Raw genomic sequence first — 117,217 nt, forward strand, 5'->3', positions numbered from 1 at the left:
CTAACTGACCATGCTCAAAGCCCTAAGAATTCAAGGTCATCCTTAACATCATAGTGAATTCCAAAATGCCTGGGCTAAATGAGAACTTGTCTCAAAAACAAAATATCCTAAATCACTATAATCTCCAGTGCCAGGCAACATAAAAACATATTTTTATAACAAACATTTCAAGAAAATCAAATAGAATTTGCTTTAACATGTAAGCTAATAAAAAAAATACTAGAGACAGAGGATAAAATTATAATGACCAAGAATTTAGATTTAGGCAGGCATGGTGACATATGCCTACAGTCCTAGACACTATGAAGGCCGAGGCTTATGAATCCCTTGAACCCCCGAGTTTATGACCAGGGTCATATGAGTATATGGCAACAAAATGAGACCATCTCTAAAAACAACAACAAAAGGGGGGGAGGGAGAGCAGAAGTGGAGTGGGAAGATGGAGAAATCATAATAATTTGCATGTTTTCTTATGTGGCTTGGCCATATTAAGAAGCAGGACAAATACTTTTCATCAGTTTTTACTTTATATTGTCATAGATCTGACTGTTTATAACTTGCCAAAATGTTCTGGTCTAAACAACAGTTTGCCAGTACCAGGAATTGAAGACAGTCCCCCCTTTTTTGTGGTTTACACACACACACATGATGTATCAATTGTATATTCTAATTATTTAAATGGCATCAAACTTTCATTTATACTCCAATCACTGTGGAACAACTCATTTTGCGCTTATTACCCTCCAAATGTAATGAGTGGGCTCTCCCACAGCGGCCTCTCTTTAGTGGCGACACTGTGGCACTAAAGGCAATCAGAGGGAATAACATCCATTTCTTACTGTGGAGAAACAGTTCTACACAGTTATATATGTTAAACACATTTACCCAACAAAACCTATGTAGTGCTATTTCTTGTTTTACAACTAAGACTAGAGAAGGTTGCATAACTTACATGAGGTTGCATAGACAGTGTCAGGGCTGGGATCAGGGCAAAGCAGTTTGGTTCCAGAGTCTTGCTCATAACCACTATGCAGAGCTGCCACTTCTCCAGCCCGATAAGGCAGCGTACTATCCTGGTATTCCAATTCCTCACACTGGTGACCAGAATAATTGGTGGTGGTGGTGGAACAAGTCTTCTGGAGCTTTAAAAGTGCATGTTGGATAAGCTGGGGATCCTGTTGGGACTGAGACTCTGATTCAGGTCTGCAGTGAAGCCTGAGCCTATGCTTTTTAACCAGCTCCCAGAGGTGGGTGGTGTTGCTTGTTCATAGACCATTCTTTATGAGGTGGTGAGAGACTAGAACAGGAGGAGCCTCTGGTCCTTGTTGCATGTCTTCTGTCAAAGCATTTAAGAGTTGTATACTGTAAGGGGCACACTGTCCATTCTCTATCATTTTCCACTGACTCTTACATAGGAACTGACTTTAGAATAGCTGCATGCCATATACTGATGTGCAAGTCTCATCGCTAAGAATGTGGCTTTTAGAAATCAAAAAATATACATGTAATACCCACAGCATAAAATGTAGCTGTAAAAATTCACTGTCAGCAAGCTTTTAAATATTATATATCACCAACTATACAAATAAAAATAGTATATAAATGTTTGTGGTCTAGCAATTAAAATGATAATATATTAGTAACTTTTAGTCTAAAAAAAAGGAAGCTTCTACTTTAAAATATGTAATTTTTCATTCTCCAGTCTCTGCTAAGAGTGCTAAGGAACTTGTGCCATGTAACCTGCTGCTCTCCTGGTACCGTTAGTGACCTCGTCAGCAAAGACCGCCGCTCTATGAACATTGATGGATAGAGTAGAGAACACTCTACCCCGTTAGCCAGAACTTCTGGGAAATACACCGTTGACTGCTCCATCTTTGTTCCAGATTGCAGATCTATTTCTCCCCCTTCCTACTCCATTGCCTTGAGAAACACTCAAGAACCCATTTCTCTCATTGCCTGTCCGACTCTTCTATACATGTGTGTTAAGTGCCTCCCACTTCTTTTCTTCTCCTCTAGGTGGGAAGGATCCCCTTGCTGGTCCATTTGTTCATGCTCTCACACAGTGAGGTCATGTCAGCCTGAGACACACTTACTCCCCATCAGCTCCACTATAGGCAACAGTAAAAGTCATTGCCAAGTTTCCTCTCCTCATTAAAAGGAAATGGAACAGTCAGTCTGCAACCCACACATCTACACTCCCTGAGCAGCAGTTAGAAGTCATTTGTCTTGGAGCCTGACTCAAAATCAAATTTGGACTCAGACTCCTAGGCCTAGAGCCAGTGACATCTTAACACATTGCACAGGTGCCCTTCAAGGCAAAGGGGCAGTGTCCACAGCCCTGGTGCCATACAAGCCGACAAATCTGTAAGGCACAGAAGAAACTGTTCTTTTGGGGGTTTGTGGTTGTTGTTCCCCCTCATCTCAATAGCTCCCTGACAGGGTTTCTCCGTGTAGCTCTGGCTGTCCTGGAACTCAACAGACATCTGCCTGCCTCTGCCTCCCAAGTGCTGGTATTAAAGGCGTGCACCACCATGGCCTGGCTCAGAATAAACTATTCTTATGCCAGGAAAAGAGACTATGAGAAAATCAAGGAGTTATAATGAATAAATATAGAAATATTATATATATTTCTGTGTGTCTGTGTGTGTATGTATATATGTGTGTGTATGTGTATATATATATACATATATATGTATATGTATAAAATGTTTATTCTTCACATAAATATAGAAAATATACTACTGAATACTAGGGAATATAACAAAACAGCACTTTCTTTTGGATTGTAACCCACTGCCTGGTGATAATGCTAGGATGTAAAAGGAATATATATGTTTGTTTATTTGTTATGTTTAATTTATGATTATTGTGTTGGTACGATCCTGGGGATACATTCACCATGACGTGTGTGAAAGTGAGAACAACTTTGTGAGCTTGGTTCTCTCCCACTTTTGTATGAGTTCGAACTTAGATTGCTTAGATTAGGCTGAACAACAAGTACTTTACCTGCTGAAACATCTTGCCGCCCCTCAAAAATTGCATATAAGATATGCAAATTATTAAAATGAAAAATTATTAAATGAAAAAAATTTTGATGACATAAATTAACACATTTATGTAGAAGAATAAATAGGGATACCGTTTTAAACATCAGTCCTCAGCCGGGCAATAGTGCTGCTTGCCTTTAATCCCAGCATTGGGAAGCAGAGGCAAGTGGATCTGAGTTTGAGGCTAGCCTGGTCTACAGAGTGAGTTCCAGGAAAGCCAGGACTACACAGAGAAATCTTGCCTCAAAATAAATTATATAGACAGAAAGGAAGGAAGAAGGAAGGAAGGAAGGAAGGAAGGAAGGAAGGAAGGAAGGAAACCATTCGTTAGTCAGGAAATAGGAAAAGCAGTTCAAATTTGAAGGGTTTGGATTAAAATAAAGGCTGATACTTAAGGGCAGAACCAGAAAGGATCAATGAAAGGACACCAGTACAAAAACTCAGAGAAACCTGTGAGCCAAGGAGCACACGCCACTGGGAATGTCTCGCCTGTGCCTTCTATGGACTTATTCTCCACTATAGTTTTACTCTAGAGTTAAAATCAGCAAATGTCTTGAACTTGTGACATCATTTAAATGGAAAAGTCAAATTAATAGTTTGTAAATAAAGAAAATAAATACACTAATGATAAAGAAAAATTGTATCATTTTTTTAGTTGGTAAGGAATGTTGTATTAATCACCAAAAGTAATCACAAAGGCCAGCTTTATAATGTTATAGCATTGTACTCGTAAACTCTTAAGCAAAAGAAGTTCTCATCACCAGAGCTTGTGTTTGACATATTCCTGGGAGCAGCTTTGCAGCAGGTTCTTGCCGTTTCCAGATGTCTTTCACTGCTCGTGGGGTTAGCACAGAGGCGCTTTCCTGTGGTGCTTTATAAATACTCCACACAAGTCCTTGAGATCATACTCACAGCTTTAGCAAAAACACCCATGACTTCAGGAAACTGGTGTGTGAGAAACGCTATCATTGCTGTAGAAGAACAGAGTCCTGCTGTAAAGTGGATGAAAAAAGGAAGCTCCTTCTTTGGATAAACAGAAACATGATGAAAAGCTGCAAGGGAAAGGAGGGAAGAGGGCGTTTTATTTCAGCATAAACCATTCTTAATATTTTAAGATTAAATCTAGCTTTCAAAATTAAAAAGATGGTCAAGAAGAATAACAACAAAGCTAAAGACAAGCTATTCGCTTTATCCGCATAGTGAGATGACTGTACTGGGGTCTGGGAACAGGATGGCATCGTGGGAAAGAACATGGACTGTAAAGTCATGCTGATGTGGCTTTTGAAAAAAAAAGCCTTTCCCTTATTAGCTGTAAATAAACGCTGTAGAAGTTGCTATGGAGTTGTTATGATGAATAGTGTACGTACTTAATAAATGTGAGTTGTTATTAATTCTTGTTCTTTGAAAGCTCAGAAAGTAGTGTAGAGATAAAGAGATAGACGTGTCTTGGAGGATTTCCCAGAATCCCTGCTTAATATTTTTACCCAGTTATTGCTATCTTCTATGCATAACACTTCACCAAGTGCTGTGAAAACAGAATAGAAAACCAACTAGTAAAGAAGTGCTTTGGCTTATTTTATCACATTTATACACCTGAGTATTATTTTTTTTTAGTGTTTGAGAGTCTTATTACTAATTTTATTAAAGTTCTTATATAGTATTCAAAGTATTTGTATAACAATAGTTTGGAGTTAAGCCTTTTAGAGTGCCCAATGCACAGTAGGTGCTCAATAAATTTCTTTTAAACTGAGCACTATGTGACGACTTCCTTAGTCACAAAGTTGACTGCTAGGACACCGACCCAGGAATTCCTGATGTAATATCCTGTAGCAGTAAGGAATGACTAATTCTATGCTGAACCAAGGTCAGCTATAAATTTCACTAAAAAATATAACAATTAACAGAGAAGGTTATACCCAAGTGTTCAATAGCTACAATATTTTATATATCTTATATTATACTCAGAAAGTATATAGCAAAAACTAAATGAATTTTAAAAATTCAGCAGATTTCAAGAGCCTGGAGCCGTATTACATGTCAAAGCACACTAGGACTGAACTTTGAAAACGCTAAAGCATCAGAAATAGTCACTGCTGCTCTTTTAGCACCCAGAGAACCAGCAATCCCTTCTGCCCTATTCCTCACCCATGAGAGGTTCACTTCTTCCAGGAAACAAAGAGAAACAAACTCTAGTATTTCAGAAAGCAAGGAATAAGACAGTAAAATTAATATTAGCTAAACCCTAAAGCACTTTATGGTTTTTAAATTTTTCATTTAATTGTTGAAATAACTTGAAGATAGATAGTATTATTTTCATGTTATAAGATAGAAGACTGCTCAACTTTAATAAGAAAACTTCCTAAAACATGAGACTTTTATATTGTAGGAGAGACCTAATTATTTCTTTTTGGACTGGTTTCTGTAGAGTCAATTGTCAGTCAATGTTTGGCTAATGCATCAGTGTAATGGATGACTGACTAGTACAGAAACACTCCCTTGGAACAAAAGTTCAAATTTCATCACTGGCTTGTAAAGAAAAATTTATCAGGAGGCATAAAAGATGACAAAACAGCTATATGAACTAGGGGGAATAGTTCAAGTCTCAACTTATGAGTCTATAAGCAAATTCCAGAAAGCTTTAAGTCATATCAAGGTTGAAGGAGAATTAAAAGCAAAAACCATTAAATACTCCTGGGTATTAGAACTCCACATTATTAAGAATTTGTTCATTCGACCACAGTCAAAAACAGAAAAATAAACTGTAAAAACATATATTATAATCAAATAAAACCCTCCAGCTTATCCCTCTATGTCTGTGTCTAGGACTTTGTATCCTGTAGAGTTAAGAGTTAATGATAACTCATCAAAAGAAACTAACTGGGAGCTAGAGAGATAGCTCAGGTGCTAAAAGCACTGCTACTCTTCCAGAGGATCGAGGTTCAATTCCTAGCACTCAGATGGCAGGTCACAACTGTCTATAACTTCAGTTCCAAGGGACCTGGTGCCCTCTTCTAGCCTCTTTGGGTATCAGCATTCATGAAAACATACATGCAGGCAAATACCCATACACACAAAAAATAAATTAAAAATTTAGAAATCTGTATTACAAACACCCCTGTCTGATTTTGCAGCATCTGATTCTGGCATAGGAAATATTAATATACAAAGCTGGCCTATATCAATAATAAAATGTAAAGAAAGGCATTCTTTTGGTATAAGTGTATTATCTTACTGCAATTAATTTTTTTTGTTGTTATTTCATTGTATTTTTTGAGACAAGGCCTTGCTATATGTAGCTCAGGTTAGTCTCAACTCAAAGTTCTCACTCCCCAGCCTCCCAAAGGGATAGGATTACAGCACATGCTGCCATGCCCAGGTACAACACACTTTTATATTAAATGATTTAAAAATGGATTTTCTTTGCCTTAAAATCTGTTTATTTTAAAGTGGAAAAAGTAACTATAAAAAATAGCTAATCCCATCCTAAGAAGGCAAATGCAATTTCTCTTCCTAATGAGCTCCTAATTTGCCAAACTCAGTAGATTCTCAGTATCTCCTTACTGGGAAGTTTCTTTGCCTTGAGTTTCAAGGCTATCTAGTTCTTACCTGGCTACTCCTACACTAGATCCTCACCTGCTTTCTCATATCAGTTCCTTAGAACTTTTGTGTCCTTGGTTCCAACCTCAGGTTTCTCCTCACATAATCCAGTGCCACCCTGGAGTATCAGCTTTGTAAAGGACTCCTTTGCTTATCTAGAAATGATGACTCCTAGGTCTCTTTTGTGAGATACAGAGTAAGAAATGTCAGGGTCCCTGACAATTCTATTCAAATAACCTGGCATACAGCTCACTGGACTAGGCATGGGCACTTAGATGGAACACAGGCTCTCAGAGAGATGAAGGCTGGTGAGGTGCTTTAGTTAAGTGCTTGCTGTGCAAGCACGGGCACCTGAGTCCAGAGCCCCAGCATGCACATAAAGAGCCCAATGCCACACGCCTGCACGTCTAGAACAGGAAGGCACAGTCAGGCAGACCTGTGGTGCTCACTGCACAGCAACCAGAACTCAATCTGAGCACCAGATTTAGTGAAAGACCCAGTTGAAAAAATTAGATGGACAGCAATCAAGGACATCCAGTGTTGAGCTGAATCTTGCAGAGGGTATTAGTTCACAACAGCCATGGCAGGCAGCTTATAACTTTCTATACTATATCTCCAAAATTCTTTTCTAGCTTCTATGGGCACCTGCACACACATGTGTGCATCTACAGACACATAAAGAAAAATAAAATGAAAAATTTAAGATAAAAAACACTATGGTTTGTGTCCTTCCAAAAATTTATGTATTAGAAATTTGGTCCCTGGGATGGCAAGATTATGAAGTGGAACCTTTAAGAGATGGGTCTAGTAGGAGGTCCTTGGGCCATTAGAAAGGACTGAGGGAAGCAAGCCAGCCTTTTTTTCCTCTCCCTCCCTCCCTCTTTCTGATTCAAGATAGAGTCACTTGCTTATTTGCACACATGCTTCTGCCTTTGCTATCCACGTCACTGGCTGATCTGCCATGGGGAAGGCCTACTGACAGCCTCAGCTTCACCCTGTATACTCTGAACCTCAAAACCCAAGCTCTAGAACCTTCTTCACAGACTCCGTGTCATATATATCATTATAGTAAAAAAAAGGCAACTAATAGGGCACACCCACATTCAATCCCAGCATTCAGAGGCAGGTGGATATCTGTGAGTTCAAGGCCTCCCTGATCTACCTACTGAGTTCCAGGCCAGGCATTATGCAGTGAGACCCTTTCTCAAAAGCAAACAAGCAAAACACACACACACACACACACACACACACAAAATCAGACTAACAAACAAAAAGGTGACTAACACAGAAACCAATCTAAAAATAATCCAGACACAGGGCCTAAGATCAGTGGAGCAGCTGGGATGGAAGTCTTCTTGCCGCCATTGGCACCAGGGAGCCAGGAGACTCCACAGCCTTCTGTGCATAGCCAGCCAAGAGACAGTGATCTCAGCAGCATTTTTACTTCAGAGCACAGAGGTGAGATCTCCACCTTCTCTCTAGAGGGGACCAGATAGGAGCATACAGAGCCTAAAGATCAATAGAGCAGCTAGGACCGAAGTCTTCCTGCCCATTTGCACCAGGGAGCCAGGAAACTCAACAGCCTTCTGTGCATAGACCACCAGGAGAGAGTGATCTCCCAGCAGTGCTTTCATTTCTGAGCTCAGAGGAGTAAGGACACAGGCTTACAGGCCCACGGGAGGAACAAACTCCAGCCAGAGACAACAATACCAACTAGCACCAGAGATAACCAGATGGCGAAAGGCAAGCACAAGAACAAGCAACAGAAACCAAGGCCACATGGCAACATCAGAACCCAGTTCTCCCACCACAGTAAGTCCTGGATACCCCAACACACTGGAAAAGCAAGAGTTAGATTTAAAATCACATCTATTAAGTAAAAAAAGCCAAGCAGTGGTGCCACACGCCTGTAACCTAGCACTTGGGAGGCAGAGGCAGGTGGATTTCTGAGTTCGAGGCCAGGCTGGTCTACAGAGTGAGTTCTAGGACAGCCAGGGCTACACAGAGAAACCCTGTCTCCAAAAATCAAAAAGAAAAAAAAAAAGAAAAGAAAAAAGAAAAAAAAAGAAAAAAAAGAAATACAGGAGAACATCAGTCAATAGGTAAAAGCCCTTAAAGAGGAAACACAAAAATCCCTTAAAGAAATACAGGAGATCATGGGTCAACAAGCAGAAACCCTTAAAGAAGAAACACAAAGTCGAGCAGTGGTAATGCATGCCTTTAATCCCAGCACTTGGGAGGCAGAGGCAGGTGGATTTCTGAGTTCGAGGCCAGCCTGGTCTTCAGAGTGAGTTCCAGGACAGCCAGGGCTATACAGAGAAACCCTGTCTCCAAAAATAACAACAACAACAAAAAAAAAACAAAACAAAAAAATAGAAACACAAAAACCCCTTAAAGAATTACAGGAAAGCACAATCAAGTGAAAGAACTGAACAAAACCATCCAGGATCTAAAAGTGGAAGCAGAAACAAACAAAGAAATCACAAAGTGAGACATCTCTGGAGATAGAAAACATAGGAAGGAATTCAGGAGTCATAGATGCAAGCATCAACAACAGAATACAAGAGATGGAAGAAAGAACCTCAGGTGCTCAAGATACCATAGAAAACATAGACTCAACAGTCAAAAGAAAATGCAAAATGCATAAAGCTGGTAACCCAAAACATCCAGGAACTCCAGGACACAATGAGAAGACCAAACCCAAGGATTATAGGTATAGCTGAGAGCGAAGACTTCCAACTTAAAGGGCCAGTGAATATCTTCAACAAAATTATAGAAGAAAACTTACCTAACCTAGAGAAAGAGATGCCCATGAACATACAGGAAGCCTACAGAACTCCAAATAGACTGGACCAGAACAGAAAACTCCTCCCGGCACATAATAATCAAAACCCCAAATTCAATAAACAAAAAAAGAATATTAAAAGCAGTAAGGGAAAAAGGACAAGTAACTTATAAAGGCAGACCTATCATAATCACACCAGACTTCTCACCAGAGACCATGAAAACTAGAAGATCCTGGGCAGACCTCATACAAACCCTAAGAGAACACAAATGCCAGCCCAGGCTACTATACCTAGCAAAACTCTCAATCATCACAGATGGAGAAACCAAGATATTCCATAATAAAACCAAATTTACACAATACAAATCCAGCCCTACAAAGGATAATAGATGGAAAATGCCAACACAAGGAGGGAAACTATACCCTGGAAAAAGCAAGAAAGTAGTTTTCCAACAAACTCAAAAGATACCCATACAAACATATAAATAACATCAAAAATAACAGGAAGCAAAAATCACTATTCCTTAATATCTCTTAACAACAATGGACTCAACTCCCCAATAAAAAGACATAGACTAACAGAAATATTTCTCATGTAAATCTTCAATTTATCAGAAAATGTTTGTGATTCCCTTTTTAATTAATTTAGTAATGTTTTTAAGGTCTACCATTTTATCTGCATTATTTTTCATGATAATCTTCAATTTTAATATGTCTTTCTATATATTTCCTCTATTTTATCAGAAATGTTTTCAATGTAAATCTTTTTTATCACAAATGTTTCTAATTCCACCTTCAATTAATTTAGAAAGAGTTTTTATATCTACCATTTTATATGTAAAATTTTCCATGAAATAGTCAATTTTAACGTGTTTGTCTATATTTCTTGAATTTTACCAGAAATATTTTCCATGTAAATCTTCAATTTTATCTGAAAATGTTTATATAATTCTACCTTCAATCAACTTAGAATTATCTTTATGCCTATCACTTTATCTGTATAATTTCCATGATAATCTTTAATTTTAACATGTTTTTCTATATATTTCTTCAATTTTATCAGAAATATTTTCCATGTAGATCTTCAAGTTTATCAGAAAGTGTTTATAATTCCACTTTCAATCAACTTAGGAATACTTTTATGCCTACCATTATTACATTTATATAAAATTTTCCATGATATTCTTCAATTCTAACATGTTTAAAATTTTTAACACCTAAAATTTTTCTACAATTTTATCAGAAATATTTTCCATATAAATCTTCAATTCTATCATAAAATGTTTCTATTTCATATTTCAATTAATTTAGCAATGTTTTACATGTCTACCACTTTACTCTTTAATTTTCCATGAAAATTGTCAATTTTAACAAGTTTTTCTATGTATCTCTTCTATTTTATCTGAAATACTTTCCATGTAAATCTTTAATTTTATCATAAAGTGTTTTTACTTCCTTTTTCAATAAAAAAATAAGATAAAAATAATCCAAATAATTACTTGTAAGTTAAAGAAAATGGCCATATTTACTTACTAGGCAGTAGCTCTCTGTCAGCAGTCTCTGTACAGCTGGGGTAAGGGTAAAACAGATGTCCTTTCTCTAATGGGTATGGAATCATTCTAAAAGCTGAGGGAAAAAAAGGTATTAGCATTCAATTTTATCTCATTTACCATCTATGCTATAAATCAAACCTATTCTGCAGACATTGTATAATTTTTTCACATAGCATTTTATTTTTTCCTGAAGAAATATTTCTAATGAAATAAAGTGAGCAGAAGAACACACAGGAAGAGGGTGCAAAGGGAAAGACTAGACCTACTAAGAGAACAGTGAGCGGGTCCAGACTGAGGCTGAAGGGAACGAATGCTACAATGTAATTGGCTGGGTCCTTCTTTGCTTCAGTCTCCTCAACACAATCATGGATGTAACTCCACAACTACAAATCCTGCTTCCTAAAGGAATCTTCAAAAAACTGTAACATAGATAATTGTTCTGGCTTTGAAGCTAAAAGAGTTCTTGCTGGCTTAGTTCTCCACCTATGAGGCTCACTAAGGTCTTCTGCAAGAGTGTATAGATAATACACCCACACACATAAAGCAAATTAAGTTTGGGAAAAAAAAATAAAGAAAGGGTATTCAAATCTGGCTCAGAGATCATAAAAGTCTGTTGTCCAGCATTTCATCAATCACTGCTAACCTAAGGAAATCATTCATCAAGATGCATGAAATGCAGCATAAGTTATACACTTGGTGGAAATCCCTCCAGGACCAGCAGAATGCCCAACAGTAGAGACATGAAAGAAATGAATGAGAAATTCCCTGGCTTTGAGTGCCTTGTAATCAACTGGAAGAAGACCAACTACTTACAGGCATTCAACTCCTCAACTGCATAACTTCAATTTGATTGAGTTCTCTACTGTCAATGTCAAGCACAGTGTATGACTGTTGTTAATAAGTGGTTAGTACAGAGACTCCCAAACTCCTGGTTCACAGACAATGATGGCTTCCTGTCTTAGGTGGTGGTGGTGGTCATGTTGGTCACTAAATGCAGGGTCTCAAGCACACTAAGCTTGTATTCTGTCCTGGGACTTAGTGAATATGACTTACTAACTAGTGGATCCAAACAACTTTAAAATCTATGTCCTAAGAACTCAGAAATACAAAAAAACTATACATAAATTGAAAAGTTTTATTATTACACTTTTTAGGCATAGAATGAAGCTGTAGACCAGGCAGTGAGATCCTGTCTCAAAAGAAGAAGATGAAGGGGGAGGGGTCAGCAGCTACAGAGTAAGTGCTAAGCCACCCAAAGAGAGACTCTGTCTCAAAAGAAAAACCACAAAATAAAATAAAAACCAAACAAAAAAGTAACTACTACTGCATTCTAGAACTCATATGGACAATGTCAATATTATGTTAGATAAAACGAGTAAAATCTGAAGTACCTGCAGCCATTAGTCAGAACTCAGAGCACTGATGAAAAGATGGGAATGAAGATCACTATGCACACAGGACTTCAGTCTGGGAATTGGAAATGGCTCTGGAGACAAACCTGATAATGGGTGCTCGATAGTGTGAACACTCGCAATGCTACTCAACTGGACACAGAACTGGACACTGGTAAGCTTTATGTAATGAGTATTTTACCACAGTTACAAACTGAAGCCAGGTATGGTGGTACAGGCTTACAGTTCTAGTACTTGGGAGGTAGAAGCAGGAAATCAGAAATTTAAGATCATTCTCAGTTACACAATAATAAACTTGAAGACTGAACCATATGAGACACTGAGGGAGAGAGAGAATGAATAGAGTTGCTAAACTAGCTAGTTTTTATTGTCAACTTGACACAAACCAGAGTCACCTGAGAAGAGGAAACCTCAACTGAGGAATTGCCTCCATCAGCCTGGCTGGCGGGCATGTCTATAAGACACTGTCGCATTGCTAACTGACAGAAGGGCCTAGCCCACTGTGAGTGGTGTCACCCCTGGGTAGGTAGGGCTCTGCTATGTGATAAAGCAAGCTGAGCAAGTCAGAGGAAGCATCCCAATAAAATGTTCCTTTTTCTATGGTTTCTGCATGAAGCTTTTGCCTTGAGTTTCTGCTTTGGCTTCCCTCAATGATGAACTGTAAGCTGTAAGGTGAAAGAACCCTTTCCTCAAGTTGCTAGTGTCTATAGTGTTTATCACAGTGACAGAAAACAAACCAGGACAGTTATTAGAAAAATAATTCATGTTATTCACATCTGAAAACAAAACAAAAACAGGACCATTTTTTAATTTTTAGTTTTTAAACTATTCTATGTGTATAAATGCTTTGCCTACATGAATATGTGCATGTCAGTCTGTCTAGCGTCACTGGAGATTGGGAGAGGGCAATGGATTCCCTAGAACTGGACTTAGAGTGGATGCTGGGAACCACAACCAGGTCTTCTCCAAGAGCAACAACTGTTCCATGCCATCGCTCCTGTGCCATAAACCAGATGTCTTTTCTTTCTTTGTATCTGCATGCATGCAGCGTATATTTGAGTGATGCAGTGATACAGCATGTGCCATCAATATAATTAAAGCTTTAGTTTCAACCTCCCCCATCACATCACAAAAATAAACCAAACCAAACCAAATCAACCAACTAAGCAAACAATCAACCAACTACAAAAACAAACATAAACACATTTTAAAAGCTTATAAACTAAAAAGAATACATTTTCATTTTTCTCATTACAAATATTCAACCTAGCAAAATACTTTAACAGTTCTTTATTCTGTTTTTCCTAAATGTAACATCAATATTCATTAAGTTATTTCTTCTACAAAATCAATGCCACAGAGATCATTTGAAACTACACAATCACATTTTAAAAGACTGCAGATGGATATAATGACTATTAAGACAGAGATCAGCATTGCATCTGGCAGGGATACTTACTGCCTTCCCATGTACACTGCAAGAGGTTCAGAGCACCTTCTATTCGTTTCCAGTGCTGCAGATGAAAGAAGGCATAGGCAATTGCTTCGCTATCTCCTCGCTTCAGAATGTGTTCTGGAGGTAAGATTAAACTTTTCATCTCTAGTAAGTACTGCAAAACAACACCATGCCAAGAATTAAAATTGTGTTAAAAGGAAACATAAACAAAACATTTACTCAAATGTTACAAATTGGTTTAAACACATACACATTAAACTTGATCAAATGACATGCAGTTCCAACTAAAAACCTGTTTAAAGTACTTGTAATACTTGCAAACCTTCTAAGTGAGAATTGTAAAAACAAAGTGACAAACAGTTTATATGACCTAGCAAAACACAAATAGAAAGTTAAACTAAGAGATAATGTGAGAGCAAATACTTTTCAAGAAACAATTAAGTATAAAATCACACAATACAGTCTTTTGAAAATACTGTGCATCATCAATTCTGTTTTCTCTTATTCCCATTTTATGGTGGGACACTTAACTATGAGGGAGGCAATTAATATTCACTAAGTACAAAACTGTATACTCAAACACCAAAAAACTCAAACTCATAATATGGAAAACAGGTTTCTTTTTTTTTTTTTTTTAAGATTTATTTATGTCTACAAGTACATTGTAGCTATCTTCAGACACACCAGAAGAGGGCATCGAATCCCATTACAGATGGTCGTGAGCCACTATGTGGTAGCAGGGATTTGAACTCAGGACTCCTGGAAGAGCAGTCAGTGCTAACCTCTGAGCCATCTCTCTAGCCCCATTTAACAGTTTTGAGGTTCATATAGGTCACAGTACATATCAGTACCCCATACCTCTTTAGAGTCAAATAACATTCCATCATAAATACACCATGCTTACTTATGTAGTCACTGGCCGTTAGACACACATCCTTTCTACCTTTTGGATTTTAGAAATAATAACACTGGCCTGGGCACGTGGTTCAGCTGGCAGAAGGCTTGTCTAGCATGCATGAAGCCTCGGGTTTCATATCTAGCATACACTAAATACGATTACACCTGTAATCAGAAGGATCAGAGCTCAAGTTTATCCTTGACTACACTATGAGTTCGAGGCCAGGTGGTACATGAGAATGTGGCTCAAAACCACAACACAAATCAGAAAAAACAAGCAAGTGATAGGGTGGGAGAGATGGCTCAGTGGTTAAGAGCACTGACTTACATATAATAAATAAAAGTAAACAAATAAAAATAAAAAATCTTCAAAAGAAAGCAAATGATAATGTTAAGTATTTATATAAAAACTTTGATGTACATATGTCTATTTCGCTTGGGCAAACACCTCGGAGTAGTAATGTTGAGATATACAATAATTATACGTTGATGGACTGATATTTAAAGATGATCAGGGTATGGATAATCACACTGGGAGTGAGCAGCTGTGGGGACAGAAGACATATCCAAAGCACAGGTAGTATACCAGAGATCACAGAACATCATGTATTTCACGGTGAAGTAACCATTATAAATTCTTTTTCACATATGGAACCAAATTTTATCTCATACCATTCATTCATTCATTCAATCATTCATAGACGGTGTCTTACTATGTAGCCCAGGTTAGCTTCAAACTTGTAAATATTCTGCTTCAGCCTCTAAAGGGCTAGGATTATAGATATGTACCACCATACTCAGCTCATCATAAACTCTTGAAGAAAACATTCTAATTTTATAATCTATAACAAAAGTGTGGGGCTTGGGTTCTGCTCAGTGATGAAGACCTTGCTTGGCATGTTCAAGGCTCTGAGCTCAATCTTCAGCATGTCAAAAACCAAAAACACAGAAGAAATTGCTAAAATCAATATAGTCACAGTTATTACATTAACCAACTTCATGACTTTGGTTAAGAAAGCTATAAAGTAGACACTGGTGCATCAGATCTAATTGAGTGGACGACCTTAAAAAAAAAAAAAACTTAAAATTTAGTTAGCTAAATTTCTTTCTAAGACTGAGGTCTTAGAAACAGACTTGGAGCAAATAAGTAATTTGCTACTAAATGATGTGTCATGAAGTCCAAATCCTATGTTTATTATATAAAGTAAAACACATATGTAAAGTGTAAAGAGGGTGTCTCAAAAGATTTAGTCATACATCGTAAGGTGTATAAGTTATAAAGAACATAGAGAGTTGAAGTTGTAATTTTTAAGCTTTCTTATAAGCAATAAAATTTAGAAAGACTTAAAAATAAAAAAAAGTTGTAAGGATTTCAAATCTTAAGCCTTAGGTAGTAACTATTCCGTGCTCATTGTACTAACCCATCTAAGGTGATGCTTTCTTGTTTATGAAGTGCGCCTCTCCACACATTACTGAGTTTACTGCCTATCTTTAATTACTCCTACTCTTGATGTTTCTGGCTCCTCAAGTGTAAGAATGCAGTCTGCTCATCAATTTATTTTAGCAGACGTCACAAACTATGAGTTTATTTACTAATCCAGTTGGGGACTTAACGTTTCCCATTCAGTTTCTTAAAAGGAATGCAGCAGAGGTTGTGTCCTGGTCAGGGAAAGCCCATTTGCTGCCTGGCTGGGTTCTCTCTCCTCAGTGCCCTGGGCCTATATTCAGGAGGGCAATATTCTTTCTAATCCTCTCTAATCCTGGCCCATTTTTTTAAAACACAGTAAAAGATCACTCACACCAGGCGGCTGTGGGAAAATGGACTCCACTGGCTGACCTCTGACACGGTTCCTTATGCTCCTTGCAAGTGCACTAAGAGCTCCTTCAGTAGAAGCAGACAGTGTAATCACAGTGGGATGGCATTGTAAGACTAGGCCACAGCTCCAGAGGAGAACTGATTAATTCTTAAATCGGTTCTCTTCTCATTTAGAATGTGAAGCTTTAAACAAAGTTTACAACAAGGTATTTAGTGTGAGTACATGTAGACAAAGATATTTGATTAATATTATATCAATTTAATACATCCAGGAAACATTTTGAACAGCAACTATATACCTATATTTTCACTGTCAACTATTCTCAGTGTCAATGCACAGTACATAAATAAATATGACACACTTAATAGAAAATTATAATTCAGAAATTTATATCTTAAAAGTTGAATTGTATTTTGTTTTGGTTTGGGAGTCAATATTGGCTCAAGTTAATTATTCATAAAAATTTCCCTTGACTGGGGATTTAGCTCAGTTGTGCTTGCCTACCACACACAAGGCCACAGAATCAATACCCAGTGTCACCAAACAAGCAAAGAATCAAAAGGATACACTGAACCTTTCCTTATACTCCTGATGTTTTATTATCATGTCATGCATACTAGCAAAAATCCTTTTATCCTTTTTACTTTTCCCTGTGGGTGTGTGTATAAGTATTACTGGGAATGGAACCCAGGATACCATGCATGTTGCAGAATAACTCTTACCACTGAGCTAAATCCTCAGCCCAAATATCCTTTTCAATTTGACTTTAAAGCAAAACATTTTTTTCAGTTTCTACCAAATAAAATTTGGCTCCTAAAATATAAGGAAAAAAGTACCCAGTGCTAGAGAGTTAGCTCAGTGGTGTTAAAGCACTTATTGCTCTTTCAAAGGTCTGGGGTTTGATTCCCAGCATCCACATGGTAGCTCACAACCATCTGCAACTTCATTTCCAGAAAATACAAGGCTGTTTTAGTCTTTGAGGATATCAGGACTGGATATGATGCACATATTTCCATACAAGAAAAACACTCATAAAATAAAAATCAATAAATCTTGTTTTTAATGTACTTAATGGGCCTGGCGGACAGTACAATGTAGATCATGTCCTCAACATGTGCCAAGCCTTGGCAAACGTGCACTTAAAATAAGATATAACACTATTACAGTACTTATTTTATGCTCTCCAGAAATGGCTGTTCAGGAATTTCGGCTATGCAGTGGAGGCTGTAAGTTAATGCACAACAGAAACTCTATCTTTCATAGTTTCCTACAGTATCCAACACATTCTACTACCTAAAACTGAAATGAACTGAGCTGAGCTGATATATACAACAAAATGTTTTCAAACTCATATATCAATTTTTACTCAGAGACATTTTGTATATGTGTGTTTGAGCATGTGTGTGTGCACATGTGTGGGACTGTGGAGGCTAGAGACCAATGCTAGATATCTTCTATCACTCCCTATTTGCAAAATTTTTATCTACTGTTGTAGCTACTATTATAATTAAGTGGCAGCAGCAGCAGCAGTCTGTGTGCACTAATGTGCACATGCATGCCTGGAGGTCAGAGGGCGATTTGTGGAGGTGGTTCTCTCCTTCTACCTTTCCATGGGCTCTGGGGCTGTCAAGCTCACATCATCAGCAAGGACCTTTACCTCACTGGTCTCATCAACTTATTTTTTGAGACAGGTTCTTTCACTGAGCCCGGAGCTCACTGTTTGGGCTAGATTGGCTGGCCAGGGAGCCCCTTAGATCTGTCTGCCTCTGTTACACTTGACAACACCCCTATATCCTGCCAGGTTGGAGTTACAGACATAAGGCACCACAACTGGCTTGTTTTTGTTTGTTTGTTTGGTTTTGTTTTTTTCGAGACAGAGTTTCTCTATATAACCCTGGCTGTCCTGGAACTCACCCTATAGTCCAGGCTGGCCTCAAACTCAGAAATCTGCCTGCCTCTGCCCCCCAAGTGCTGGGATTAAAGGCGTGCGCCACCACCCAGCCACAGCTGGCTTTAACATAGGTGCTGGGGAAAAGAACTCAGGTCTCTGTGGTTGTGCAGTTAGTACCTGACCCAAAGAGTCATCACCTTGGCCCTGTCAAAGGCATTTTCTAATTCTAGAGAAACAGAACCAAAACAAATAACCAGGAAGGAAGGAAGAGAGGGAGGGAAGGAGGGAGGAAGGGAAAGAGGGAGGGAGGGAGGGAGGGAGGGAGAGAGAGAAAGAGAGAGAGAGAGAGAGAGAGAGAGAGAGAGAGAGAGAGAGAGACTCCGTTACCTAGACTTTACTTTTATAAGAAGAATAAGGTAAAAAAAAAATGAAAGACAGTTTTATTTTAGTCTTTTTCTGCTTAGAAAAGTATACATGTAATATATAAAACCACAGATATTAACAGAGCTATGCAATAAAAAAGTTTCATGTTTGAAGAATAAAAGAAAATATAAGGATAATTATCTATCCACTTAGAGTCCTTTTCATGCGTAGAACATGTTTCATTGTGATGCTGGAACCAAACACAGTACCATGCACATGTTAATAAGCACATGGTAACTGAGCTATACTCCGAGTTCCTGTGTGTACTATACTGACTGTTGGATCAAACTGTTGTGCAACTTAATTCTTAATTCATACAGTAATCTCCCCCATGCCCTGTCTCTTTCTGAGACAGGGTTTCTCTGTGCAGCCTTGATTATCCTAGATGTAGACCAGGTTGGCCTCAAATGTAGAGATCCGCCTGCCCCGTCTCCAGAATACTGGGATCAAAGGCATGCATCACTACCACCCTGTTGCATACAATAATCTTACATAGCTCTCTGCCTCTATACAGAACCGACATCTTAATATATAATTATTCATTAAAATCGAACTATTTAATAATATGTGAAGAAATAACATCATGCTAGAATTATGCTAATAGCCTTAAAAGTAAAATATATCATTAACTAAAGCTTGTAAAAACTTAAGGAAATGGCTTAAAATGTTAATGGGAATAAAATGTTGATATAATATATATATTTCTGTGTGTTTTGTTTTTGTTTTTCAAGACAGAGTTTCTTTGTGTAGCCCTGGCTGTCTTCTTACTCAGAGTTCTGCGTGACTCTGCCTCCTGAGTTCTGGGCCTAAAGGTGTGCACCACCACCATCACCACCAGCCTGATGTCTAAAATTTTAAAATATAACATAATCTATTTACCAATATTTATTAAGTGCTATATATTAGGTAGAGCACTGACATGAAATGGAGGCTAAGACAAAAGGTTATTTTATTTTTAGGATAGTTTTCTTCAGTGTGTGAGAGCTGTTTTTTTCTTAATTGTTTTGTGTGTGTTTTGTCTGCATATGTATCTGTGTACCACATGCATGCCTGGTGCCTTCAGAGGGCAGAAGAAAGTATCAGATCCTTTGAAACTAAAGTAATGGATGGTTGTGAGTTACCATATAGATGTGGGAACCAGACCAGCTTTTCTGCAAGAGCAACAAGTGCTCTTAACTGCTGATCCATCTCTCTAATCTCCAAGAGGACCTCTTCTTACCAACAGGGAATAGAGGCATTAAATGCAGCCCCCTCTGCCAAAGTCTGACTAGGGTGCTGAAGGAGTACATATTCTACTCATTAGTTTATGCCACTCTGACCAAAAACCTGACAGAAGCAACTTAAGGAAAGAGAGGTTTCTGTGGCTCATGATTTGGGGGATATAATCCATGATGGCTGAAGCATCAGGGTTCACAATGGGGGAGACTATAACGTGGTTTGCTATATCCTGAAGGACTAGGAAACAGAGGGTTCCAGCCAGAAGTACAGCCAGCCTAGACTCCCTATGTCTGCCAGCTAGGCCTCATTTCATGTTCAGAAGGTTCTGTAACCTCCCAAATAGTGTTACTAGCAAGGGAACAAATGCTCAAACACATAAGCTGGGGGGAGGTCATTTCACATCCTAACATAACATTCCTCCCTTGGTCCCTATAGGCTCATGGCCATCTCATAATGAAAACTACATTCATTCCAATTTCAAAAGTCTCCATAGTCTTATAAGTCTAACACTATTCAAAAGCCCTAAATCTGCTTTAAGACTCAAGACTATGTTTTAAATATGAGGCTATAAAAAAAATTAAAGACTTCTAATATACAATGGCACAGATGAAACAATCTTATTCAGGATAGGAGGATAACAAGGAAAAACCAGGTGAAAGCAAGACTGATACTCCACAGCAAGGACAAACATGTCAGTACCGTTTCCAGTGCCTAAGGCTCGTTGGAGCATCATCTGAATCCCAACCACCTGCATGGACACCACTCCATGTCTACTACTTGCAACACAGGTGGCCACTCTCTTGAGTCAATCACTCAGTGCCTGCAGCATTCTTCCATAGATATCTCATGTTTCTGGCATCTGGGTCTTTACTTCAACCTAAGGTTCACTTTCACAGCATCACACACTGCCGAGTTCTGGGGGCTTCTCTATGGACTCTGACCCTGCTCCATATTGCCTAACTTTGGAGGTTTTCTGGAACCTTGTGTTACATACTTCACTCTTATGTTCTGCAAAAGCAGCAACACAGGGATGATGCCAAGTTTCACTGCCAATTTGAGAGGCAGCCTCAAACTAACTGTTAGACCTCTGCACACCTGTGTGTCTGAACCAGGGGAACATTTCCCTAGGCAGTTGTCTTCAGCACAGCTCACTGAAGGCTCTGTCTTTTCAGGAAGTCTTCCTTCATATTTTCTAAAATGGTCTCCAGTTGCCAGGTAGTGGTGGTGCACCCTTTTAATCCCAGCACTTGAAGCAGAAGAGGCCAGATCTCTGAGTTTGAGGCCAGCCTGGTCTACAGAGTGAGCTCCAGAACAGCCAGGGCTACACAGAGAAATCCTTCTCATCTCCAGTCCACACCCTAGACACTTTAGTGTGTAGGGTCTTGCCCAGTATAAAGTGTAAAGCCTTTTTTAAAGGTGCTAATTTCTTTAACAATTATAGTGGCACTTTGTCCTCACTGGCCTTGTCTGCAGCTGTAGGTACAAGCCCCTTTCCTAGCCAAAGTGCAGAGTTTTCATACTTCTCTGTTCTACTTGCAGCTGTGAATCTGGAAGAAGCAGTAAGTGCAGACCATGCTATAGCCTAATTGCTATGTTGTCTTAAAATTTCCTCCATCAAACAAATTAGTCCAGTACTTAAAAAACATTTGTTACTTTTATTTGTATGTGTGCAAGCACATGAGTGGAAGTCAAAGGATAATTTGTGGAAATCAGTTCTCTTTCCACCATGTGTGTTCTGGGGATTAAATTCAGGTCATCATCTCTGACAGCCAGTGTTTTTATCCAGTGAGCCATTTTGTCAGCCCTCGTCTACAACTTAATTCAGTCTCACTCAAAATTTCAGGACCTGGGTAGATGGTAGCCAGATCTACTGCCAGATATGTAACACAAATAGTCTTTATTTTCAATAGTCCTTATTCCCTGTTGAAAGACGTGCGCTTAGCCCTTCTTGTCTGCATCTCTAGATACTCTGATCTTCAGAACTCCTTCCTACCAGAGTCCCTTAGGCTCCACTCATGGCATTCTAAACCATCTCTAGTCCATCACTCCAATTTTCCCACATTCTTTCTACAAACCAACTGTAAACATGTGGTCAGGATTACCACAGCAACAATTCATTGCTGGTATCAATTTTCTTTATTAGTTCATATCACCATGACCAAATACCTGAAAGAAGCAATTTAATGGAGGGTGTATACTTTGACTCTCAGTATGAAGTATATAATCTATTACTGTAGGGAAGGCAGAGTGGTTGATATGGCTGGTCCAGTTGAAGCAGGAAACAGAGATATGGCTTGTTGCATCTCAGAACAGTAAATGGGGGCTTGAGCTGAACACAAAGCCAGCCTAGAATCCTCAAGTCCTCTATTTGCCATGTAGACCCCATGTCCAAAGAGCCCAGGAACCCCTATTACAGTACCACCCACCGGGGAGGGACCAAGTGCTCACGTTTAAACAGTTGAGCCTGTGGAGATTATTTCATGCTTAAACCAGAACCCAGGCTTCAGCTCAGCAAACTAACAAAGACTCCTTTAAAAATCAGACAGTGTGTGATTGAGAGCTTAGAGGCCGGCAGATGGAGGAGACATTGAATATATGTACAATGGCAGGGAGATGTAAGACACAACCATCCAAGAACAGGATCTGAGATAAGAAGTAAAGCAGGTGGGAGGAAGGCTGGAGATGCAGCAATCAGACTGTGACAAGCTGCTGTCACTGTGATACTGAAGGGTTGGCTCTCACCCTATAACAACAGGGAACACACACAAGTCTTAAAGCAAAGTGAGTTGCTGCTAGTTGGGTAGGAAACTGGCAACACAGTAGAGAGGGGCTAATAATTAGCAAGATGATCAATGAAGAATCTGACTAGCCACCCACACAAGAAATGGTAATGTTTTATAACACTTCTCTAAGTTCAGAAATTTAAAGAAAATACTGGGCAACTGTGTGAAAGACACTGCCTTTGGGAAGCTGGGGAAGAAAAACCATGAGTATGAGGCTAACCTCAGACTCTTTAGCAAATTCAAGGCCAGCTTAAACTACACAGTGAGACCCTGTCTTGGGGTTAGAGTAGGGGGTGGGGAGAAGATAGGAATATAAATGTCTGATAATATACAGAAATAGTGGTTAATTCCAGAAAAATGAAGTTAGCTAAATAATGAACTCTTTGTTTTTATTTTAGAAACTTCTGAAATACTTGACATTAAAAAAACAAAAACAAAAACAAAAAAACAAACAAAAAAAAAAACCTCTGCTTCAGTAATAACATTCATTTTTTCATTTTTTTCAAGACAGGGTTTCTCTATATAGTCCTGGCTGTCCTGGAACTCACTTTGTACACCAGGCTGGCCTGGAACTCAGAGATCTGCCTGCCTTTGTCTCCCCAGTGCTTGTTGAAAGAGGAAGTAAAGTACACAGTAGTTGATGAGAGCGGCAGTGCCTAGATCTGAAGACTTTTAAAGGTTATAATATGCTAGTCCTTTAGGAAGGGTGGAGGGAAAAGTTAACACAGGAAAGCCAGGCATGGGGACAATCTACAGACTTAGGAGGCTGAGGCTAGGACACTGTTGTGAGTTTGAGGCCAGCCTGGTATATACTGTATATCCGCCATCATCATTATCATCCCAAAAAAGAAAGAATGAAAGAAAGGGATAACGAAGCCATAAATCAAAATCAAGAAATAACAAGAAAAAATACTTTAAAATACATTTTAAAAATTTAGTTTGAAACCCAATATCTGAAATACTTCTATAGGATGAAAATTCAAGTCTGAAAATGAGAAGCAAAACAGCATTAAAATATATAGATTTGGAAATTATCAACAAATAAAATATAGCTGGACACAAACCAAGGCCAGCATCCAGGATGTGCTGCTGACCCTTCAATGACCTCAGAATAACTTGGTTGTTGTGTTGGTAATAAATAAAAGAAACGCCTGGCACCAGTCTAGTTTCTAAGTATCTCATCTAGTTCCTCACTTTTCACTCCACATATCAGAGTTAAAGCCACTCTGGAAGCTAAAATTAAAGGCATGACAGTGTATGGTCAGGCGCTTGCTCTCTGTCCTCCTCCCCCTCTTTTCAGTGCTTGGGGATCGAACCCAGGGCCTTTCTGCATGGATGGTTTCTTTAAGAGTCTAAAACCATACCTAAGCTTACACTGAAATTCACTTTAATTTTCAACTGCTTTGATCTTTATAATTTATCCTTAGATTACTCTTTTCTATTAGTTTGTAAATCTTGCAACAGCTTTTGACCAAAAGCAATATAATTCTGACCTGAAGTAATGATAATGCTTTATAATCTTCCTCTTAAAGGCAGAGGTTAAAGAAAAATCTCTCTGAAGACATCTGAAATTAAGGTACTTTGCTCTTGATCAGTCATGCACACAAAGAACCAATTGATCTCTGCAATTAAGTGTTCTCAGTGCACATTCTATGAGATCAGACAGGCAGGCTGAGTGCAGACTATGTGCATGTACTGGGGAAACTGAACACAGTTCCCAGGGGAAAGTAAACAGAATTGCTATGGGACTTAAAAAACAAACAAACAAGCCATAACACCTACCAGACTTGGGAGTAAAGAAGAGAAAGGGAAGGGAGGCTATGGAGGACAAGCTGGAGGACACTTGGAAAGCCCCCTCCCACATCACCCTATAGCGCCAAAGATGAGACCCCATAGCCTGCCACTCCCACTTAGGTCACACCACACCATAATGGAAAGGCGACCATCTCATGCTGTAAATTTGAACAGCAGACTTCAACACCACTTCCCAGAATCTCAACTCCATGCCTCTTTGCCTCATTTGTTTTATATATGATGCTAATATATGTCTAGCCAATGAAACACAAGCTAAAGAGATATAATCTTCTACATTGCATGGAACTGAGAACATCATACAGGATTCAACTTCTGATCAGCCATTAAGGATTTTGCTTTGTTCTTTTGTTTTTGACTCTTTTGAGATTGGGTCTTACCATGTAGCTCTGACTGTCTAGAAGTAACAGATACCCAGTTGCCTCTGCCTCCTGTGTGCTGAGATTACAAGAATAATCTACCATGCCTGACCAGAAGGGATTTCTATGTATTAATATATTTTTTAAAACTTCTCTTGTACTTACAGAAATTTTCAGGTGTGGTCTGATTTCTTGGAAAGATGACTCTAAAAAACAGCTTTATTTTGGAAAATAATTAACTTTTAAAAGCTGTAGATGTCATATTCTTAGATATGTGTCCAGAATACAGATATGTATTAAAGATTTTGTTACTTGTTTTATTTTTATTATTTATTTTCTTTTTGAGACAAGGTTTTTTCCCAGACTGGCCTCTTAACTTGCTGTGAAGCAATAGATGACCTTTCAGTTTGTGATCTGAGCATTTCAAATTATAGTTTAATAAGAAGGGTCTGATTCAGCCAGGTGGTGGTGGCGCACGTCTGTAATCCCAGCACTCTGGGAGGCAGAGGCAGGAGGATTTCTGAGTTCGAGGCCAGCTTGGTCTACAGAGTGAGTTCCAGGACAGCCAGGGCTATACAGAGAAACCCTGTGGGGTGGGGTGGGGGGGTGGGAGAAGAAGGGTCTGATTCATCATGGAAATCACCAGGATTGCAGGCATGGGCCATCACAGGAACAGTTTTCCTCAAGACTACACTCATGATAGGCACTCAAATGACTGAGGTATATCCTCAGCTATAAATTGTTTTGGGGCAGGGTATCCATTTATAGCTCAGACAAGTCTCTACCTCAAGATCCTCCTGCTTTGGCACCGTCATTTCTAGCTTCTCTGGTGTTCTACTTCTCTCTAACCCAAGGGCTTCTCTAGTAGCACACAAATAAATTGTCCTCAGAGTGTTAACTAGTTGAAATTGGTTAACTGCTAACTCTCTCATTCCTATGTTTCCCTTTATCCCAAGCAATCCCCAAGCTCTTACATGGTAAAGTGTAAGCACGGAAATTAGTCACATGGAAAGAGTATATGAAGGAACAGATGGGACAAATAAAATGAGATAATGAATCTGAAGCAAAGTAGTGCCTCAGTTAGGTTTATACTGTTGTGATAAAGACCATGAAGAAAAGCAACTTGTGGAGCAAAGGGGTTTTTTGTTTGTTTGTTTTTGGTTTTTTGGTTTTTTGGAGACAGGGTTTCTCTGTATAGCCCTGGCTGTCCTGGAACTCACTCTGTAGACCAGGCTGGCCTTGAACTCAGAAATCGCCTACCTCTGCCTCCCAAGTGCTGGGATTAAAGGTGTGTACCACCACAGCCCGGCTGGAGCAAAGGGTTTTATTTCATCTCATCCTTCCAGGTAACAGTCCACCACTAAGGAATTCAAAGCAGGAACTCCAAACAGTGCAGGAACGAGGCAAACCCACAGAGGCATGCTGTTTACTAGTTTGCTTCTCAGGATTTGCTCAATCTGCTTTCCATTCCACCCAGGACCGCCTGCCCAGAAGGGGCGCTACTCACACTGACCTTGGCCCCCCATATCAATTATCAATCAAGACATGCCCTACAGACTTGCCTACAGGACAACTTACATTTTCTCAATTAAGATTCCTTCTTCCAAGATGACCCTAGCATCAAGACACATGAACTAGCCAGCACAGAGATCTTGACCACAGTGATCAGTGCTATTGATTGACACTAAAATATCACACTAACTACATAATATATTATTGCATTTTTAAGAAGCCATAAACTTTTACAATGCTTTTCATCATGAGTCTCATTTTTCCTGCTTCATCAAACTGTAATTTAAAATACACATATCTTAGACATGCAGGTCAATGACTTTCAACAAATGCAGTCAAGCAACACCTGCATTTAGCTTCAGAGTTATTGTCGTCACTTCAGAAAGGTCTCCTCTGCTGTCAATTACCTATCCCAAATGAAAGAGACATTTCAGCCACCCCAGACCACTCTCTGCCCTTTCTTGAATGTCTTGCCAATATAACCCTCATTTCTGAACTATACTTATGAGCTTTATCCATTTTTTTTCTCATATCACAAGTTCTCTTCTCCACTGAGGAATTCACTGCAGTTTGCTTATTCTGTAGAAGAGCAATTGGATTGTTTCCACATTGGCATTACTATCAGCATTCGTGCCTAAACCTTTTGGTATACATAGGCATCCAGATCTCCTGTATATATACCTCGGAGAATTGCTGTATCACAAGTTGATGTATACACTTAATTTATAATAATTTATCAGGGCCAGTGAGATGGCTCATCATGTAAAGGGGGCTTGTCACAAGCCTGGTGGCCTGAGTTCACTCCTCGGAACCCATGCAAAGGTAGAAGAGGAAGAACTGACTCCATACATTTTACCTTTGGCCTCTACACCTGAATCATGATAAATGTGCCCCCCAATCACACTCACATATTAATATTTTTTATTTTGCTTTGAAACAAGGTATCACTGTGCAGTTCTGGCTGGCCTCAAACTCACAAAGATTCACCTGCTTCTATCTCACAAGTTCTAGGATCAAAGGTGTATGCCACCATGCCCAGCTCTTTCAATTTCTTAACACTAAAGATGAGCAGAGTCTAATTTTACTGTTTGCCATGAGAAAAACCCATTGTGGTCCTATGCCTCCAATAAGGAGAGGCTCTAGCATTGGTTGTTGAGGGAGTTCTTTCCACCATTAGATTGCATTGCTGCTTTTGCCAAAAATTACCTCACAGAACACTCGTGGGTATGTTCTTGTACTGTCCTGTTTGTGGTTTTGTTTTTACAAAGTAATTATTTCAAACATAAATTAAAAGTAATAACATTTTTAAAAATGCTAGTAGTTTGCTTATAAAAACTCCTAGGGACTGGAGAGATGGCTCAGCAGTTAAGAACATTGGCTGCTATTTCAGAAGGTCTAGGTTTGGGGACTGGAGAGATGGTTCAGAGGTTAAGAGCACTGACTGCTCTTCTGAAGGTCCAGAGTTCAAATCCCAGCAACCACATGGTGGCTCACAACCACCTGTAAAAAAGATCTGACACCCTCTTCTGGAGTGTCTGAAGACAGCAACAGTGTACTTACATATAATAAATAAATAAATCTTTAAAAAAAAAAAAAAAAGAAGAAGATCTAGGTTCAGGTCCCAGCACCTACATGACAGCTCAAAAACAGCCTGTAATTCTAGTTCCAGGGGACCAGATGCTCTCTTCTCGCCTCTCCAAATGCCAGGCATGCATTTGGTACACATACATGCACATAGGCAAATATTCAATCACATGAAGTAAAAATAAATAAATCTTTAGAAAAAACTCCTCAGCAATCTATTATAGCAAATTAATCCCTAAAGTTGGATTCTGCTATTCTAGCTGTATATACAGTAGATCACTGAATTAGAGGATTAATTAGTACAAAACAACTTTCTACAAGTGGAAAATTTCTAGGTTTGTGTACAGATGTATCTCACCTAATGAAGAGGCTCAGAAGACTCTTCAATATTTATATCTCACTCAGAAAACCTATTTGGGGGTTTATATTTCATGGGTTTATATTATATGTGACTATGATATTCACAATGACTTGAGGCATATTAAAGTATAAATGACTTCTAATAATAATTATAATAATAATAATAATTTATGTTGTTTTTTTTTTTAAAGTATCTTGCCCTGTAACCTAGGCTGGCCTCAAAGTCATGAACCTCCAGTCTTTGTTTCTTCTGAGTGCCGAGATAACAGGTGTGAAAGGCCACACCTTGTTAAGGAGTATCACTGATAATAAAAACAGACAAAATGCTTTATATAATAATAACCTTACATAATAATAACTCCTTGGGGAGTAAAGAAGAACTCCTTTTAGTTCAAGGCTAGCCTGGGCTATATGATAAGTTCTAGAACCTTGAGTTTCAGTATAAAACTCTGTCTCCAAAATACAAAATACAACAAAAGGAAAACCTAGAATGAGGGTGGAGAATTTCCTCAGAAGAGCTGAAAACCAATCTAAACCAAACCAAATCAACTCAAAATATCCAAACAACAAGAAAAAAAATGTACAAAACACACTGGAATGGATACTTCTTTAAAGATAATACACATATGGGCTGGAGAGACGGCTCAGTGGTTAAGAGCACTGATTGCTCTTCCAAAGGTCCTGAGTTCAATTCCCAGCAGCCACATGGTGGCTCACAACCATCTGTAATGAGATCTGATGCCCTCTTTTGATGTGTTTGAAGACATCTACAGTGTACTTACATATAATAAATAAATAAATAAATAAATAAATATTTAAAAAAAAATAATACACATATAAGCACATTAAGCCAGATGTAGTGGTGCATGTCTTTAATCCCAGCACTTGGGAGATAGAGGCAGGTGAATCTCTCTGTGAGTTGGACGCCTAGTCTACATAGTGAGTTCTAGGATGACCATGGCTACATAGTGAGATTCTCTCTCTCTCTCTCTCTCTATATATATATATATATATATATATATGTGTGTGTGTGTGTGTGTGTGTATACATATATACACACATATATTATACATATACAGACATGTACACACACACACACACATATATACACACACACACATATATATACTAAAACAATATAAGCACATTAAAAGATGTTCAAATTGCTAGGATGTTGTGGCACCCAGCATATAAGAGGCAAAGGCAGGCAGATCTCTATGAGTTCAAGGCCAACCTGGTCTACAGAGCAAGTTCCAAGATAGCCAGGGCTACACAGAGAAACCCTGTCTCAAAAACAAAACAAAACAAACAAAAAGAAGATGGCCAAAATCTGGTCATTTGGGACATGGAAATTAAAATCATAAGGTGCTATTTCAATTGGAGAAAGTGTAATAAAAGGAAGAATAATAACAAGCATGGGCATGGATGTCAAGAATGAGAATCTTCAGACACTGCTGATAAGACAGAATGGCCATTTCAGAAAAATAATTTATGACAAAATTAAGCACAGAATTGCCATACAAGCTATCAGTTTCACTAAAGAGAAGTGAAGGTACTCACACAAACCCTTGTATATGTTCGCACCAGTACTATTATACTAAACAAAGAGTAGAGCCAACTCTAATGCCCACGGAAGAACAGATAAACAGGATGTCACATACTCATACACTGCAAGGGATTCATCACTCAAGTACTGATGCTGGAGAAAGGAAGTCAAGCCCAGAAGCCACATATTGCCCAAGCCGACTGGTCTGAAAAGCCAGCCCTGAATGGGTAAACAGAGCATCAAATAGTGTTGAAAGGGACTCATAACAGGATTGGGAAGTGTCTACTAAGAGTACAGGCTTCTTTCTGGACTGGGGAGTATGTTCTAGAATTAGATAGTGGTAATGATTCCACAGCCATGTGATCAGGTCAGAAACTACTGAAATCTATACTTAAAAGGGTAAATTATATGAATTATCTCAATAAAAGCAATGAAGCTATTTTATGGTTGGGTAATAAAGAATATGAGTAATAGATGAAGAGATTCAGCAGTTAGGAGTACTGGCTTCGGGGCTGGAGAGATGGCTTGGCGGTTAAGAGCACGGACTGCTCTTCCTGAGGTCCTGAGTTCAATTCCCAGTAACCACAGAGTGGCTCACAACCATCTGTAATGGGATTTGATGCACTCTTCTGGTATAAGTCTGAAGAGAACTACAGTGTACTCATTAAATAAATAAATAAATAAATAAACAAACAAACAAACAAACAAACAAAATCTTTAGCAAGGCAGTAGTGCATGCCTTTAATCCCAGCACTTGGGAGGCAGAGGCAGGCAATTTCTGAGTTTGAAGGCAGCCTGGTCTACAGAGTGAGTTCCAGGACAGCCAGGGCTACACAGAGAAACCCTATCTCAGAAAAAAACTAAAAAAAAAAAAAAAAAAGTACTGACTTCTCTTCCACGGGAGCAGGGTTCGATTCCCACTACCCACATGAGAGCTCACAATTCTCTATAAGAATAGTTCCAGGAGATCCAACACCTTCTTCTGGAGTCTATAGGCATTAGGCAAACACATGATAAACAGACATATACAATCAATATACCCATACACATAAATAAAATAAAGAATATGAGTAAAAATTAATAAAACGGAATGCTGTGGGATAGTTAGATTATATGAAATAATTTCTACTGAAAATAAAAAATTTGACTATTCCTATTGTATCTAAAAGACACAGAATCTTTTTCAGTGACTTGGAAAAGAATTTTTGTTGAACTGAAGCTATAGCCAGGTAATGAGGAACAAGTCAAAAACAATGAAAATATACTATTTTACTTTGGTACTATGTCATAGTTATATATGAAATCCATCCAATAGGAAAGAATCTATATAAATAATCAACATTAATGAAATACCTCAAAGCAAATCCATAGGCTGAAGAGATTTATATCATCTTCCTGTTGGACATCTAACAGCTTCCAGTTTTAACAAACTGCACAGCTCTCGACCTATAGACATTCTGTTATATGGAAACTTGCCAGAAAATAGTTCCTGCTTAAACACTTTTATCTCCTGTCATTTTACTGCCAAGACTCATGGAACTATTTGACAAAGTTTCATAATAAATTTGTAGGGCAAAAGAAAATGTAAATGTATGTACCGAAACAACACTCTTCAATCAGTTAAATAAGTTATTAGATCCCACAGTTGAAGTTTGAGGGGTATTCCCTAAAGCCCTTTCTGCTTGCTTGATCCAGCTGAGAGTCAGGAACAGCACCCTCGGCAGAGAAAGAACTGTGCGTGCTTCCTCATTTATAAAACCTGGCAAACACAGCTACTAATTCCACAGCTCTTCCAGTTCATGGACATCAGTATTATTTAAGTGTGATGTTATTCAAGTTGTTGGGGCTTAGAGTTTCTCCAGGAAATCTTAACAATTACCTTGATGACACTCAGCTTAAAGCACCTGACTACAAAGGACAGTTCACAGCACCATCATACCTAGCTGTATATTCTGACAGAGCTCAATTGGCAACTGCTCTGATATTTGGTGGAGGGGAAACTAATTTTTATCTATAAATAAAAAAAAGTATTAAATATATATGTACAACATACAGTTTTATAAAATAGCATTACATCAAATCAAGATGCATTTGCATGGAAAAGCAAACAATCCCTGGAGTGAAGACACAACTTACACAACAGAAAATGTGTGCTAACCACGTATCAGCCAAGCAATTAATATCCAGAATAAAGAACTATAAAAATTAAACACCAAAAACTCCACAAATAATCCTATAGATAAATGGGCTACCCAAAATACAATTATGAATTATATTATATAACATATCAATAGTTTCTATTTGGCTACATACTAAATAAAATAGAATTTAATAAAATAAATTGACTAATGAACCAAATAGTTTTCAAGAAAAAAATGCAAGCGAACAATAAATATTTGCAGAGTATTCAATACCCTTACTCATTAGGGAAAAACAAATCTGCTTTGAGGTTTCACCTCACCCAAATCAGAATGAACTTATGACAAAATACACTGGTGAGACAGTAACAAAAGAAGAACTTTTCTTATTCACTGCCTGGCAGGATTATATCAGCTACTATGGAAGTCAGTATAGGAATCCCTTAAAAACTGAGCACAGAACTCTTGGATATACACCCAAATGACTCTAACCAACAACAGAGAGACTTGTGCATCCAGGAAGGAGCCGCTCCCCCCGAGCCCCCACTGGGGGACAGAGCGGCGTGCTGCAGCCTGTGTGTGGGAGTTAGGCACCATCACTGTCTATTGATTGATCACAAAGCTTTGGTGACATAACTGCAAATCTTTTGCCATATTTTAATGGAACAATTTGTTAGTTTTAGGACTATATTATCTTCCACTGATCTACATTTCTGTATTCAAGTCAATAAAGCTTAATTATTAAAGCTTTAAAATGTACGGAACCTGGTTAGGGTAAATTTTCCAATCTTGTTCTTATTTCTCATAGGTGGTTTTTTTTTTTTTTGTTTGTTTTTTGTTTTTTATTTATTTATTTATTTTTGGCTATTGTAGATCTTTTGCATTTCTGTATCAGTTTTAGCATGACTCTATAAATGTCTGCTAAAAAAAGCAAACAAAGAAACAAACACCCTTTAGTCAGACCTTGAAAAGAATTATATCAGAGCTGAAGAGATGGCTCCACGGTTGAGAGCACTGACTACTCTTTCAGAGTTCCTCAGTTCAATTCCCACCAACCTACATGGTGGCTCACAACCATATATAATGGGATCTGGCACCCTCTTCTGGGGTGCAGGCATATATGCAGGCAGAACACTGTGTATATAATAAATAAATAAATAAATAAATAAATAAATAAATAAATGCTTAAAAAAGAATTACATCAAATGTATACATTGATACAAGTCAAATTGTGATTGTGGCAATATTTAGTATTCTAGTCAATTCACACATATGAATCTGAATTAAATCTTCCTAGCTTCTCTCAGGGAAAAAAAAAAGTGCATCTTATGAACACTACATATTTTCAAAAACACATTCAATCCTGATGTCATTATGCAGTAAACAATTTAAATATCTAATTATGGCAATGCCTAAATTACTAATACTATGTGGCCCTTAAGAGTTTTACAAACAAATACACATTACTAACTGCTATTACTGTGAATATATTTTGCATGAAATGGTTTTAGAAACAGGAGTCCCAACCATCAGAAGCAGAGGGCCTACACGCTGCTGGCCTGGGTGTAGATGAGCCGGCCTGAGGGCATGAGAGTAGGAAAGCTGGTTCTGCACCTTGCCAGCTCCGAAGCTGGCTGAGCTGGCCTGGGCAGTGCTAGAGAGCTCGCCCTAGGGGTGTGGGTACAGGAAAGCTGGTGGGCATTCCAGCTCAGCTACACCCAGGCCCAGACTGTAGTATAGGTTGGCTTAGCCCAACATCTATCCTATCTATAAAGTGCTGGAATGTGTGAGGGCAGGTCCTACAGACCCAAAGCTGCAGGATCTCCAGGACACAGGGCAGTAACAGGAGAGCAGAGACGAGTCCTGGTGAGGATCCAGTATCGATAATGTAACAGAATCCAGAGGCCTTGAGCCAAAACAATGATTCACTGCAGTGAATATTTACAAGAAGTGAAGACAAAAGGTTATACTGTACGACACACTGACACACTATAGTTTCCACAACAATGCTTTTTTCTCTGTTGGTGGGATGAGGTTGCAAAGGCAGAGCAAAGCTATGAAGAGACAGGGAGATGAGAAAACTGGAGCCCATGATGTGAAATTTGTGAAGAATCAATAAAGTTTTTTTTTTTTTTTATAAAAAGATTACAGTGAACCTTGGAGAATAACAGTATTAACAAATCACTTATGTAATAATTCTTATGTGATAGAGTCTCTTTCAAGCACCTTTAACTATAAACTAGTAAGCTTCATCACAACTCTATGAAGTAGGGAATGTTATCTTCACTTCAGGTAAGAGGAATCTTGCCAGGTATTGTGGTGCATGTCCTTTATCCCAGCAGTTGGAAAACAACACACACACACACACACACACACACACACACACACACCACATGTAAGCATAAGGAAATCCGAGTACAACAAAGTGAAGTAATTCATCTAAAGTCACACAGCTAGGAAGCAGTGGAGCTGGAATTAAAACTCCAGCAGTTTGGTTGTGGAATTCATTCTCTTAACTCCTCTGAAGCAAGAGGGTGGGAGGTTTTAAAAAATATTTATAGACTTGAATTTCCAGTAATGAGAGACTGGGTGATTCTGATTAACCATTCCAGGAAAATTAGGATTGAAAATAGTAAAACTAAATTCACAAGGATTAGCAAACCATGAAGAATTACCAGACTACAGTCCAAAGATAGCCAGACGAGTAAGCCACAGCTGAATTTTCTTCTACACTGAGGATCCTCCAACTGTGTGAGATGGGTAACAAGCCAGTCAACATCTTGTTGACTAGGGGAAGGGGGAACAGTGCATGTCAACAGTGCAAGTGCGTCTACAACTAAGGAGTAGGTGGGGCCCTGAGAGGCTGAATCCCAGGAATAAGGATGATCCAGAAGTAGTTTTAAGTCATCTGGGTGGTCCAGAAAACAACATCTCTTAAACTTTAAAGCAATTTGGTTTGCTAGTACTTCTTGCAGTCATCTAAGAGTGAAACAGATCTTTTCTGGAAGAAAATAGTATTACTCAAAGTTTCAACCCAATTTTACAACTTTTCAAACAAAATATCTGGCATATAGACAAAAGGAATTAATCATAAATCATAAAGGAAAACATGATGTTAACAGGAAAAAACACAGCAAGTTAGACATGGTAGCACACACCATAATCACAGCACTTGAGAGGTATAGGTAGGAATGCTGAGAGTTCAAAATCATCCTCAGCTACATGAGTTTGAGGCCAGTTTAGGCTGTAATAAGCTTTGTCACCAAAAAATATTGCATTTTTAATTATAATTAACTTATAACTTTAGATATTAAACTAAAGGAAGGAAATTCATAGTTCATAGCTTCTTAAAAAGAGAACATCAAAATCAGATGGTTTTATAAGAAAGGTTTACTAATCATTTGAGGCAGAAATAATTATCATTTTATATAAATTATTCCACAGAATAAAAAACCAGAGAGTCTACGCAGCTGCCCGGTGATATCAGTGTCCCATGTAGGGACTTAAATCACGTCTCCTCCTCTCAAAGCTCAGGGATCATCACAAAAGAGGTGGAAAGACAGAGCCAGAGGTGAAGGACAACTACAGCAAAGCAGTGTATCCAGACACAACAGGGCAGTTACACATATGAAGCCAGCAACTGTTCTTGCAGACGGAATCCCAGCATGGAGCGGCGAAGTGGTCATGAAGTGCTACTCTAGCTGAGGAGCTATTTGTGACTGATGGCTGCTGGGAGAGCAGAGAGAGTGAGTTTTCTTTAAAGATGTAGCTCTAAGAGGCTAGCCATGTTCTAGTAGACGGTTCTACACCCAGGCACATACTGGAAGCACTAAATGGACTCTGGTTTAAAAAAAACAGCCAACAAACCAAGAAATTGGGAGGGAACAGGGGTGTGAGGAATGGTGAAAGAACTGGGGCAGAGGGAGACAGAATGATCTTAATTCATTTACAATTCTGTACAACAATTGTGTACAGAAAGGAGGAAGTAAGTACTGCGGATGGTAAGGGAATCAATGCTCTGGGTGGGGAGGAGCTGTACCTGGGAGAGGCAGTAGGAGGGCCTCCGGGCCTGGTATGTGCTACCTGTGACCTCAGAGGCAGTTTCCCAGTATCTACTACTCAGCCATAGATGTTAGACATCTTCATTCTCTCCTTTCCTCCCTCTCCCTTCCTCCTTCTCTCCTTCCCTCCCTTTCTTTCCTTCCTTCCTTCCATCCTTCCTTCAGATGGACTTAATATGTAGCTCTCAAATTCTTAATTCTCCTGCCTCAGCCTCTGTAGTGCTAGAATTTCAGGCATGTCTAATTCATTAACTTATTTCACATCTTCACTTATTCTAAAAGGTAAGCAACTTCTTGAAGAGTTTCTTTTAGAGGTTAATGTCTTTTATTCATTATATATTGTCTCTCTGTGTGCATAATTGCATGGCACACATTATATATGTTGAGGTGAGAGGACATCTTGCAGGAGTCAGTTCATTAGACTTAGCAGGAGGTGATTTTACTGGCTGTCCACCTTGTAGGCTCTTGGGTTAATATCTTTACTGTCTCCCAGCCTACAACCTCCATTAACATATACTGAATCATGGCTAGAATTTCATGCAGTAGTAAAGGAGTCTATTCCTAAATAATCTGTCATTCTTAAAATGAAAAATTGTTTGTAAAACCCAAATTTTAATCTTGGGTTTGAGTATTTGGCTAATATTACATAGATTAGTCAATCATTTGTATACATGTAAGTTGTACAAAATAAAGACTAATGGAGCAGGCTGATTAATCTGAGCTTTAATAATTAACATCAACTTCATTTATCTGCTGCAATCTATTATTGGTTAATCTCATGGAATACAGTTTTTGTCTACTCAGTCCTAGTTCACAACTCGGCTATGCTTCCAGAAAAGCCTTTTATAATACAGAAAAATTGATTCTGTGATCTGAAATATAAATGACTTTCTATAGCAATCTACTCATTTAATTGTTTCTTCTCTATAACTATAATAAAGACCAATTAAGTGCAGCTGGAATGCAGCCCAGTGATAAGTTCTTGGCCAGCAGAGGCAAAGCACCGCATTCATCACCAGCACGGAGAGAGAGTAAGTTAAGCAAACACAATTCAGAGTTTATTCTGCCAGCAATTACAAAGGCCATGGGGAACTAATTGCTTCTAACCAGGTTGTTATTAATTTTCTTATTTTAAAACAGGGACTGGAGTGTTCCAGGCTGGCTTCAAACTCGCTGGAGAGTAAGTAAGCAGAGGGAGGATGAACTTGAGCGTCTGACCTTTGCCCCACCTCCACATGCCAGGGCATGACCCACCATGCCTAGCTCCTCTGGCTCTACAGACTGAGGTCAGGACAGGGCACACAACACAAGCATGCTGCCAACAGAACCACATCCCTGCCCCTAATTATTTCTAAATGCCTACTTAATATTAATAAATGCCTTCTCAGTATTTAAGATGAATGCTGAATAGTGCAAGCTAAAACAATTCTGATACAGAGAAAACCATACATTTTCGTTTACTGTCGTAAATTTGTTAAATTTAAATAAAAGTAGTACTTTTATTTTAAAAATTCTTACTTTTGGAACGTGAGGATTAAATTCCACAGCTCTATGAATTGCTTCCACAGCATTAATTTCTGCTGTGCTTAACCCTTTTCTGAAGGCTGTTTCTGGAGAGAATCTGAAGAGAAAACCACAAGATGGAGAAATGAATGAACCATATGTACAGTCTACTGGGAACTATATACATGGATTTAGATTACAATTTATCTCCCCAAATCCAAGGTATTTCTAGCAATGGCCAAAGACAATAACCAATAAATGTGAAAGTAAAGTCTCTGGTTCAACTTGCACACAGAATAAAAGAAGAAATGAAAATCGCAGCCTCAAGTATAGTGAGACTTTGAAAGACACCATTAAACCCACTTTGGGATGAGTGACTATAATAAGAAATGTCACTGAGGGATCAGAAAATCTCAGCAAGCACAATACAGACTTTATTAAATTTTAAGTTATAAGTAATAAACTGTGATTACTGTATTCCAATTTATTTCAAAATACAAATCTAAGGTGAAAGAAATGAGTGTCATTCGGTTTCTGGTGCTCTCATTATTTGCTTGTTTGCCTGCTTGCATGCTTGTTTGTTTATTGATAGTGTCTCCTCACTGGACCTGGCTAGATTCTGAATATTTCAACTGCCAAATAAATAGAACTGGCTAAGGACAGCCAGACTGTAAGATGGAGTAACTGCAATGTGGTATCAAGGCAAGATGAAACCAATCTGCCTACTACGGACCTTACTGTTACCAGTACCACTGCTACCATATTAACTGTGTGCTTTTTTTTTTTTTTGAAACATTTATACCCTAGGATGTCCTTCAGCTTGCTATATAGCCAAAGCTAGTCTTAAACTCCTGCTCCTCCTCCCAAAAGCTGGCATTACAGATATAAGGTCCATGCTCAGTTCTTTGTGTGCTCCTTCTTCACTGAAATTGCTATAGTCATTTAATTCATATATTCCTCACAAACCACTCTACAATATTATTCTATTTCATAAGCTTATTTTCATGTGCATTGGTATTTTGTCTGCATATGAGTTTGTTATTGAATCCTCAAGAACTACAATTACAAACAGCTGTGAGCCACGCCATGTGGGCACTGGGAGTTGAACCCGGGTCCTCTGAAAGAGCAGCCAGTGCTCTTAACCTGAGTCATCTCTTTAGCCTCCTAATGTTACTCTCAAAGTAACAATTTGCCTAGCTATATCTAGAGTATATTAGAGTATGAATTTGAGTCCCAGTTTACTCAACTCTAATAAGCTCTGTCACCAATCTACATGCAATGAAAAGCCTCAAAGTCACAGAAGATCTTTATATGGAAGGAAACAGAAAGGAGTAAGAAGAAAAAAACTTATTAAATGTTCAGAAGTCTTTCCAAATGATTTGGAAATAACATGGCTTCCTAAATACTTACTTATCTGAGACAGTTCTTGTTTTCAGTAGCGCTGCTGTGTAGCAGATGGCTGCTGACTTTGGAAGGCTTATATCTGTAACAATTATTATGGTCAGTTATAAGTCATAGGACAAACTCATCAGCTGTAATACAGTAGTACCTGGACACACTGTTGGATGGTCTGAGTTTGATTCTAGATTCTACTATTTTCTAGTGGTATATCCCTGGGTGCTTGTAACAACTTTATTGATCTCTTTTTGAAATGGAAAATGGTACAGAGGGGTTAATCTATTGTCTTAGTTAGAGCTTCTATTCCTGCACAAACATCATGACCAAGAAGCAAGTTGGGAAGAAAAGGGTTTATTGAGCTTACACTTCCATGCTGCTGTTCATCACCAAAGGAAGTCAGCACTGGAACTCAAGCAGATCAGGAAGCAGGAGCTGACACGGAGGCCATGGAGGGATGTTACTTACTGGCTTGCTTCCCCTGTCTTGCTCAGCCTGCTCTTTTATAGAACCCAAGAATATCAGCCCAGAGGTAGTACCACCCACAAGGGACCCTCCCCCGCCTTGATCACTAATTGTGAAAATGCCCCACAGCTGGATCTCATGGAGGCACTTCCCCAACTGAAACTCCTTTGTGATAACTCCAGCCTGTGTCAAGTTGACACAAAAAAACAGCCAGTACATCTATATTGATAAAAATCCTCTGTATAATTATAACAGGTATTCAACAAACATATATAATATTCTGTTTACAATAAGACAAGTCAGAGGAAATCCACAGTATTTAAAAGTATGTAAAACCCAATAATAGAAAAAATTAAAATATTTAACTGCTATTATATCTGGATTAATTTTAACTTTTTTCTAAGTTTTTGTCTTTTCTACATTTTTTATGTGACCACATTTCATAGAATATAAAATTAAACTGAGATTATGAGCAAAATAAATCTTTTTTCAGAACAATGCCTAAAAGAGTGGTACTGAAAGATAATGAAGTGCTCTCATGAGGAACTCAGCTCAGGCTTACAGTGAACCGAGATCCCAACAACTTCAGGTCTGTACAGTGATGTACAATGAGATACATGAACACTAAAGCCATGGAAGCACCAAACGAGGTAGGCTCTATTCAGTTTAGTAGGTTTTAATTTATTCTAACCTTTTTTTTTTTCCTGAGACAGGGTTTCTCTGTGTAGTCCTGGCTGTCCTGGAACTCACTCTGTAGACCATGCTGGACTCGAACTCAGAAATCTGCCTCTGCCTCCCAAGTGCTGAGATTAAAGCCATGCACCACTACTGCCCGGCTTATTCTAATTTTTTATATTCAGTCCCTAAGCCTGCATAACACAAATATCACAATAGGCCATACATCCAGTAGGTTACATATGGAAGGACTTTTTCACAAATTTCCCCATGAGCCTAACCATTGTGAAGATCTGTCTAAGAATTCCAGTTATTTAAAAGAAATAAACGTAACCTATCAAATATATCACACTTCAACCTTCCCAAATCATGGGGATCCTAAGCCAATGGCAGGAACCTCTGCCAGGACCTGTGAGTGACAGTCCATGTTCTACTACATGAGAGATGTGAGCAGAAACATTGCAAGAGCTAGGAAATTGCAGCATGGACTTTCATCAACTGTGGATTAAAAAGGGGGACTAAAAGAATAAATCATGACCGAAAACCTCAGAGGAGCTGAACCAGGTTTATTAAAGTAAAAATTATCTTTAATAAACTTATGAAGACCTAAACCTTAAGAAATGTATGCACATTAAAAATATCCTAGCTGGGCACAGTGGACTATATTTTTAATACCAGGACTTGAGAGGAGGGAAAGATAGAGGCAGGCAGATCTAAGAGGGAGGCAAACTAAACTGATCTTACTTTGAATCAATGAAAAGAAAGTCTGCTTTCAGCACTGACCCAAATCCATTTGTAGCCAACTGTTATTGTTATAATAATACAAATAGCTAATATATGTGGAATTATTCTTACAAAATAACTAGCAAACAAAGAAATGAAACAGCTGAATCAAGATTCATTTACTGGGAAATATTACCCAATATTTAACCTTCTTAAACTCCAGTTTCCTAATTTAGTACCTATGAAGAGTAAAAATACTTGTCCTAAAGCCTAAATACATGTCCACATCACATGGTTATTATATGGATGCAATGAAATTATATAAATCACTTTTTTAACTAAAAATAATTTTAAAACTGTAATTCTGAATTATTCTTATAAAGATTATAGTGCAACTTCTTTTGGTATTTCTTAGATGCCAAAATCCACGAGGCACCCTACTATGTGCACAGTGTCTATACTTTTCCAGTTACCTTTCCTCATATGCTACCTGTTGTATACTGTCCAATTCTCTGTGTGTTCCACGAAGTCTTAAATGCAATGAGAGAGAAAGCCATGTTTTCCTGTTCACCATTACATCCTAAGAGCCTCACACATATTACGTACTCAGTTAATAAAGAATACATCCTCCCACAGGAAAAGCTCCTTCTTGTAAGCTTTTGATACTGGAAAGACAGATAAAGGAGATACTTGATAAGTGGCTATACCTGCTCCATGAAAACTGACTGCTAAGACTGGAAAGAGACAATAAAGAATAACTGATGAGACTACACCCACGCTATCTACTAATACACACCAAAAAACTCACCATCATATTTTGCCAGGACTGCTTGAACATCTGCATAGGCCTGCAATTCTAGAAGTGATTCTAAAAGATTTTCATGGATGTTCAACATGGTAAGAGGAGGAAATTCTTTCATCAACTGTGTATTAAAAGAAAGAGGAAAAAAAGGACTAAAATCAAAATAAATCATGACAAAATAACTCAGCAGTTTGTTAAAGTATGTTATTTTCCTTTTTATAAAATTACAAAGATCTTAACCTTATGAAATATACATATATTAAAAATATCCGCTGGGCAGTGATGCCTTTAATCCCAGTACTCAGGAGGCAGAGGCAGGCAGACCACTGTAAGCTGGAAGCCAGCCTGGTCTGCAAAATGATTTCCAGGACAACCAGGGCTACAATGTGAGACCATGTTCCAAGTGCGTACATATGTATGTGTGCGTACATATGTATATATGCACTTACTGTCCTGCTAGATGGGTAATTGAAAGGTAGTGATTCTGGGGCTGGAGAGATGGCTCAGTGGTTAAGAGCACTGTCAGCTCTTCCATAGGACCTGCGTGAGATCAATTCCCAGTATCCACATGGCAGTTCATAACTACATGTAACTCCAGTTCCAGGGGATCTGACACCCTCACACAGGCACATGCAGGCAAAACATCAATGCACATAAAATAAAAACAAGTTATTTTAAAATAAAATAGTTGGGCAGTGGTGGCGCATGCCTGTAATCCCAGCACTTGGTAGGCAGAGGAAGGCGAATTTCTGAGTTCAAGGACAACCTGGTCTACAGAGTGAGTTCTAGGACAGTTGGGGCTACACAAAGAAACCCTGTCTCAAAAAAAAAAAAAAAAGAAAGAAAGAAAGAGAGAGAGAGAGAGAGAGAGAGAGAGAGAGAGAGAGAGAAAGAAAGAAAGAAAGAAAGAAAGAAAGAAAGAAAGAAAGAAAGAAAAAATAAAAATAAAATAATAAGTGATTCTGCATTAAAATAACTGATAATTTTTTTGTTTTTGTTTGTTTTGGGTTGTGACATAATGGTTCAGTTATCAAATTTACTTACATCTCTCATTATTTTCACTGCTTCTCTTATTCTTCCCAATTTTCTTGCACACATTGCCAATCTTCTTTTAATATACACAAGTACATTGGTATCTCTCCCTATTTAAAACAACAAGAAAATTACACAACTCTCACTTTTGTATCATGGCCTAACATTTCATCTTGGAAAACTTCTTAAAAATTAAATATCAAAATACATTATTATTAATGAATGCTAAATGTAAGTGATAAATAATAAGTATTTTTATGTGTTTCCAATATTAAAACCTTAAAATATATTTGATTACTTTTTCCTCTAGTAGTAAGCAATTTGAGCATAGTACATAATTTCTTTGGTTGATGAGTTTAATACTGACAGAAAACAAGAAGATATTAATAGGAAGATATATTTGTCTATTTCAAGTTTCTACATAAACAACCTATAATTTTAGTATTATTATTTTGGCTCAAAGACTCTAAATTTACAAAATTTACATGAATAATATAAATTTGATTAAGTTAGTAATTAAAAAATGTTTTCTAGAAAGGACTATGAGAACACTCTTTAACATGGGCCAGTGGGATGGCTCAAAAGACAGAAGACACTTGCTGCCAAGCTTGGTGACCTGAGTTTGATCCCTGGGATCCATATGGTAGAAGGAGAAAACTGACACACAAGTTCTTTTCTGACTTCTATGCATGCATGTGTGCATATGCACATACATTCAATTATAAATACATAAATAAGTATAATTTTTAAAATTAAAAAATTACATTTGATATTATGCAAGGACAAATAGCAAGAGCTTTTTATAGATGTAGTTTCATTAGTTCCAGGTTGCAAAATTAACTATTCCAATAGTTTTGTATAATAACATGCCTTAATGAAATATATTGTAAACACCAGTATTTAACTAAGAGAAAACATTAGCCAAATTTTAATTTCCATAAACAAAAGATGTAGAACTTAGCTGCTAAGAGATAATGCCTTGTGTAAACATATTTCAATTTATTGCTTAGTATCTGCCAAAATCATGAAACTAAAACCCCTTGGCTACAAGTCTCAGTCAGAAACAGCAACACTGCCCATTCTAACAGCATTGGTAAGTGTCGCAACCCTAACCAGAAGAGCATCTCCAGAAGAAAGCAGTCCCTGTGCTTCATCTGATCTCAAGCACGCTGGAGAAAAATCAATCAGAGAAAGAACCAATGTCACATACAAAACTGAAGTATGGGCTAGGAAACCAGCGGGTGTGAAAGGAGCAGGCACCAGAGAGATCCAAATACGGAAGGGGGAGGAGGGAGGAAGGAGGGAGGAGGAAGGGAAGAAAAGAGGGGGGGAAGAAGGAAGGAGGAGGAAGGGAGGAAAGGAGGGAGGAAGCTGAGTAGAGCAGAGAAGGACCCACCCTTTGGCACCACATACAGATCCATAGATGAAGAGCAAACAAAATGCTGTTTGGACTGGGAGTTCACCTCAGGGTTATATACTGTCAAGCATGTGGGAAGAAAAACCTGGATCTGATTCCTGGAAATGCAAAAAAATACCCCTCCATTGCTCTGAGGAAGGATCTGGAGAAAGATAATGCTTACTGTTTAGAGAGAATCTTAGTACTGCGGGCATCATTAGAGGAGTCTCTAGAAAGTCTTATTTGTCTAGTGACCAGACAGCTCTTGTAGGAAAGAAAATGCTCAGTCTCAAAATAGTGTATTTTTTTTCTAGGTAACTAAACAAATCTGTTCCATTCCACAAACACTGTCAGGATAATACATCCTTCTTCCTGTACCGTTGGCTTGTTAGTATTATCAGGTCAGAAATAGAATCTATCAGTTGCCTCATAAAAACTAGCAAATTTTTATATATTAATTTATTATTGTTGTTTTATGCTTTAAACACAAAGTTCAGAACTTAAAGACAAAACCTGGCCCTGGTGGCACAGGCCTAGAATTCCAGCTTAGAAGGGAAGACCAGTTCTGGACCATCCTCATCTACATGGCAAACGTGAGGCTAACACCTTGAGAAACCAAAGGGGGAAGGGAGGAATAAGCAGTTTAAACGTGCTTACGCAGTTGAGCTTCATGCTGAGGACTCTGGTGCTGGCACTGCTGTGACCTTCTATAAATGATCTCTCCCGCCCTGAGTGCCTGTTTAAAGAGCCTTTCAGCATCTACAATGGTGGTTGCTTCTTCTTCGGCCAGGAGAACATAGGCAGTGGCACAGCTATAAAGCAAGCAAGCAAGGCAACGTTAAGCTCAGGGTGAAGGCCATTTTCTCTTGCACAGGCCCTTGTATGCCATGCTTCCCTCATCCCTACCTATACTTTCCATCTTTGAGTTAAAAAGAAAACATCATTCAGTACGTCAACTCACTAGCAGTACACTAGTATATTTGTTACGTCCAACCCCACAATGCTTTATTCACTATTTTCTGTCTTTTTTTATTTCTATCTCTGCTCTCTGACCCTTTGCTTTGATTTTGTGGAAGGTGAGAAAAAGTAAGATTCACAAAAAGTTGCTTTAAAAAGTAGTTGTAAGCACCACACCCCCACAGGTCACACCTGCTCCAAGCCACTGCCTGCTCTGTATTAGCGACTATGGGAGTGCAAACTGGGAGAGTCCCTGGGCTGGCTAACTAGGACCCTCTATGTGATCAGAAACAGTCCTACCCTAAGACTTTTCTACCCAAGGCTGTCTGTGGCCTCTCATGGGCTTATTCACACAAGTCTGTGTTCCAGTCCTTCCTCTCATACACCAATGCTCAAACGCACACCCATGTTTCCCCAAGTTTCTTTTCTTCACCCAGCTAAAACACAGAGATTTTTGATTGTATCTTTAAAGTCAACAGCTGGCCAATAAAATAAACTAATTCTTGGCTTTGTGTAAGAAAGAAAACAAAAAGTTTCCCTTCCATTCAGATAAATAACCAGAACATTTAGTTTGAAGATGATGTATTAGTTCTGCTTGTCCAAGCCTACAGAGTCCAGCATTTAAGTCAGCAGCCACAGCAGTTACTGAACATTTAATCTAAACTGATATGGCATGCTAGTACATAATCAACATTTAAAGACTGAGAAAATCTAAAATACCTCATTAATAGGTTTTAAAAAAATTAATCATATGTGAAAACATTTTATATTTTGACTATTAACAAAACACTCAAACTAATTTCTTTTGTAACTTCTTAAATATGGCTATTGGAAATCTAAAAAGCTACATATATGGTTCACATGCTCCAATTAATCAAAGATTATTGACAAAAAATGCAAGGGAAGGCACAAAAGTCAGTGATTGAAGTAGCTATCACCCACATCTACAATCCCAGTACTCAGAACCCTGAGGCAGGAGGGCCTTGAGTTTGTGGACAGCCTCGACTATAGAGGAGTCCCATGTAATTTGCACTCTATGACAAGAGCCTATTAATGAATAATAATAATAATAATAATAATAATAAAAACAACAACAACAACAATAGCAACAACAACAAAGATAGCCATCCCCTCAATTAGGGCCAAGAAGGCCTTTCAGATATGAAAATGTAAACTGCATCACTGGGACATTTTTCAGATAGCATTTTAAATTTATATATATATAATAATTTTTACTAATCGACACATTTCTCCAATGCATTACATTAGATTTTTATAAAACTGGTTTAAACACTAAGAATCCTACTGGCCATCCCCAAAACAAATTTCAAATTTTTGTTGTTGTTCACAACAGAATTATGCTACGCAACCCAGGCTAGCCTTGAACTCTCGTTTTCCTGATTCAGCTTTTCAAGTTATTATAGATGCACGTCACAACACCTATCATCAGATATTTGTATTTATTGTTTTGTTTCAAACACTTTTAAATAACCAGGAAAGAAATCTTTTTGTAGGGCTGGGGATATAGCACAGTGGTAGAACACTTGCCTAGCATGCTTGAGGCCCTGGGTTCGATCCCAGCACTGCAAAACAAAACAAAACACCACTTTTGTAAGACCTTGATAGATAAAATTGATGAAATAGAATCTTAAATATCAACATAATTTTATTATTTTGTTTTGTGGTGCTGGGAATAAAACTCAGGAACTCACATGGTAGGCAATGTCTATCATTAAGATATATCCCCAACTCCTAACATAACTAAATTACAAGCCAGGTCTGGTGGTACAGGCCTATAATCCCAACTTCTTATAAGAGTGAGGCAGGAAAGTGACAAGTTCAAGAACTGCCTGGGCACATCAGGAAGCTTTTGTCTCCCAAAGTGTGTGTGTGTGGGGGGGGGGGGGAGTCTGTGAAGTAGCTCCAGGATAGAGCACTTGTCTGGCATGTGCAAGGCCCTGGGCTCTACCCCCAGTACCACCAAAACCACAACAAATCACATTATATGCTTCATGGCAATTTTGCCTTATATTCTTGAATCTAGATATATTATTACAAAAAAATTAGTCCTATGCATACCTAATGACTTTCTTTCATCTTAAATGGGTTAAATTCACACACCAGTGTAAAATTTTATTTAATTCATGTGCTTATTTTGTATTTGTTTATTATGTGTGCCTATGTGTACACCATAGCACACATGTAGAGGTCAGAGGACAGCTTGTAGGATTCCGCTTCCTCTTTCCACTACATGGGTTCTGGGAATCAAAGCCAGATCATCGTGCCTTTACCAGATGGGCCATCTTGTAGACCCATCAGTGTAATATATTACAATTGGAGAACTTAAAACATTTAATATATTTTCAAGGTTGTACAACTGTAGCCAGTACATAAAGCATGTTCGTCATCCCCAAAAGTGCCATAATCTTTCAGCAGTTCTACTGCCTCTCATGGTTCCCCACAGACAGTCACATATCACCTCTCCAAAAGAGTCCATGGTTTACCATATTGCTTGTGTCTTTGTTGTCTTGTCTGTTAAACCACTGGAAAATCCGGAGGCATAAGACTGCCCCATCTTTTTTCTCCTGTCCTCCCCACCCCACTCTCTCCCCTTCTCTTCTCTCTTCTCATTGCCCCACTCTTAGACATACATCCCTGACCCACTCCATGTTCTTTGATAAGAATTTATAGTTTAGTTAATTTTTAATTAATGGATATGTATCTGTGAGGAAGAGGAGTACAATTTCCAACCCGTAGATGTGGTTATCCAATTGTTTCGGTATCTTTTGCTAAAACCATCTTTTCCTCTACTGAGCTGCCTAGGCACCTCCATCAAAAATCACCTGAAAGTCCACAGACACGAGCTTATGTGCAGATTCCCAGCTGGAACCCACCAGGCTAGTTGTCTAGTCTTATGGCTTAGCCATCTAGTTTTGTAGTAAATTTAAAATTGGAAAGCATGGGTCTTCTAATGCTTTTTTAGGATTGTTTTTGACTAAAGTCCCTTGCAACAACACACAAATGATAAGACCAGTTTGTCCATTTCTACAAACATAGTAACTACAATTTCAATAATTTTTATATGTATGAGTGTTTTGTCTGCATGTATGTCTATGTACTATATGCATGTAATCCCCATTGAGACCAGTATAGGGTATTGGATTCCTAGGAAGTGGCATCAGATAACAGATATCACAGACACCTGTGAGTTGCCATGTGGGTGCTGAGAACCAAATCAGGGTCCACTGGAAAAGCAGCCAGTCCTTTTAACCACCGTCTACTTCCAGGAATCGTAATTTTAGCAGGAGTTACATTAAATCTGTAGTCTGATGTGGGGGAGCACTGACATTTTAATCAATGATATTTAATTTGTATAATACATGAGCAGAAGATTCCTTCTCACTTGTTTTGGTCTTTTTATTTTAACCATTTGAACAACATTTTGTGGGCACACATATGCCATCACGTGTGTTCAGAAGTGAGTAGGTGACTGTTAGAAGTCAGCTTGCTCCTTCCTAGGTTCTGGGATCACGCTCAGGTCGCCAGGCCTTCATCCCTCCGGCTGCTTTTCTGGCTATCAGTGTGCAGCTAGTACACTTTTTGGCTAATTTACTCTTATGCTTCCTGCCATTGTAAATAGAGCTGTGTTTATCACAACTATTTAGAAATGAAGCTAACTTTATACTCATACATTTTAAACCTAATTTATAAGCACGACTAGGTTTGTATGAATTCCTTACGGTTTTCTAGGCGTACAATCATATCTATGAAGAGACAGTTTACTTCTTCCTTTCAAATGCAGACACATTTTTTTCCTTTCTTGCTCAACTGCCTGTGTTAGACAGAAGTAGTGAGTGCGGGATTATGAGACCCTCTACTTCTCCGCCTTTAAGGACAGCTGCCTGTTTCTGAGACTACTTGAGCTCCCATGACCTGACACAGCCATGAAGAGTCCACTCAGACCCGTCACAGAGCTCCTGGAGCACATTTTTATTTCAGTTGCATTTTCAATCCCAGGATGTCCTCTTAGTTCCTTATGTGCCCAGATGTCCTTGATGAAATGTCAAAAACATATTGATAATTTTCTAATGATTAGACATCACCATGGACCTTTCTTGTAGTCTTTACTTTTTTGAACAAATTTAAAATAGATGATTTAAAGTCTATTAAAAAAGTTCAGACTTTTATTTTTTAAGTCATTTCCATGAATACTTTTTCCATTTTTGTTCTAGTTTCTTTGAATGCTGGTTTTTGTTGTTTTGTTTGGGATCAGGGTCTGGCTGTACCCCAGGCTAACCCAGAGCTCAGAAACAGCCTCCTGACTCCTGAGATTACAAATATGTACCATCATACCCATGATTTGTGCACACTTCATAATTTTTTTTGTTGAAAATTGAAAATCTTAACTCTAATATTATGGCAACTGTAAAATCTGATTTTCTGCACTCCCTCTTGTTGCTGCTGCTTGTTGGAGTTGTCTGTATGGTAGGGTTCCTGATGATTTTATAACTAAGTATTGTTATGTGTGACCAATGAGGTCTGTACTTGGTTAGCATAGTGCTTAATTAGTGGTCAGATAAAGGTTTCTTAAATATCTATGAACAAAGTACAAAACCCAAGACTCCACAGGTAAGCACTGTGTGTGTGTGTGTGTGTGTGTGTGTGTGTGTGTGCATGTTTGTGCATATATGTATATGTGTGTATATGTATATGTGTGTGTGCATGTGCATATTATATATATGCACTAGGACGCACTTTCAACACTCACTCAGGTATTTCACAGCTATCAGAGCTTTTATTTCCTCCTTGTGTCTGTCCAACCTAAACGTTATCTAGGCAGGACATTCCTTACATAGCTAACATTTTTAAATATTTTTATCATAAAATGATATTGGATTTTGTCATTTTGTTTTCATGAATTAAGATAATATATGGGCTTAAAAAGATTTGAAAACCAAGTATTTTCTGAGTATGTGCCCAACTCTGTCAAAAATTGTATCTTTGAGGCTCCCAAGAATTTGTGGAAGCTTTCTGAGGCCTTACTCTCCAGTGTCTCATTTCCTAACCTTTCCTCATATATTTTCTAGTTTGTCTATTTTCTTGTTCTTTTGTTTTATCTTTTATATAAGAAACAGATGGTTAATAACATATTTTCCTCTAAATATTTTCATCTTCGGCTGGTTGACTCAGAGAGTTTCAAGGTGACTGGAATAAAGGCAAGCCGTGGCTGGTGCTTCAGGGACCATCACATGAGTGAAACCAACAGGCACAGTTCTGCTCCTGGGCCTGATAGGCCTGCATCTGGGCTGCCATGTTCATTTTGTCTTCAAGAATGCCACTGGGCTAGAGTCAGAGGGCAAGCTAGAGAGCCAAGGGGTGCGCTCTTACATTCAGGTAATTTCTGCTCGACTCAACTATCTGAGGCTACTTCACGAAAGCTCTGCCTATTTCAGAGTCTCACTATGGCGGTCGCGTTCCTGCCAGCCAGTCACTAGCTGAGGCACGCTGCTGTTATTTTGCTCTCTTAAGAGGGTCTTCTTACTGATGATGAGAAAGTTTCAAGGAACACTCTCAATTCATATTAGCCAAGTAGCATTCTTTGAATAATGACATGTAACATTTATTTAAAGTGTATTATTCTATATTATTTAGGATAACTGGCACTGATTTGTGCCATTTAAACACTGAGTCAGGTTTACATTTTTGTCTTAAGATAAAAAGATAACACAAAGCGCTATGAAAGTAAATGCTGTAAACATGAAAAAAATGACAGCTACTTTTGAATCCTCTTTCACGTCTCAAAGCCCATTGCTGAGTACAAGTTCCCAGGTTGATGAATGCTTTAAATGAATGATTTAAATGAAAAACCAAATAAAACAGAGACACAGGTACTTAACTACTAAGTATTATTAGCATTCTTCATTAGTAGTCTTTTATTTTAAAAAGAACTTCTAAAATACTTTATATAAGACCATATAATAATTTACACTTCCACAAGCAAATTACAGATGTCAGTAAACACTGTAAATTTTATCTCTAGAGTACAAGATAGAAATGGAGACTGTTCTGAATCTTATGAACAGATAAAAGGAAATACAAAATTATTTGCTTGTGTTTCCTTTAAAACAAATGTATTTTTCCAACTTACTCATTGTTTAGCTCTAAAGCTTGATAGGCTGCTTTGATTCGAGCTGGAGGATTTCTTTCCCTCCATGCCTTCTGCATAACTGTGGGAAAAATATTTCAAAAGTGGATGAGATGGTAAACATAAATAATCTTATGTAAAACGTATGAGAATGAGCTAAAAGAGTAAACAGAGCCTTAAACATCATGTTTTTAAAACATATGAAACTAGGCTACTAGCTCACATTTACATGAGAAATTTGTGTTAAATCTGGAAGCTTTTATATAATAAAAATATTCTATGATCTATTTTTATAACAACATATAAAGAAAGTAATTAACTTAATCACACCATTATTACGTATGAACATTTATGTATCTAAGTGCATGTCAAAGTAAATTTGAGTGAAACTAGATTAGAATAAACATGAAAAGTTCTACTTTCATCTTTCTGAAAAGGGCATATAGAACTACTGAACATTAAAATAAAAAAATAAAAATGGTATTTTTTTGAAATACACAAAAGCTTAAAAAGTCTTTGTTCAATCAATGATTCAGTGTAGGAAAAATCTATAGATGTGCATTTTCTATGAAAACTGGGACAGAAGACTGGGATAATTTAGAATACAGTACATCTCTGGAAAACCCCAGTTTTATCAAGCCACTAACCTAAATTAGGATTTCTTTGAAAAAATGGGATGGGTTTTGCTACCATTTAATGAACCAAAATGGAGGTATTGCACTTTATGATGTCACTTAAAAGCTAAACAAACATACACAAAGTATATTCTTAAAACTACCTGGCTTACTTTACATTTGATAAGAAAAATGGAGAACTTAAGGATGTTGACTTTGGAACAAAGCCTCCAACTGTACAGAAAGAATAACCTGGAAAATGTTTGAGTTTTCCTTTGGAAACAAAATATTAGTCTTGGCTCAGAAAATGAGACAATATATTCCACATGTGTAACAAAAATACATTTTTCATATCAAACGTGTCACCAGCTAGCTGACAGCTAATGCTTCCTGAACTTGACAAACTGATCCAAGCCAGCACCACCTGATTCTGACCAGGTAAAGAACATCAATCTGCCACAACACTAAAATAGGATACAGAAACAGAATGTGGTATTAGGCTAGTGGACCTGTGAAGACCAGATTCTCTTCTATAAACTGTGTAGTATTTATAGGCCAAATTTTAATGCTGAATTTCTATCAATATTTGAGGTAATTATATAGTATATAACCGTAATTTATCTAGTACATAACCATAATCTATCTAATTAATTAACTAATCTATCTATCTAATTAGCTCTCCATGGAAAGTGAAGTCATTTCCGTGCTTTCCTATTGTAAAAACACTATATACTATGCATAAACTTATAGCTCTAGATCTTGGAAAGTGGAAGCAGGAGGATGCAGAGTTCAAGATCCTCTCACCTACGCACAGGGTCTGAGGCTATCCTGGGCTGCATGAAACCTGTCTCAGAAACAAAAACCAACAACAAAAAAACACTGTAATAACTATCTTTCAGTCAGGTGCTAGTGAACATTCCCAGGAGGCTGAGGCAGGAGGATAACAATGAATTTGAGGCCAGCCAGGGTTATATAGCAAGTACTAGGCCAGCCAGTGCTACACAGCAAGACCCTGAGTTAAGCAAGCAAAATGGCTGGAAATAAAGTTCAATGGTAAAAAATTTTGCCTAGCATGTTTGAGGTTTCAGCTCAATTCTCAGAACTGCAATGCAAAACACCAACAACAAAAACAGAAAACATAATCTTTCAGCTTTGTATAGCTTACCAAATATTGCTTTGCAGAACAGTTTATTTAAAATAGGTATAGTCTTTAAATGATTTTGGATATATACTCTCAAACACTGCTCAATAAAATTATTAATTTGTACTTTGAGTCAGCACAGAGAAGGGACCACTTCCCCAGTCCCTTACCCTCTGAGCCAGGGTGAGCATCTCTATACAAAACTTCAAACTACAAAGCATGAAACCAACGTGGAAAAATCAACACCTGACTTCATGAGATAGGCTGCAGTCAAAATGCATGCACAGTAAGAGAGACACTGTGACACAGACCTGTGGTCCCAGAACGTGGGAGGTAGAGGCAGAAGGATCAAGAGATCAAAACCAGTGTTGGTTAGTTAGGGAGTTAAAGGCTAACCTGGACTACATAAGTCCCTATCTCTAAATATAAAAAAACCAACACACAAAAAATTACTTTCCACCTATGTGTAAAATGTATATATGAAAGAAAAATTCTAAAGTTTAGTCTTGAGTCCTATTCTTAAGAGATATCATTATGCACATACAAATATCTCAAAAATGAAAGAAAATCTAAAAAAATGCTTCTGTTCCCTAGCATTTCAGACAGGGGATACTCAGTCTACATTATCAATCTTTGTTAATTTAACACATGAAAACAATATCATTTGTAACTTTTTATTTCTAATGAGTTTATGCAGTCCATCTTCAAGCATTTTTTCCTTATTCTTTTTTTTTTAAAAAGATTTATTTATTATTATATCTAAGTACACTGTACTGTCTTCAGATGCACCAGAAGAGTATGTCAGATCTCATTACAGATGGTTGTGAGCCACCATGTGGTTGCTGGGATTTTGAACTCAGGACCTTTGGAAGAGCAGTCGGGACTCTTAACCGCTGAGCCATCTCTCCAGCCCTTTTTCCTTATTCTTATGTTTTCAAATCCTCTATCATTTTTGCCTTTCAAGATTGAGCTTTACAATCAGCGTATCCCTAAGTCTAAAGTGAAAGGGGAAAATACAAGTTAAAAAAGTAAATAAATTTAAATTTTTTAAAAAGGCTTAAGAATAATTTAAGTAAAAATACAAATTTATTATTCAATACTGCTAAGACCTCATGATATGCTTAAAATAATTAAAACATACACAAAAATCCAACTCACCCAGACTTAACTATTTTTCAATTAATATTTGCAATATTCTAGTAAGCACAAAAAAGGGATTACAGATGTAAATGTCTACAAAGTCCCAGGAGGAGCACAGTGCTGAGAGCATGCGCACTATGTGCACAACCGAGCAGCCAGTCCACACTGGCTGGCACAGCCCCAGCACACACGTCCACTCCACACTGGCTGGCACAGCCCCGGCACACACGTCCATGCCACACTGGCTGGCACAGTCTCAGCACACATGTCCACTCCACACTGGCTGCACAGCCCTGGCACACACGTCCACTCCACACTGGCTGGCACAGCCCCGGCACACACATCCACTCCACACTGGCTGGCACAGCCCCGGCACACACGTCCACTCCACACTGGCTGGCACAGCCCCGGCACACACGTCCACTCCACGCTGGCTGGCACAGCCCCGGCACACACGTCCACTCCACGCTGGCTGGCACAGCCCCGGCACACACGTCCACTCCACGCTGGCTGGCACAGCCCCGGCACACACGTCCACTCCACGCTGGCTGGCACAGCCCCGGCACACACGTCTACTCCACACTGGCTGGCACAGCCCTGGCACACCCGTTCACTCCACGCTGGCTGGCACAGCCCCGGCACACACGTCCACTCCACACTGGCTGGTACAGCCCCCGCACACACGTTCACTCCACGCTGGCTGGCACAGCCTCGGCACACACGTCCACTCCCATATTTCCCAACTTTCATCCCAGTATAAATCTGGGCACTAATGAGAACTCTTTTGGGTTTTTGCTTACTTACAAAAGTTCTGTTTTGCTTTCTGAGACAGGGTTACGAGTATTGCCCAGTACTCTGCTACCCTTCTACCTACCTCAGACCTGTCAAGGCACACTGCTTAACCAGCCCTTAAGGGTACTTTTGCTTATTCTCAAACCAACCAATCAACTAGAGGAGAGCAAACTCTACTACTGTAATGGCTACTATGACCGCAGGCGACTTGCCACTTGGCACTTATGTGCATGTTTGCCTTTTCTGCTACAGATAACAACTACCCTGAGGAAAATCTTTCCTTTATGCAAGTGAAGGAAAACAAAACTGACAGTTCATTCCTAATCCTCACTCAACAAAGTCTACCTGTGAGTTCAGAGTTTAACTAGATTACACACACACTGCCCTGAAAGTTCAGAAAACTGCAAGGACCAAAATGACACCAATGGTTTAAGAAAATCCATGCCAAACCCCTCAGTTAATTAACATTTGCATGCTTCTTTCCTCCAGCAGAGAGAATGTGAAAAAGCTGCTCCTCTGACTATTCCATTTACCCTTCCTACCTAACCGGAATCACTCAACCCCTCTCTTGAGAGGTGTGTCATCTCTAGCTTACAAAAGAAAGGCCTGTTCCTTGGTCACTCTGAATCTTGCTAGATGGATTGTATATGAATGGCTCAAAACCTCTAGGTGTCCAAAGCAGTCCATTTGGGAGATGGACGGTACTTACATGTTTGTTTATTTTTGAGATAAAGTTAAAATTCTCCAGCCTCAGCCTTCCAAATATTAGGCTTACAGGCATGAACCAGCAAGCCTGGCTGAGGAGTTATCCTACATCAACGAACTGAGAATAAGGATGCCTGCCTCTCACTTCCTTCAGCAGGGGACGCTGAGGCGAGGAAGAAGACTACCACACTGGGGATGCAGCTTCCTTAGCAGAATGGCTGCTTAACACAAAGACCTGTATTCAATCCCAGCACCACACAACCTGTGTGTAATCCTAGCACTCAGGGAAAGCCAGAAAGATTAAAAACAAGTCCTCATCAGCCACCAGCCTGAGCCATGTGAGAGTCTTCCAAAATGAATACTAAATAAATACAGACAGAAAATGTGGCTCCTAGATGCTTTGAATTAAGGAGTGATAGCCATCTTTGCTAGTCTCATTAGCACCTCTCCCAGTTATTTAAAAAGCATACTATCTCTAAGGAAAGGTCCCTACACAGAGCCGGAGTGTGTCAGCTGGAGCAGTGAAGGCAGTGCCGCCTCAGTCCAGCGAGGAACAAGCACTGGGCAAAGCTCAAACAGTCACCTTTTTTCTCAGAATCTTAATCCAGAGCTAGGTTTCACAATTCTAGAAATCTAGCTGAAGACAACTTGGGCTAAAGAAGAGACCCTACCTCTCAAAACAAAACAAAAGAAGCAAAATCTCATATATAAGAGAAATAGTTATGATGGAGGCGGTGACGTCTACCTGAACTAAGAAATGGAGACTGGGTTCAGATTCTGTCAGTATGATTTGACTGACTAGATTAACAATGAAGACAGCCCACCAGGCCTTTACAGGGCATATTCCAAAGAGAGAAAAAAAGAGAGCTAAGCATATAGCTGTTAAAGACTTGACAAGAGTATAATTAAAATGCGTCATCATAGTGAGATGTGGTGGCGAAGCCCTTTAATCCTAGTTCTTGGGAGGCAGAAAATGAATCCCTGTGACTCAAGGCCAGTCTGTTCTATATAATGAGTTCCAGGGCAGCCAGAGCCACACAGTGAGACCTATCTCAAAATCCCCCACCACAAAAGAAGAAATATATTATAACGTTCAGAATCTTATGGCCAAATATAATTAAATATAAAGGTTTATATAAAATGACTATTAGGAAAAGTTACAAGAGTGGTAAAAGATTTTGCTTTTGTTTTTGTCCCTCAGACGGGAGCTCTGATGATGGCTCTCTAAAACAGTTCTGTTTAAATAGTTCCATGGAGAAATTTCAAAATCTGTATGCTTTTTCACATATTTTAAGCTTCATATCATAAGACTAAATACTTGCAAAGAATATATACTTTATCACTGCGCTGTACCAAAGAACTTGAAAATGACCATTTTTCATTAAAACAAACACTCTTTTAACAATAGTAAACTACATACAAGTCTTTTTTTGTTTTTGTTTTTGTAAATGAGTCTTGTTATATAGTAACAAATGGCTCACATTTGAGAACTTCCTGCCTAAGCTTCCCATGTGCTTGAAATTGCAAGTATTTGCCAAAGTTTCTTCTTAAATGACTCTTATATACATGTATTCTATATAATAATTATAACATATATGTGTGTGTGTGTGTGTGTGTGTGTGTGTGTGAACTGAAAAATGGAGAATGGGGTTAGATTTCTCTGTCAGTATGATTTGACTGACTAGATTAACAATGAAGACACCCCACTAGGTCTTTGAAGGCACATTCCAAAGAGAGAAAAAAGAGCTAAGCATGTGTGTGTGTGTACAAATATATATATATATATATATATATATATATATATATATATATAATTTTATAATTAATTATTTTATGCTTAAAAAAATTTTACCTGCCAGGCAGTAGTGGCACACGCCTTTAATCCCAGCACTTGGGAGGCAGAGGCAGGCAGATTTCTGAGTTCGAGGCCAGCCTGGTCTACAGAGTGAGTTCCAGGACAGCCAGGGCTACACAGAGAAACCCTGTCTCGAAAAAAAACAAAAAGATCCTTGGTTTTCTTGCTGCCACCAATCCTTAGTATATTTTATTCAGCAACAATGTGACACAATTAGCGGACTTCAATGCTAAGAAACTAGCTTTCTTCAGACCCTCACTGCTGATTTCTCAGTGCAGCCAGTTGAAGTAGGGTGGTGCAGGGGTTAAGAGACACAACCCAGTTGAAGTCCAGCTTTATCATTTATTAGTTGTGAGTGGCATGTTACTCAACCTTCCTTTGCCTTACTTCCCATTCATTCATTCATTCATTCATGCACCTGGGTTTGAAACAGTCTCACGATGTAGCTCAGGCTGACCAAGGACTACGTAGCCCAACCTGGTCTTGAACTTCAGGCAATCCTCCTGCTTATGCCTCCAGAATGCCAGGATTAGAAGCATAAACCACCATATCCAGTTTGGTTCCTTCTTTTTAAAAAGAAGCTGATAATAGTTCTTATCTCAGTGTGATTGAGAAGAACAAATTAGTACATATGCTGTCCATGTGTTGATTGTTGTTAATGAAATTACTTAAGCGTGTGATACCAATGCCTGCCATCCACCCATTCATAATTCTATCAAAAATATATAATATATACTATATAAGAGCTTTCAGAGAAGTGTCTTAAAGAATTTGACTAGAAATTTATCATAAAGATAGAGCAAAGGTATTCAAAGTAGAGGACAGTTGGTTAAAACAGCCTGTCTTTAGGTCGGATACTTCTTATGCCATGACTCTCAGATTCAGAGCTTTCAACATACTAGCAAAGACCCTACCACTAAGCATTGTCCACAGCCCACATAATCATCTGTGGTTCTGTAGGGAACCACTTAGAGAGACCTGGAAATGGACATTTCTATAAACTACTGCTTTATATGAATCTTCACATTTGACTAGAAAATATCCCCAGTTTCTTCTACATATCATTCCTCTCCCTCCCCTTCTCACTGTGTGTGTGTGTGTGTGTGTGTGTGTGCTCATGCACATGAATGTAAGTGAGGACAAGCTTGGATGCTGGTTCTCACCTTCCATGTTGTTTATGATAGGGTCTAGCGTTCTAGATGGCTCTTGAGCTTCTGTGGATTCTCCTGTTTCTGTCTCTCATCTCCCTATAGAAATGTAGGGGTTACAGGCCTGTGCAGTACTGTGTCTAGATTACACAGGCTCTAGAGACCAGAACTCATGTTCTCAGACTTGCATACTAAGCACTGCCTACTGGTCTATCTCCCCAGCCCTTGCTTTGTTGTCAGGGAATTATTTCCAAGACCAAAGCAATGGATACTATTTTCTGCTATATTTCATCTGAATTTCTTTTTCTCAAGACAGGGATTCTATGTGTAGCCCTGGCTGTCCTAAAACTAGTTCTATAAACTAGGCTGGTCTTAAACTCAGAGATCTGCCTGCCTCTGCCTCCAGAGTGCTGGGATTAAAAGCATGTACCACCACCACCACTACCACCACTACCACCACCAGGCTCTGAAATTGTTTTAAGTAATAAAACAGCAAAAACATTTAAAATTCTTTTCTTGTTTTTGTTTTTTTTTTTTTTAAATTAGTCTTATTTATTTATTTCAGGTATGTGAGTACACTGTTGCTGTCCTCAGACACACCAGAGGGCATCAGATCCCATTGCAGATGGTTGTGAGCCACCATGTGGGTGCTGGGAATTGAACTCAGGACCTCTGAAAGAGCAGTCAGTGCTCTTAACCGCTGAGCCATGTCTCCAGCCCTTGTTTTTGTTTTTATAGAGACGGGATTTCTCTGTGTAGCCCTGGCTGTCCTAGAACTCACTCTGTAGACCAGGATGGCCTCTAACTCAGAAATCCACCTGCCTCTGCCTCCCAAGTGCTGGGATTAAAGGCGTGCACCACCACCACCCGGCTAACATTTGAAATTCTTATAAAATAGTTCATTTATTTAGTTTATAATCATAATTTTATCTGCATTTCTTATCTATAATGTACATAACTCCAAGCCAAGTAACTGTATAATAAGAGCTCTAGAGAACACTTGAAATAATTTTCACAATCATTGTCTGTAGCGTGAATACACACCTGTGTCTGAGGGACGTAAAAAGTCTGTTTCACAGGTGAAGAAGGTCTGGTGATCCTGGGCAGACAGGTTCATGTCATAGTAAGTAAGGGGCTCTTTACCGGTCACCCAAGTGTATCTGTAGAAAACAAAAATGTCTCAATCACTATAACAGACACTTAAATTCTAAAAGTAAGTGACTACCAGTTCTAATTCAGGGTGTTTTTAAAGCTTATTATTTCAATAAGGAATTAAAATGTACTATGCATGGTTCAATAATAAAATATTAAAAAAAAAAAACAGAAAAGAATGAATTGTTCAGCCCGACACAGTGGGTCCTGCCTGTGAGTTGAAGGCCAGCCTACACCACATAACAAATTTCAAGATAGCCTGAATTACAGAATAAAGTCTGTCTCAAAACTAAAATAACCAATAAAGTATTCATTAAAGTACTCTGAAAACTAGATACTACGCATAAATGTTTCAAATAGAAAGAAATTTCTCAAAAAGGTTTATATGAAATACATACTATATAACAAGGCTACAGAAGACCCTGTTTTAAAAAACTAACAAAGTCTGGGCATAATGGTGTACAACTTTAATCCTAGCACTAGGAAGACAGAAGCAGGCATATCTCTGTGAGTTTGAGGCCAGCCTGGTCTACTATTGAATTACAGGACAGCCAGAGTAACATCTTAAAACAACAAAACAAAACAAAACAAACAAGCAAAAACAGACACAATAAGCAAAAACACTCTTGATGTGGCAGAGGTAGATGGATTTTCATAATTCAAGGCCAGCTTGGTCTGTATATGAGTTCCAAGACAGCCAGGGCTGCACAAACGAGCTCCCATCTCAAAATAACAACAGAAACAGAATTAAAAAAAAAAAAAAAAAAAGCCCCAGCATCTCTAACAAGGATAGAGGCAAAGAAAAACTGTAAGATCTGACCAACAGGGAGAAGGGCTATGAACTGCTGACTTAGGAGTGTGATAAGGCGGGACTGCAGAGATGGCTCAGCGGTTAAGAGCACGGACTGCTCTTCTGAAGGTCCTGAGTTCAATTCCCAGAAACCACATGGTGGCTCACAACCATCCATAATGAGATCTGACCCCCTCTTCTGGGATGTCTGAAGACAGCTACAGAGTGCTTACATATAGTAAATAAATAAATCTAAAATAAAAAAAGAAAAGACTGTGATAAGGCCATGACACTCACAAACTCACAACAACTACAGTTGTCTGCATAGGGCCTACATAGGACTGAGCCAATAAACATTCAGTGGTAGAAGGGAGAGGCAGGCGCTCCCCTGTCCTGGCCAGGGGAAATAATGGCTGTCAAGGGCTAGAGAGAGGAGAGACACTGATGACTTCTGCTCCCATGGGTACAATGAGAGGGTTACAGAAGAAAAACACACGGAAGTAAAACTGAGACTTGGGGGGAGGAAGAGGGGAAGAGGAGATGGAGGATGAGGGTAAATACATGTGTTACACATGTATTACATACATGTGTTATTTCCTTTAATATTAAAAAAAGTAAACACAGTCAGGGCGATACCTACTGGAGCTAATCATTCCCTTTAATAGAGTCAGTATCGCCAGTAATTAGAAGAGGCTGTGAGACATTTACAAGACAAGTACCCACAGTACTTTAACCTAACCCCACACCATATTTAAACTGAAAGCAAGCATCTAACCTTCTATATTCTGCTCCTCTAAAGAGGTTTAAAGGGTTTCTCCAGACCTTGCATTCTGAAAAACAAGAGGAAAGATTAGTTCAATGAAATGTAGGTATATACAGTGTCAGTTACAGACATCACAAATATGAAAAAGGTACAATTCACCCTTGTTCTCAGAATCAAATCAGATTCAAATATAGTTATTGTTATATTTTTGTCTTAGTGAATTTTAGTTCATAATTTAGTTTTTGGTTTCTCTAAAACAGGATGTACTAAAACTTCATCCACTCCTATATTACTAGATTCTACCACAGCTTCTGGAATTAACTTGTATCGCATGAGAGTTAGTCATGTAAACAACCACCTGAGCAGGGCAGTGGTGACGCACACCTTTAATCCCAGCGCTTGGAAGGCAGAGGCAGGTGGATTTCTGAGTTTGAGGCCAGACTGGTCTTCTTCTGATCTCCTTAGGCACCAAGCACATACATGATAAGTAGACATACATGCAGGCAAAACACTCATATACATAAAACAATATAAATAAATGCAAAGGAATAAGGTATAAACTAATAGGTTGTTTGAGCATGCTTGTATGGGCACATTATGCACACACACATGTAAACACATAAAACAAACCATACAGCATGATCAGGCTAGCACAGAGTAAAGGTTAGAAGAAAGACTACATAAAAGCTGAGGAGACCTTGTGACGGTGGCTCACATCTGCAACCACACTACTTGAACTGTGTATGTATCTGGTATGCATCTCAAAACCTTTTGGCCTTTAGACAGTCTTAGAGACAGTAGCCTTTTTCCTGTCTTCGAGTGGTAGTGAGAGTGAGAATAATCTCCCTCCCCCTTCCCTGTAACAATCCTATTAGATCAAGGGTTCACCTTCATGATGTCACTTAACCTTTACCCTCTGTCTTAGTCAGGGTTTCTATTCCTGCACAAACATCATGACCAAGAAGCAAGTTGGGGAGGAAAGGGTTTATTGAGCTTACACTTCCATGCTGCTGTTCATCACCAAAGGAAGTCAGGACTGGAACTCAAGCAGGTCAGGAAGCAGGAGCTGATGCAGAGGCCATGGAGAGATGTTCCTTACTGGCTTGCTTCCCCTGGCTTGCTCAGCCTGCTCTCTTATAGAACCCAAGGGCACCAGCCCAAAGGTGGAACCACCCACAAGGGGCCCTCACCACTTGATCACTAATTGAGAAAATGCCCCACAGCTGGATCTCTGGAGGCACTTCCCCAATTGAAGCTCCTTTCTCTGTGATAACTACAGCCTGTGTCAAGTTGACATACAAAACCTGCCAGTACACCCTCCCATATGTAGGCCAGAATTCCTTCAAACTTGGCTAAGGATGATTTTCAACTCCTGATGCTTCTGCCTCAATCTCCCACATGCTGGTATTACATCTGTTAGACATGTTTTGTTTGGTAGTGCTGGGAACTGAACCAGGGCCTTGTGCATGCTAGATACTTCTGAACAGTGTAGGGTGATTTAGGAGAAGTGAATGAATATTTTCCTAGTGAATAAAAGGTAAATATGAAGCTGGGCGGTAGTGGCGCACGCCTGTAATCCCAGCACTCTGGGAGGCAGAGGCAGGCGGATTTCTGAGTTCGAGGCCAGCCTGGTCTAAAGAATGAGTTCCAGGACAGCCAGGGCTACACAGAGAAACCCTGTCTCGAAAAAACCAAATCCAAAAAACAAAAAACAAAAAACAAAAAAGGTAAATATGATGGCTGAAACCAGAATAAGCACCTTGAGCCACATGTTAAAAACTGCATCTGGCTGGCCAGTGGTGGTGCACACCTTTAATCCCAGCACTTGGGAGGCAGAGGCAGGCGGATTTCTGACGAGGCCAGCCTGGTCTATAGAGTGAATTCCAGGACAGCCAGGGCCACACAGAGAAACTCTATCTGGAAAAAATACATAAAACAAGACAAAACAAAAAACAAACTGTGCCTGTCTGGGCATCGTGGTACACTCCTCTAACCTCAACACTTTGGAGGCAGAGGCAAAAGGATCTCTCTGAGTCTGAGGCCAGTTTAGAATATAGGGAGAGTTCCAGGCCAGTCAGAGCTACATAGTGAAACTCTCAATAAAAAACAAAAAAACCAAAACAACAAACAACTGAGTCTGGGATGACAGGCTACAGAACAGAGAGGTTTGAGACTTTGCTGATAGCAGCCCTGGGTTACCTGCATTTATAGGAAAGACGGTTGTCTGTGTTTTATTCTATTTGGACTACAATGACAAAACAACAGAAATGTATTTATTGTTTTGGAGGCTGGAAAATCCATGTTCAAGGTGCTGGCAGCTTTAGTGCCTAGTTTGTAAATGGCATTGTCTTATTATTTCCTCATAAAGTGACAAGAGTAAGCAGCTCTCTGGAGTCTCTTTCCTTAGGACATTAATGCTATCCACGAGGGTTCCACCATCACGATCTGATCATATCCCCTAACTACTAACATCTCCACAAACTACTTACTCTATTGTTTTGAGACTAGAAATACCAAAAAAACAAACAAACAAAAAATAAAAACAAAACAAAAAAACAGAAAAAAAACCCCACCTGATAGATGGTGGTGCCTGAGGGCTTCACTCTCTCTGCTGCTGGCAGGAGAGCCCGGCTCTGAAATGCTGCTCTCTGCTCCTCCCATCAGGGGCCGCAAATGGCTGATAGACACTTGTTCAATAAAAGATGTACCATGTTTATGGAAGTACCACCATTCAAATATCTGTAATAAAGAGGAACAATTTTTCACATAAAATGCAATTCATAAATAGAAATTACAGCGATGTTCCTATTCAGTCCAGCACTCTACATGCACAATCTGCTCTTGGATGGGTGAGGGAGTAAGCAAAAGAAAAACCCCAACCCCAGATTCCCCAAACACAGATGCCATGCAAAAGTGAACTACCCTTCTTACAGATGTGTCATGATGTTTAGACAAGCTTAGGCAACAGTATACACTTGCTAAACGGTATTAAAGAATACTAAGAGTAAGTCAGATGTGATAGCACCTGCCTAGTCTCAACTCTTAGCACACAGAGGCCAGGAGGATCATAAATTCCTGGCCAGCACAAGCTATAGTGGGAAGTTTCAATAAAGAAGGAAGCGTATCTAATCTATAGACCTTTTCACCTCTCGTCATTTGATTCTATCTGCAGCACAATTCAAAACTAAAGCAATTAATATTAAACTAGGATCAAGCTTCCAAGATGCACACCAGATCCCCTATTTATATTAACTGTGCACATTGGGCAGGCCAATTAACATCTCAGAGCCTCAGTTTCCTTATCTAGTAAATTTAACTAACAAGAATCTTAATAAAGTGCTTTCTGAACCAAAAGGCACTGGTCTAATATTCAGCAATGCAATTAACAGGGTTGAGACAAGTTCTTCCCCAGGTTGAACTATTTGAAAATCAGGATATTTACTTCATTGTATTTCTGTGACTTACTCATAATTACAAACAAAACTCTTGGCATTTTGAAACTTTATCTCAAAGATTAAAAACAGGTCAAAGACCTGGGTAGTGGTGATGGTTCATGACTTTAACCCTAGTACTCAGGAGGCAAAGGCAAGTGGATCTCTGAGTTCAAGGCCAGCCTGGTCTACAGAGTGAGTTCCAGGATAGCTAAGGCTACACAGAGAAACAATGTCTCAAAAAACCAAAAGAGAAAGAGAAAAAAAAATCCCCAATATTTTAGCTGTCAGTGGTGGTGCATGCCTTTAATCCTAGAACTTGGGAGGCACAGGCAGGCAGAACTCTATGAGTTCAAAGCCAGCCTGGTCCACAAAGCGAGTTCCAGGACAGCCAAAACTACACAGAAAAACTCTGCCTCAAAAAAACCAAACCAAACCAACCAAACCAAACCAAACAAACAAACAAACAAAAACTCACAAACAAAAAACCCAAAAAACAAAACAAAAAAGTCAAAAAATACTCTAATTTCTACTAAAGCTGTACAGCGCCACCTACAGATGAAAAAAAGAACAGAAAAAATGGCAATAATAGATATTTAATACTATTGTCTGTAGCAGAATTTTCCCAAAGTATACAATAAGAAACACTAGAACCTAGAAAAGCTAATGAAGAACATATTTTAAAAATACTTCGGGGCGGTGGTGGCGCACGCCTTTAACCCCAGCACTTGGGAGGCAGAGGCAGGTGGATTTCTGAGTTTGAGGCCAGCCTGGTCTAAAGAGTGAGTTCCAGGACAGCCAGACAGCCAGGACTACACAAGAGAAACCCTGTCTCAGAGGAAGAGAGGGGGGAGAGAGAGAGAGAGAGAGAGAGAGAGAGAGAGAGAGAGAGAGAGAGAGAAAGAAATACTTTTGAAATGAAAAGTAGTATCTTATTGAAGCAAAAACTGAGTTAAAGTCAAATGTGGTCCCTTATTGTGTGACTTCTCAGACTAACAGCCAAGAACTGAGCCTTCACATTACAAACGTTTACATGTACTGTCTCATATAGTTCCTATAGTCTGTGAAATGAATACTCTTATCTTCCCATAAACAGATGTTCAGGATATTCACTTCATCGTATTTCTGTGGCTTACTCAGAAATACAGCTAAACTCTCTGCATTTGGAAACATTTGGGGCTTGGAGTAAGTGAATGCTAAATTCCACACATAAGTTTTAGTCTGCCCACTGCTATCAAAATTAAAATGTTGTAAGATTAGAAAACCTGTATATTCAGGGGCTGGAGACTTAGTTCAGCTGTTAAGTGCTTACCCAGTATACACAGGCCCTAAGTTCCAGGCTCAGCACTGCGTAAGCTGAATGGGATGGGGAATGCTTGTATAGCAAAAGGCCACCTGGACTACAGGGTAAGTTCAAGCCAACTAGCTTACGGGAGCTCCTGCTTCTAAAATAACAAATTCTGTATGTATATTGAGATTCTCTTGAAACCATTTGAAAAATGGAAAAATTTGGTAACAGTAGTTATAGAATAACCCATTTCTTAATTTCCATGTGAAGGATTGATGTTTCCGTATTTGTGTATGTGCAATGCGTGTGTGTGTGTGTGTGTGTGTGTGTGTGTGTGTGGTCACGGGTCCCCAGTGAACTTGGAGCTCATTCATTGGTTTAGCTGGCCAGTGAGTGAGGCCCAGGGACAGGCTTGTGTCCACCTCCCTCCCAGAGCTGGAGTAACAGGCTAGCACGCACCCCAGCCTCTCTGTGAGCGCCGGGAGCCGGGTCCAGGTCCCCATGCTTACGTGGCAAGCACTTTATTGACTAAGCCATCTCCCCAGTCCCTCATTCATTTTGAAATAATGACGGAGGTGCTTTAATCATTAAACTTCTAATCCATCTCACCTGATCCTCCCCTGATTAGGGTATGCAGGTTATTTTGCAGTTCGTAGTCATTACACTTCTGTGTTTATGAGTGCAGGCACACAAGAGTGGTGAGCAGAGGACTTGCAGGAGTAGGTTCCCTCTCTTCCCACCATATGTGTCCAAGAGATTAACCTCAAGTCATCAGTCAGGCTTGGCAGCAAGCACCTTCACCTGCTGAGCCGACTGCCATCCTTTATACAGGTTTTTAATGTGTAGTAAATGAAGTCTGGCATGGTAACTCACCCCTGTAATCCTAGCACTCAGAGGTAGAGGCAGGAGAACCACCTTGGGTTCAAGGCCAGTTTACACTACATAATGAGACCCTATCTCAAAAAGAAAACTAACATGTAATAAATACTACCACTCTCTCTAAAAGACCATAAGAAAACATGGTATTTCTCAAACTTGTTTCTCTGGGTAACTTTTCCCAACTATCAAACACATTTTAGAAATCCTAACAAATATTTATAGATTTGTAAACACATAAGCAATTTTAAATGGGTATCAAAATAGAGGAGAAGAAAATAGAAACTACTTACAAATATTAGTCCAGATATCAAAGAAGATGTCCCTGTAAGTGCCACATAGAACTTGGGTGTCAGTGAACTTAAAAACCCTGTTACTGTTAAAAAGAGAAAACATTAAAGTTTTTACAAAGTGCAACTATGAAGTCCATTGCAATCATGCAAGTATGTTTCCATGGACAGAGGTAAGCAGAAAAGAAGCTGGGCTTCCAATGAGGTTATGTTCAAATAAGCCTACAGATTAAAAACACTGCATGTAAAAAATGTAGGCTACGTCTCTAACCTTCCAGCTGCCATTGCTTAGCAACATAACACGGTGGATAGCACTGGTCGTTTACTCTCTACTTTGTATGGATGGAAGTGGGAAGCACTGGTCTACTGTTGCTGCCCAGTATCATAGAGATCATGATACTGGCTTGGGAAAAGATCAAAATCCAAAAGTTCTACTGAATGCAGATAGCTTCTCCACTATTGCAGAGCTCAAATATTCTAAGCTGACTGCCCTAAGTCAGTAACTGTCTACATTCATACCTAAAGTGAAATTCATTTGAAACAAAATTTTAAACTTTTTTTATTAAAACAAGTAACCTTTTTTTCTTTTTTTAAATTTATTTATTATATGTAAGTGCACTGTAACTGTTTTCAGACAGACTCAAAAAGAGGGCATTAGATCTCATTATAGATGGTTGTGAGCCACCATGTGGTTATTAGAAATTGAACTCAGGACCTCCAGAAGAGTAGTCAGTGCTCTTAACCACTAAGCCATCTTTCCAGCCCACCAATAGTGACTTTAAGTCCCCATTGTTTCATATCTTAAGAATCTTTTCATGTGCTGGGCAGTGGTGATGCATGCCTTTAATCCCAGCACTTGGGAAGCAGAGGCAGGCAGATTTCTGAGTTCAAGGCCAGCCTGATCTACAGAGTGAAGTTTCCTAAGTTTCAGGACAGCCAGGGCTACACAGAAAAAGCCTGTCTCGGAAAAACCAAAAAAAGAGAATCTTCTCATGTACATAAAAATGGGTTTTACCCTGTTGTTTAGTTAAATAAGAAGTAAATCAAAATGAGTGTGTACAAGGCCCTAGGATCAATAGCTAGGGTCAAAGAAGAAAAAAAGAAAAGACAATCAAGTCACACTGAGATAATTTAGCCTGCTTTTCTGAAAATCTAAACTATAAGCCGTAAGTTAGACAAGAACTTTAGCAAATATAGAAGGATAAAAAGCTAAATGCACTTTTATAACATGGTCTAATATAGTCCAGGCTAGTCTCAAACTTACTATGTAGCTGAGGATGGCCATGAACAACTGATATATCTGTATGTACCTCCCAAGTACTGGGATCGCAAGCATGTATCAGCATTCCTGGTTTATGGGTGCTACGGATTGAAGCCCATGGCTTCCTGTATCCTAGGGAAGTATTCTATCAACTGAGCTACATCCCCAGCCCCAATTTTGAGTTTTAAAAGAAACAAAAATATGTAATAGTCAACTGCTTTCATCTGAGTGGCATATGTAGTTAAAACACAGACAATAAACCAGAGTTAGCAGGCTTGATAGTTCAAACCTGCAATGCTAACATTCTGGAGGCGAGGCAGGAAGGACTCCAGCTCGAGGATCTCCTGGACTATAGCAACAGTGATAAAAACAGTTTTAAAGCTAGCCTAGCTAGTATAAGCCTCTAAATCCAACACTTAAGAAGTGGCTCAAAGGCTCAGGAGCTCAAGGTCAGCCTTGGCTACATCTTGGCCTCAAAGCAACAACAAAAACAAGTGGGAAAATAAATGACAGACTCAATGAACAGCATTTTAATGAGCACACAAATTACCATTAAGCACTTCATCGATCTATTACAGACAAATTAGACAATATGTGGTACCTATCTTCTAAAATACCCAAAGCATTTCAGAACATGATCCTGTGGTATTTCATGACATCTCATGAGACAGAAACACTGCCTTCTCAAAGACAGAGTCACCATCTAACAGAAATATTTCTTCTTCTAAGGCTGCGGAAAGAAAGACCGCACTAACACTCCAGGACCCCTTCTCTTCATCCTGCCCACGGGCTAGGGAATAGTATTTGCATAATCCGCATGTATAAACACTGCTTACAAGTTTTTATCTTTAGCCCAGGCTACATAACAAACATTGTACAACTGCCGAAGAAAAATACTAAGCAAACCCACCGTTGTCTGTGCTTCTCTCTTCTCTCCCTTTCCTGTACTATCTTATTACTCATGAAAAAAAAGTCTGAAGGATAAAACTATTACGAAAAACGTTTCTTAATTGAACTGTCTTACAATAAAAGTATGGTCCACTAAAATCATAGCATTTTCTATCTCGTATGACATATGTGCTTATCTTGGTTTTCTGGGTGTGGGTTCTTTTAAGTTAAGCAGCTGGAGACTCAAAGGTACGATTTTTCAAGGGGCCTTGAAAACGATTAGAATGTATATAAATTGTGTGTACATATCTGGGAATGCTCTCTCCCGTCTTACTACCTAAAGCTTGCAGCGTGTGGTAATTGCCTGTGGTAATGTAGACAGGACAGGGCGAACCTTCAGAGCTCTAGGGAGGGGCCGGTAAACTGCAGCGCAGGTTTAACAATCAGCTGCCGGGTTGTTGTGACCCAAGAGGAAAAAAAAAAAACCCCACTGGAGCATGCAACACTAATTTCCTTCTGCAAAGCCCTCCATGACTCCCCGAGAATCTCTGATCTTTGGCGCTGGTCCCCGACTGTCCAGGAGGTTTGGGCCTCTCACCCGCTGTCACGTTGTCACACAGCCTCAACGGGACCCTCAGAGCGTAAAGCAGCCCCAGCCCCGCCAGGAACCACAGCGTGGACCCAGAGTTCGCCAACCCGGCCTTCAGCCGCTCTTTCCAGCCCAGCGGCGGGCCCAGGCCCAAGCCGGGAACAGGTGCATGGGGACACCCCACAGCCCGCGCGGCTTCCGCGAAGTAGTCTCCGTCCGCCATCTTGCGGCTCCGGCAGGCGCCGGGACCTGGGAGGGGAGAAGGGCCGGAAACCCGGAGTTGGGAATCCTGGGATAGTGGCGGACTTGAAGCTGGCCTCTGTGTAGACTGAGTCCTGGGGAACTGGATGGAGATCTGGAAGGTGGCGGAGCGCGATGGCCCACTGAGGGGCTACCTAGTCCTCTAGGAGGGCGGGGAAGGATCCGAGGTTGGCACTTATTCTGCAGGAAACGGACTCCATGTGGCGCTGGAGGGACGTGGTTTTTTTTCCATATTGAGGGTCACCTTTCGCCCCGTGCCGGGGTTGGAAAAGTACTGATGTCTCCTAGAGCCGAGCAGGTCCTAGTGCACTGGACTCGGCGGCCTACGAGACCAACGGGATCAGAAAGACTTATAGATGTAGCAACTGCTACTTGACCAGAGGGAGCCCAGGCGCCACGGACAATCGAGACACCAAGCATTCCAGGACGAATGGGAAAGTGACTGAAACTCAGTGAGAAAGATGTTAAGACTGCAAAGCCTTGAGGGGAAAGCCGACTTCTTAGAACGCTAACTCTAGGCTGTCACGCCCGCGCGGAACTGACATGGCGCCCTCTTGGCCGGAGCTTCCGGGCGGGTCCTTCCGACGGCCCCCTCGGTGATTCCACCACTCAGCTTCCTTCCCGGCCTGCTTCGCGCCGGCCCGCCGGGCTGGGCCAGAGCAGCCAAGATGGCCGACTTTGAGGATCGGGTGTCGGATGAGGAGAAGGTAAGGGGTCCGCCTCTCTCTTTTACTTCCTCCCCCGACGGGGCTCAGGGGTCCGAGCCGGCAGCAGTGGGAAGCCTGGCGGTGTCCCCAGGAAAAAGAAGGTTGTTTCCCGGTGCTGGCGTATTCCCTCTGCACCCGGGATGCTTCCTTCCTTAAAGGAGCTTTCGTTTGCCTCACGGTGGCCCCAGTCCCCAATTCCTCAACTCTTCTTTTCATTCCGGACGGAGCACAACCTTCCTTCAAAAGAGGAGACACTTTGCCTGATTGACTTTTAACTGTAGACTCTTTTCTGTAATTACAAGAGAGGAGGTGAAGGTGATGTCGGGACGTGTCAGGCAGCAGTTAGTTTACCGCCTTTGGCTGCTGGGGCTCACCCCATCCCCCCATTTATAGGTATGATTGGGGTTAGTTTAGAACGAGTCACTTCCTGATCAGAGTGGCCTCCTCAACTTCCCTTTTGCTCCTCCTTCCTCAGGAAGTGATTTTGCTGTCAGGACTCCTTGTCAGGGAGAGGTCCACCTAACTACACACCCTCATCTTTTCTCAACTGATTGGATAAAAATAAATTAGTAAACCTCAGGAAACTTGCTTAAGAATTTGACCAGCACCTTTATTCCTGCTTATGCTCTCTTGTGTGCACGTTTAGCCCCAATGTGACTCCGTTCCTTCTTTCTTAATCTTAACTATACTTTTTTTCAAAGTAGTTTTTTTTTTTTTTTACTTCCTGCTAAACAGTGAGAAGTAGCCGGCAGACTTTTTTCAACTCCAGAAAGGTTATGTAGTAAATAAACCTCAACTTTTTAACACGTTCAGTTCGGATGAAACATCCAACCCTTTTTTGATGACCTGCTATGGTGCTTTATAGCTGGGTTTGTCAGAGTATTGTTTGTGTACTTATATCTTTAAAGGTGTTTTAAATACAAGGATGTATTCCAAATTTGATAGGATAACTTTTTCTGACAACAACATACATTTGCTAAACAGTTTGTGTCCAAAAAGGAAAGAAGTGCTTACAACAACATACATTTGCTAAACAGTTTGTGTCCAAAAAGGAAAGAAGTGCTTGGTTTTTCAGTAAACACAGAATCTTAAAGTTGCTAAAAGTTAGACTGGTCTCACTAGATAATAACTACTTATGGGACAAGAATATATCTTTTGTTTCCTGCAGTGATTGTTACAAAGTATGTACCCTCCAGTGTTCTATAAAATCTGCCTGGATTCTTAGAAAAAAAGTTGGAGATTGTTGGGGAGGGGTAACAGACTATTTTTGATCACTTCTCCAAAAAGAATAATTTAACATACACCTGTGTATAAATGAGTCACTGTCTTTAAATGCTGAAAAGGGCGTTTAACACCTTTATAAACCAATTAACAGGATCCAGGATGGCAATTTGTTGGTAGAGTACTTAACGTATATGACATCCTGCGTTTGAACTTCAGCATTAGTGGGACAAAAAATAAAAAGCCATCAAATAACACTTTAGTATTGATTTCTCAAGTTAGAGTGAATTTTTTTCCCTTTTCTTGAGACTGGGTCTTGTGTGGCTCATATAAACCTCTCACTATACAGCCAAGAATGACCTCAACCCCTAATCTGCCTGTCTCTGTCCCTCAAATACTGCTGTTATAGGTGCATATCATCACACTTAACTTTATTGTTTAGTTTTAATAATGATAGAACAAGCCAGTCATAACTAGTAAATCTGCTCCAGAATTTCTGATAAATTCTATTTCTATTTTAGTAAAGAACTTTTTTTGTTTTGTTTTGTATTTTGGGGACAAATTCTTGCTATGTAGCCCTAGCTGGTCTGGAACTTGCTCTGTAGACGGGACTGATCTCCAATTTGTCCTCTTGGCTCTGCTTCCCACAATTTTGGGTTTAATAGGGGTTTTGGTTTGTTTTGTTTTTAATTGACTACATTGACTTTATTGGTGTAGATAATATAATGATACAGTAAAAAATCCTTGATTTGAACCAGCCATGGTGGTGAATGCCTTTCTTTAATCAACACTCAGGCAGAAGCAGGTAGAGTTGAGTTCAAGGCCAGCCTTGTCTACATAGTGAGTTCCAGGACTACATAGAGAGACTCTAGTAACGGAGATTCCTGTAGTTGTATTAGATTCCTTTCCTCAGAGCTGACAGGCACATTTCATACCTCTCTAAATCTATGAGTAGAAAGAAAGTGCTGCTGGGTTGTGGTGCTGCTGGTACACATCTTTAATTCCAGCACTTGGGAGGCAGAAGCAGGTAGATTTCTGTGAGTCTGAGGCTTGCCTGGTCTACAGAGTGAGTTCCAGGACAACCAGGGTTACACAGAGAAGCCTTGTCTCAAAAAGAAGGAAAAGAAAGGCCATTGTAAGACTTCTTGGATTTTTGAGCTTCTTACCAACTTTGTCTGCTTTTCCTTCTAATTTTTAGATTGAGTTTCACAGAAATTAAAAAGCTAGGGGAAAAGGCTGGTCCTGGTGGTACCTATCCATAATAATTTCAATTCTTGGGAGACCAAGGCAAAGAGGATTAGGAATTCATGCCCATCCTTGGCTACATGAATGAGATCCTTTCTCAAAAAATAAAATGTTTTGGGGTTTTGTGTGTGTGTGTGTGTGTGTGTGTTTTGAGAGAAGAGTTAACTGATTTGAATGTCTTGGGATTCATAAGCAAGGAACCCCTGATGAGATTTTTGGAGTAATTGTTTGTTTGTTTACTTATTTTTATTTATTGAGACAGTCCAAATTCTGTAGCTCACTATGTAGCCCAGACATAACTCCCAGTGACACTTCTATCTTGAGATCCTTGATGTCAGGATTACAGTCGTGAGCCACCATCCAAGCAGTACAAACTAATCTTAAAAATCTTTCCTGGCCTAGTGATCCAGGCCTATCATCCTAGCTGCTTAGGAAGCCAAGGAGGAAAGAGGATAGAAAAATGTAATGTCTGTCCAGGCTACAGAGCAAATTGAAGTACATCCTGGAAAACTTGGTGAGACTGTCTCAAAACATGGAAGGGAGGTGGGAGGTGGATTGGATGTAGGTCAGTCAGTGATAGAGCACCCACCAACATCTGCAAAGTTCTACAGGATATTTGAGCATTAGTTTCTTCTTTGAATTCTTCAAAGAAATCCAGAATTTTCATTTTGTTCTTTCTTGTTGAAAACTTCAAATATGTTTGATTTGGGATAGGTATGTTTTGTTGTTATTGTTGTTTCATTTTAAGTATGGTGTAGTGCCAAAAGGAATAATGTAATAATCTTTGTATGTTTTGTGAAAGCAGTAAGCCCTGACATAAGTTTGGCATTTGAGGCCTTTGATTTCTCTCAAGCATTTCTATAAAAGCATGTAAAATCATTTTTATAACTTGCTGCTAAAGCTTTTGTCACTTTTTTTTTAAAAGATTTATTTATTTATTTATTTATTTATTTATTTATTTATTTATATAAGTACACCATTGCTCTCTTCAGACACACCAGAAGAGGGCATAAGATTCCATTACGAGCCACCATGTGGTTGCTGGGGAATTGAACTCAGGACCTCTGGAAGAGCAGTCGGGTGCTCTTATCCTCTGAGCCATCTCCCCAGCCCCCAGCTTTTATCACTTTTAAAGACTTTTAAAGAGGAAAGTTTTGTTTTGTTTTGTTTATCTCACACACACACACACACACACACACACACACACACTTCTGCATCCTTACCTGAAATGGTCAGAACAAGCTGTCTAAACAAAGCAGGAAGTGAGAAGTATAGTAGCAGGCAGATGAGTGCTTCTAGTCTACTCCCGTAACCGAGTTTCTGGAAACTAGTCCAGGTACTTATGCTTTTCAGTGAACTTAGTTCCAAATGCTTACCAAGACCAAGACAGCTTGGTTAGGGAGTTTGAGGTGAGATGAGTGATGCATTTGGGTTCTCTGCCTCATCCGTTTTCTTTCTGTTTGTTTGTTTGTTTGTTTGTTTGTTTCCAACAGTGTGAAAAGAATTCTAGGATTGAACAAAACTGATTAGCATGGTTTCCCTTTTAACCTAATAAATAAAATATGTGCATACACCTTTAAAAATACTGAGAAGTGGATCTGTATGATTTTAATTTAGACAGTGGTGTCATTTGTGAGTGCGTATTTGGTTTGGTTTGGTTTGTCCCATTGGATATTTGGGTTTTGAAACGGTCTCATTCTGTATCTCACAGTCTTCTTACACTCTGAGTACTCCTGTTTCAGCTTCCTGGGATGCTGGGATTATAAACGTGTGACTGTCACACATCACACCTGGCTTAAGAACTTTCTTTCAAAGCTTTTTTTGTTTAATTGCTTTGTTCTGTTTTTAAAGCAAGATCTCAGTATGTAGCTCAGGCTACCCTAAATTTGGTTATATAACTAAGGCTGCCCTTGAACTGATACCCTGTCTCAGCTTCCAGAATGCTGGAATTACGAGTGTAAACTGTAAAAGCGACTGCCTCCTTTTCTTCCTCCTCCTTCTAGAAACAAGTTTATAAACTATTAAGTAGAGATGTAAAAATTACAAACAGGGTCATGAGAGATGCCCAGTGAGTAAAAGGTATTTGTTGGACACCTGGTGCCTGGGTTCACTGTCTGGAACACACGTAAAAGTGAAAGGAGAGAAGTGACCTCACAGAGCTGTACCCTGGCATCCACACATAACGCTTTGACAGATGCGCACTCCCTCCCTACTTTAATAATAGCAACAGTTCTTAAATCTTGTAAATAGAAGCTGGGATTTAGGAGCTTTGTTAGAGCTTGTTAAACTCTACTTTTAGGCTGGATATCCTCAATTATATACTTTACTAGATGAGTTAAATCCTTGTGGAATGAAGTAAAACTCTTGAGTCTTACTTACACTGACTTTCTAAGAAGTCATCAGTTAACATTCATTTTATCATTTTCATCTTCATGCCCTTTAGTTACCTCTACTGATGATAGAAGTCTTAAAATTCGTTACAAAATCCTGAACCAGAACACAAAATCTAAATAGATAAAATCCACATAACTCTAGGTTTATTATGATTTCTTCTAGAATAGTGAACTGTTTCATTGGAACCACCCTTGGTGCTAAATGGGGTGGTATTATTAATTAGTCATAAAATGCAGACCCCAGGTCTGTTTGCTTCTCAGCTATTCATTTCGTACTATACCATTTCTTAGGAATTGTGAATTAAAACCTGGTGCTAGGCACACCTTTAGTCTCAGCACTCTGGAGTCAGAGGCAGGTGGATCTACATGATATCAAGGCCAGCCTGAACCACAGAGAGAGTTCCAGGATAGCCAGGACTACACAGAGAAGCCCTCTCTGGAAAAAGGGGAAAAAAGAGGAGGAGGAAGAAGATCTTTCTTTTTAAAATTGAAACATTTAGTTCCAGAGGTTCTTAGATTGTCTTCATTCCTGTGCTTCCTCTGATAACAGAGTTAGTTCTTTGGTAGCTGGAATCATGCCTTTTTATCTAGTGCTTAGCACAACACCAAGAACATAGTTTAGTTTTACAGACTTAACTATATGAAAAAGATTCGTTGATTCCTACAGTTGTTGGCTCAGCTCTTATAAAGTACACTTTCTGATAGTCTGTGGTTTGAACTCCTTTGTGTATCTTTATGTCTGAGCACTTGCTGCCCTTACTGGTGCTCTGCTGTGCCACTGCTGGGGACATTCAGCCTCCAGCTCCCCCACCTACCTTAGCAGGGTCTTCCTAATAGATCTCATAAAGCTGCAACACCTGTGTATGCCACTGCCACTGTGTATGTGTACCTGCAAGGAGCCTTGCAGAGACCCTAAGGGAAGCATTCCCTTTGTTTAATATTTGTCCTTTCCTTTAGAGCTTAATAAAAGGCATACAACCAGGCCTTCTTTGTGCTTTCCTTTGTCCAGTGTACAAATTTCTTACATCTCTTTGCCAAAAATAACCTCCTTATATGGATCATGAAATTGAAAACCCTAGATTGAGGAAATTAGTCATAATAGTGAACAAAGACTACTTGGTTTGTTGTTGTTGTTGTTGTTTTAACCAGATTTTAATATCCACCCACTATTCCTTTTCTCTCTCTTACTGTCTGTGGTCACATGTTTCATGGGTGTTGGCATCTTTTTCAAGGAATTGACATAAGCACATGAAGATTTGCAGTGAAAGGAAAGTCACACTCAGACCGGTTTACATTACAATTTCAAGGCCAGCAAGGGCTACCTAGTGAGATCCTGTTTTAAACATGCTTGTATAGCCAAGCCAAGTGGCGTTCCAGGTTTCAAAGCTATTTCTTAGGCTTGTCTGCCTTGTCCTCGTTAGAGTGTTCTCTGGCACTTCGCCTTTCTGCCCAGCCCTCCCTTATCTTACTTGCAGGGTAACACAAAATACCATTTTTCAATACTGGGAATTGAACACAGGGCCTTGTGAATGCTAAGAAAGCACCACCAAAGTATGTCCAGTCCAAGAGACCCTTTTCCTTTGTTTTTGTATTTGTCTTTTGGAGATGAGGGCTCATGTAGCCAGGCTGGCTTGGAGCTCAGACATATAGAAAAGAGGATCCTCTTGCCTTGTTTTAGTTAGGTTTTCTTTCTTTCTTTCTTTCTTTCTTTCTTTCTTTCTTTCTTTCTAGATTTATCTATTTTATATATGTGAGTACACTGTCACTATCTTCAGACACACTAGAAAGAGGATTTTGGATCCAATTACAGATGGTAGTGAGCTACCATGTAGTTGCTGAGAATTGAGCTCAAGACCTCTGGAAGAACAGTCAGTGCTCTTAACTGCTGAGCCATCTCTCCGGCCCTAGTTACGTTTTCTATTGCTATGAAGAGACACCATGACCATAGCAGCTCTTATAAAGGAAAACATACAGTTCAGAGGCTTAGTCTTTTATTGGCATGGCAGGAAGGGCAGACTTGGTGCTGGAGAGGCAGCTGAGAGTTCTACATCTTGACACAAAGGCAGCAGGACACTTTGAGATCTCCAAGCCTACCTGCTAGTGACACACCTCCTCCAACAAAGCCACTCCTAATAATAGTGCCACACCCTATGAGCCTATTGGAGCCATTTTTATTCAAACGCCCATGTTGTGGTAATAGCTAATGTCCACACCTTCACCTCACAAACGTTTGGGATTATAGGCATTCACTACCGCACCCTACCTTACCTTTCACTCAACCTGTCCACATACATCTCTGTACCGTTGTTTTCTTTGGAGGCCTTTTATTTTTCATTGTATTTCTGTGTTTGGCAAGTACTTCACCACTGAGTTATATATATATCCCTAGTCTTTTTTTTTTTTTTTTTTTTTTTTAGTGATTTATTTGGTTTTCAACTTATTTTTACTCTGTGTGTGTTGCCTCATAAGTCAGAAGAAAATTTATAGCACGTTGGTTTCTCCTTTGACTGTTCAAGAGTTACGGAGTTTGACCTTGAGGAGGCTTGCCAGCAAGTGCCCTTCCCCATTGACCCACCCCTGCCCTTTTGTTTATATTTTGTAGCCCAGGCTGCCTTTCAGCTCACAGGAATCTACCTGCCTTCAAGAGCACTACTTATTTTAGTTTTTTGAGACAGATTCTATCTATTATGTAGCCCTGGCTGTCCTGGAACTTGCTATGTAGACCAGCTGGCTTCAGATTCACAGATTTGCCTGCCTCTACCTGCCATCAGAATGCTGGGATTGAAGGTATATATCACCCTTCCAGGCTCTTTAACAACATTTTTAGACTTATTTTCATCATTAATTTTTAAAATTGTATGTATGTATATGTGGGGAGCAGGGGTTGGTATGTATGTATGTATATGTGGGGAGCAGGGGTTGGTATGTATGTATGTATGTATATGTGGGGAGCAGGGTTGGTATGCGCACATGAGTGTAGGTCCCTGAAAGCCCAGGAGGACTTGGAGACCATGATTCCATGCTGTCGGAGTTACAGTCCATTGTGAGGGCCCCTGCACACCTGCCCAGCTCCCCTTGGGAGCCGGGACTAAACTCAGCTCTGCAAGAGCAGTATGCACTCTCAGCTGCCAACATCTCTCCAACCCCCTTTACTCACAGCTTTACTCAGTGCTTAATTGTTCTTTCTGCCTCCAGCCTTTCCTTCCTTTCCAGCTGGGTTACTATAAATTCTTCACAGTTAGATTACTCAGTTTTGAACAGTATCTAAAATTTATCTTTACTACTGCTTGCATATGCATATTTTAAGTCATTGTGAGATACAGTAGTTATCTGAGTGAGCCAGACATTACTGCAGAAGGCATAGTATAACATAAAGCAGAAAGGCTGTATCAAAGAAAGGTGGTGGGTCTTTTCAATGGACAGACTTTGCCTTGTGAATTATATTGCAATGAGATAACCTGTTAAGTCCTTTATAAATATGCATTCTTGTTCAAACATTTCCAGGAGTGAAGTGAAAATAAAAAAATAAAAAATCAAACTGTCCAGAGCTAGTAATCAGTAGAATGGATACCATGTTGGCAGAGTTTGCATTCTCCTTAGGCACTTGGCTTCTTATGTAGGTGGTAGATAGTAAGAGGAGATGCTGAGCAGTTCTGCTGATGTAGTGTCACAGCTCTAAAGTTGATGTCTACATCAACTGCCTGGTGAGACAGCCAGATTCTCTGGTACTATCATAATTTGTTAAGTCAAGATAGTGGCCATTTGACCTTCTTTAAGCATGCCCCCAAAAATTAGTTCATAAAATATGCTAAAAACATTTTGAGAATCATGGCTTCAGAAGCAGAAAGATGATGGGAATCTCCATGACAAGGCCAAGAACACTGGCTCCCTTAAGAATGTCTCGCTGTGGGCCACCAAAAAAAAAAAAAAAAAAGCTTTGTGCTGTGACAGCTGCTTAAACAGTTCTTGCCTACAATATTATTTCTGGTGGGTTTTTTTTTTTCAAAAGTACATTTCTAGGTTCTGTCCTAGATCTGTTGAGTCAGAATTTCTGGAGATTAGTGGTCTGGAATTTATTGAGTGTTCTGATGATTCTTATAGAGTCAAGAAACGGTGAGTCTTGCTGTGGTTTGCCTGCATATATGTGTTTGCACCACATGTGTGTCTAGTACCTGCAAGGGTAAGAAGGGGGAGAGGGATCTCTTGAAACTGGAGGTTACAAATGATTATGATCTGCCACATGGGCCCTGGGAAGCACTCTTCCCTTCTGAGCCATCTCTCCAGCTCGCGCTCTCTCTCTCTCTCTCTCTCTCTCTCTCTCTCTCTCTCTTTTTTTTTTTTTACTTTTTATAATGAGACATCATTGAGCATTTAAAATGTTATATAAGTGCAAAACAAAGAATTGCTTAGGAAGACTTTGAATTGTGGTCTTTCTGCCTATCTCCTAAGTAGCTAGCTGGATTAAACCTGGCTTCTCAATAGTTTAAACATTTTGAATCTAAAGTTAGAACCCGGAGAGTTATCTATGTGAGCTGAAAATTTCAATGACATTTTCTTCCATAACTGGTATACAATAAAGTACATGTACTAAGATCGGGTAAAGTCACAATGCATCTTCATGGGCTCGAGCTCATATTCTCTTCTGTCTTCTGACTACAGGCATGAGCCAACACTTGTCCCACCACACCCTCCACTATTCCTTCACTTGTAATTTCCCCAAAAAGATTCTGAAGCATTTCCTGCCTCTTAAGAGCTATGTCCTTTATTCTGTATACTTCGATTTGGCAGTTTTTATTTATAGTTAATTTGAACATTTTTAGGGCTGGAGAGATGGTCAGCAGCTAAAAGCACAAACTATTGCAGAGGACCTGAGTTTGGTTTCCAGCACCCACTCAGTGGCTCACAACTGCCTATAATTCTAGCTACAGTATATCCACTGCTTCTAGACTATGTAGACACAAACACTCATGAGCACATAACCATATAAATATATATTTACACAAAATTTAGAAAAATGTATCTTTAAAATTTTAAAAATATTAAGTAGTTATTTGTAAATATCCCTTATTAAGGGATATTGTTCATGTAAGTATCTTTGCTAGCCTTGGTAAAATATAAAAGATTGGAAAACTGAGGTACTTAATGTGGTTTATATTGTATTTGTGTCCACCATGATAATCTGCAATTCATATTAGCTGAAGGTAGTGGCAATCAATGTTGGCTGCGTGTCAGAGTGCTGAGGAAATTTTGTAGAAGCCTGCCCTATTTCTACCTATTAGAGAGCTGTCACATCAAAATTTCTGCCGGTAGAACCTAAGCATCTGCCCAGTTAAGTACCCTAGTGATTTCAGTGTTTGTCTTGTCTGTCTTCTTCTCCCTTCTTCCTTCTCCCTTCTCCCTTCTCCCTTCTCCCTTCTCCCTTCTCCCTTCTCCCTTCTTTCTTCTTCCTTCTTCTTTGTTTTTCAAGATAGGGTTTCTCTGTGTAGTTGTGACTACCCTTGTATTCACTCTGTAAGTGAGGCTGGTCTCCTTTACCTCAAACTCAGAGTTCCAGCTGCTTCCTGAGCTCTGGGATTAAAGGTGTACACCACCACTGTCTTCCTCTTATGTGTTTGTTTGTTTGTTTGTTTGTTTGTTTAACCTCATCTTTAGTGCTACCTCAAGTCCTCAGAGCTAATGAATTGTTTTGTTTGCCTTCCTTGTTTTGTGTGAATGTGAACAGATTATTTACCACAAAGGTCAGAACTTTTAAAAGAGGACTTAGAACTCAAAATTTTGATAATACCTGGCCATTTGCTTAAGAGATAAAATTATGTACTGTGCCTCATGGTATATTTTATGTTACCTCATGGGATAGTTAAAACAGTCCTCAATCAATGTGCATAGGAATTATACTCACAAATAAAGAAAGGAAATCCAAGGAGTAGAGTGGAAAGATGTCATGGGAAACAGTTTGATTCCCAGTAACTTCAAAGAAAAAGTAAAATTGGTTTAAGGGGAGGAGGGTGTATGTTTACTTTAGAATGATATAAACATATGCACCAGATCCTAAGGCAAATGCTGTTTCCCACTGTTCTGGGACCATCCAGCACAAGGTCTTACTGCTAACCCTACCACCCCTCTGAGCTTCGAATCTATCCCTGTGACACTGTATTCTCGGGGTGTTGCTGCAATTTGCTCTAATTAACCTAATTATGTTTCTCAAAAAAAATTATACCTCTGTCAGACCTTTTCTCTTTCTCTTTAGCTTTTTTAATAGCTTAAATGTTTTATGAAAATTATTTTTGTTTTATGTATGAGCATTTTACTAACATGTCCCAACAATTTTCCTGTCTTTCTGTTCTGCTTCGGTTCTTTAAATATCCAGGTAGATCTATTAATTAAACCACTAGGGTCCTTCCCATTCCTCTCTACATACTTGTTGCATTTATAAGACATGACTTTTCTTAATATCTACTTAGGTTGACCTAATAGTCTAAATTTTGTTTGCTAAAAAATAGGCATAACATTCACTTTAAATGAACAATTAAGATACATGCTCAGAAATCTTATCAAAATTCTGGTTGTTATAGAGCCCAGAATGAAGATGAAGATGATCTTCTTCTAACTCAGTGCTTAGAGACATAAAAATGTTTGGGACCTATAGCTATAAAATAGACAGCTGTTGTGTTTAGTTTGAGACAAGTCCTGGCTGCCCTGGAGCTGACAATGTAGGCCAAGCTGGTCTCAAACTCAGAGATTCCCCAGCCTTTGCCTCTCGAGTGCTAGAATTAAAGGCAAGTGCCACTAAGCCCAGCTTATTTTCTTTCTTTCTTACAGTAAACCTTATGCTTAAGTGTGTCATTTTTAGGCAATGTGGTATGAACTGGTACGACATACAGTGGTTATTCCTATTAAGGAAAAATTATTTGGTACATGTTAAAATGGTAAAAAACTATACAAGATTTTGGTCACCAAGGAAAGATTTTTCTCTACTCCTAATACAGTAAGGATGACTGGCATTTATTGACAGTGGACAGAGATTTGGGTATCTGTAAATGGAAAGTAATTAGAGACAGCAGAGGCCAGGCAGTTCTTGCTGAAGACAGGCCCAGCGTGCATGCTGTTGGAATGTAGCACTTGTTAGTAAAGAGGGCTGCTGCTTGCTGAGCTCACGTTGTCGGGTCTGCCTGGTTGGTTTTTTGTTTGTTTTTGCATCTGATTTTGAAGCATCTGGTAAATCACCAATAAGCTGTCTAGGACAATAAGTTCTATAGATGTAAATTCCAAGCTTTATAGATAAGTAAGTAGGGAAAGTAAACAATTTATTTTGTTTTAAAGTAGCACTTAATATTTTTTAAAAATTACTAATTTTGGGCCTGGAGAGATGGCTCAGTGGTTAAGAGCACTGACTGCTCTTCTGAAGGTCCTGAGTTCAAATCCCAGCAACCACATGGTGGCTCACAACCAACTATAATGAGATCTGGTGCCCTCTTCTGGAGTGTCTGAAGACAGATACAGTGTACTTAAATATAATAAATACATAAATCTTTTAAAAAAAATTACTAATTCCAGCTGTCTTTGTATGCTCTTAATATTGAAAATTTGCTAAAGTAAGATACACAATACATATTAAGCTACAGAACCTCCTTATCAAATTTCTCTGCCCTCTTTTTATCTTGGCCTTGATCTTTTCCAGGTCCTCTCAACCTTGGGAGGTGGCAGAAGAGAACCTAGCTCCTAAGAGCCTCTGACTGACACAGGAGTGCCTAGTGTGCACTCACGCACACATACACACTCACACTTAAACAAAGTATTTAAGAAAAACGTTAAAAATCAAATCATTGAGGCAAAGTATCTTTTGTTTTTGAAAAATGGACGTGCCTATAATCTCAGAATTTAGATGGCTGAGGCAAGTTCACCTCAAGTTCAAAGCCACATAGTGGTTTTCAAGCTAGCCTTGGGAACACACTGAGGCCTTGTTTAGATGTATCAGTGAGTGGATGGATAAAGAGAACAGGAAGGGGAGGAAGGAGAGAGGAGCAGCTGCAGCAACAACGAAGTCTAGGCATTTACTCCTGGCGCTGAGGGGCAGAGGCAGGCACATGTTTACTTGAAGATGGCCTGGCAGCATACAGAGTGAGTGCTAGGCCAGCTATGTGGTGAGACTTTGTCTCAAAATAACAAACAAATTAGGAGAGCAACACTGTACAAAGTGACTCCTAGCTCTCTGTAATCCTAGTACTCAGGCACTAGTAAGCTGTGGAAGTGGACCTGCTGCATTCAAGGCCTGCTTGTGTGTGCTGTGCATGTGTATATCAAATCATAAATGTCTTCAAATGGGAAAAATCTTCCTTAGGGAACAGCTTTGAATTCTATACAAGCAGAACTTCCTACCAGGATGGGAGTAAAGTTCATTCCTTCCAAGAAATAAAAGCCAACTATTTGTTCCTGATATTTCTGGGAAAGTAGAATAAAAGCAAGCAAAATATAAAGGCACTGTTTTCTTTTCCAGAAGTAGATATGCTATTTAAAAATATTTAAAAGGAAAAAACTGAGAATATGTTACTACAATAAAGGAAATTGAAGCAAGACATTTAGAAGAACATTTTGGTTAATGAAAGTGTTGTTTCTGCTAATTACTGGATGCCAGAATGGTGGTGTGATGGAGAATATACTATGATACTATTAAGCAAAGGTTTTCTGAAGAAGGGAAGTAGAGTTAGGAGTATTTGGAGTTTAAGATTAGAGGAAGTAATTTCTTGGTAATTAGAACAGTTTATTCAGCTTAATAATTTAAATTATCAGTTACCTTATTGTAACCAGTTATAGTAATAATAACTGACATTTATTGAGCTTCTCCTATTTAAATATTCTGATAGTCTTGATATTCAATCTTCAAAATAATTCTATTGGAAGAATATTGAAGATTTGAACCTAAGGTGCATGCTAGCTAAGCAGGCACTCTACTGAGCTGTATCCCAGCTCCAAAACAATTCTAAGGAATAGATACTGGGGCCTCCTTTAGGGAGAAGATACAGTTCAAAGGAATTTTAATAGATTAAAATTAAAGCCAGGCAAAATGGTGCACACCTCTGTAATCCCTGCACTTGGTAGAGACAGAAGTCCAGGCCGTCTGAGCTGCACAAGCCTCTTATCTCAAGAAACAAAGTTGGGGAAGACAGACAGACAGACAGACAGACAAAGGGGACTTTTAAAAAGTGAGACTGAAATTCAAAACCAAGTGTATCCAACTTCAAAGACTTTCTGTTTTGTTATGGTATCTCAACATAGTATTTTAAAATAAGGCAAATATCTATCACTTTATTTAAAAGAGATTTTGTAGAACATTTATTTACAACCTGCTCTATTCTATTTAATTTGTTAGACTATATTATGGAAAAGGGAAACATTTCAAGTTTGCTCAAAGCAAAACTTGATTTTCTAGCACAGGAGGGTATAGTCACAGCAGTTATATTTAGGTACTGTGATAAACGTTTAAGCAGAATGTGGTGGAAGCACGAGGGAATACTCTTAGAACAGAAGGGCCCAGTCTTAAAGATGGAAAGATTCTGACAAGCAGAGATGAGAGGCACAGAATTCAAGGGCAGTGTCAGTCAGGTCAAAAGAGGAAACTCACAAGTGACATGAGGATTTGATAAACACTAGCAAGCAGAAATTTGGGCAGTATAGACTGTCCGCCTTTGCTAGTAAGTGGGGCTTATATATTACCTAGTGACAGACTTCCCAACCAACTAGAATTTTATATCACTTAAAAGTCTGGTCCGTAGATGCAGTGTTAATGGCTGCTTTAGGATTCGAATTTTAAAATGGGCCAAGGAATGGAAATGGATAAGTGACTTCATACTCATGCAGAGAACCCCAGTTTGGGTCCCAGAACCCATACCAGGCATCATACAACCTCCTATAACTCCAGTTCCTGGTTATCGATTGGGCTCTCTGGCTTCTGTAGACCCCTGCATGCATATGGTACACATGTATAAACATAAAAATAAATAAATGGGAAACCCAGTACTCAACAGGCAGTGATGATACTTTTTAAAGTAGATCAAAATGAAGATGAAATTTAATAAAAAGAAACTTGTGGGAATCAGTTCTCCCACCATGCATGTTCTGGAGATTGACCCGGATCCTTAGGCTGAGCAGTGAACTCCTTACCCACTGAGCCATCTCACCACCCGGCATCTGTGTTGTTGTTCTCTTGTTACCCACTGAGTCGTCTCACCCCCCCACCCCACCCCCACCCCGTCTGTGTTGTTGTTGTTCACTTGTTACTTTTTCTGCTCCTTGACCCCTCCTGGTCATCCCCTCCCACAATCCTTCCCCCATTCTCCCTCCCCTTCTCCTCTGAGCAGGCGGGGACCCTCTGTTTCCCCCCAGGGTGGCACTTCAAGTCTCTGGAGTTAGGTGCTTCCTCCAACTGAGGCAAAACAAGGCAGGCCAGCTCTAACTAAGAACATAGCCCATATTACAGCCCATACTACAGCTTTTGGGATAGCCCCTGTTCCAGTTGTTCAGGACCCATGTGAAGACCAAGCTGCACATTTGCTGCATATGTGTGTGGAGGCCTAGGTCCAGCCCATGTATGTTCTCTGGTTGGTGCTTCAGTCTCTGAGAGCCCCAGGAGGCCAGGTTAGTTGAGTCTGTTGGTCTTCCTGTTGAGTTCCTATCCCATTAGGGGAACCACCCCAGGACCCATGTGAAGACCAAGCTGCACATTTGCTGCATATGTGTGTGGAGGCCTAGGTCCAGCCCATGTATGTTCTCTGGTTGGTGCTTCAGTCTCTGAGAGCCCCAGGAGGCCAGGTTAGTTGAGTCTGTTGGTCTTCCTGTTGAGTTCCTATCCCATTAGGGGAACCACCCCAGGTGTAAAACAAGATGATTATATTTTGACTTTTAAATTTAGTATTTATCATTTTACATATCCTTCCCTCCTATTTTTTTTTAAAGCTACAGATTTCAAAAGCAAAGGTTGAGTCAATCCTTACCAAAAAAAAAAACAAAAACAAAAAACTGGAGCTAGACATGATATGTCATACATCTAGATACTAAGGCCAGGGATTGCCACAAGTTCAGTCCTCCTGTGCTACAGAGCAAAAGCCTGTCTCAACAAAACCAAAATATGTCCCAACACAAATGTCAGCCAAGCATCATTCCCTCTCCCTCTCTCTTTCACATAGACAACATAAAAAACTAAAAGGGCAAAGCCAAATCTACGACACACTAAATACTCTGAAATGTTGCTCTCGTGTATAGTCTAATGCCTAGATTTTAGTTTCAGCTCTACCCTGTAGACTAGGCACAGTCTCAGATCATGGTCTCTTTCCTGCTTACTTTAATAAAGCACAAAAGAGAAGCTTTAAGGAAGGCCGTGTAAACAGAATAGTATTCATTCATTTGATTTAGTGGAAGGTATTTGCCAGGTCTTGGTTTTTGGTATATAGCAGTGAGCAAACATGACAAGTTCTTACACTCTTGTGCCAGAAGTTCATATACTGGGATCCCATGAGGCAGATCCAGCCTGCTATTTGCCTTACAAAGCTTGAAACAAAACCAAAGAGTAATATCTCTTGATGTAAAAATTTCGTGAAATACAAATTTTAGCATACAAAAAAGGCTTTCGATCACAGCCATGTGTGTTCACTTGGTGGGACAGAAAACTAAGCAATCCTGCAGCACTTACCTCTGTCCCTGCAGTAGCTATTTGCCGGCCCCACTCTATGCTATGTCTATTCTTTTGGAGGAACTAGGCAATAAAGTTATATGTTTAGTGATAACAGGTTCCTTGAAAAAAAAAGCAGGTAAGTAGGCTAGAAATGAATGGGTAGAGAGGACATAACAACTATAGCTTATGTCAAATAGAGGAACATACTGTATTAACTAGATAGCACTAAAGAGAACTTGATGGCCGTGCTGGGGATCTGTGTGTGCTATGTAAGTACTCACCATGGAGCTAAAACAGAACTTAGTGACTATGTACCCTCTACTACAGCGCTTCTCACCCTTCCTAATGCTGTGACCTTTAATACAGTTCCTCATGTTGAGGTGAAATAATAACCCACACACACATACCGTAAAAGTATTTCCATCACTACTTCATAACTAATTTTGCTACTGTTATGAATCATAATGCAAATAGCTGATATACCTGTGAAAAGGTTGTTTGACACCCAAGGGATCCCAACCCACAGGTTGAGAACCACTGTTCTAAGAGCTTATTTTTGGCAAAAACAACAACAAAGACTGCAAGTAGTTCTGAGAGAGGTTCAAAAGCTAAGTAATAGAAAATAGAGTTGAGAAAGAGGAGCCTGTTAGGTCATTGATCAGATTTTAGTATTTAGTTTAGACTGGGTATATAAATTCTTACTACTTAGAGCTAGTTTTATGGCATTGTGTTGTGGTGTTCAGAGAGTGAAAAATCAATTTAATACGTCAAAGACTGTCAATATTCTCAGTGGTCTCAGGTGCCCGGAGGTTGCTTTTCTTCTAGTACTTGAGCTGGAATTCAATACTGCTACTTGATGTTCTTCTCCTTGTTGTTACACATGTGAGCTCTTTTCTTTAGAGAATAGAAGGGAACTTGTGGTTAACTTTTCTCTTTCAATGTTATCCTGAACGGTTCAGCATAGGGAAATGAGTACTGAGTACAGGCGGCCAGCTCTTGGGGTTGGAGTGACCATTTTACCTCCCTTGCTGCCATCAGCATGTTGACAATGCCCCATTTCAGTCTTTTGCCTTCCTTGACCTTTTTTATTTTAGGTTTGTTTTATTTTATGTGTATGAGTGGTTTTGTCTCATGTAAGTATACCCCATGCATGCAGTGCCCACAGAGACCAAAACAGGACCTCAGAACCCCCTAAAACTGGAGTTACAGTTGTCTCTGAGCTGCCACATAGATGCTGGGAACCAAACCTGGGTCCTCTGCATGAATCTTAAGTGCTCTTAACCTCTGAGCCTTCGTTCCAGCCTTCTTTAGTTTATTTTGTTTTTGAGACAAAATCTCACTCTGCAGGGCCAGGCCTCTAACAGCAGGCCTCTGACAGCAATCCTTTTGCCTCAGCCTCCTGTATGCTGGTATTAGAATTTTGAGCCACCACATGTGACAGCTTGGTTCTTTTTAATTTTAATGTTACTTGTCTTTTATTCACTGTTATTTATTTAATACAGTACCTTTCTAATTTTGAGTTTTTCTTTCTGTGACTTTAATATACTGCATTAGATGTTAAATCTAAGATTTGAAAAAGAAAAATCATGATTAACTTTAAAAGAAGAAAAACAGTAAATATATTTTTGTTAATATAAATGTTACGTTTAGCATAAATGATTAGTATTGTTGGTTTTTAATAACCCTGTCCTCAAAAAGAATCACTATGAAGAGATGCAGGTTGATATTTTGCTTTATACACTAATGAAGATAAACATCAGAAAATCATATTTTAACATTCAGTCTTTTAGGTTCTTTTACACAGTAACTCTGACTGGCTTTGCTATGTCTGTGTCACCCAGACTATCTTAAAACTTGAGGTGATGAGCCAGTGGGTAGAGCTACTTGTGTGCATGCCTGGCAACTTGAGTTCTTTACTGGGTCACAAGGTGGTAGGAAAGAACCAACTCTGGAGAGTTTTTCTCTGACCTCCCTCCACATACCTTCTATGACAAGTATGTACCTGTACATACATACACACAAAATGGTTTAGCTTTGATGTGACCATGAAGAACTTAAAATCGTATGAAATGTGCTAATCTGGAAATAGGAGCTGTCTTGCCTCTTAGATAATTGCCTTTTTTCTATCTCTGTGACTTTTAACATCTTCATGAGTGGCACATTGAATATTAGGGGGCTTTTGTTGTTTTTCTTCCATTGTGTGTTAGACCTATCCTGAGAGATTCCTTTGAAGTTAGGCATTGTCTCAGGCTTTCTATTGCTGTGACTAAATGAAACACCATGACCAAAAAGCAAGGGAAAAGTTTGTTTTGCTTATACTTTCACATCACAGTTCATCGCTGAAGAGAAGTCAGGGCAGGAATCTGGAGGCAGAACTGGTGCAGAGGCCATGGAAGAGTGCTGCTCACTGGCTTGCTCCTCCTGCTTTTTTATAAAAACCACCAGCCCAGGGCTGCTCCCACTTTGTGGGCTGGGCCCTCCCTTATCAATCAGTTTTAACAATGCCCTACAAGTTTTCCTGCACTTAAGGGTATTCTGGAGACATTTTCTCAGTGTTCTGTCCTAGGTGATGACTCTCGCCCATGTCAGGTTCATAAAAACTAGCCAACACTGACCTACTGATTATCATTATCTCCATCATTTTGTAACTATCAGGTGTCTGTATGTACATATTGTCAAGTGCCAAATAGAATCTTATTAAGAGGAATTCCATGAATAAGGAAGGACCCAGAACAGTTTTAGAGCATATTAATTGAGGGATTACTGTCTAGGTTTCCTCCATTTAGACTGAGCTATAGGCAAAATCAGAATTTATTCTCATAGTCTAGCAGTGAGAATGAACACTGAGAATAATGTTACATAGTCTCATACCTGTAATCCCAGAACTCATGTGGCCGAAGCAGGAGTTCAAGGCCAGTCTGAGTCTGAGGCTGGACTGCACTACTATATAAGGCCCTGTCTCAACCCCTTCTCCTTCACCCCACCACACCTCCAAAAATTGGCCTGAGGCACTACTGGTGGCCTGCTGCCTTTAGGCTTACTCTAAAGATAAGGTATTCTTGTAGGGCATGGTGGCACTTACTATCTCTGGAATACAGAGGTGGATCTCTTGGAGTTTGAGGTCAGTTTGATCTACATAGAGAATACAGGATAGCCAGGCTATTTAGAGAAACCTTATCTTGAGGTGGGCTAAAAAAAGGGGGGGGGATGTTTATAACCTGATTAGAAGCAGCAAGCCTACCTACCCTTGCCCTTGAAAGAACTAGAGACGGGCTACAGATGAGATAGACAGGAATGCTGGAAGGAGCACCATAGAGGAATAGCTGGTATCTGTCTTCATAGAGATAATTGTATATATGTAAAAGGAAATCACTAAAAATCAGGAAAGCGAAGACTTGGAACAGTCAAAATAATTATCTGAACAGCAAACTGGGCACAGCTGAAGAACATTTTAGCAAACTAAAAAATGAAGCTTCCCAAAGCATAAATGAAAGGTTAAATGTATAAGGAAAAATGAGATGCAGGGTAGATCCTAACACTTGGAGAACGGCTGTGAGTAGAGCACAAAACAAGGCCATCATGACGTGTCGTGGAAGAAAGTGTCTCCATAGTGCTCTGTGCTGATAATGTGCAGTTGAATAGTACAAGTGGCAGGGTCAACTTAGTATTGCCTTTAAAATGGTGACAGTGCTTGATTTTCTGCATTATGTGGTTTGCTTTAGAATTTTAAAAACGTATTCTGACACTTCCAAAACCAACTAATTTGTTGGTTTCTAAGAAAAGAAGAGTTGAGTTTTGTCATCTTTTTTCCAATAAAATTTGGGAGGACTTTGAGGGTGGAGTGGTTCCTAGAGTGGGTTTCACAGTGTAGACCAAGCTGGCCTCAAACTCAAGAGACCCAGCTGAGAGGTCTGTTGCCCTCTTCCAGCCTCCTCAGCCTCCTGTGGGACCATAAACCATGCCAGGAAGCTTGGTAAGTAAGGTAGGGTGGTTATCAGAACCAGAGACGTAGGTACAGCCCACTCCCTGCCAGATTCCTGGCCTGGAACACGTGCCACCCTCCCCATGTAAGGAACCATGACCTGTGGTCAAGTGGGCCGAGAACAGAGTTACCATGCAAATGAGGTTAGAGGCCCTGAGGTTTAGCCAACTTCCTTTCTCAGATATTCCTCCCCACAACAGGTAATCTTAGGTCCCCTTGGAGAAGTTGTACGGTAAGGTATGCATCCATTTTCTGTGATGAATAGTCAAGTAAACAGTTTAGAGCCATGGACTGTCTTTTTCATAAAGAGTCACCATGGAGGTCTGCAGAAGGCCTCTCCATGCTTCCAGCCACAACTACAGCCAAGCTGAGGACAGTCACCACTGACCTAAGCTGGAGCTCCCCCTTCCCCAGGCCTCACTCCTTGTGACTCAGTGGCACCTAGATGTCCAAGAGTTTGGGATGCATACACACCACACACACACACACACACACACCACTCTCCCCCACCCCACCCCCCATCCTGTGGAATGCAATCAAACTCCCGGAGTTTTGCCTTCTGAGCGGCCATGCCCTGAGGCAGGCAGAACACAGATCAACAGCTTCCTGCACACATGTTGTACATAAAATACACACATTTAAAAGTAAGTGTTATTTTTAATTCAAAATGACTGATAGCACACATAAAATATAACTGATAAAAATACTTTAAAGTGTTTTCTGGAAAAATATAAAGGCTTCTAAACAGTAAAGTTTAAATAATTTGTTTGTAATTTCAGGAGCTATTGTCTGCAGGGAATGCAACTCAGTTGGTAGAGTGTTTGCCTCTTGTGCTGACAGCCTTGAGTTAGATCCCAGCACCACTTAAACTGGCTGTGCGCACCGATAATCCTGTAGAGGGAGTGGTAAGCAGGAGCAGTTCTATAGTTAAGTTTGAGCTAGCCTGAGCTACATGAATTCATGTTGAAAAGTCCAAAAGGCTGTGGAGATGACTCAGCAGGGAAGAGTCTTTGCTGCTCTTGCAGCAGTTCAGAGATGGATTACTGGTTATGGGTGACTTACAGTTGCCTGTAACTCTAGCTCCAAGGATCAGATGCCTGCTTCCTGCCTCTGGATACTAGCACAATACAGGCACAGACACATAAGTAAAAATAAATAAGTCTTTCAACAAAATTGCTGTTGGAAAGATGGCTCTGGTTACAAGCACTTGGCTGCTTGTCTAGAGGACTGGGATTTGATTCCCAGCACCTACATGCCAGCTCACAGCTGCATGACTCCACTTCCGGGAGATGTGACATCCTGTTCTGGCCTCTGGGCACTGTGTATACAGATAAAAAAGAAATGAAGGGGGGAAATTAAGGTAAACACAATTTTAATGGTTTGTTATTTGCATTTACATTTTACTTTTTAAAAACTATTTGTCTTGGGGCTGGAGAGATGGCTCAGGGGCTGAGAGAGCACTGACTGCTCTTCCAGAGGTCCTCAGTTCAATTCCCAGGACCTACATGGTGGCTCACAACCATCTGTAATGGGATCTGATGCCCTCTTCTGGTGTGTCTGGAAACAGTGACAATGTACTCATGTGCATAAAATAACTTTTCAAAATTTGTTTTAAAAAATTGCTTTGTTGGCCTTGTTTTTGTGGGTGGGAGGTAGGTACCTATCCAGGCTGACCTTAAACTCAAGATCCTCTTGTCTTTTAAGTGCTAGGATTAGATGATGCCTGGCTATAAACAGCTGTATGTTTCTCGTCACAGTACACTTACTATACATTGTGTTTTTCTTTAGGTACGCATAGCCGCTAAATTCATCACCCATGCACCCCCAGGGGAGTTTAATGAAGTGTTCAATGGTAAGTAAGGATTAATCCTGACTGGTGATTAAGTGTTCCTTAATCACCATCACTGTTTAGCTTTTTCTTTTTTTTTTTTTTTTAATTTTTTATTTCATTTATTTATTTGGGGAGGGAGGCAGCTTTTGAGAATCAGCTCTTCCACCACATGGGTCCTGAGAACAGAGCCCGGGTCCTCAAGCCCAGTAGCAAGCTCCGAGTCAGCTCGCCAGCCCTTTCTCTTTTTTAAATTTTGGTCTTTTGTGGCCCAGGCTAGACTTGAACTCTTGAGTGCTGGAGCATGGGCATGCCTAGCGGTGAGTGCTTCCTCTTACCTGATTGTTACCCCTGCTAAAGCTTTGCTAAGGAAATCAACATTCAGAAACATTGAAATAGTTTGTTTACGGCAACTCAGCAGCTGAGTGTAAAGGCTAAGTAAGATTCAGGTCTAGGTTTAAGTCAAACACTTAGCTTTGCCTAACCCATCAATTAGGACATCGCTCTCAGCTAAGGGAAGACTCGGGTAGCTATCCTGTGGCTCACATCTACACTTCAGCCCTGGGACAGCAGCTGTGGAGGTGCTGAAGACGGGAGATGGCTGCAAGCTGCAGGACATCCTGCACTAAAGGCGGTCTCAGAACTAAAGTAAATGAGTGGAGGTTTAACATAGCTTCATGCTTTAAAGGAATGACAATAAATTGACTTGTCAAATTTATTACTTTTTTATTCTTCCTATGCCTTTTAGTTTTATCACGACAGGTAAAAGCTTCAATTTTCACTGCCTTTCCTCAAATTCTATACACAGGACATTTCCCAGGACTAGTGTGGCTGAACTTCAGATTATATCTGAAAAATTCCAGGACATCTAGGGCTACATAAAGAAACCCTGTCTCAGAAAACAAAACAAATTCAGATTCTCCCAGAAATGGTGGCCAGTGTCTGTAATCTTAGTACCTAGGAGGCTGAAGCAGGAGAATTACTCTCATTCAGGCCAGCCTAGGGTATAGAATGAACCTTTGTTTAAAAAACAAAAATCAGAAAAAAATACTCAATAAATTTACCGACTGACCTTTTTTATCCCCCAAGACTCCCATCGATTCCATATAATATTAGGTGAGTGTGGTAGTGTGTGCCTATAATCCCAGCACTTGGAGTGCCGATACAGGAGAACTACAAATTCAGGGAAACCTAGACTACATAGTGAGACCTGGTCTCAAAACTAAAAAAAGAGATCTTTTACACCTCTAACCCCTGCATTTGGGAGGTGGAAGCGGGAGGATCAAAAGCTCAAAGTCCTTGGCCTTGTGGCACGTCTTTAATCCCAGCACTCAGGAGGCAGAAGCAGGTAGACATCTGAGAGTACGATCCTAGCCTAGGCTAGACAGCGAGTTCCAGGACAGCCAAGAAAAAGAGAAAACCTGAAAAAAGAAGAGTTGTCTAGACCTTAGCTACAAAGTAAGTTTTTAGGCCAGCTCAGAGATTCTTATCTCAGACAAATTAAGACAAATGTCCTAATGTAGCTCAGTTGGTAGAGGGCCTACTTAGCACGCACAAAACCCTAGCTTTAGTCCCTACCGTGGTATAAACTGGGCATGGTGATCAAGGTCATTTGTAGCTGCTACATAAAGGAGGTTTCAAGCCAGTCTGAGTTTGAGATCTGTCAAGAAGGAGTGAAAGGGAAGCAGGAAAGAGAGATGAGTAAGTTCCCTGAGAATTTTTGTTGGATTATTATAGTAGACAATTCTGTAGGAACCTATGAATATTACTGGCCATTACTCAGTACCATGTTTAGAATTTCCATACATGGAAACATATAACTGAAGATTCATCTTGTAAGCCCCAAATTTTAAAAACATATTCTAGAAATGGGCTAAGATTTCTTGAATTTGTTCTGTACTCAATATTCCATTGCTTTCCTCCTCAGATGTCCGGCTACTGCTTAATAATGACAATCTTCTCAGGGAAGGGGCAGCACAGTAAGTACCTCTAGAGTCCACGGTGGGGAGTACAGCTCAGTTACAGAGCCCGACTGGCCTGTGCAAGGTACTCATATGAGCACTGCAAACCAACAACCCATTTCATCCCGCTTAGAGTGTTGCTCTAACAGTGGATAAGCTGGTGACCGGAAATAAAGCAGTTAGTCTCTCTGGTTTTTTGTTATAGCTATGACCATGTATTTGAGAGAATGGACTCTTAAAAGAATGTGTTTGGCTGGTCGGGGTGGTGCACGCCTTTAATCCCAGCCCTTGGGAGGCAGAGGCAGGCAGATTTCTGAGTTCCAGGCCAGCCTGATCTACAGAGTGAGTTCCAGGACAGCTGGAGCTACACAGAGAAACCCTGCCTCAAAAGAGAGAGAGAGAGAGAGAGAGAGAGAGAGAGAGAGAGAGAGAGAGAGAGAGAGAGAGAGAGAGAGAGAGAAAGAAAGAATGTGTTTGTTTGTTACTATAAACAGTATTTAGTCCATGGCTATATTGATTTTGGTCCTGGGTAAGATAGACCATCATGATGTCACAAACATGTGACAGAGATTTTTTTACCTAATGTCAAACAGGCAGGCAGGGCTTGGACAAGATACAATCCCAAGGACATGCCCTAGTAACCTGCCTTTATCAGCTAGGGCCTATCTCCTTAAGTTTCTAGAACCTCCTAAGATAGTCAGTCTCTTTAGCTATAGAAAACTGTTTTAAGAGCTGTTGTCTAGGAAATATTGAGGACCTTTTGTGGTAAAATCCAAACCATAAGTCTTGTTTATTTTTCTTTCTTTTTCTTCTTTTTAAATTTTATTTTTAGTAGAAGAAATATGTTCCCCCTAAAATATTGGCTTCCTTAAAACTTAATATAGTTTTAAAGCATGATTTTTGTAGTTCATATGGAATTCTTTTTTAGTTTAGAGAGCCAGAGTCTCATTATAAGTTTAACTGATCTAAACCTGCTATGTAGACCAGGCTGGCCTCAAACTTGGTCTCAAAGCAACCTTGCCTCTGCTCTTGGCCCCTCTCTCCCCCATCCTCCTACCACACCCCCTTCTGCCTCTGCTATGCTAAGATTACAGATGTGTGCTATTGTGCCTAGACATACTATGAATTTTTTTAAACTGCTACTTATACAAATATTAGCCAGCTAATAAAGACTGATGAAGCTTCTAGAATAATAGAACTTAAAGTCATGATTATTTTTCCTGGTCACTGGATCTTATTCAGTAATAGGCTAACTAATCTTCCTAAAATACCATTTCCTGCCAGGTAGAGTGATGCTTACTATAATCCTCACACTTATAAGACAGTCAAGAGGATCAGGTGCTCAAGGCCAACCTCAGCTCCATAGCAAGTTCTAGGCAAACAAAATAAGTGAGATGATGTGACACACACACAAAAATACTATTTTCATTCCTCTTTGTCCTCAAAAACATACATTGGTGAGGTTTGTTGGTTTGCAATTCTGTTTTGTTGTTGTTAATCCTTCTAGAATCAGTGTAAATAGTGTGGCTTTTAAGGGCCCTGTTATCTGGCTTTGTCAGTACTCTGTTCTTGTCTACCCTACTGCCCAAAGGCTCTCTGTAAAGAGGAAACCTGAATTGGGTGTTGATGAAAAGAGTGATCTGGGGAGGGCAAGAATTTGTAGATGTAAAATGCATAACTATCATGAAATTGTTCTGGTATGTTATATGATCTGTTTGAATTTTGGATATAGAAAGTGTTTTAACATTTGTCACCTAGTAATCAATCATCTGCCTGCCTATGCTGCATTTGTGACTAGACTCTGTTAACCCAGGATTTCTAGACCATCACTGTGATTCTCATCTTGAATGATTCTGAGTTATAATTACTGAGCAAACTAAGGAATACATTGAAGATACTCTGTATATCTTCTTGATAAATTGCCACTGATACTGGGGTAAAATGTCCTGAAAAGTGATTGGAAGCAACCACAGTAGTGCAGTTCTGTAATTCCAGCATTTGGTAGGTAAAAAAGGATGATTAACATGTGTTCAAGGCTAGCCTAGGCTACAGAATGAAAACACAGTGGTTCTCAGCCTGCCTACTGCTGCAGCCCCTTAATATAGTTCCTCATCTTGTGGTGACCCCAGCCGTAAAACTATTTTCATTGCTACTTCCTAACAAGAATTTTGCTATTGTTTTGAATCATAATCTAAATTTCTGTTATGTAGATGGTCTTAGGCGACCCCTGTGAAAGGGTCATTTTACACACACACACACACACACACACACACACACACACACACACACACACACATACATACATACATACATACATACATATATGTTGGTTCCCAAAAGGGATCATGACCCTTGAAGAATGCTGCTCTAACTCAAATGTCCTGTTTTCCAATTAGGAATGATTGTGTCAGTACAGAGTTCAAATTGCTTCACCTGTTTTAATTGTACCCACAGACTCTAAAGCTCTATGTGTATATGAGTGTGTGTTCGTTCAAATTCTTGCAAATTTCTTAGAGAAGCTACTTATTGAAGAAGTTTGTTTGTTTTTTTTCCTGAGCCCAAGTATTTAGCTTTTTTTATGGGGAGAAAAAAATTCTCTTTTATCCAGGCAGTGGTGGTGCACAGCTTTAATCCCAGCACTAGGGAGGTAGAGGCAGGTCTCTGAGTTTGAGGCCAGCCTGGTCACTTTTATTTCTGTAATGAAACACTCTTGTGTGGACTCCTGTTGGTGCCTAGTACATGCTGTTCCAGTGGTGCCCACTGTCATTGCTGCTCCCTGTATAAGGTAAAGGAGACTCATAGCTGGGTACAGACAGTGCAGTAGATCAGCCTACTTTCTTTTTTATATTTTGGTGCCAGTGGTTCTAGCCACAGTCCCATTGCCTGATAGTGCCTAGCACTTCTAGTATAAATAAGATGTTAAATGTCACATTAAAGAGTGAGTTTCATTTTGAACGAGATGACATTGTTAAGTAAATAGAGAATGATGTGGTAAGACTTAAGGTTTAGAATAGTTACCAGCTATGTATTCTAATAACTTTGTAAGCGGGCAGAGGCTGAACTGAGGCAAGATAATAGTTCAGAGTAGAAGTGGTAAACCTGGGGAGTAAGATTCTGGCTATAGTTCTCATAAAACTGGTGGGTTGGAGATGAAGTGTCAGAGAAAGAAAGGTTAAGGATGGTTCCAAAGTGTTTGGATTAAAGTAGCTGGTAAAGCGGAGATACTATATACTTTTTCAATTCTTTTAAATAGTGCGTTTGCCCAGTATAACATGGATCAGTTCACACCTGTGAAGATAGAAGGCTACGATGACCAGGTAATGGCTGCTGTTCCATTGGCTGTGCTCGGAAGGTAGCAGAGATGGAAAAGTCAAAGCAGATAGGAAGTTGGTTGTTAATGTATTTATGTCTTTGATATTTAAAATAGTTTACATATTAAAAAGTTCTTCTTTCTGGTAATACTAGGTGGGTTCCCCATCACCACCCCATAGGAAAACAGAGTGCCATTGACTTGACACAAAGCGCAGTTATAGCTATGTTATATAAGCCTGGATTCCAGAGAGGTGCAGAGGAAGTCTAACAAAAATACTGGAGACATTAATTAGGATTAGCCTAAGTTACTCAAGGAATCTGCTCGTTAGGAGATAGGGACAAGACAAAAATCTCATTTAATACATTTTTGGATCATGTAGCTGTATTACTAAGTGCCCACAATTATACAGTGGTCCTAAAAGTTTCATAAAGTATGTGAAAATAAATACATGAAAGTTGGTGTTATAACTAGGATTATATACACATGGGTAATACATTAGATAGAAATCAAGATATAAAGGGTATTGTTGGGAGGGGGAGGAAAACATTGTTTTATTTTTATGAGAATAAAAATGATACATGGTTTAAAAGTCAACGTGGAAAAGAAATTAAAAGTTAATTTTCTTAGGCTGTTATTTCTTCTTGCAAAACATGATAAGAATTGTCTTTTTGTAAAATTACTTATATTTGTAATTCTTCTCTGGAAGGTCTTAATTACAGAGCATGGTGACCTTGGTAACAGCAGATTTTTAGATCCAAGAAACAAAGTTTCCTTTAAGTTTGATCATTTACGGAAAGAAGCAAGTGATCCGCAGCCAGAGGATGTGGATGGAGGCTTGAAGTCTTGGAGGGAATCGTGTGACAGTGCTCTAAGAGCCTACGTGAAAGATCATTATTCCAACGGCTTCTGCACTGTTAAGTATCTGCCTGCTCCTCAGAGAACTGTCCAAAGCTACTTTCTTACATTTACCTCATCTTTTTGAACCTTTGGCCCACCACACTTCTTTTCTTTTGGTTATTGTCATCTCTGTATTTTCTTCCGTAAATAATTTCTAAAGCAATATAAGCATTTGAAAATGTCCTTTTTAAAGACTTAGTTTTATTGGTTTTTTAATTATGTATGAGTGGAGGCAGGTGTTGCATGTAAGCACAGGTGCCCCTGGAAGTTAGGGATGTTGGAGCCCCTGAAAATGCACTTAGATGTTTGAGCCACCTGACATGGATTCTGGGTTTGCATCCAGGACCTCTGCTAAAGTAGGCCATGCTCCTAATTACTGAGCAATTTCTCCGGCCCTAGAAAATTTCTTTTTAAAATCTCATTGCAGGACACTTTAAAATATCCACATATTATATTTTATATTTTTCTTATTCACCCACAATAAATCACCTATACCCATCAAAAAAGTTATCAAAGCCAGGTTTGATGATACACTTGTAATCTTAAAACATTTGGAAAGAGGAGCAGTAGAGTCAAGAGTTCAAGGTCATTGTCACTCTGCAAACAGTTAGAGGGCAGCCTGGACTGTAAGGCATCTGCTGAGAGTTGGAAGTGGGTGGTGGGGTTTATAGTTGATTGCATCATACTTAGTTTTACTGTGTTTTAGCTTTTTTTTTTTTTTTAAGTAAAGATGAACCTAGGGACTGGCACATGCTAGACAAGCATTCTGCCACTTAGCTGTATCCCCAGTTGTCATTATAGTTTTTGTTTTGAAATAGGGTCACTAAGTTGCCCAGGCTATCCTTGAAACTTATTCTATAGTTTTAGTTGACATTGGCTCTTGAGTCTTTCTGTCTAAGAAGCCCCAAGAAGCTGGGAATCCAGGCTTGCACCTGGCCTGCCTGTATTTTTAACTTTGTAGCTGATAAATAAAATTGTATGTTTATAGATGTATAACATGATGTTTTGAAATATCCTTTGTGGTATGACCCAGTTGAGTGTAGAAACTTGAAATATATTAACTTTCCCCCTGGTTGGTTGGTTGGTTGGTTGGTTGGTTTAGATGAGGTCTCAGTCTGTAACCTAGTCTGGCCTTGAACTTGAGATGATCCTCCTTCCTAAGACTGTATGCTGTGTACTGGTATTTCAGGCTTCATTCACCACACCTGACGTGTGTGTGTGCGCGCGCGCGCGCGCGTGTGTGTGTGTGTGTGTGTGTGTGTGTGTGTGTGTGTGTGTGTGTACACAATCTACTCAACAATCTTCAACTATACAGACTTTTAAACCTGTAGTGATGATGAGTTTAATAGGGATATAGTTAAGAACACTATGAATTATTGAGTAGTTTAAATCCTAACCCAGTCACTTAACTAGTTTTGTGGCCTTAGGTATAAATTACCTAGCATCTCTGTGCTTCAGTTTCCTCATTTGTATAATAAAGCATAGTGTTGTTATAAGGATTCAGTAGAAAGATGTTAGGGCCATGTCTAGCACAATGTAAGCTGTACATAAGTGGAAGGTGCCATTACTCTTATATGTTTTATCTTTTCTAAATAATAGAGGAAACATGTCATGGTAGTTACCTTTTCAAACATTTTTCAGGAAAAGAGACAATGCATTCTCTCTTAGAAATCAGCTGGTCAAATAAAGATACTTTCCATTTACCATTATTTCAATTCAAAGTTTGTCCTCAATTTTATTTGTTTCTTTTTGAGATGGGGTCTCATTGTGCAGCTTTAACGGGGCTGGAGCTCACTGTTTGGCCCAGACTGATATCAGACTCAGATCTTACCTGCCTCTGCCTCCTGCGTGCTGGGATTAAAGGTGTATACCACTCTGCCTGGTGGTGTACATTTTTAATCTGGGGAGCTCAATAGCTAAAAACCCTATTGAGACCTTTTATTCTTTTTTTTTTTTTTTAGTTCCATGAGCTACAGGTGATAGAATGGCCCCAGTGCAGCTTGCCGTATCCTAGTAACCTTCATCCTTAGCATCCTTAGAAGCCCCAATTTTATCTCACTCTGTATCTCGTTTTCTGTACAGTGTGTTCCACACAGTTTCTACTATCAGATGAGCAGCATCTAACCTCCTACATCTAATTAAAATTGAGACTGACTGAGATTTTATTCTTGTTTCTCCATTAGAAACCTTATTCTTCCTTCCATTATACTTTTTTTTGTTATTTCATTTGTTTACATTTCAAATGTTGTCCCCCTTCCCTGTTTCCCCTCTGCAAGCCCCCTATTCCATCTCCTCTCCCTTTCTATTATCTAGATTTTATGCTGTCCTGTATCTTCAGGGTGGCTTTGTGTACTTTTTTTCTATTCTGGTGTTCCCTGTTACTTAGGTATAAGCTCTTGTTTGTGTTTTTGAAACAGTTTGATGTTGGCATCTTCCATCTTCCTGCCTCTACTTCCCAGGTGCTGGGATTAAAAGTATGTGCCACCATGCCTGAGTTAGAAACAGTTCTCTCTCTCTCTCTCTCTCTCTCTCTCTCTCTCTCTCTCTCTCTCTCTCTCACCTTTAAAGGGAAGGAAAGCTGTGTCAATCACATTAATTCCTGTAAATGTTCTTTCTTCCTCGTCTCTGCTTTCTCCTTCCTCCAGGTTTGCAGCTGTGTCCCACTAGGAAATCAAGGACATTTTCCCCTGTTAGTGTATTTCTTCACTAGCATTGCAAGTCTCAACCTTTGACTTTTCACTGTCTTTGACACTCTGTGCAGATAATGAGCCAGCATTGTCTTCTGGGTCCTTAATTCTATATCGCACTTCACACTAAGCCCAGCCGCCTGCTTCTGTACATAATCCTTTGCTTAGGTTGCTTTGTCAACACCCATCAATTCTAGTTACTCTATAGCTGTTGCTTTCTTTTCCTCCACATGTGAACTTCGACACTCTGCAAAGTTGGATTTCTCTGTGCTGGAAGTTTATAGTCTACCGAGATATCCAGGGCTCATGGCTGTAATTCCAGCAACTGGTAGCTTGAAGAAAGAGTTGCTGTAGGTTTGAGGCTTAGTTTAGCCTACATAGTTCCAGGCCAGGGTGAGCAACAGAATATGAAGTACTGTCTCAGACAAAACCAAGACAATGAAAGTGACAGAGTTTATAGTGCAGTTAGTATAGGCAAAGCCTGAGCATGGAATTACATCTAGAATCTCAGCACTTAACAGTGTGGAGGCAGGATTACCAGGCTGGGCTACAGAATGAGACCATGTCAAAGGGAAAATACACAACAGATGCATTTGATACTCTAAAGCACCGCTTGTTTTCTTTGCTTTCTTTGGTGATTGCATTTTCATTCACATCCCCACTTGATCTACCCTGAGAGTTGGTACTTCTGAGTGCGGGTAGACCTCTCATCTGGGTTTCCCAATTTGCTGATGGTACCACGTTGGTGCACATCATTCAGGTGTAGAAATACTTTGACTTCTTTTTCCCTTTACCCTTGGATTATGACATATAGCTAGACTTCTGTCTTAGTTATGGTTACCACTGCTATGACGAAACTCCATGACTAAGGCAAGGTTAACGGGAAAGGTTTTATTTGATTTATTCTTCTGCATCAGTCTGTTATTAACAGAAGTCAAAGCAGGGACTCACAGGGCCGGAACCTGGACACAGGAGCTGATGCAGAGACCATGCTGCTTACTGGCTTGCTCCCAGGGCTTGCTCAGCCTGCTTTCCTATAGACTCCAAAACCACCACCCACCATAGGCTGGGCCCGCCCCCATCAATTAAGAATTACTGAATTCTAATTAAGAAAATGCAGCAAAGGCTTGCCTACAGAGTTGTCTTTGGAGGCATTTTCTCAGTTGTTGTTTCTTCCTCTCAAATGATTTTTAGCTTGTGTCAAGTTGACATAAAACTAGCCAGCACAACTTTTTTTCCTTCTGCACAATATCCCTCCTTTCCTTTCTCATTCACAGTGTCCTATACTTTTGCCTAGATTAATTTGTAGCCTCCTAACTGACCTCCAGCTTTTTGTCCATTTTATCCTTTGTACCAGCATTACCAGAAAAATGATTCTGGTCCTGTTTTGTTGTCTCTTGTAAATAGAATACGGTATAAACTTTTTACCTGCTATTTAATGCATGGCCTACTTTTTTCTGTTTTGTCTCCCACTAGTAGATCTCACCCAGCCCCACTAACATGGCAGGACCAATCGGCAGGTCATTAGCACATGCTTGTTTTCCTGCTGTTGACTTGTCTTTAGCCTCAGTTCCTCCCTGTCAGACTTGTGCATATTTTGTAAGGCCCAGCATAACTGGTAACTCACTCACAGTATGATAAGGCAGAAGCAGTAGCCTCCTGGGAGTCACTGTAACTCTTGTTTCTGCTTTGTGCTCACATCCCAGAAGGCCTGTGTTCTAAGCCTGGTCATTAGCCTCTGACCTCCTCGTTTACGTTAGTCCTCTCCACGTTTGCCATTTAGCATACTGCTTCTGTATGGTTTCTTATAAAGTAATTATGTTTTTCATGTCTAACTGTTTTCTCCCCAACAATAGGTTTATGCTAAAACTATAGATGGGCAACAGACCATTATTGCATGTATTGAAAGCCACCAGTTTCAACCCAAAAACTTCTGGTAAGGAATAGATGTTCTCTTCTGTTTTTATTTAATTTATATTGGAAGGAAATATAAACCAGTGACTGAGGTTTTGTTTTAAACCAAACTCGGGATAGATTATTTGAGTTAGAGACTTTAGTTCTCCATCAATAAAATGAAGGACGTTGTTTAGATTCCTTCCATTTCTAAGACTTCTGTACCCTTTTGTCATACCAAGTGAGAACATGTGGTTTACACAGTATGCAGCTTGGAGTCTTAGGTTTCCTTGGGGTTATCTATTCCTGGGCCTGATTGTACAGTATGGTCTTCCGAAGCAGTCTCCCCTGATATGAGAAGACCCCCTGTGATTAGAATAGACGAGCCTGTACTCTTCAGAGGGGCAAAGGGAAAAATGAGACCCCATACTTAGGAAAGGCTTGTTTATGATCAGTTACCTGGATCCCAACTTTTATGTAGTGATGATCTTGATGTCACATCAAGACTAGCTCCCACCAACATTATTGCATACGTCTGTGTCTGGTCACCTCCTCCTGTGCTCCTGCTGATTGTACAGTATCGTGTTCCGTGTGTGTTTATAGGAATGGTCGCTGGAGATCAGAATGGAAGTTCACCATCACACCACCTTCAGCCCAGGTGGTTGGAGTGCTCAAGATTCAGGTAAGAGTCTAGTGTATTTATAGATGGCGGTTAAAGTAGAGGTGCCCTTTGCTCTTTTTTCTGGTATTAGAAATAAAGACTAGTAGAGCACTTCCCTACCACGAGCAAGGCCCTGGGTTTCATCCCACTCCCACAGAGAGGAGGGGAGAGGAGGACTGACTATGTACAGATGCAAAGGAGGTCAGTGGCAGTGAGTAGAGGAGCAGCCTTCTGCCCAGGAGTTACGAGAACTGTTCTGGGGAGGTGAAGGGGGAATGCTACTAGATTACTTTCTTTTTTTCAAGGATAGCAAGATCTTTTAGAAACAATGAAATTGGTTTTAAGGAAGAATAAGTGAGTATTAGGTAGTTAGGAGCTGGATGCCCAGCATGGTGACGCACACCTTTAGTCACAGCAGGAAGGATGGGGTACCGGTGGTCCCCAGTGAGTTTGAGGCCAGCGTGGTCTGTATAGTGAGTGCTCGGACATCCAGGGCTATGTAGAGAGACCTGTGGGTTTGTTTGCTTGTTTTTTTTTTAGCAGTTTTATTGTTAGATTTTGTTTTGGGGTTTTGGTTGATTGTTAAGTTAAATTTAAACTAAAGCAGAGGAATTCTAGAGAATATTACAGGTGGTGTCACCATGGAATATCAGTAGTGAAGTGAAGGAGATTGTTAATGCTGGTGTCAGGACAGGCATCTGAATGGTGTCTCTTAGCTCATTTGCTATCTCTGTCTTGGTTGGAGTCTCCTGGTATCTTTGAAGAAATTTAACACTCTTAATTCTGGTGGTTTTGACTAACTGAGTCAAATTAAATATTTCTGATTTAATCAAAAGCATACCTGGGGACCAGGGGCATAGGCCAGTGGTAGAGAGCGGGCATGACATATAAAAGCTCAGGTTCCATCCCTGTTACATAGTGCAGGTGCTGTCAGCATTCATCTTAGCTGCATGTACATTGTTATTGTCTACTTTGTTACCATCCTGGCCTCAGGAACATGCCCAGCTAAGGTAGATAGGATAGAAATGCTGGCTCTTCACTCTGAGCATAGCCTTCGGTGAAATCTGAGAGCTAGTAGATAAGTATGGTACCCCATAGGTGGGGCTTGCACCCCATAGGTGGGGCTTGCACCCCATAGGTGGGGCCTGTACCCCATAGGTGGGACCTGTATCTTGTAAGTGGGACCTGTACCCCTTAGGTGGGGCCTGTACCCCGTAAGTGAACCTGCACCCCGTAGGTGGGGCCTGTACCCTATAGATGAGACCTGTACCCCATAGGTGGGGCCTGTACCCCGTAGGTGGGGCAGTACTGGGCATGTTTTGCTTTGTCTACACAGCGGTATCCAGCTCAGCAGTGCACTTACAAAACTTCCTTCCAGAAGATTACCTCTGCTTACTTCCCTCAAGTCTTTCTACTGGGGTCTACTTCATGGAGAGCCCAAGCAAAAATAGTAGAACTATCTTTCTGTTTTTGATAATTAAATACACCATGTGGCCTAGCACTCTTATAACTCTTATAACCTCTTATAACTGGCATCAGCTTTAATTTGGCAAATTGTTATGCATTTATCTAAATATTTCTCTTGCAAATAGAAAGAATCTTGTGCTTTTTCTTTTCCAGTGCACAGAGTGACAATACCTGTCGATATATAAAAGGGCCTAATGACTCTTTGTTTATACTTGCTTTTTTTGTTGTCTTTTTGAGGCAGGGTCTCCTATAGCCCAGGCTAGCCTCAAACTTGCCCTTACTTAGCAAAAGGTAACCTTGAACTGAACCTGCTGCCTCATCCTGTTATATGGGCCTTGGCCACCAAGCAAGACTTTTTTGTTCTGTTTGGGATGAATGCTGAACAAATTCTCCACACTAAGCACTAAGTCCTGAGTTCTGGGCTTCTCTTGGTCTGTATGTTTGATTGGTTTGTTTTGGTTGGTTCTAGACAGGGTCTCTTGTATTCTTTTGACCTAGAACAACTATTAACCTTGGTTATCTGATCCTCCACTTCCAAATGAGATTACAGGCCTGTACACCACACGGCTTGTTTCTCTTTGTAATTTTAAGATTTTATTGTTCCCACTTGTATTGGTTGCTTTTTGGTGACACAGTACACCACCAGGACCATAGGCAGTTTACAAAGGGAAGTTTCACTTGTTTATGGTTCGAGGAGTAAGAGTCAGGCATGGCAGAGAGGCCTAGGAGCAAGTGGCACGGAGGCTGGAGCAGGAGGCTTAACAAACGCAGGCAAAAAGCAGGAAGAGCAAACTGGAAGTAGGAAGAAGCTATGCACCCTCAGAGCCTGCCAACCCCAGAGGTGTGCTTTCTAGCATCCAGTCCATAGCACAAGATGAAGAAAATGACATTATCTGAACTGCTTTCCCATCGCTTCTAATAGAATAAAGTTTGAATCTTAATTTGGTTTATAAGGTCTCTGCTTCTCTCCTCATCTAGCTTCAGCGTGGACGCAGGGTTGTCTGACTCACTTACCATCTGCTCACATGGTGAGCTCTTAGTCCTTCCCTCAGCTGAGCCACTTTCTTCTGATACTTGGCCCTTTGCTGGGTGATCTCCTTTTTTTTTTTATCTTTTTTTTTCTAATGTGGATTGGTGTTTTGTATGCATGTATATCTGTGTGAGGGTGTTAGATCCTCTATAACTAGAGGTACAGACAGGTGTGAGCTGCCATGCAGTGCTGGGACTTGAACCCAGGTCCTCTGGAAAGGCAGCCAGTGCTCTTAACTGCTGAGCCATCTTTCCAGTCTACTTTCTCCGTCTTATCTGCTAAGGTGACAACTCCTATGTTCAAAACCTTGTTCAGGTTTCGGATCTTGTTTTTTGTTTCCTACTTATAAATATCTTCCCTCATCCTGTTCGTATTGCCAGTTTGTAGACCTTTTAAGGTAGTTTAGTGGAAGTAGCTGAAGGGGTTTGCAAACCCTTAGGAAGAACAACAATATCAACCAACCAGACCCCCAAGGACTCCCGGGGACTAAGCCTTCCACCAAGGAGTACGCATGGCTCCAGCTGCATATGTAGCAGAGGAAGGCCTTGTCGGGCATCAGTGGGAGGAGAGGTCCTTGGTCCTATGAAGGCTTGATAGATGCCCCAGTGTAGGGAAATCAAGGGCTGGGAGACAGGACTAGGTAGATGGGTGGAGGAACACCCTCATAGAAGCCGGGTGGATGGGGATGGGGATGAGATAAAGGGTTTTTTTTTGGGGGGGGGGGGGCTTGGAAAGGGAATAATATTTGGAATGTAAATAAAGAAAATATCCAATAATAATAAAAGGTAGTTTAATGGATATTGTAACTTACCAAAATCCCTGAGCCTTGCATGTCTTAGGACTACTAGGTATGACTTGTACTCTTGAAAATTGTTTTTGATTGTGGCTTATCTCTGTACATATTCAAAACTGTGTTGCTGTTTTGTTTTGTGGTGCCAAGGATTGACTGGGGTCTTAATAGAACAGGCAAGTGCTCTACCACTAAACTACAGCTGGAATTCCAAAACTGCATTATGCAACTTTTTGCATTTATCAATGGGGGAAGAGTACACGTACAGCAGTACACCCAAGGAGGCCAGAGAACAAACAACACAGGGAGTTGGTTTTTCTCCTTTCACCTTGTAGCTTCAGGGATTGAACTCAAATCATCAGGCTTATAAGGCAGAGTCTATAACCACTGAACCATCTCAATAACCCAACACTTATTTTTGGAAATTTTTGTTTGTTTGTTTGTTTGGTTGGTTGGTTTTGGTTTTTCAAGACAGGGATTCTCTGTATACCCATAGCTGTCCTGGAACTCACACTGTAGACCAGGTTGATCTCAAAGTCACAGAGATCTGCCTGCCTCTGCCTCCTGAGTGCTGGAATTAAAGGTGTGTGCCACTGCTGTCTGGCTTATTTTTGCAATTTTTTAAAATTATTTTTATTTTATATGTATGGGTATTTTGCCTGCATGTATACCTATATGCCTTGTTATATGCCTGGTGTCTAAAGAGGTCATAAGAGGACATCAGATCCCCTGTAATTGGATTTATGGATGGTTCTGACCCACCATGTAGAAGCTGGGAACAGAATCCAGGTCCTCTGCAAAGGCAGCAAATGCGTTTCTTTTGTTTTGTTTTCTCTTTTTTTAAAGATTTATGTATATGAGTATTCTGTTTTCATGCATACCAGAAGAGATGATCATGTTCCATTATAGATTGTTGTGATACCATGTGGTTTCTGGAAATTGAACTCAGGACCTTTGGAAGTGCAGTCAGTGCTCTTAACTGCTGAGCCATCTCTCTGTCTCCTTATTTTTGTAATTTACTAGTAAATATTTTAGTTTTTAGTCTTCTCTTTAACCTTCAAGCTTTTCCTGAACTCAGTGAGCTTTACTTGTCAATATTAATAATCATGTAGATGGAGAAATAGCTCAGATGTTAGGGACTAGGGCCTATTAAGAGTCCTTGATTCTCATAGAGAAAAATTATTGCTCAGTGATTTTTTTTTTATGTTGATTATTTTGATACTGTTAGAGTAAGATCTTGTCACTTGAGGTACAGTGTAGGATTACTTCAAGTTCCAGGCCAACCAAAACTACCTATCAAGACTATCTGAGGGGCTGGAGAAAGATGGCCCTTGGCACTATGTTTCTGTATAAAGTCCATATAACCCTTCTCAAATATTATCTCTCACAGGTTCATTATTATGAAGATGGCAATGTTCAGCTGGTTAGTCATAAAGATGTGCAGGACTCAGTAACTGTTTCTGTGAGTATACATGGGGGATGTCGGCCTTACTTGTCTTTTCCTAAAATTAGGACAGATAAAAGAGGCAAATTAAAAAGTTTCTATTTGTACTTCTTACTACCAAATGACTGTAGTGCTTTAAAGTCTTTGACTAAAGGCGGTTGGCATGTCTTTGAAAAAAAAAAAAAAAAAACTTGTTTTTTTGGGGGGGAGATTTTTTTTTTTAGACAGTATTTTATAAATCATAAGTTGTCTCTGAACTCATTTCGTAGCCATTGATGATCTTACCCCTGTTCTTTCTGCTCTTACCTCTCCACTGCTAGGATTAAAAGTATTCACTGCTACATTGAACTGTCCTAGGAAGGGAACTTGGGGCCTTATATGTACTGGGCAAGCACTCTACCAACTGAACTATATGCCCAGCTCTTTGTTAATTCATTATTTATTTATGGTATGAGATCATAGATAGCCAAGGATGAGCTTTGATTCTTGGTCTTCCCACCCCCCACCCCCACACCCCCCACCCTGCCTCCTTAGTTCTGGGATTTCAGATATATGCCAGCATGCCCTGCTCTGAAAAACATGTATTCTGTTTTTCTTTCTTTTTTGTTTATGAGTACACTGTAGCTGTCTTCAGACACAGAGCATCAGATCCCATCACAGATGGTTGCGAGCCACCACGTAGTTGCTGATTATTGAACTTAGGACCTCTTGAAGAGCCATTAGTGCTCTTAACTACTGAGCCCCTGCTTTTTCTTTCCCAATTGTAAGATTTGCTCAAGGACAGAAATGCCACCAATCAGTAAATGCACGGTGAATTCAGTTTGTCAAATGAATCTTCTAAGACTAGATTCATACAACTAGGAAATGTTCAGCATTCAGGAAGGAAGTACTGTGTTCTGCACCCTGAAAGGAGAAATAGATGGTGTTCTTTAATTCTTCCTTTCATGGTGTTATTACTTCCTTAACTAGTTTCCCAGAGTGTTTTATTTATCGATATTTACATTATTAAAAAATAAAACTGTCAGTCATGGTAGGCCATACCTCTCTCTATTCCTCATACTCAAGACTGAAAACTCAGACAGAAGACTAAGACAGAAGAATTGCTGCAAGTTTGAGAACAATGTAGACTATAATGTGAGATATTGTCACTAATAAAATAAAATAATTTTTAAAATGAAAACTTGAGCAATGTCATAATTTAAAAATAATAAAACTAAGTTTAGTTGAACAGGCCTATAATCCCAGCATTTGAGAAGTAAGAACAGGAATATCAAGAATGCAAGACTAGCTGGGAAGGGGTGGTGCATACCTTTAGCACTTGGGAGGCAGAGGCAGGCAGATTTCTGAGTTCGAGGATAGCCTGGTCTACAGAGCAAGTTCCAGGACAGCCAGGGCTACACAGAGAAACCCTGTCTCGAAATACCAAAAAAAAAAATAAAAATAAAAATAAAAATTCAAGGCTATCCTTGGCAATAGGAGACCTGGTCTCAAAACATTTCATCAGGCCAGCCTGAACTACAGCAGAACAGGTCAGCCTCCACAATTTAGTGAAAATCTCCTAATGTTAGAGTTTGAGGCCAGCCCAGAATATGTAAGACTAAGATTTCAAGACCTAAACCAGGTGTTGAAATCAAAATCAAGTCTTTTAGCTGGGTGGGGGTGTTGGGGGGAGTGGCACACACCTTTAATCCCAGCACTTAGAAGGCAGAGGTAGGTGGATTTCTGAGTTCGAGGCCAGCGTGGTCTACAGAGTGAGTTCCAAGACAGCCAGGGCTACACAGAGAAACCCTGTCTTGAAAAAAAAAAAAAAATTAAAAAGAAAGTTCAAGGCCTGCCTCATCTACTTAACAGTTTGAAGCAAGTCTGTATAAATTTGAGATCCTGTCTTAAACTATAACATTTTTAAAGGGCTTGAGGGACCTCAGACTTGGGAGAGATGGCTCTTACAGAGGGTTGAGGTTCAGTTCCCAGCACCTGTATTATTCTGGCTCCAGAGGTCCAGGGCCTCCGTTTGGCCTCTGAGGGCATATGTACACAGACATGTATACACATAAATAAAAAAACTAAACCTAAAAGGGTGGCTGAGAAACTGAGTGTGAAAGTGTATACCTGCAATCCTAGTACTTGAGAGACAAGGGCAGAAAGATCAGGAGTTAAGGTCATCCTTGGTTATCTAGCAAGATAGGTGTCAGGTTGCAGAACTAGAGACCTTGATTCAAAAAAGACAAAATGTAGAGGGGGCTGTGCAGTTTAAGTGAGGATATTGCTCAGTACTAGTGCATTTGCCTAGCATGCATAAGGTTCTGGGTTTAATCCCCACTACTACACACAGGCACACACACACAGTTTCAAGACAGGGTGCTATGTCTAAGGAGTATATAATGAAAAGCCAAGTATATCTTCTGGGAAGGTGCTAGATTTAGGATCTCTCTCTCTCTCTCTCTCTCTCTCTCTCTCTCTCTCTCTCTCTCTCCCCCCCCCCCTTCTGTCTTCCCCCCCATTTCATTGTTAGTGCATGTATTTAATTTATTTGAGAGTAGTGGTACACACATGCTGTGTATGCAGAGGACAGAGGTCAATCCACAGGAGTTAAACTCAGATTGTCAAGCTTAAGGGCAAGCATCTTTACCTACTGAGCCATTTTACCAGTCCCTAGATCCTTTATTATTCATAATTTGTATAATTTTGGTCAGGTCACTTCAGAAAGTTCTGTTTTTCATCTGTCAGATGATAAGAACATAATCCCCTTCACAGTGGGTTGAAGAGATAAGTGTGAGTATGAGCAGTGGATAAACTAGGATTCTTATACAGTGTTAGTTCATAGAGTGGGCTTTTCAGTGTCTTTTCATTGCTTACATATTTTTTAAAATATTATTTCCCTCTTTTCTTTCATTAGAATGAAGTCCAAACTGCCAAGGAATTTATTAAAATCATAGAGAGTGCAGAAAATGAGTATCAGGTAAGAATATTTGGAAGATATTTCTCTGTAAACCTATTTTGTTCAATCCTTTGTGTCCTTTAGCAAAAAGCATATACTGTTGGATATTACTAAGTGTGAGACTTCACAGGCCCTGCAGTGTGGCGTTCTGTTTACAATTTTGAGACTATAGCCATGTCTCGGGAGTACAGATGAGTTTGATTTGCTTTCAAGATGGGAGAGGAACTCAACATACATGTTGTCTTCCTGTGCCTTTCTAACATGTCCTTTGTCTGATTATCATCCTGTTTACAAACAACTCTTTCTATTCAAGCAACTCATCATCAATTATCTATTGCAGACAGCAATTAGTGAAAATTATCAAACTATGTCAGACACCACGTTCAAGGCCTTGCGCCGGCAGCTTCCAGTTACCCGCACCAAAATCGACTGGAACAAGATACTCAGTTACAAGATTGGCAAAGAAATGCAGAATGCTTAAAGGCCGTCTGTAGGAGTCTCCAGTACATGGAAAGAAAAGGATTCAACACAGTGTGGTCATATGATAAATAAGTGATTTATAAACAAACAAGAGTGATATTTTGCTAGTTAACAAAGTTAACAGATCTTCTAGCCTCATGGAATACTGTTGAACCTACAGCACTGTCTTGATTCTTTTGTGTGTTTGTGTTCTCTGCTTTGTAATTTTCTGTTATCACTATATCTACTTGTAAATCTTTTTTTTTTAATTCCGCTCCATTTAATGTCAAAGAGATATATCCTGAAGTCATTTTACTGTTGGGAAATGTTCCTAGCCATGAAGGCCTGTGACTGGTTTTACAGAGTATCTGTGAGTACTTTTACCCCTGTGCTTTAAAGCACTTCCAGTACTTCAGTAGCTTTCAGTGATCCATTCAAAGCTAAAGAGGCTACGCTACCAAGAGCTACGTGGACACACACTCCTTCTCCGTCCGACTGCTTTGACCATTTATAGCATCTCACAATGGTAGATTTCAGACATTTGGATTGGGGCTTTTGGTGTCCATGTTGGGAGGCAAAGGAAGTTTCCTAGAAATTCCATGGCAGCAGCTTCTCTAGGACTTGTCTTTAAATCCAAAGACTTGAACCACATCCCCTGCACATGAATGTTTGCTTATTTTCATCTTCTCATTGTCTCCTCCCATCTAGTTCTGAAAAACTTAGAAAAAGCACTGAGAAACCAGGGTTGTCAGTCACCTGGGTCTGTTTTCTTTAGCGGAAGGAAGTGAAGGATGCCTGATCACTGGAATGCTGGAGTGATATCACAACCTGGTTATCCTCTGCTCTTCTGTAAAGAACCAGCTTCCCCCTTAATCTCTCCCACCCCACCCCAATATTCTGAGCATTGTTTAGGCCCTAATACTGGCCTTTGTCTCTCAGTGATTAGAACTTAGGCCTATTACGTATCCTTCCTCTTTAGGCCCTAGCCCTAAGTTCTGTTGGTCAGTCAATAGAACTTTCATTTTTATTGTAAGGGTCACAGGTGCTTTACTACTTTGCAAGGGAATTTAGATGTAGCCAGCCCTGAAGCTTTGTTAAAAGAATTGTCACACGGAGACTTTTCCCCTAAGTTCTACTATGTTTAAATGTGTGGAAAAATTAAAACACAGGATCAGAGTCTAGAAGTCTTGATCCAGTCTGACCAAGTCTGGCTATACCAAGTTTTCATTCTTATCCATCCTGGGTCCACTTCTCCTGCCAGTGGCAGTACCTGCAGGACCGCCTCAGCACATGTTGGCATTTTCAGAAGAGTTTTGCCCATCAGTATTGCTCTTTCATAGCTGAGAACTGCTGACATACTATGGATGTAGTAGGATAGAAAACTTGAAAACACAGACATTGAAGGAATAATAGGTGTCTTTGCTCAATGCTTTCTGGCAGAATTGTTCTATAAGCAGATAAATAAACAGCTGTGTCCCTCACAAAGCTGGAGTGAACCAAAGGGAAAAGGAGGGTGGAGGGCTCCCAGGCAGTGTCTGTCTGTCTGTCATAACCTGGTATTTCAGAGAATGCTAGTGCTTTCTTCTAAGCAGGATGTAAAATTCATTCCAAGTTCATCTTTCTCCATCATCCTACCTGCCTAGAACTCATAATGTAACTGTGATATAGCTACCTTCCCAGGTATATTGGCAGGTATGTGTGTGTGATTAGAACACACAGGTAATGTGATGTGACTTATGACAACTGGTAGCAGTGGATTCATTTACATTGTTTACACTTCTATGACCAGGCCTTAGGGAAAGGTCAGTTTTTAAAAACAACAAAAACCACATAGCGTCTTCCTGCCTGTCCTGAGCACAAGTCAGAGCAGAGGGCGTCTGCTTCCGCTTCACTTTCTTTCTCTGCTCAGTAAAGCCGTGTAAGCATTTTTGTTTATTTCAAATAAAATATATTTGTATTATTTGTCATTCATACTATCCATCCATGCCACACAGTCTTCTGTACCAGGTAGTCCAATAGAAATACACCTGTTTTGTTCTAAAATTGTGTCTGTCATTCTATCAACCTTCGTTCTCAAGGTAAGACATTCAACTATAATCAATCTATTTGTTGGGAATCTTCAAGGTTTCTGAAATTGTGTCCTACTTTGGACTAGTATGGACTCAGTAAATATGCAAAGACTTGTAAAGAACAGCTCCTTTTTGACTATGAATAGTCTCTTACACAAAGGCAGAGTATTGCTGTGAGTTTGAAGCCAGACAGGGCTATATAGTGAATTTCAGAGCAGTCTAAACTACAGTGTGAGGCCCATTTCCAAGAAAAGAAAAAGTGGGGGTGGGAGCTGGAGGGAAGCTAGAGAGATTACTCAGCTGTTTGGGGTGAATACTGTTCTTCAGATGACCTGTGTCGGGCAGGACACGACACCTGGAACTGGAGCTCTAGGGCAGCCTGAGCAGTCACACGTGCATACACAAATATGGTTTTGAAAATAAATACTAGAGAGACTGGGCTTGGTGGCACACACCTTTAATTCCATCACTTGGGACAAAAAAACAGGCTGATTTCTGAGTTCAAAGCCAGTCTATTCTAAAATTGAGTTCTAGGACAGCTAGGGCTACACAAAGAAACCTTGTCTCAAAAAAACAAAAATAAAATAAATGTTCAGGGTTTATTAAAAAATAAAATTCTCAATTTTACCACTCTCCACTCAAAAGCTACCAGTGATTTAAAAGATTTGTTTGAGATTTCCACCAATGTTGAAAAGAATCTGGTTATGAAAGAGCAGGCCTTGACTCTGAGGCAGTAGCTAGGCAGGAGGGGAAAATGGGAGAATTCCTGCAGCTTCAGCCTCAGTGCTGGTTCCCACTGGTTCAACCTTAACTGCTTATCTCTCCTCCAGGTCTGCTTTAGCCACTGATGACTTACAGAAAAGGGCTGGTTGGTTGGTTTGTGATCTTAATTTGCAACGAAACAGGGAATTTCCTTGATTTACCATCCAGCACCAACTGAGATTCCCTGCTTTGGGGAAACATTTAACTGCATGTCATTCTTGTATAATTTATAGTATCCTTGCCTTTAACTTGTTACCTCTATTGGCCTTTTCCAAATTCTATCCATTGGTTTCCTTATTCCGAGAAGACTAAAAATCAGTGAATCTGAAGTTCTCGGTTGGGAGTTGGCAAGGTGGTAAAATGGCTTAGCAGGTCAGGGTGCTCAGAGGCCTGAGTGACCCACATGATTAAAGAAAAGAACCAACTCCTAAAAGTTGTCTTCTGACGTGTGTGTGTGTGTGTGTGTGTGTGTGTGCACAAAGTTCTGGATTTGCATAAACAAGAAGTCGACACCTTGCTAGGTCCTCAGAAAACTGACTTCCTAGCAGAGTGAGTAGCTGTTTCGTTCTATCCATTTATCATGCTGTAGATATCAATCTGTGGAGTCAAAACTGATCAGGGGTTTCTGTGAAGCCTCTCATATCTGGGGCTTTAGTGGCACTGTTGATCATTGTTTCGTGGTTATCTGAATCTCCAGTTGTCCCTGTTTGTTGCCTGATTCTAGTGCCTCCTCTGTTTTATAATGTGAATTTTTAATGCTAGACTCATTTAAATTAATAAGGTGTGCATGACCAGCTCCTTGTTTTTGAACAACCACTACCCCTGCCACTCCTGTGAAAAGCAAAGAAAGAAAAAGTTGGTAAATACAGATTAAAACTGGGTGGTCTTATAATGGTTGAGATAAATTCTCCTTTAAACGGTATCTAATAGAAGTACATTGATTGGTTCTGAGGATAGAAACCAATTATATACCTCTTCACTAACTGCTTCTTCTGAAGGTGCTGAGTTCAAATCCCATCAGCACCCATATGGTGGCTCACAACCATCTATAATGAGATCTGACTCCCTCTTCTGGAGTGTCTGAAGACAGCTACAGTGTACTTATATATAAATAAATAAATAAACAAAAGAAAAATTCTAAAGCTGGTAATGGTGCATACATGCAGTTCCCAGGGCTGGGCGTTGGGAGGAAGAATTATGCATTATGATATACAGCACACCCGTGGGGTAATTCTGTTGCATATCAAGTCACTGTGAGCATTAAATTAGTAAATGAAATGTTCCTGTTTTGAGTTAGTCTCAACGTCGCTCTTGCTGGAGCTAGGATGAATGAAGCTGCAGAACAAGAACTTTCTCTATAAAGCTTTCTGTACTTGAGAGTATTAGATCACAATTCAGTTCACCACCCATGGGATCCATGTTTAAGCTGTTAAATCACCACCAAAAAGCACAAAAGGGCAAAAGCCACGGCATATTT

General features: G+C 39.7%; 2 protein-coding genes across 4 annotated transcripts; one reads left to right on the forward strand and one right to left on the reverse strand.

Moving 5' to 3' along the window:
* Window positions 1–3,675: 3,675 nt before the first annotated feature.
* On the reverse strand, window positions 3,676–70,290 carry St7l (suppression of tumorigenicity 7 like). Of its 3 annotated transcripts, none has more exons than XM_052179563.1 (14): window positions 70,077–70,290; window positions 67,333–67,415; window positions 64,018–64,183; window positions 61,457–61,511; window positions 59,784–59,899; window positions 51,348–51,426; window positions 44,900–45,054; window positions 42,859–42,956; window positions 41,821–41,935; window positions 39,165–39,237; window positions 37,770–37,872; window positions 13,854–14,004; window positions 10,963–11,055; window positions 3,676–4,099 (listed from the first exon to the last, which is right to left on the reverse strand). In XM_052179563.1, exons 1-14 carry the CDS (start codon window positions 70,288–70,290, stop codon window positions 3,921–3,923), a joined length of 1,680 nt encoding a protein of 559 aa, XP_052035523.1. In that variant the 3' UTR covers window positions 3,676–3,920. The 3 variants fall into 3 exon arrangements, with proteins under 3 accessions (XP_052035523.1, XP_052035525.1, XP_052035524.1); XM_052179564.1 differs by lacking the exon at window positions 3,676–4,099 and adding an exon at window positions 11,796–11,844 and having other exon boundaries at window positions 10,965–11,055; XM_052179565.1 differs by lacking the exon at window positions 67,333–67,415 and having other exon boundaries at window positions 70,077–70,143.
* Window positions 70,291–70,942: 652 nt separating this feature from the next.
* Window positions 70,943–114,876, forward strand: Capza1 (capping actin protein of muscle Z-line subunit alpha 1). Its single transcript, XM_052179566.1, has 10 exons — window positions 70,943–71,035; window positions 93,330–93,393; window positions 95,297–95,348; window positions 98,584–98,647; window positions 99,350–99,556; window positions 104,084–104,163; window positions 104,724–104,802; window positions 109,459–109,530; window positions 112,409–112,471; window positions 112,791–114,876. Exons 1-10 carry the CDS (start codon window positions 70,997–70,999, stop codon window positions 112,929–112,931), a joined length of 861 nt encoding a protein of 286 aa, XP_052035526.1. The 5' UTR covers window positions 70,943–70,996; the 3' UTR covers window positions 112,932–114,876.
* Window positions 114,877–117,217: the final 2,341 nt, after the last annotated feature.

This window comes from Apodemus sylvaticus, chromosome 4 (genome assembly GCF_947179515.1).
Source record: "Apodemus sylvaticus chromosome 4, mApoSyl1.1, whole genome shotgun sequence".
In the NCBI taxonomy this organism is placed as follows: Eukaryota; Metazoa; Chordata; class Mammalia; order Rodentia; family Muridae; genus Apodemus; species Apodemus sylvaticus.

Excerpts from the sequence above, each read along its gene's own strand:
- St7l (XM_052179563.1), bottom strand. The coding sequence starts at position 70,290 with ATGGCGGACGGAGACTACTTCGCGGAAGCCGCGCGGGCTGTGGGGTGT. Across the intron at positions 67,416-70,076 it reads GTGTGACAACGTGACAGCGG|TAACAGGGTTTTTAAGTTCA; the intron begins GTGAGAGGCCCA and ends TCTTTTTAACAG. Across the intron at positions 64,184-67,332 it reads TGATATCTGGACTAATATTT|ATATTTGAATGGTGGTACTT; the intron begins GTAAGTAGTTTC and ends TCTTTATTACAG.
- Capza1 (XM_052179566.1), top strand. The coding sequence starts at position 70,997 with ATGGCCGACTTTGAGGATCGGGTGTCGGATGAGGAGAAG. Across the intron at positions 93,394-95,296 it reads GTTTAATGAAGTGTTCAATG|ATGTCCGGCTACTGCTTAAT; the intron begins GTAAGTAAGGAT and ends TTTCCTCCTCAG. Across the intron at positions 98,648-99,349 it reads TAGAAGGCTACGATGACCAG|GTCTTAATTACAGAGCATGG; the intron begins GTAATGGCTGCT and ends CTTCTCTGGAAG.